Consider the following 131527-nt stretch of genomic DNA (forward strand, 5'->3'; position numbering starts at 1 on the left):
GGCGGAGAAGGAGCCGGGGCAGGGCCGGAGGGGCTGGGGGCTCGCAGCTGCTTCCCCAGCACCCCGCTGGGGGACAGGCTGAAGTTGGGTATTGGGATGAAATTCAGTGCTGTGCGGGTGGTGAGGCACTGAAACGGGTTGCCCAGAGAAGTTGAGCGTGCCCCAACCCGGGAAATAATCGAGGCCAGGCTGGATGGGACTTTGAGCAACCTGGTCCAGTGCGCATGGTTGACACTAGATGATCTTTAAGGGCCTTTCCAACCCAAACTATCCTATGATTCTGTGAAAATGCGGTCATTTGCCATGCATGCTCCGTAATGAAAATACCTTCCACCACCCTGCTATGCCCCAGCAGTTTTTTACAAGTGGGCCATAAGCGAACCCTATTGCCAGAAACAGGAGGCTGTTACAGAAATGCAGACCATGAGAAGATCACCACCAAGAAACGCTACAAAAAAAAAGAAAAAATTCTGCTTTGTAACTGTCCAAGCAAGAGAGGTTTGCTTGCAGCAGTGAGTTTTTGGAGGTCTCCAGTCCAACCCTCTGCTAAAAGCAAGGCCAGCTTCAAAGCTAGAGCATGTTGTGTAGGGACTGTCCTGCTGGGTTTTGAGTATCTCCAAGAAAGGAGAAGCACAGCCATCCTGAGCAGCTGGTGCTACTGCTGACCACCTTGGAGCAAAAAAAGGTTTCTTTCTGATACCCAAGCAGATTTCCCTCATTGCAACCTGCCCCGTGACCTTTTGCTGTGCACATCTGGAAAGGGTCTGGCTGCTTTTTGTCTCGGACCATTCTCTGGGCTCAGCAATTCCAGCTCCCCTGCAGTCAGTCCTGGCGAGCAACTGTGGAGTTCTCCACGTTGCAGATCTCTGGAATACAATCTAGGGTATAAGACACCAAAACTTGTAATCCGACAGAAGAGAATAAAAGGTCTGTCCTGCAACCAGCATCCCAGCATTGGGAAGGGTCATTGGATGGGGCTGCGATTGCAGACTGTCCCTGAGGAGGGACAGGCGAGAGGGGAGGGAGAGTCTGGTGACCAGGACTGTTATAACAGGAAAATTTCTTTCCTCATTAACCTCCTTGGGTGAAGCTAGTTGCTGTTTCCAGATTATTCTCACTTTATTTTCCAGCCTTGCTCACAAGGGACTCCTACAATCCGGACAGTCTGGGCCTTAAAGGCCTGTTTAGATCATCACACATCAGTGTCCCCCTCAGGGTAAACTACAGCCGTGTTTTGCATTTGTGTTACAGACCACATTATGCTCACCCTGCAGAATATTTGCTGAGAAGATTCATTTCTTGGAAACCAGCCAGAATCCAGCGATGCTCACACTAAAGCACGTGTCAGGACATTTTAAAAGCACCGCAACATTGGCAGGATGATCATGGAGATCATTTGCCAATGGTGAACTGCAGCTGAATCCAATCAGGGTTGTGAAATGGTCCTTTCAGCCTCCTCTGACTCACAATAATAATAGTAATAATAATAATTTGGGGTTAGATTTTGAATTTGGCTGTGGCTCTTAATGGAGGGTTGTGGAAAGCTGCACCTGCTGGAGCTGTGCACCAGCCCAGGGAAGGGGGAAGGATCAGTCTGAAACATTTCAAATGTTTGTCATGTGCCTTTCCAGCTCTCCAAGTGGGGACGCCTTTTCCTCCCCTGTTCTGCAGTAATTTCAGTTTGTTTGAATTTAGGATAGTGGCTAAACAAAAGGTAATCAGCCTGTGCCAGTGAAATTTTTTGTTTGATTATTTTTTGCCAGCAAATCATTATTATATCACTTTGGGCTAGCTGATGGACTGTGGGAGCAGTCAAATACAGGGAGGAAAGAAAATACTTCTCCTATGTGGGAGTGTGACTTGGGGAGCATGCACAGCATGAAATAATCAAGCTGCTGGTAGATCCCAGTGTACCAGGGGGAGGACAGAGCAGGGGAAAGCTCAGCATTTTCATAGAACTTGCCCTAATTCTTCCAGGTCTAGAGATGCCATTCTGTCTGTCCACAGCCGGTCCAAGGAAAACAACTACAGTGTGAAAGCAGGTCTGTCCTCCCTCCTTTAGCTATCCTACAACCCCAGAATGAGAGGAGAACAAACCAGGAGGATTGAATTTGATTAACTTTCTCTACTTTGGACCCAGCTCAGGGCAGAAATAACAAGCATCACTGTGGACAGACTATCAAGGTGATACTGATGTCTCTATGTAATTTAAAATGAATTAAGCCACCACTCAAAAACACCTTACTGCATTGTTGGGTGGCCAAAATGTGCCCCCATTCTGTCTTCATCATCGAGTTCTTTATTTAATAAATGTAAAAAAAGTCTGCATTCCCATCTCCTAAAAATGTGCTAAAGGAAGCAGAAAACAGAAGGGAAAATATTGATGTCTGGAAGAGTTTCTATGTTGTTACTGAGTGCCTGGTATTGCAGAGCCATATTGTTAAGGTTTCTGTACTCAGAGGTGACTTCTAACTGGTTCTGACTCATTGAGCACTAAAATTTAGGCTAATTTGCTTTCCTTCCTGGTAGAATTAATAATGGCAAACTGATGGGTATTCTGCATAAGAACCTCATTCCAGAAGAGTAATGATCTTGTAAGAAAAGATATTTTCAGACCACAAAGCATTTTGCAGACATCTCCTGCCTGTGCTGGTGACAAGTCCTCTGCAGTAAACAGCCACGTCACAGGTGGAGGTGTGACTGTGCCAGGTGAACTGCTGTCCTGTCTGTCTGCAGGGACCTGGGTCTAAACACTGCAAGCATCCCAGTACCACCTGAGCCAGCAGGAACAGTGTTAAGCCCATGGATGAGCCCTGAGGAGGTCTGGATTGCATGGGGGGCTGGTGCTGAGACATGGCCTATGGCTGGTGCATTCCCAGGCTGAATGAGCCAGTGGATTGCTGCTAAAGGCTTTGCTTGGATGAGCAGAGGAGGCAGCACTATTTATTTCATTGAATAATATATGGCTTGTAGGTTAAATAAGAGAAAGCAAAGTGAGCTTTCTGGTCAATCCAAAATGTTTGATGCTTGTTTCCTGGGCATTTTGAGTCTCTGAGAAGCTTTGAAGTGGTCCTAATAAACTTGCCAATGTAGATAATGTAACATCTTTAATAATTAATTTATCAGGAAGAGCTGTCTATGATATATGTTCTGAAATGTTTAAAGAGATGAAACTGTCCTTTCTAAGTGGTTGTTTGACCTCAAATAAAAAGGTGAAAATTCTGATGCAAAGATCTTTCATGGAAGCACATCAATCTACTTTGCTTTGGATTAAATTGTCCTAATTGGACTATATTTTCTGTCCTTATAATGCCACTTTTGCATCAGATAACTAAAGAGAGGGGTGAAGGAGAAAGACCTGAAGAGTAGCAACCAAAATTCCCAGAGACCAACCTCACCAAATGACAGAGCCATTTACTGTTGTAATTTTGATCTGTATCAAGTGATTAAGGCCAGGAAATAAGCCCTAAAAGAACTTGCTTTATCTTATCAACCCTCCTATACCCATTATACCTTTATTGTGGTTGTAACTTTCATTTCCTGCACCTTCTTCTTTTGGGCACCTGTGAAATTTAGGTTCCTGCTTTGCAATCTAATCTCCAAAAACGACCCCTGCCCACCTCGAGCGTCCCACAGGCTTTCCATGGCAGATGCTGTTGGGCACCTTGGTGAGACTGTGGTGTCAGAAGGCAACCCAGCAACCAGTCTATGCCCAAAACTTTATTTTTTTCCCCTCAAAGTAATGCAGATCGTTGTGGCAGAGAGCAATAGAAACTGGGGATTTGTAGCAGGGGGCTGAGCATCTACACAGCTCTCACTAAGGACAGGGGATGCCAGTGGTGTCTGCCGGTGGCTTGGGACATCTCCTGGCCACCGGACAGCTGAGAGGGTGCCCTCAGCCCCGCGTCCTCGACACAGAGGCCGGTGCCACCAGCACCACTGAGCTCTTCCATTGCCATGGCCCCACAGTGCCACAGTCTCAGCACTGTTTCCAAGCTGTGAAACACAGCAGGAGACACACAGGAGGTTGGAGGTGAAGTGTGGGATCACTTCCTCCCTGCCAACACGGGTCCAAAACACATTTTTACAAGGTTGGACACATGACTGAACAGTCCCTCCCATCCGTGTGGGAGCGCTGGGATTGCCTGGACAATAACCCACCCTCTTGAGTTTGTGTTTCCAGGGGCTGTCCTGCAAACTGTCACGTGAGAATTGTTTTACTCAGAAAAGCCCTCAGTGAGTTTGGCCATGCTCACATCTCTGTGCTGACTGGGCAGGGTCACATCCTCCCTGCCCAGGGGCACACCTGTGTCCATGTGGGGGACGGCAAGTGTTGTAAGTCCAGTTTTTTTCCTATTTCCACCCTAGAAAATTACCTAACAACAATTAATGCCGGCGTTTTGGTACTATATAACAGCAGCACTGTAATGTGCCAAGACAAGGAAGGGCCTGAGAACAGCAAAAAACTGTTTATATTTTCAGCTCTCAGCTCTGAGTTAAATGAAGGTTTCAAACATGTGGCATGACTCCTCTTGGATCATGTTTAAAATAAATTTTGTATGTTTGGAAACAGTGAAACTAGAAACTGCAACAACAAATGTTGTGTTTGGGGGAAAAGATACCAGGGAGAGAAGAAACAAGCCTATCTAGAGATCTTATCTTCGTTTTTCTTGGGAGGACAATTTATCTGGCCAGCACTGGAAGTTGATCATGGTTGGGTGGTTCCCAGCAGCCGCATTTGGAAAGGAAAGGGAGGCAGCAGTAGGCCAGGTAGATATCTGAGTAATTCCACGTCTGCTCTTTTAAGTTAAATACCAGATGTTAGGACTTTGCTTGTAAACCTTTAACAACACGGACGAAAACGAAATGTTTGCTGCATTCTCTGCCTGGCTCCATTTCAACACCAAGCAGTGCACACACATCCCCCCTCACCTGCACTCGCCTCTTTGCAAATGGCCCAGATTTGAGCCTTGTGGCTGTTTCCAGGACTCCTTAGTTTTCCCTTGTCCATTCTAGCAGGAAGAGAGATGGGAAAAGCTAGATCTAATGTATGCAAAAGAGGCCACAGTGGTCACTGGTGCAGCACTGGTGCTGAGGGCTTTTAGGAGATCATTTGTTCAGCCTGCATAAAACTCCATTCTTCTAAGGAAGTATATCCTGATGGATTGCATATATTTATGGATATATTCCATATTTAAATTTTAAAATCATGCTTATTGCACAACAGAGACTTTATCCAGTTCCTGTGATGCCATTCTTCCTCAAAGTCTTCGCTAGCACAAACATTAACAGGGTGCAATGACCTGCCTGTGTTTCAGCCTGACACCTGGGAAATATTTTATTGCACAAGGTTTCCTTATCCGCTCCGGCAATAAAACTAATGGAGCCAGGTGTCTGCTAGGTCCTGTCTGCTTGGGAGGCAAGTGAGAGCCCTCCTGTGAGTTCCTGCCATGGCTTGGGATAGTGGCACTTCTCCCAATGTTAACCCCAGTTCAGCATCTGGGATCGTCAGCGGATTTTGTTTCTAATTAACATTTGCAGGGTAATAGACATTTATTCATACAAATATATAAAGAGGCCACATTTTACAAGCCCCAGCTCCCAGCCGAAGTCACTGCCTTTGTGAGCGAGGCCCACTCACCTGCTGAGAAATCCCTTGAGCCTGAATGTGTTGAAATAATTTGGTGTCCCAAGCTGTATAATATATTAAATGAATCACAGTACAAGAAACAGATGTTTATTCCAGTGAGTGCAGGAGTCCAGACACAAAGTATTGGGTTACTGTCTGTCTCAGACAACCGTACAAAGCAGAGAAAAGTTGGGATTAAACATTTGACATGTGTTCAGTGTAGAAACTTTAAACCTTAAAAATGTAGCCCAGGTCCTGTACCTGGCCTTATGGGAACAAACCTGCTGTTGCCATGAGGCATTCCCATGGCAACATGGGATCCCATGGCTGTGATCAGCGCCTGGGCACAAACCTGGGCACTGACACATGCCCTGCCCATTACACCAAACTCTGAGGTTTGGCTGCTTTGATGTCTGGCCACATTCCTTAACTGCCATGTCCAAGGGACAGTGATCCACAGCCAATATCTGTGAGACATTTGGGACCATCTGAGACCCCATCTATGACATTTCAGGCCTTTAGACACTGCTGTCCTGAGGTCTAACTGCAGAACTGAGTCCTGGGCTTTTCAAATGAGCTGTTTTCCTTAAAATAAAGGCTCATTATAGTTGATTAGTTGTTTTTGTCTTTTAAACCAAAACTCTAGATTAGGAGTGAGAAAACCTGGGCTGAATTTTTTTTTTCCCCAAATGAAACATGAAATATGAGGAGCTCCAGAGAAGTTTGGGGGCTGGGCCGTCTCTGTCAGGCTGGCTGCTTGACCCTTAGCAACTCATTACAGGGAATGTTTACTCAAAACTCTGTACAGGAGAAAGCAGGAGCCCGAGAAAGCAAATGAAGTAATGAAAAGCATCTCTGTAGAAAGATCATGCATATCCAGGGATGCTCCTTCCCTGCAACTTTAGTTCCCTGCACTGATTCTTTTATCATCAGCATTACCCACATGGGTCCTGCTTGGGGTCATTTCTGAAAGATCTGTGGGTCCAGGCCATGCTCTGTGCTTGGGGACCCTGAGGGATCTCAGCCTTTGGCCCCACAGGAAGGCAGTCAGTGGAAAGCAGTGTGACCAGACCTCCAGCAGCTCCTGTCACCTGCAACCACTGTCCTTCAGCTAGCAGCAACTGCAGAAAATGAAAAGCATCACTTTTACATTATAAAATCTGTTTAAACAAGCAGACCTTTGCTCAGACAGAGTTCTGCCTCCTCCCACATCCCACCAATCGCAGCATCCCAGGCAGTGCTTCCTGGCTGCAGAATCTGAGCTTCACTCATAAAGGAGAAAAGATCCGCTGCTTCTTTTCTGTTCCTGTTTGCATCCCTCACCACGCTTGAAATGAGCTGTATCCTGGCTTATTCTTATACAAGTCTTCCCACTGTTCACGTCATGGGTTATGAATTCTGTCCCTTTGAAGAAACATGACCCATGTTATGGAAAAGTGAGAATGATGTTGAGTCTGCATGAGATCCTCATGGATGTGACATACAGGAAAAGGATGAGTGCTTTGCTCTGTCCTCATGAATGAAGCCACAGGAAGGAGGTGTGACAGGGCACCGGGTGAACTGCTGAGAAATTTCCATGGTTCCTGATTCTGCACTGGCTCAATTTGCATCCTCACCCTGCATTTTAATTGACTGAAAATGTTCCTCATAAAGGGCTCCTCTGGCACTAAAAGTCTTGCCTCTGCTAAAAGGTTTTTTAAATACTTAGCACCAGTGATTCAGACTTAATTTGTAACATTTGTGTCATGACAACCCGTGCTAAGCAGAGCACATGTACCTGAGTACAAACATCTCTACCTGGGATTGAGCAGACCTGGTTATATGTACATGCTTGGGAAGGGGAGGCTGGGGAGAAGCCCCACAGGAGGAGATCTGTGGGTTAGGGTCGATGGCAAATTAAACGAGTCAACAGTGCCTGGCAGCCAAAAGGGCCAACCATGTCCTGAGATGCTTCAGGCACAGCATCACCAGCTTGTCAAAGGAGGGGACTGTCCCACTCTGCTCTGCACTGCTGCAGGGTGCTGTGTGTCGTTTTGGGCTCCTCAATATACAAAGGACATCAAACTATTAGAGTGTGTCCAGAGGAGTTCAACTAAGATGGTGAAAGGCCTCGAGGGCAAGACTGAGAGGAGCAGCTGAGATAACTTGGTTTGTTCAGCTTGGAGGAGACTGAGGTGTGCCCTCATTGCAGGCTACATCTTCTTCACAGCAGGCTGGAGATGGGCAGGTGCTGATCTCTCTCTGGTGACCAGCAATAGGACAGGAGAATATGGAAGTTATATGAAATATAACTGAAATAGCTCAGTCAACTTTCAATTTTCAGAGGAAGTTCAGACTGGACATTCGGAAAAGGTTCTTTGTTGAGAGGGTGTTGATCTCTGGAACAGACTCCCTGGGGAAGTGGTCATTGCACCAACTCTGCCAGAGTTCAAGGAGCATCTAGAGGATGCTCTCAGTCATATGGTTTATTTGTAGGTAGTACTGTGAGGAGCAGGGAGTTGGACACAATGATCCTCATGGGTCCCTTCCAGCTTGAGATATTATATGATCCTATGACAGTAATTGGTCCCTTGCCCATCTCTCCACACTAGACTGCTCCTTCAGTCTCATCAGCACTGCCAGCTGAGCATTTGCAAGGATGGGAGAAAACGCTGTGTGCTGATAGAGACCAAAAGTGCCTCTCTGGTGGCTGCAGTCTCCTCCCCAGGATGCCATTACCATTCACACAAGGTATATTTTGCTGGAATAGGAGAAAAAACCAAAATGACTCAGCCAAAGGCCTGGTGCAGGCAGGTTCTGAGCATCACCAGTCTGGAGCATTTGGTGTTTGCTGCTGGGGCTCTGTGCCCTGCACTGTCCCTGGGATCACTTGGCATTTTGTTCTCCCAGCCCCACTCTCAGCACTGGCAGTGCCCATGCTCACCAACGCGGGCTATGCTGCCCATCCCGAGCTCCTTCCCATGCCTCAGCACCTCACTCCTGGAGGCTGCTATCATGTGCAAAAAGGAAGGAGAAGACAAAACAAGCACAGCCAGGAATCACATAATATTGCTGCAGTCCTGCCAGAAAACAGACTGTAGAAGTTCCTGTATTTAAAAGCCAGGAGATGAGTTTTATTGTTAGTAGTTGTTATAGCAACCTGAGGTGCTGGAGAGTAATACATGCTCGGCGCGTTGCAACAGACTCTGACAAGTTCAAGGCTGTTGCCTTGCTGCTAAATCTTGTTGCCAAGGCAATGCAACACAAGGCAAGAGCCTAGAGAAATGAATACTGCTGACAGCTCGTGCCAGCAGGCCTGGGCTGATTAAAAGGGAACTTTTAAAAGTGATATTAACTTAAAGAGCATAGCAGCAGAAGGGAAAGGGGAGCACAGATATGGAGGAGAGGATCCAGAGGAGGAGCAATGGGTTAATGTCAAGCAACAGGTAAAAGAAAGTGTTAGATTAAAAAGCAATGTGGCTGAATAGGATGTCTCAGCTTGTGATGCAAGAAATGCGCCACATTTTTGGAGGGAGTAAAAAAAAAATCACAAAATCCTCACTTTTTAAATTTGTTTGGCTTAGGCAGTACTGCTGTAATTTGAATGGGAAGTTTGGCTTTTTCCCCATAGTGTTGACAGCAAAAATCATTTTCTCAGTAAATTTGTTTAGTGGCATGGGTATTGTTGCTGCTGTAATAAAAACCATGAAATAGCTCAGTCAACTTTCAATTTCATTTCCACCCTTTTTAAACTGCTTCATGGCAAAAGGTTAGCTGGAAAAGAGATGAAGCTGCAAGCTGATTATTCTCTCCTGTCTATGATTCACTGTTAATGCTGACAGTATACTCTGAATTGGAGGAAGAATATTGCCCCAAGGACCACAGAGTCAAAATAAATGATCAATGCTGAAGAACTCAAGTAATTACTTTAATTTCAACTACAAATACAATATTTTGACATTGCTATGGGATACCAGGGTTCTAAAATTAAAGTACTGCAGAAGTACCTCAGACACACAATGATCTCAGATGAACTTGTTGACTTGTCTATTGATTTGTGAATAAAAGCATAACAATTCTTTGAAAATTACCATAGCACTATTCTGATCCACTCCCACTTATGTCCCATGTATTTTACATTTCCATGAATTATCAATAGCTAAAAGTGACCTCATGTTTTCCTGTTCAATGACTATTCCATCATGTGCAACTTGCAGTACAGTAGTACTTTACCTGACCAAATGCCCTATGTGGGAATTTGTTCTTCTGGCACATGCTGTGGATCATGGAAAAGTCAGGTCTGCAAGTACTTTTTATTATTTAAAAATGGGAAACTAAGACATGGGAAGTGATTTGCCAATTGTGCTGGAAATTTTTTTTGTGTGCATTCTTTGGCAGAGCCATCTCTATTGACCTTCATAAAAGTCAGATTTTTAATTAACTGTGAAATATTTTTGTACTATTTTAACATTCTTAAGCTGTGGGCCAGGAAGCAGGCAGGTGACTGGTCATATGCTTGTAGCCATCATTTGGTTTTCAGCAGCTAAACTGTATGCAAAAAAGTTAGCAATGTGTTACTTGCACCCTTACTACTGTTACTGGCATTTTTCCACAACTGCCATAGCTAGCTGTGAGATATTATACAATCAGAAAGGAGGGAAAAACTGGTTCAGGCAATTGGGAAGGGAACATGGCATTGCCCCAGAGGATGTTTTTATTTGGAGACTGTCCATTAGATAAAAACCATGAGAATCTGAAATCTGGGCATTAGCATTTTTTTTAATAAGAAAGCAAAAATAAAGTGTTTTTAGTCTTAATTTCTCTGCTGGTGATTCCACATGTGGTGTTATTTCTTAATATAGCCAGGTTTTGAAACCCTCCAGAATATCATTCCTTTTTCTGAAGGGATGCATACACAGAAGTCAGGCTAGTAAAAAGGCAAAACCATATGGGCAGGTCACACAGCAACATCAACAATTAGTTGAACTGCAGGACACCAGAGCACTTCCAAGACCTGGCTCTCCTATCTGCAAGTCCATCTGCCCCTAATGCCTGTGGACAGTAGGATCCTTCTTGGAAGGTATCTAGACCATGTTTCCCACCCCGAACCTGTTGTGTGATGCTTCCTCCAGGACAGATGGGATGCACAGGGGAAGCTTAGACCCCCCAGAAAGAACCACGGCTGAAAAGCACTGCAGCTAAATGCACCTTGGCACAGCCTGTAAAATATGGATGCACAGCCCAAGGGCATCCCCCTCTGCTTCCTTCTGCCTCCTACCCCTCTTCCCTGCTGTGGACTTGCTCGAGAGCCACCCCCAGAGAGCAGGGAAGCAATGTGGAGCTGGGACAGTGCGTCAACAAGATAGCTACTGATAGCAGAGCAGACAGAGCTATTTCCAGAATGATTAATACTATTAGCACATGCTAAAGCTTAAGGCTAAACATAAGCTTTAGACGAATGGATTTTGATGTAAAAAGTGAATAAATGAGACAACTGTCAGAACAATGAGTGGCGAACCAAGTAGAGATTCTTAGCATAGCCGATGCAAAGCACTGCCTGCTGGCCTGTTTTCATTGAAGCTGCTGGTAAAATTCCCACTGCCCTTCAGGCTGGAGAAATAGCCCTGCAATAGCATGTGGCACAGAGGTAACCCAACCAGCAGGCACCAAGGCTGCTCCCACAACTAATTAGCTGCATGGCATTTGAGCAGAGGCACTGCAATGGTAACACCCTGAGATCCAAGGCACCGATCCTCCCCCAGCCCAAACCACGCTCCACTGCTCCTGGAGCGTGTTTGAAGATCTTTGTGCTGCCCTTTACTGTACATACCTTGAGTGCTTGCAAGAGTACCAGTGTGAAAGCTTGTCTGTCGCTGAATAAAAAGCACGTCTCAAAAGGGCCATCTGACTTATGCTATCTTCTCATAATCCCTGCTCCAGAGGTCTCAAATGCCATAATTGAAGACCTGCTGTTCATCTTCTGAAAGTCAGGTTTAACTTCTTGTAAGCAGCTCCCAGAAGGACAGTATTTTTCGTAATCAGTTACAGGGGATATGTGTAGCATTTTTCTGTTTTTCTTCTTGTGACACTTTCCTCACAGGAGAGCAAGCAAATAAAATGTAGGCAGAGCTGTGAAATGTCCTCTTCCCCAATTCCTTTTTTTTAACCCCAATTATCAAGTCTACTTGTTTTCTTATGGCTATAGCATTGTATGGACTGCTCTTAATTTCCTTTTTGAAAATTTATTTTTCTTACATAAGACATCTTGAGAATAGATGTCTTGAAGAGATTCACCAAAATCAGGTGGGTTTGTTACTTTAGATCTGTGTCTGCAAAGAAGTCACATGCTCAGGGTGTTTCTCTGGAGTAGCTAATTCAGCTGGGACCCAGCCACATGATCCCCCTTTCGAGTCTTGCCTTATGGCCTCTGAGGAATGTTGCATTGGCTGCGAGGGAATTACTAGGTCTTGGCAAGACATGTTAACATCTTCGCAAAGACTTGTTAGGGACCAAGACTTCAGCCTCCAACTATTTCCTCTGATAAAGCAGAGTATTCACAGCAGTTCATTAGTCTTGAACCACCAGTTTGAGAGAAATGAAAGTTCCCCAGAAAGAAGAGGGACTCTGTAAGTCAAGCTAGCTGGCGTTCCCTGCCTGTGTCTGCTAGCAGGCTTTGAAACAGAAGCACAGCATTAGATCCAGTTAGAGAAATCAGTGGCTCAGGACACTTTAGTGAAGGGTTGGGAAAATGAATACCCAGGTAGAAGAAAAGTTATGAATTATGGCCATACCTGCTGCAATGGGATTGGAAAGACCATCCATCAGGACGTTGGAAAACTTGGACTGTCATACATGGGCATGCAAATTTGATGTTTTCTCCTGAAGATCTGCCCATGTTTGTACACCAAGTTTGTAGCAGCAACAGAATTACAGTCTTATTTTATTACAGCAGTTGTTTTGGGTTTTTTTTAACACTCAGTGCTATCTTTCCATTAGCATCCAACATTACACTGATAATCCTTGAAAGCATCAGAGCGTGAGTATCTTATCTGCAGCTGGATCTCTCTGCTAGGAAGCTCATTACACAGCATGGAAAGAATTTTTGTTATCTCATTTTGAATCATTGATAACAATATCACAAGTGAAGGGACTGTATTGTTCATCCATGAGATGGGGAGGAACCACTCCCCCAGTCCCAGCACATTGCTGTCCCAAGCCCCCGCTTGCAAGGCAGAGAAGCAACATCTGAGTTACACATTTTTGCAAACCAACAGCAGTTTTCCCAAAGCGCGGGGGGAACAACACTGGTGCAAGGGACAGAAGGTGTATCACAAAACAGGTCCCTCCACACCAGCTTCCCAAAGCATTTGTATCATTGAGCTGAGCTTCAGAGCACAGCACAGAGAACACTAAAGGAACCTGAGAGCTGGCCCCTAGCAGCAGCAGCCAGCCCCAGCAGCTGGAGTGCTCGATCCAAGCAAGGGTATCTATCAGTCAGATGCTCAGAAAATCCCAGCTGACTCACGGCCCCATTTCTTGGCTGCATGCTGGCCTCTTTACACCTCTGGTGTTGGAAAAGGAAGTGAAACAGCCGGTTCTCGTGTATACGTTCAACAGCTTTGAAGCCCCCAGTTGTAGAAAAACGCAGCAGAGCTGCGAGGTCTGGAGCTGGTTTCCTATCTGAAAGCCAGGCAGGATGCTGGATCTGTAGCTGCAGTTTGGCTTGACAGAGGGCCAACTCCAACACCGCTGTTCTCATCTGCTTTAGTGTCAGCTGAACGTTTGTGTGCCATTTTCCCATCCAGCATCATACAAGCCTAAACCTAAGACTAAAGTTCCCCTAGCTTTCTATAGAGTGGTGCCATGAATTGCAGCCTTATTCAGTGCCATTTGCCATCACCCAACTGACACTGGGATCCAAATCAGGGCCCCAGTTCAGCAGCTACTCAATGACTTGTCCCATTCCAGCCTCCCTTCGCTTGTGCATGTCCCTAGTTAGACACCTGTTTAAATAACTCACTACAGCCATGCTTAGGCCCTGAGAAAAAAGCAGCAGAAGGGCAGAGAACCAGCTCGATCAACCACTCACAATGAGATGTGTTCAAGCCAACTAATGGGTAATCCTCTGTCTATGTACCACAAATACACAAGATAACTCACTGTCCTGCTTGGCAGAAGAGTGTTATTGCCTCTTGGGAAACAAGCATTCCTGGTCAAAGATTATCCTTGTAGAATAAATAATCAAACCAAACTAATGCATGTGTATGTGTATATAAATATATATATATAGTTCACATGGATTCATATGACATGTTGTATATGCTTATGTCAGTCCATCTGATGGGGTAGAAACTGATGGGGAAGTTGTAACTACATGGAAAGAATGGGAATTTTCTGGTGAGCCTCAGCATGGCAGAGATTGTTCTCAGAGGTCGTAAAAGACTTCTGCAGCCTGCTAATTATACACTAGCCAAATCTTATTACAAACAAGTAATAAGTATAGGCACGTTTGTTGGTTTTGCTAATGACATTAATGTCCTTTTTGATGATTTGCAGAGCTCCAGGAGGCCAGAGGCTCAATTTGTACTGATGTGTCTCTCACTCTGGTGAAGTCTAGGAAAGTCTGGATGTTTGATACCTTTTCACCATCTATCTTTACATAATCCAAGGTCTGTTTTCTTCACAGTAGTTTGAGCTGCTTCTTCTGCTGTATAACACACGCATTTGGAACTCTACTTAGATAGTGGATCTGTGTATTATTTTCTGGTATGTAAGTGATGGTACGTAGAATTACACATTATTCTTCTTAAAGGGAATTTGTGCTTTTACTCCTCCACAATTTCCTTATCTCCCTCAGCAAAATGGCTGTGACACTGAAGTCGGCTGTGTAGATTCATTTATCTTTCCCCTGTGGAGTCCCAGAGAGTTCAGATATCCCAGTTAAAACCACAGACTTTGCAATTTGGGTAAGTCATGACAGGGTAAGAGACAGACTTGGAGCTGGTTAGTACACATTCTGAAGAATTACCAGGATTTGCTGGGCAAAGAGAAGCAAAGGTTTTCCTCTTCTCTTGTCTCTGTCCACATACCTCTGTGACTGATTTGTTTTGAGTTTCCAGTGTCTGTTTGCACAGACCTGATCATGGGTCCCACTGCCCTTCTCCACTTCCTGTCTGAGAACAAATGGAGACAGTCAGCAGCAGCAATCTCACATCCTTTCGTATGAAAACCACGGAACACAATTTGTCCCACCAGGGAGATCAGTGCTTTAAGTATGTGAGTAATCCACTGACTTCATAGGAGTATCTCTGGATGGTTTTTTCAGCCTGCTCTCGATGGCTGCAGTGACAGAAGGATGCTGTCCTGAGCACACTCTTGCATGCTGCAGGCGGGTGCCAGGAGCTCTCTGTAGGCACTGCTGGCCCGTGCTGCAATTTGGGGGGCCCTGCTGTGCTGGGGCAGCGAGCTCCTGCCCCGGCTTTCAATCCAGCCGTTCCTAGCATTACGCATCCCTGGGAATACACTCAGAAACTACAGATGAGGTCATTCCCAAGAGTCTGCTTAGGTATTTGGGGCCCTTGACACTGAGAGGAGCTAAAATCTTACACTCTATGAATGGTTTTTAAAGGGAAAGTGGAACTCTTTTTATAGTACATTAGCTGTTTGCTAATCTCAAATTGGTAAATTATTAACTCCTCTACAATTTGTTTATCCTTATTGTTAGGTACTGCACTAATACACATTCTTCTATTTTACTTGCCTCCTAAGAAGCTTTGGGAGTGACAGTTACTTACCAAAATCCAAAAGAAGACATTATTCATGAATTAATATTTTTTATGCATATTAACAAATCTGAGGCTGATTTCATTGTCGTGCTGTCCTTTCAAGTGATCCATAAAATGTGAAAAGCAACAGTTGACCCAAATGGCTCTGAATTTGATTTGATGCTCTGAATTCCAAAGCATTTGTCTAGGAAATTACTTCACATGCTCCTCTGTGGGCTGTGAGATAGAACAACAAGCACAGCATGCAAAGATACTCCACCACTGAGGACAGGGGGTGTCTCTAGCTTCGTCCTATGTTAAATTCATCTTGGGGTAATGGAGAAGAAAGTGGAACTCCAGGATAGTTACAGAAATCCTTTTTCAGACTTACTGAATCAACATTCACATCCACCAGCCCATGACCTTAGACTCCCATACTTCCACGCTCCTCTCCCCCAGGCAGCTGCACAGGGCTTCCCAGCTGGTGTGTGTCTGGTGACAGCACACCCATGTCAGAGATGGCACTTTAGGTTCAAGTCACTGTTAATGTGCTGACAAAGAATCCCTACCTTGTTGTTCAACCAACATAAACCTTTTGCCTGAGTGTAGATGGTGCTGAGCCAATAAACGTGGGTTTCTTGATGCAAAAGGACGTGCTGTGCTCCAAATGCATCATCAGAATCACAGCTTAGTGATTCTTTTTAAAAATGTGCGCTGAACATGAGCTTTTCCTTCCAAAAATAACTTTTATTTTGTTCATATTAGAAGAGCAGGATGTTCTTTCCTGTCCTGAAGGGATAAGGAGGAAATGAGAACTATGGGGTTCTTATATGGTATGAGCTACTGTTCTTCTGGACTAGTGCTGTGAATCTTGATTTTTTTTCCCCAGGCTTAGCATTTTATTCCCCATGGACCTCATTTTGCATTCATTCATGCTGATGTTACTCCAGTGAAGCTCTCTTTGATATCAAAGGAATTCCTCCATGTTTACAACCTCTCTCATCCTAAGGCAATAGGCATTAGAAGGGAGGCAACCTACTGAAGACAGTGCATGTTAAATGTCTCAACTCCCTTTTCAAATGAGATAAAGTCAGTTGAGAGACATGAGTGGGGGCAGAAAGCATCCTTTCCTGTACTCTGTGTTCAAGGAAAGAGACAGCAGTTTGGAGGAAATGTGAACGTAATGGACTGTACATTTGTATCCCATTGTACTGAGGTCTGACAGGAAACACTTGGGGTTTGATTCAGGAAAAAGTAAATCGTATCCCGTTATAATACTCTCATAACCCCGGTTATCCTGCAGTATTTGACTGTCTTTAATGTATATATTCTCACAGCTCTCTCCAGAAGACCAGAAGGAAATCTGGCCACTGGGGAGCGGGGGAGGCATGGGAAGAGATTTTACAGCATTTTCCATCCAATGGCCCTCCTGAGTGACAGCAAAAGGCCAGCAGCTCTTCACTTTCAAACCAAAGGGACTCCTGAGCAGCTGCCATTATCGACTGCCACCATAAGCAGTTCCTTACATGAGGAAAGCTGCAAATACCAAACTTCGGATAATTTCTGAGCAGCCTCTGCCAAGGCTGTGAAAGTTTTTCATTGCCATTGACCTTAGCTGTAATGTGTAGATGGTTGCAGTGAGTTCCCACCACATGTGCAGGGCCAGAGACTCCTCAGCAGGCACTGGAGAATCCCTTGGTTAGAGGTTCACCCTGCAGCAACATGGAAGAGCTTCCAGCTCTTAGCATTTATCAACTTCCCTCCTCATGCACCCGCTGAAGCTGATGAGTTGTGTGGGACCTGCGCTGGTCCCCGGAAATGCCTTTAATCACTCCCAAGGGAGCCTCCCTCCCAGAGTGACCAGGGTCAGGGAGTTGTTACAGTCCTTTGTCTGTGGGGAACATGCAGCACCACCAGCGTTTGGCATTTTGCTGTACAGCTCACGAAGCTGCAAAGATTACAAAAGAAACCAACCCCCCCCCCCCCCATGTGACCCAGAAGAGACAGATTGAGGACATAATGCCCTTGATTGAAAAGGGAGGCACCCAGGAAACCTTGTGGGACGTATATTTTTTTTAACTAGAGCTAAAGTAATTTGGCATGTGTGTCCCCTGAGCTGCTTCCTAAACCACAGCTGAATGAAGAATTATCTAGCTCTTAGCTGAAGTGACTTCTCAAAAAAACCCCAAACATGTAGGTCATTAAAGTGCTAATAAAAAAAACTTGATGAATCTCTGAGCAGTGTTCCGATTATCTCTCTGTGGGGAATGAAGAACTCATTAACATGAGCTCCATGCCACTCCCTCCTCCTTTCTCTGAGTTTGGCATAAAGCAAGGAAACAAATGTTTGTGGTTTGGCCAAGTTTCTAATGAGCAGCTCAACTAGGTCCACTGATTAGACACGTGGCTTCTATCGAGGGTGAAAAGGCTGCAGTACCATGTAAAGTGGCAAAGAGTGGCAAAGAATTTCTGCCACATTGGGTCCCTGAAAAGGAAACACTTTACCTCTTGTCTGTATTTTTTTCCCATGTATTTAGCCAGAAATGTACACACAGAGGGTTTCCTTGACATGGCAGACAGAGAGAAACACTGTGAGGTCCCGAGAGAGTAACAAAGCCGGGTGTATGTCTGAGGACCCACTCTCCAAAAACTGTTGTTGCAGCTTACTATGGGTTTGGTTTCACTTGTTAAGTGGGGGTTCTTAATGCTAAGCTACAGTCCAACCCCAAAAGAACAGTCCTGCCTATCATCTCTCCTCCCTGCTCTAGGTGTTACCTGACCCACTCCACAAAAGGATGTCTGCACAGCAGCCCCCAGGCACCACAGGAGCCCACAGGAAGCACAAGCAGAGGTCTCCATTTGCTGCATCACCTGCAGGAGCTGCAGCACAGCGATCTGCCTAACTAGAACTGGCCCAGGCCACTGACTCTCCAGGAGCACCTGGCAGTTGTTTCGAAGGAGGGAACAAAAGCTCCAGAACTAATGGGAGAAGTCCCTTCCATGCAGGAAAGTTTCTTCTTGATCCTGCTTGTAACCCATTTATAGCCTGAATCATGAGTACTTGTCAGCTTCATAATCCTTTCAAGCCTAAACTAAAACTCATCTACATGGCCAGGAGAAGAAAACTCACCCTACAATAAACAGGAAAAGCATCTGCTGGGATAAGCAACTGTTGCCTCTGAAATTCAAATATAAGGGTGTGTGATCAATGTCACACAGCACCTTAGCACTCAAATAAACCTCCTGAGACATCAAGTCTGTCCCCTGCTGCTGCAGACAATGCATTGTATAATGACTTTAATAAACTACAACTAAAAAGCAGTGAAATTTTTCCGTTCCAAATACCCTCCTTGGAAAAGGCAGTATTTGATTGCTCTAATGGTTAACAACTCTCTTCTGGTTTCCAGCTGAAATCTGTGTGTGGCCAGTTCTATTCAATCACTCATGTGCCAGCACCCTCTCTAGCTAACAGTTGTCTGGGCCAGAGCTCAGAGTTCAACGCAAGTCCCAATCCACCAACCTCATTCCAGTATCACCCTGACTTTCAAAACCACACCTAGTTTGAGATTTCTTGGTCTTTTCCGGTTCAAAGTTTATTAAAACATGATACAGCTGCCATTTTTTTCCAAAAGGAAATAAAAAAGAGGGGATGAACATGGATGGAACAGCCCTACTAATTGCATGAGTGTTAAACTGAATAAATATGCAAATTGGAGAAAGCCAATTGCTTCAACCTTCATAGCACACTCCACATGTAGTTACATATTCTTGCTGTGCCCAGGGTAAGTTTAATTTCCAACAACCACCAGATAGTTAAAAGTCCTATGTTAAATAACAGATGCTGTACCACCTCATCCCCTTATTAGTGGCCATTACCTGCAGGTTCCCATGGCGCTGGTCTGGTCTGGTAGAGCCATCTCAGTGCTGTGTATACATTTGCAAAGTGAAAGCATGTTCTGCATCCTCTCCCTATTCAAATCAAATATGCCGTGGCTGGCCAGTTTGGTGCCTCAGGCACTTTTTTCTCCAAGGACCTCTCCAGCTCCCAAGAGCCCTTGTTCACCTTTCTGTGATGGACTTGTAGCTCCTACACTGATGTGGTGGCAGCAGCCAGCCGGGCTGGAGCCTCTCTGGTGGCTCCATCAGAAAGGGGTCCTGGCACGCAGTGTTTTCATCCTACCCTTGCTCCAGCCCTGGTGCTTTCCCCACGCCCACAGTCCTCGAGGGGCTCTTTAAAAGCAAGCAGTACCCAGAATTAAAAGGTTTTGTCCCTGAAACTACACGGAGTTAGCTAATGTGTGTAAGCACCTGTAAGCAGCAGTGCTGATTTCAAAGGGACTTTCTAAGCCTTTCAAACATATTTTAAGAAGTTTCTACTTGATCCTGCTTGTAATTCACTCCTAGCCTAGATCATGAGGACTTGTTGGACTTGAGGACTTCTGCGTCTTAGAAATAATTAAAAATATAATTAAAATAGAATTAAAATACAGAGGGGGTTTTTCCACAAAAAGGAGAACTATCACCCAGTGCTTCTGTGACTTCAAACGTCTGGTGAGAGCCGCTCAGATGTAACCAAACCAGCTCTGAAACTGACAAACCAAGTAACTTTGGGTGGGGAACCAAGACAGGGATGATTTCAGCAGCAAAGCGGAACAACTACAGAAAGCCAAGAAAACAAAAAACAGGGAGAAAAAAAAAAAAAAAGGAGAGAAAGAAAGGACAGTGTTTGCCAAGACGACTTTAGCATTTTGTGCAGCTTTTTATAGCCAGGGCTGCTCTCGGCAAAAGAGCTTTCTCCTGAGCAGCACGAGCCATCCGGAGAAGCCGTCTACCGCCTTTCAGCCCCAACAACTGCTTAAATTTCTCAAAAATTCACTTCCAGCCCAGGGTTTTGTTGTTGTTGTTTGTTTGGGGGGCGTGGGTTCTTTATTCATTTTCCCCGCATACAGCTCCCTGTATCCCCCCGCCGCCTCAGCTGTGCGCTGGCCATCGGGGAGTCCCTCTCCAGCGCCATGGCCCCTCGGGGATCGATGCTCCAGCCCCGCACTGCAGGTACAGCCGAGGCGTGGGGCGGGGGACAACAATGGAGGGCAACCGGGGCGGAGGACACTGGCGGTGCCGCCGCCCCTCGGCCAAGCTGGAAGCCGCGGAAGGGCGAGGGAAGGCGGCCGTAATTCCAACTTGGCCGAGGGGCGGCTGGGGAAGGGCGGCGGGCGAGCCCCCTGGCGCTGCCAGATAGTGACCCTGCCGGGCGGGCGGGCGCGGGAGGAGGAGCCCAGGTGTCCCTTCCTGCCACATAGTGCGCCGCCCCTTTCCCCGCCCGCTCCCGCGGTGGTGCTGGCGCTCCCGCCGCCGGGCGCGGGGATGGACTGCAGCACAAAGGCGCGGGCCCGCTGAGGTAACGCTGCCCGGGCTGCGGGCACCGCGAGGGGGACGCCGAGGGAGCGGGGGCTCTCCCTTCCCGCCGAACGCGGGGCCGGGGCCGCCCCGGAGCCGCGGGCGGGGAGGGGGGGGCGGCGGCGGCCGGAGGCCCCGAGCGCTCCCCGCGTTGCCGCGGCCGCCCCGGGGCTGCGGGGGGAGAGCGGGGCCGCGGCCGGCGGCGGGATGGGGCGGTGCGGGGGGACCGCGGCCGCCGCGGGGCCACGGGGGAACTTGCCCGCGGGTCTACGCCAGCTCTCCGCCGGGGGAGATGCTGCAGTGCTGTCGTTCTGCCTCGGCGCTGGGCTGAGGAGGAGGACGGGGCTTTAAATAATGCGCCTCCGCTCCGAAACTCCGCTAATCAAATAAAACCTTGGGAGTAATTGTTGTAACTACGGTCTGTTCTTGCTCCACCGCAAGGTTCCGGACTCCTTATGCGCCTCGGAAAACTTCTTAAAATTTACGTTGTTTGGGGGTTTCGTAGTCGAGCGCAGCTCCACCTTCGCCGTGAATCCCGGTGCGGAGAGCCCGGGAATGCGCTTCCCGGTGCGGGCTCACGCATTCCGGTCACGGCAGCGCGGACCCACCGGCGTGACCAGCATCAGCCCAGCGCCGCTCGCTGCTGCGGGCTCGCCGTGGCCACACAGCCCCCTGCTCTGTTCGCAGTCTGGAATTATCTCCATTCTGTGCTTGTCTTAGGCGAGGAGGAAATTCAGGAGTGCTGCCTTGAACTTTAGGCTCCAGAAATGAGGATTTACGAGGGGCCTTTTGGGAGTTTGTTCTTCGGTGTTGGTCAGTTTTCATCTCGCATTAAAAAGCTTATTTAGGAATTCTGAGCGGAGTTATCAGTCAGTGTTCGCTGCAGACTTCAGGGCAGGCAGGGTCTGCATGGCTGAGTGATGTGATTTTGTCAGGGAAGCTTTGGACTGGCTCTGTAAGGAGGGTAGAGCATGCCTCAAAAGCAACAACCCGGTTGTGGAGGTGGGTTGCCTCTGTCTTCTCAACATCATTATGTTACAGGCAGGTTGAGCCTGAATCTGCTGGTTTTCGTTCACATGTCCTGGACTCGTGTCTGGAGGGATGTGATATGAAGTGGAGGAAAAATGTGTAGGTTTGTGTCTCATCTACATGGTGCCACTATGTGGAGGAGTTAAGTTTAAAAATACAAATAGATAGAATCAATGGCAGTGAATATCTGGGCAAAAAACAAATGGCCAAGGGTTATAAAAGCATGAATGTATGGAATTGCTGAATTGTGTGGGAGAAGTTTCTGCTTAAATGAGCTTTGGTACCAGAGGAATGAAGCTGACAAATGTAACCTCAGCCTTTCAAAGAGTTTTGGTGTGCCTGGGGCAGCTTCAGGCTGTCTCGCTTACCTTCTGGTCCAGTTGCTGATGACTGGAGTAAAGCACAGGTGTGGCAGATGTATGGCTGTGTGTGATCTGCTAGGAAGGGATGGTGGTGGCTTTTGGGGGGAGCAGTGCAAGATGGGGCAGGTTCTGCACGTGTCTGCTCTGGCAGCAGTTCTGCTGTGAAAGACTCCCTTTTGCCTCCCTGCCAGGGTTTGCCTTGGACCAGGGAGTTCTCAGGACTGCCTACCCGGTCACTTAAGTGGCCTTGCTGGCTGGAAATTTTGTGTGAACAAATTGTACAAACCTCCTTGGTGGCATCCAGTACTTGCAGGGAAAGAAAGTGTCAACCCAGGGAACGGCATGAGCTCTTTGGCTGTTATCAGACAAGCTCCTCAATGCTGCTTTGAGTAAGAAGTGCATGTATTTCTCAATGAAACAAAATGATAATTGTGTGACTAATAGAGTATACCAGTTTTAACTTCAGATGTTGTCATGTTAACGCTTCTAGTGTTACTCGCATTGTTTTCCAGAAGATATTATTACTTGAGTTTAATTTTTGCTGGAAGAATGTGAAGTCTCAGGCAGGAAGGGGTGGGCTGCTTAGGGGCTGAGTGTTTAATGATAGAGGTCAGTGCACGGTGATGATGATGATTAAGCACATCCTTAATTCCTGACCAATAGATGGAGTGCTGCTATGCTTTAGGATATCTGGGGATTTAATGGTCTCTTGGTTAAATCAGTCATTATCCTTGACTCTTGCCTGAGGATTGAGGCAGCTGACATCATTTAAGGGAAAGGTGGTTTTAGGGTGGTGCTTTCAGGCTGTCATGTACACCACGATCATGTAACCCAAAGAGGAGGTCCAGGTGAAGCCTCTCATGCCCCAGGCTTTGCATTGCTGGTAGGGTGGTTGGACTAGAGCGATTTGGGGGAATGGGGCAGTTCCACTGCCTCGGCCAGCAAGGTGCACTGCAGCCCTTGTGTCGACCCTTTGCTGGTTATGAAATGAGCTGTTGGACAGGGCTGGCTGAACCGAGCTGGGCTCAGTGTAACTGTGCTGGAACAGTCCCTGTTGCATGTGATGTTAGAGGTGACATTGCACGCCTGCTTTTGTTCAGCTCCACTTGTTACAGGCCAAATGACCTGGCATAAGGCTCTTACTTGCTGTGAAAATCGTGAGAAATTAACATGTAAGAGATGAGAAGTGAAAAGTTTTAAGAAAGGCCAGCATTAGTTTGTTTCCTTTTGTAAGGGGAATGTTTTATGGATCAAGAACTGAACTGAAAGAAGGCAAAAGGCCGCTAGTTTTTCCCTTGTTAAAATCATTGTTGCCAGTTAAAAGCGCAGCGCTGTCCTTGCTGTGCTTTGGTTGGTGCTGGAATGATAATGCTTTAAAAAAACAAATGTAATTTAGGAGAATAACTTGTTTCACTTTGAGATGGTGCATTAAATTGCCTTTGCTAGCTTTTTTAAAACTGGATATGAATTCTTTAAAAAAAGTCCTGTAACTTTAGCAGCCATAGTAACCTCTGGCTGTTATTTCCCTTGTAAATCAATTTTGCATTTTCATAGTGCTGCTGTTTCAAAAACTGAGTCGGTCATTGTTTTGGTATTGACTTAGAAGAATGCAATCTATATTATTCCCATTACATCACAGGCTTTTCTTCAAGCTATGTTTTGAAATGCCTGTTGCCATATGAGAGGTGGTGGTAGATGGTGGTGTGGCTTCTGGTAGGATTCTTGGTGGGTAGTTGTCTTTTGTGTAGTGTTTTTTGGCAGATGAAGATGAATAAAAGCTACTTGACCCTTAGGGAACAAGCAGTAACTTACTCATTGTGTGTTAATATTAGCTCTGTTTGCCCACAGAGTCTACTCTGCTTCTATACTAACTCTGAATCACTTGACATGGGGGAAAACACTTTTGTTTCTTTTCTGTATTCAAGATAACATGTGTCATTGTACATCATCACAAATGGGGTTTTGAGGAATTTCATTTAAAGATATCCTAGCAAGTACATGGCTTTTTTGCAGCTAATTTGTGATCCAGTTTATTAGTTAAGAGAAACAAATTTTAATTAATTGGTTAGGTAAGAAAGTATGTTCAGTTATGGCATGCTCTTAATCTAGGCTGGTGGCAGAGGGATGGCAGTTCAAAACTATAGACTAAACTGGAAAATGTTGTCTACTAAAAAGTTATTATTTTCTACAGATTCTTTGGAAAGTTGGATAGTGGAAGAAGGCTTGAGAGCATCAGACCTCAGTGGGAGGGTGGCAGCTCCCAGTGTTTTATTCCCTTCTGGATCTTTACAGTCTGGTGAATGTAATGTAGGTATCTATTTATTTAGGACTTGGGAGCATCTTAAACACAGTTTGTGTCTTATGGTAGTAATGTCAATTCTGCTTGACAAGGATGCAATCAGCTGTTCCAAAGTGCTAATTAGGGAAATATTCTAATAGCCTCATTCATTGTTCTCATCTCTTAAACTGTTGTGGTCTTTGCTAGGAAGAAACTCTTTTCTTGCATTGTATTGTCTAACGTGTTAAAATCCAAGTGACATCAAAGCAGGAGGCAGTTTTCATGTGAGTCAGCAGGCTGAGGTGAAGATCCCTAAATCACAGGCTGTTGTGGGAGCTCGGGCTTGCTTTGTAGCATTTCACGTTGTGTTTTCTTGACCCACAGGAGCTAACAGCTGGTAAATCCCTTTTCCGTTGTGCAGTTGGAATCTCCTGAAGGTACTTCTCCAGCTGAAGTACGTGGCAGTCCTGCATAGCACAGAGTTGACAGCAGTTTGCTGCTGTTCCCGTTGTTGCTGCGCTGCTCTGAACGAGTACCTGGCGTTACTGGCAGCGCTTCAGCCGAGAGCTGAACTGTGCTGGCCACACTAAGAGGATTCACTGAATTGCTTTGAAAATCTCTGCTTGTTGTCTTCATCTCTACCTGTAATAACTGATCTCAAGCTTTTTCTTTAAATAATGCATATTTATAAGTGTTATATAGGGGTTTCATTGTTTTTATTTTGTTTGACTTTTTTTTTTCTTGTAGAAAACAAGTGTCACTCTGCATATCATCCATTGCTCTTATACTAAAAACAACATGGTTTAAAGGCCAGGTGGACCTGCATATTCTGTTTGCAAATGCACAGTAAATGTCAGTCCTGGAAGGAGGGTGCTTACCACCCAACCTGTACTTGTCCTTCTGATGGTAAATAGAGTGCAAAATAGGAAAGCTTACTTGATGGGTAAAGCTTGCTTAACTGTTCAATGCAGTCAAAACAAGGAAGGAAAAACATAATTTGAAATACATGTTATATCCCCCCCTACAAATGTAGACTGGCTTCTTTTTCTTTTTTTTTTTTTTTTTGACAGCTCTAGAAGTCTTGGCAGAATGCTGTGGGAGCAGTTTGGTACTGAAGTTGTCTGCGTGATTCAAATAAATAGTTTCTAGAGCAATGTAAATTAGAAATTGGCTGGGTTCAGAGAGATTGCTGGTATTAATGTAAGTCATTTCATATAATCCAGTATCCCAGTATTTCCTTAACAACCCATGTGACGTTTTAGTCTTTATGGATGTATATACAAAAAACCTCTCTATTTATAAAGAGCATCACTAAGGCCACAAAGTCAAGTATTTGAAAGCTGGGTAGTGCTTTCCAAAGAAAATATCCTCAATTTAAAAATTAAATTACAGCATTGGAAAGTACACTTAGGAGCCCTGATGTCAGAAAGAGAGAAGTGTTTTGGCTCAGATGCTTCAGATCTAGCAGACACTTAGCAGAGGCTAGAGCCTAGTGTATGAAAAATTAGGTGAAATTGAAAATAGGATTTTGGGACGGAAACAGTGGACAATACTAGGCAGTGCATCCAGCTCTGTCTAGAATTGAATACAATGACTTGAAGGTATTGACCTCACAAGTACCTTTGTGTTTTCCTGACTCAGATACACAACCATTTTTAGGAGTGTTAATGAATTGTATAACAATTTCTCCAGGCTCCTGGTCAATGCTAAAATAGGAGTAAAATACAATTTAAGCAAGTTGCATTTCAATATTATTTAAATTATTGCTACACACCAGGCAACATACCACATTTGCTGTGTATCCTAAACCACCAAAACCTAACCTAAAATTTTGTTCTTGGAACATACGAACTGCATTTGGAGATGTACCCTGTGGAGGGTCAGATCAAGTGTTCTTATATGATTGTTTTCAGCGGTATTTACCACAATTTCTGTAAAAGTGCTGAGATTTAGGGTGTAAGAACTTGTGTATAAAAATAATACCTGGCATTCCTATGCTACATCAGCCTATGCAACATTAGCCCTCCTGATAGAGAATTACTGCAATAATAAATGAATATCTAGTTCAATAGATATTTCTGTTATCATGTTTAAATTGTGATAGTGCCCACAACAAGCCCATCATCCTGTTTCAGATCTTGATTGCAGGTGAAGCTTTGCACTAAATACCTGGTTAAGGGATAATTGTCTTCATAGTGTTCACAGTTAATCGGGACAGTTTCTGGCTTTCAATTGCAGCTGGCTTTAAATGCCTAAATATGCCTAAAAATATAGGCAAAGGCAAAGCTCTTTTGGTAACTCAAATGTTTTTGGACCCAGCCATCAGGGCAGAAAGCAAAGCTGTTCATGGTCTTTAATTCACTTACTAAATAGAAGCCGTTCCCACTTAAGGCAAACTGTATTTTCAGGCCGAAGTCTGTGTAATTTTCTTATTCCTAAAGTTACTGAGGTTGTAAAAGAATTTGTGGGTATGTGTTAATTTTTTTCCTTTTTATTTTTTTTTCCCCATTCCCATTGATGGGCATAATACTGAATACAGATGAGATTTCTTACTGATGTGCTGACTGGAATGGGTTGGCTATGCCGAGCTATTTGTCTTTGACACGTAGCTGACTTGGCATTCAAAGGACACGTGCATGTTATGTGTTAAATGGCTTAAGGACTGGAGTGACACAGTTGGAGAGCTTCGCAGATACCTCTGTGTGTGCATGATTTGGAACAAAAAACTCCATCTTCAAAGACAAACTGTCCAAAGTAGATCTCTCAGTCAAATTTTTATAAATATTGTTACTGCAAAGATTTCATCCTGGGCATTTGAAGAAGACAAAAAAGGACTTTTGATGCATGTTTTAGTAATGGCTGGTACAATGTTTTGTAAAGCCAAGTGTGTCTGTAACCAGCAAAGGCCTCTTTAGGTGTGTGTTTTGTTCCTTATCAACCTGATCAAAATCATGGGTCTGGTGTGGAGCAGAAAACAAAAATGCAGAAGAGCTTGCAAATACATTGAAATTTATGGTGTTTCAAAATAAATAGATAAACCCAATACAAAAGTGGAAACCAAACCAAGTGGTCTGGCAGTCAGGATCCCCCACTCCTTTTTTTACTCTGTTTCAAACTTTGTTTAAATACTTTTGCAGCATGCAGAGAGATTGAATACATCTGTGTAGTGCTAGCATGAGAGAGTCTGTGCTCAAAAACAGGTTAGTTCAAAAAAAAAAATCTTGAAATGAATCCAGGTATCTTCCTAGTTAAAACATATCAAATAACATAAAGCATGTGAACTCAAGACAACTCAGTTTAACTGTATAAGGCATTTAAGCTGTAAAGCATCAGGAGGTTTTTTTAATAGGTGCCTGGATAATTTGCCCTTAGGTGGCAGAGGGGCAGATTGGGTAGGTTCCCTTTTTACATTAGATGTTTTCCTGTGAGCCAACAACTTGGGGAAAAACTGAAATACTGCTTCCTCTTTAAAAGGTTGTTGCATATACATTATGCTCTTTGTGTGTGTTTGCTTAAACTTAGATGTTTTGAAAGAGCAGTGCCCTTCCTTTTAACATGTCCTAAGACAGCTCCTGGTTAAGGGCTGGATTTCAAAGGCTGCTTAGTTCTTCTCAAGCACCACACCATTCAAAATGGAAGTTTTTGCTGTCTGGTCAGGAGACAGTGTTCTTTTTTCTTGCCATTCCTAACATGAGTGTTTTATTGCATGTCAGTGCTTCTAATCAAATTAAGTGGCACTTAATGTGTTGCGTAGTGGGATCCTGTGTCCTTCGAAGTATCTTAAGTCTGAAAGTCTCCAGTTACCTTAATCAAGGCACTGTCTCTCCAACAATGGACCCAAAGTGGTTGATGGAGACTTTAAGTGTGGTGGGATTTCTTCTGTACCAGAGAGGTGTTGTCCAGCAAGGGTGATCAACATTTCAGTCCAGTGCTTTGGGAAATCTGTGCTTAGATGTGGAGATCTCCATCTGGGGAGAGATTTGGCAAACATGTGGAACAGCCCTCGGAGTGAAAGGGAGGGAGAGCTTTGAATGGAGACGGGGTAGGAGCGTTCTGCTCCGCAGGCAGGGCCACCAGGAGCCCAGGCTCGTCCAGTGGCTCCAATGCCAGCATCTTTGTCTGTCTTGTCTTTTCCTAGAGCTGGAAGAATAGACAGCCTAGCCCATACATATCAGTAGAGCAATGTGTGTATGGGCAACTCTTTCCAAGAACCTCCAGTGCTATATGGCACTTGTTGCCAAGTTTGGGTCTGTGAACTGTTTCACAGGAACCCACGAGACAGACCAAAGTACAGTAGTCTTATTGTCCCAATACTTGTCTTAGGAGATTCTGCCTCCCCCCTGGAAAAATTACTAGATTCATTATTGAAAAGGGCTGAAATTCTCCCCTTTAGGGGAAAAATATAAAAAAAATTTAAAAACCCGAACCCAGATGTATCGCTTCCTTTCCTATTAATGTTGGCTAATATATTGCATAGAACTAATGTACATGCAATGTTGACTAAAAAGAATTGGCTAATGGTGAGAGTAAGAATAAAAATGTATTTATAGCCTGGGTTAGCCTTTAACAAGAAAAAATAGCTTGAGGTATACCATGTACCACTAGTGTCTGGCTACTATCAAACATGCTTCAAATATATAGTAACAGGTATTGTGTGCAGTAAATTTATCTTTGTAGTAGAAACCTGATGTTGTTGCTATTCCCAGGGGCTAAGTTGAATTACATTATTACTGAGGCTGAGCTAACAGAGCTTTGCTTATAGTATACATACAGACAAGGCGGCTCTTCACAGAGAGGTGACCTCTGCTGTATTTTGGTTTCACATTTCACAGGGACCCATTTCAAAGTTTTTAGCTTCAGTCCACACCCTGCTGGTAGCTAGCTATAAAACCCTCTTTGAAGTAAGTAAAAAAAAAAAAAAAAAAAAGTCTGTTCTTTATTACTTTAATAAAGTTAGATAAAGGTCATTTGTTTACTCCTATTGTGGTGTGCACTGCTGCCACTGTTCCTTGCCAGTATAAGTGATAGTTGAAAGATGGAATTAAAGCTACAAAATTACTGGTTGCAGTGTGCAAATGCAGAGTGTAAGTAATTATCTTTTTTATGGCTTTTCTGTTTATTAGTTAACTTGGAGAATGTGCACTAGCATATATTTGTTCTGGGGAGGCTATTATGGTTGACATGGCATAATGTAGTGTACTCCCTCCAAGCTTATTCCACCCTCTCTCTATACTTTTCCTTGTGTTCCTCTCTCTCTCTCTCTCTCTCTCTCCAAAACCAATTTAAAGAACCAAATTAAAGCCCTGTAATCCTATTTAAGAGCCCTGTCCAATAAGAAGTCTGCATGTCACTGTTCCAATAAATATAATCACTTCTTTAATACAGTGACTCTTCTCTAGGACTGATTTCCATCCGATTGAAATATTCGGGTTGTACATTACAACCAAGCCAAAGGGGATATCTTGCTCTTCCCTCCTGGCCCTATGGTCCTGCCTCCTTGTCTCTTGTGTAAACCCTGCTGATGGCTGAACTTGTGCAATTCACTGTGAATTGCGGCAGAAAAGCTCCTCTCTCCCCCTTGACTGCATGAACTCTCTTTAATAGGTTGAATTAACTCAAGAGAGGGTTGGGTGAGCACTAGGGTGTGTAGGAGGTGTCGAAGGCAGTGGTGAGAAAAACGGAAAAGGGGGGAATAAGGAGATGGGGCAGTGTCAGTGCTGGGCTCCGGGTAAACTCCTGCCCCTTAATCCTTGGGTGGTGCCGGCTCTGCAGCCGGGCGCTGCTGCAGTACTGGGAGGGAGTGAAAACTGGACATGGAAGGTGTTGGTAAGCTGAGTCTTCTGCAAGAGGACTGATTGGTAGGAGACTAAGAATGAACAAACCATTTCTCTAGGCTTTAAAATACAATGTAGCAGCCCCCAGATTGAGATGTTCCCATTTACCCTCCCAGTGCTCTCAAAATCTGAGGGGGAGCAGTCATGTTTAAAGGGAGATTCTGGGATAAATGCAATGTTTTGGAAAACCTACATAGATTTCAAAAATACTTTAATTAAAATAATCTCACCGTGCTAGGCTGAGTGGCTCCCATATCCCAGCTCTGTGTGGCTCCCAATGGGTGACAATATCCTGTGTGGTGTGCTGGTCTTGGGTATGTGGGGTTGCTTTCCCCAGCAGCCTTCCCTTGCCTCCACAGTCTGCAGTATCCATGCATAGCACAAGATGCACAGCTAAATTTTCTATTGTAAAATTCAAAGGATTTTGCTGCTGAGCAGTGTATACCATTGCTGCTCTTACTTTTTCTTTATTTCATAAATTATGTGTAAGAAATGGAGCCTAAATACTGACACAGGAGAACTTTATTACATCAGGTGGGCCACAGTGTCTATAAATAAAGAAAAAATTCTTTCTTTGGTGAGAGGGAAGGGTGGGCCTGCTCTTGGTTCTAGTAATGAACTTATGCATATGTTTACAAGACAACTTTATATATCAAAGATTCAGAATTGCATTGAAGAAAATGCATACAAATAAGTTGCTTAGCATATCTCAGTGAGTTGCCCAAAATGTGTAATTCTAACTTGCAGTCTCTTAGGTGCCTTTGACAATGGCATTGCCTCTCTTCTTCTTCCATCCAGGTTCGCATCAGTTAAACGATGTGTAAGAAAACCTAGTGTTGCTAGAAACAAACTTGGCAGAAGAATTGTTTTAGAAGTGTAATGCTGAGTTTCTAACAGCAGAAAGCTGTTTGCTGTTGGAGTTGACTGAAATTGTTCCAGTGCATCTCTGTGCAGGTGGTGAGTGATACAAGCTCACAGTGTGAATAGCTGTCCTGCAGATAGCACTGTATTGTCTTCAGTGCCAGGTCCTCCCCGCTTTTTCCTGCACCTCTGTTGTCCTTTTTTTTCTCTTCTCCTAGCTGCAGTGAAGGATTGTCTTCAAGAGTTTGCATTTTCTGTTTCATATGATATGCAGGCTTCAGTATAGAGACTTAAGGAGTCTTATCAAAGTAACACTGTCTCAGTCAGAGTAAAGATGCTTTAGTTAAATAGACTATGGCTGTGTTTAAAAATAACAGCTCTGGCTGTGTCAGCATATTGGATGACCTGATGCTGACTTCAACAGAAAGGGCTTCTGAAAATTACTTTGCCAGTTGCAGTATTGCCCCAGTGTGAACTTGGTTTCTGTTGGTAGCATTTCAGTGTTAGATAAACCAAACCAGAACCCCTGAATTTTAAAAGTGAGTAGCCAGATGGCTTCAGCGAGAGCTTGTTGCAGTGGGCACCTTTTAAATGCACAAACAGGAGCAGCAGCACTTTTGCTCTTGTTCACATTGTCAAAACAGTGGTGCCTGGGTTTGGGTGCAAACACCACTCTCATTTGAGCTCAGTTAGTTTTGGATTCTCAGCTGTTTGATGATTGTGGGAAAAAGGTGGTGTGGTTTCTTTCAGCCCGAGATCTGTGTGTGACTGCCATGCTTGCACACATGTAGCCTGTTGCTTTCTTGTAGCAGTAAAATGTGTGAAGGGGCTTTCTAGTAATTCCTGTGCAATCGTCTCATCTTACCCCAGCCCTGATGCCTCTGACTTCTGCTGCCTTTCTGAAGACTCATTTGAAGCATTGATATTCTTAAAAAGTCTGGTTAATGAGGTATCGACAGTATACAGAAGAAAGATGCAACTTTTTGAAAATACTTTGTGTATCTGATGTTTATTCTGTTTTTTACAGTTCTTCTCATGTGGGTCTTCTGTCCTTTTTTTGTTTCTTGGCAAGGAAGACAGTATTACATTCTTGTACCAAGAGGAAAAGTATTAAGCCTACTCATAAAAAGAAGATTTATTATCAAATGTAGTTTTTCATTTTGTCCTTTGGAAATTTTTTTTTTTTTTCCCCAACTCTTAACCATACCCAGATTATTGGCTTCATTCATATGGTCATTGTATCAAGTTTGGATGCTGTCTTTGTTAAATTACGGCTCCTGAGGGTTTTCTGTTACAGAGGTTTCTTCAGTCAGGGGAAATGAGGGTATAATAAAGAGGATCCAAGGACTGGACATGATGATCCTATATAACTGAAACAAACAATGCCAGATTTGGCTGATGTTGGATTTTCCGTCAAACTTTTTTATTGGCATTCATTCATTTTACATTAAGCAGAGTTTAAAACTGAGGCACTTTGAGTGCCTGAAGGAACTGAGAGACCAATAGCAGACGATTTGGGCAATACTTTTAATCACTATATCCTATCTTCATGCATTTATTTTGAATTCTGGCTTACTCAGGAAGTTGCCTTGATTTAAATGCCATTAGAGCAGTAAATCCGACAGGAGACATCCAGATTCATGAAAGGACTATCACTAAAGCCAGTGTAACAGGCCTGGCTGTGCCTGGAGTTTCTGAAACACTGATTCCAAGCATTGAGCTGTTTCCTGGCAGAGTGAGTACCTGACCTTCATTTCTGTTGCTTCTCACTTGCTGCAATTCTCTTAGCTGTTACTGGTATATTTTGTGTTTTACTACAGTTATAAAATGTTATTAACTGTAATGTGCTGAAATAGGGATAAAATAATCAGAATGCACTTCAGGATGCAAGCAAATTTGCTGTGAGATTCTGTAAATAAATGACTGTGCCTCTCAGCCAGAAATACAGTGTGAATCAAGAACGCAGAGTATGCCGGTAGCTTTCTCTCTTTCTCATGTTGAGTACTGCCAGAAGGGGAATGATGTTGAATCTGTTTCTCACTGCTTCTGCTATGCCAGAACACTGGTCTTTCAGGGTAGAGAGTGTGCACTACTGCAGTTTTCTGCAGATACTTCTCAAGGAGAGAGGAGGAAGAAAAAACATAGTATTAGTTTTGACATTTATAAAGTAATAGATGCTACAGTAAAACTAAAGTCGAAACTGTAGCTGTTGTTTAAATGTCCTTTTAATTATTTTGGAATGGTTTGGGATATTTTTCCCACTCTTATTCTCAATAACTTCAGTGTCTTTGCGCATTGGTGAAATTGGGTGCAATGATTGAATCATACCCAGCACACAAAACTCTTTCCTCTTTCCATCTATTTCTGCATGTGCTTTTCAATATACCTTATCCAATTCTTTATTCATAGCAATCTAGAAGCTTTCCTAATGCTCTTTCTCTTACTAAGGTTCAATGGCATAACTTCTGTTTCTGCGTCTTTTCTACCTTTAGTGGCTTAGAAGGCATTCTGGTAAAAATGAAAGCCCTTACAGTGGCCTATCATGTAGCACTTTGGAAGATGGAAACTGGATTCCTTTTGGAGCAAAAAGCTGTATGTGATTTGAGATTAGCACTTGCAATGCATCAGCCCTGTGCATTATGGTCAAATTTATTGGACACAGAGGTTTTAGTCTTTTTATGCCCTATGTGGTACAGGAGGATTCTGCTTGATGGAAGAAAGTAAGCAAGCTGACAGAAGGAGTAAAACTCCATATTGCCCCAAGGATAAAATTTTGGAAATATTTCTCTGGATTCCAGCGATGGGCATTACATAAGAAAGAAAAAAATTTGCCCTGAAGTGCCTAAGTTATTGAAGCATTTGTAAAAGTAGGATTTGTCTGTCCAGAAATTTATTGCAATGTCCACTTCTGACCAGAGACAACACGCGTATGGATGCTTTGTAAAATCCTACTCAACTTCAGGAGCCTGTGGATTTTGAGGGTTGCAAGGTTGTGTAACTCGATGTGAAAACATAAAAGCTTGCAGCTGATATCTTCAAATTATTTATTTACATTGCAGTTGTGTGAAATTAAGTTTCCTGAGAGGTCTGAGTGACAGTATTTACTGTAAGAGGATCTGATCTTACAGTTGTTTGTTCTTTGTGGTAAACTGAACTAGCACAAATGACCAAAAGTGTGCAATTGTGCAGCTTTCTAATTAGAGTGCTCTCTTTGGTGTATTTGATAGATCACCATTGAGGGGTGGTGGTTATAAAAGCAGAAAGTAGAACTGTCCTAGTTGTGAGATACAGTGATTTCCCTGTAGCATCTTATGGGCAGGAGTTTGCACTGGACTTGGACCCACAGCTACTGAGACTTTCTCTTGAGCCACAGCTCTTTCTTTGGCTCAGCCCTTAACAGAGCAGAAAGGCAGGAGGTATTCACAGCACTATTTGTGGCCAGCTGAGGCTTTCCCCTTAATCACATTCCTGCTTTGAATTGCTTTTTGGAGAACTCTCTAAGGATGCCGGAAGCCTTAAAACAAGGCAAACTCAAGCCGGGCTTGGCTGGCTAATTAAGGTGCCCCAGCAGAGCAGTGAATAGCACACTTAGGTTGTTGTGCCTGAATACAGAATCTTGGTACGAGGGACCTGGATCTGTTGGTCCTCTCAGCTCTGTGCAGATAACACTCAGATAACAACTCTGTTAATTCTCAGCTCATTATTCAGATTGCTGTTATATGTAAATATTCTGTCTGCGTTTTGGCTTAATCTCTGAGAAGACTTGGGCTGTGAGGGTTTTTTTTCAAACTTTTTAACACAAGCTGTGTAAATGCTGCAGTATGTTATTTTTCTCGTTTTAAGATACTTTATCCCATACTGATGTGACAGCTGCTCATGTTCACCCATCTTGGCAACAGTTAAACCCTTCATGTGAAATATCTGGCAACTAGTAAATTGATGAAGTTTTGCCATTGATTTATTAATGTGCCCAGAAACCACCTGTAAGGTTTTGGGTTCTCAAGCAATTCCATTTATTTGTCTTTCCTCTGAAGAAAATAAACACACACATCCTCATTTGTTTCTCCTACCCTCATTTATAGGTAGGTTTCTCAAATTGGGGTTTCTTTTATGTTTAAAGAAAATGCTTTGCTAGCAAGGCTTCTGTTATAAATAGTAGGTAAGTGCACCTACACATCAGGGCTCTCTTTTTAAGAGAGGCTGTAGCAGCTGAAGTTTGGAAGTAATTTTTAGATACCCTGTAGATAGACTGCACGTGGGCAGAGCCACTCACCTGCGTCACACCCACAAACCAAAGTAGCTGGAAACACTTGGGTGAGAGCACAGCTGAACTTCAGAGTTTGGACACTTCAGCAGCCTCTCTCACTGAAAGAACCTCTTCCTTGTGGAGCAGAAACAAGTGCTTTGCTCACCTCTGGGCTCGGAGTGCTTGTTTATCCATCCTCGCCAGAGCTTCCTCTCTGAACAAGCCGTTAGGTTTAACCGCACTTTAAATCAATCTGATTCCCTCACTAAAGACAGTGTTTATACAACCATGCATATATATTTAATCCTGTTGAAAATGATTCTCAAAACAGATGTTTAGAGCTCTTGTTAAAGGTCACTTGGGACATTTTAAATAGTTGTGTAAAATTCCAGTTGTCCCATCTTCCTGCCTCCAGAAGCAAGTAGCTATGTACCTGTTGATTAGAAATTGGCTGGTCATGAGAGGATTATAAAATTGCAGCTCCATTCATGTTATCTGACTCAGAATTTCTTAGGTCAAAGTAGGACTTTTCCCTGTTTTGATTTTTATTTTTTGACTTTTTCATCCTTTCATATGACCTTTTTAATACCTTGCTTGGAAAAGATAATCTAGATTAATCAAGTATCTGAGCTTTACCAATAAATGTAGGTGCTCCTAAGTGGCAGTGTCCTCTGAAAGAGTTATTTAGTTTTATTTTTTAAAGGTCTAATCAAAACATAATTTGGGGAAAGGGGTTGTTTCCTTTTCAACCGTTGCTTCTCAGTGATGTCACTGGTAGTTAACTAACCTAGCTTTTCAAGTATTTTCATTCCTTCAATGAATACATTGCTAGGCCAATAGTCTCAGTGACCGTTGAACATTTGGGGGGTTTACTAGTTTAACTTTATGTGATCATGAATGTGGAGTGATAGTAAGGATTATATAGAGAGACAATTTTTCTTATGCATTGGATTCTCAATTCATACGAATATGAACTTGTCTGATCTAGTTCAGGAGTGTGTTTGTTAAGAGGACTGTTCTTAGTTCAATACTTGGATGTCAAATATGGTGAAAATCTCTTGGGTTCAGATGTGGAATTATGCAGTCAGTCTTTCTGTACTGTTTCCTGTTTTGAAAAGAGTTTGAGCTTTATTCTAATTTTCTTGAGGATCTAGATACGATTTTATGAATCAACAAGCATGAAAGAATGGAGTTCTTATTCAGACTTTACTGATTTTGAATTTAAAATGTATCTGTTGTTTCTATTCTTTTTGTTGGTTGCTCAGGGTTTTATCAGAATTAAACAACCTTTTATATCCTGAGCAATCCTATAGTACACCAATTAAATCTTTATATTTTAATTGCCTTACTGACAGCTCTCTGAGTTTGTAAGAGATTTCAAGGATGATATTATTCATCAAAAACTTTGGTATGTTTCAGTTGACTTCTAATTTTTTTTACTTAAAACACTACAAATAATTGCTTAGAGTGTCTAAAGTTTCCACAGTTCTGCAAGCAGAGTTGTAGTAACTATTTTTGTACTTTGAAAAATCAAATTACAAGTCAGGTGTAGTCCTAGCTAAGTGTTGCTTGTAGCAAAGAAGCTCAGTCTAGACTCAGTTGTAACCTGCATCGTTGCCTTCTCACAGCTGGTGTAGCAGTGAGCTGCTACGAAGCAGGGTTTCCTCAGTTGCATGCTCAGCTTTTTTTTGATAAGGGTGGGCTTGAATTATTTTTGTGATGTATTTGTGAAAGGGGAGGGCATGCAACTTTTTCAGTTATAGGAAACATTTTTTTTGTTGTGAGTTAGGAGACTTAGAGAAAACATAGAAAATGGGTGAAATTCACATAGAGAGAATTTTTCCTTAAACACTGGGTTCAGGATGTAGGCCACATCTGTAATCATGTTTGTAGAAATGAGTCCATATTAAATGGATTCTCTGCCAACAACATCTGGTTGCACTTTATGTACGTGTTTTCTTTCATAGAGAAAGCAAACCATATGACATAACCCCAGTCAGATAAAATGGTTGTTTATAATACTTTGTTTATTTATATAGCACCACGAGATGAAATACATCTTCATCTGAGAAACCTTGCAGCAGATTACCAAGGTGAGCAGATGACATCTGCATTTCCAGATGGCTGGTCTGGGGCTCTGTGTTGTGTGGTTTATAAATCCTGCTTAAAGTCATATAAAATTAGTAGCTGAATTTGCTAATTGAATAGGGCTAATAATTCCAGGTGCCTTCATGGGGAGTGTCCCACACCCTGTAGTGGCACGGCGATGCTGGAAGTGCTCCTGATGCATTGCATGGGGTCAGAAAGAACAATACTATGCAGTGACAAACCTTCACAGGCACAAGGCCTTTTAGGACTGGTAGTAAACCCCTGGTACTGGTCTCTGCTAGGAGTAAAATTTGAGAGCAGTGATTTGCTTTTATTGAAATAGACATCCCTGCAGTTGCTGTGCTGAACATGAATTGTTCAGACTAATTTCAGCAGCTTGATCTTAACTGTGCTCTTAAAAGTGGCTTCTTTGCTAACAAAACAAGCTGTCTGTGGGGCTTGCAGTGGTCCAGCCTGGACTCACCTGTTGGGTTCCACTTGGGAACAAGCCAAAAGATACGAACTGGAAATAGCTTGCAAACATCAGAGGTGTGATATCCTGTATTAAAAAGAGTGTTGGGTTGTGATGCCCTGGGAGCAGGGGGAGCTATGCAGTGGGGTTTCAGCTGTTGTAATCCAAGTAAGAGATCTCAGCACATGCCTGCCAAGGTATTGAAGGGTGTCAGCTGTGTCTTTGTCACATGGAAGTTGAGCCACCTGCAGCTGTAGGAAAAGCTGTAGATGAAGCTGTGTTTAACTGATCATGTATGGTACTGTACTCCTGAATTAGAGATATTTGAAAGGAACAATTTCCATGTAGGCCAGCAGTTATTTCAGAAACAGCTTCATGTATCAAAAGCTTGATGGGAGCTTTTCTACCGTGCCAGACCTTGTGTGTTAGTGAGGAGCATACTGGGGAGGGAGGCAAGTGTCATGTGCTGCAGGGTTTATTTCTTCCATGAACAAGCTCCTATCAAATGTGCACAAGGAAAGAGCATTTTGACAATTTGTACCCAGATAAAGTATCCTTGTGTGGTTAATGATCTCGACTGAGATGCCGAGTGTCTTTCATTTTGGATTTTTTAACCAATTATTCATACACTAAAGTTGCTTAGAATATGCAGTAGTCAACAAGTAATAATTTATTTGACACTGCATTGCAACTGATTAACTTTCCTGTTAACAGCATAACTTCTTTCTTTGAGTCAGCCAAAAAAAATGACAGTGGTTTAGAATAGATTTTTCTTGCACAACCCAAACAAACCAGAAATTTAAATACTGTGGCTATTAGACCTTTTAAAATTAGGCACCCTAATTAACAGAGCTAAACATGACTTAATTACTTAATGTAATTAACAGAGTATCTATTACCTTTTTAGTTGCTAAGCTAAAAGGTTTTTACTCAAGTACAAGCTTTTGCTGTGCATGATGACCCTTTAAAGGCTTTTGGGACTTTATCCAGCTGGCAGCTTGGCATTGCTGAGCAGATGTGGCTGGTCTCTGGAGAGCTGATCTCTGCTGCTTAGCTTTATTAATTCCTGACATTCACATTGATCTGTGGGTCCAAACAAAAGTAAAGAGTCTCAGGTGGAAGTGGCATAATGTGTCACTTCCTGTTGGCCTTTTCCTGCTATTTTCAGGACATATTTTGGTATTATTAGTCTTAGCAGCTCTTATTTATTGTAAGTGCATGTGCGTGTTTTACTGTTTCTTGGCTTCATATTCCGTTCTTGGTGATTCATAAGAGCATCAAAATGCACAGAAATCATGTTCTCAGCACTTTGGAAGACCTCTCCAAATAATTCTGCACACTGGTTGTTCACAGGAAGCAAGTGGGCGTGCTGGAAGAGCATTCAAGTTTCCCGAAAGTGCTCATGATCACTGAGGAACTGCTGTGCAGCTCCCTTCTGAGAAGCATTCTTCACTTCTTCCAATTATTTAATAATTAAAATATTGAGGTTGGGAGGAAGTACATTTTCCTGTAATAAGGACAGGTGGTGTTGAAAAAGCAATTGAAGATGTGTGCTGATGGACTGAAATTTGATTTTTCCTGAGATGTAATTTATATCCGTAAAAAGAAAACCCCGTAGTAAGTTTGGCAATAATCTTAAATCACAAGTGACAGATTTTTCTTTGTGTGGGGAGAATTGTAGTCAGATGTTCTGTGCATGGGAAGTCTTTGTGGGCTACCCATCAATGTGCTATTATCACAGTATTAAAATGAAGGGTTTTTTTTTTTTTTTTTTTAATGTTTGTCAAATTCAAGGGCAAACATGAGGAGTTTATGAATAAGAAGAGTGTGACCAGATGCTGGCATGTTGGAGACACTGATCACAGGCAGTTGCAGATGGGGATCTGAAGGTTACAGTGGAGCATGCCAGTGGGCTGTGGGTTTCCCCCTTCAACCACACTCTGTCACAAATAAACACGGTAATTACTGCAGCAAAGGCTCTGCACTAACGCACGTTGCTGACCTCATCCCAAGAAACACACAGCACTAGCCAATTTCTGATATAGTTTGGGAAAAACACTTATTTAAATACTTACTGAAAACAGATGTTTGGGAGTTTTGTTGGAGTATAATTATTAAAGTCTTCTAAAAAACAATTTTAAATCCTTAACTGTAATTATAGTAGCTGATAGTTTATACCTTTCCAATCCTTGGTCTCCAAAGCTGTGCTTTGATAATTTCTCCAAAGGAAGCACTTGCTGGTCAGAAAGTTGATTCAGATTGAGACCACCCAATAGTCACTGAGTAGAAGTCATGGCAATATATGTGTTTTCATTTAGTATAAACATTTTTAACTTAATGACTTCCTGTTTCTAAGGATGAGAATAATCTTGCTTAAAGAAGGAGGAGGAGGAATATTAAAACAGGAAGCTTGTGTGCATGACTGCCCTTTGCTAGTAAGCCTGTAGAGAAAGCTCATGAGATGTTTTGATAATTGCAACTTGCAGTTCCTAAGGTATTTGTCAAGTGGTTATGGTTGTTTTCCTACAAACACACAAACTTCTGCATTTTGCCAACAGAAAGTAACAAGAGTTTGATGAATGGAACAGTAAATGAGGAATGAGTGGATGTCCAGGAAGACAGAGAGGGGACAAGATGGACAGTGTTTTAAGTAGTGTCTTAATAAATGTTACACTGGATAGGATTTTTGTTTAAGTAGGTAACAAGTCCCTGTTTACATTTTGAAACCTGGTCTGGATAGGAAGATATTACTATCAGAGAGTAAAAAGAAAAGCTTAGGTAAAACCTCAAGATCAGACTTGAATTTGTTGACTGTTTTAATGATTCAAGTTGAAGATGTTTGTCTTAGTTTTGTTCTCTTTCCTAACTGGATTTGATGTACAAGTTCTCAATGTGACCGCCTTGTAGAAGTAGCACATGAAAGTGGCTGTTTTGTTTCTTGAGTTTAGCAGCTTCAGCAGTGGATAAAAGTGAGTTGCAGAGATAGGTAAGGGCTTGTGTAAATTGGCTGACGTGCATATGCTCAGGAAACCTTACACTTCTGTAGTATTGTTTTGTTTTAGACCTGGATGTGGATTAGTTCTGCTGGCCTTCAACATGTATCTCATGCAGTCTTGCATCACCATTTAATGTTTGATCAGCACATGTTCCCTTCCCTTCCCTTCCCTTCCCTTCCCTTCCCTTCCCTTCCCTTCCCTTCCCTTCCCTTCCCTTCCCTTCTTTTAAGTAATTTTTGTTGAAGGGATCAGAGCGCGTGCAATAAATGCCTTTAGCCTTAGCGGAGGATCTTGTTAGAAATGTGGCTACTTAGAGGTGACTTTAAAAAGTTGTGCATTTATTTTCCTGTATTATTACTTTCATAGATTTTCTTCATACCTTAAAACTAATACAACCTCAACATGAAATTTAGTATCTTGTGTTTTATCTGTAAGTGGCAAAAGGTGTTAGAAAGCAAAGCCTGGGTGGGAAGTGAAGACTGCTGCACCATACAGCAGATAGACTTCCTTGTTGCACTTACACCTCTCAGCCACTGTTAGCCATAGTTGCCACTGAAATTCTTTATTTTTGATTTCCAGCCTCAATTTCTTAAGTTGTGGAACTGCCTCATTAAAGGCCTAATCTCCCCTTAATAACATTGTCGTGAAATAAGGTTTTACACTTGCTGAAATTTGCCTTAATAGCACGGGCAGTGGTACGAGGAATTTTTTAGTACCAGGCAAAGGCGACAGCAGTCATTTCCACTGCCTCCCTGGCATGTCTAACCTGGGCATTCTCATCTGTTCAGTTTTAGCCCTTCCTTTGGTAGGTCACTTGATTTCTGCATGGTTTGCTTGCTGTGTTAGGAAGAAGTAGGCTGAAATGAAGAAAATTCTACCTCCTAAACATGCCTGGAGTGCATGCCGGGGCTCATTTCCACAGCAGGCATTAGGAGGTTACTTGCTTGCTCTGGGTATGCCTTCCTTCCTCTCTCTTTAGCTGGTAAGTGCTCCTCAGCACAGGAGCTTTTGACTACAGCCTCACTTTATAGACATTTTATATACATTGAATATATATACATATAAATCCCATTGAATACAGAAGGTAATCTTAAAGAAGTGTGTTCTTGCCTAAGAAGAGATCAAAGTTATTTGATGTTTCCATGTTGTGTTTACAGCTAAAACCTTTGTTCTGATTTGCATTCAGAGTGATGCATATGACAGGCCATTATCTGGAGTATTCAATGTGTATAATTAGGCATTTCCTTTCTTTTCCTTTCAGTGTATCTGTGCAGGATTTTAAAAATTTGAAGTAAAAATGATCTGTGCACTTTGATACAGCATTTGCATAATTAATTTGAGAGGTTGGTCAGAAGGATTTATTTTGAAGCTTTTGTGCCTAAAATAGTTCCATTGATTTATAGATAGAGATGGGTATTGATGTGCGTTCTGCAGTGGAATAACACAGTGGAAATAATACCGCAGCCTCTGGTAACATAATTGGGATTTCAGGGCTGGGCTGTCACCTCTGGCCTGCTGGCCTTCATGCAAACAGTTTCAGAAGCAGACTCTTAACACTGAGGTTTTGAGGTGTGTTGATGTTTTTGTTTGAAAGGAAGTTGTCACTGCCCAAACTAACACAGCAACTCAAGGAGAGTTCCCTCTCAACTTGAAATTAGCCTCACTCAAACACCTGTATTGAAACTGCTTTAGAAACGTTTTATTTTCAATTCACAATTTAGTTTTCATTTACTGTAGAGGAGACCTGTATTTATATTGAAATGTGAATTTAAGATAATTTAAAAAACAAACAACAAACCCTGTGTATACTCAAACAGAAATTGTGTTGCTGTGTTGTGAGAATGATGGATAACAAGAATAATTTTCCCTCTTGCAGACAGGTACACGTGTGCAACCTCTGTTGCTAAGCAGTGGGTTATGTGGCTGGTCGATAGGAGGAATGTTTCATTTCAAAGTTTAGGAAGTGCACCGTGTACCTCTGAAGTTTTAAATTCTCCAAAGAATTCTGATTATTTTGGCCTGGAGGATCTCATCATCTGGAGTTCCCTGGTGTAGCTGCTCTTTGGGCCTGTCTGCATCCTGAGTGCAATCCCTGCATGTAGGGTGCAGCACCAGCTGGGGAAAGTATCCAGAACAGCCCCATGCCATCGGGCTTGGAGGGATGCTCTCCAAAGTCCAGTGCTCATCGCTGCAAGGAAACCTGCCTAGCATTCATGGTGTGGAAACCTCTCTTGAAAATCAGCACCTTTTACCTGACCCACTTTGAGTTCTTGGACAGAAAAGTTTTCTGCCTCACTAGTTAAAGATTTGTTTTCCTTCTGAAAGAGGAACCACGAGATGTGGGCAGTCAGATTTTCTAAAGTCATAGCAGAGCCTCTGCACGCACGAAGGAGCAGACTATATTAGGTGCCAGCTGTATTATTTTTAGTGTCCCTTCCTGCACTGCGGTTGAGAGGAGTAGGCTGGCAGTGGCTGTGAGCTGGTGAGCATCCTGCTTACACCTCTGTGCTGCCCCTGCTCAAACAGGTGCATGTGCCTCACCGGTCAGGCTGCCAGTTAAATTGCTGGTTCAGGACGCTTAAGATCCAATCCCTTAATCGGTTTGGAGGAATTTTGCTTCATGTGCCTTCTGCAGCTGATGCTGTGTTTGCTACAGAAGCAGCACAAACGCAGAAATTTTGTCCCTTGGATTCTGCCCTGTTTCCTTAGAAACTAATTTCATACCATAGCTGCAGACTGAGCATCAAGTCACTTCTTGTTCTCTGTTAGAAACATGTAAAATCAAACTGAGGCAGACTAAGTGCAAATATATTAGTCCTCACTTCTTTGCAGATTCTTCTCTTCTTTGCAGTGAATATTCTCCTACTGATAATTTTTCAACTTGGGTGCTCTAGAGAGCAGGGCCCATTAGGCTTTGATTGCTATTCCTTTGATTAAGCTGTGAGGAGTTGTCACTACTGGAAGTAAAACTTATTTTTAGTAGCTTGCATGAGACGTTCAGCTTGCGTCTCAAGAAGAGGAAGTTCAAGATTGCCTTATTGTTTATTGTCCATGTCTTCACTTCAAAAAGAAAAAATATTGCAAATTTTGGGGAAAATTTGAACAGTGTGAAATCACATGGAGGGGAGAAGTCCTTTTTAGTGGAGGTATTGCTCAATTGATAACAGATATCCTGGGGTTTTGTTTCTGATAAGTAATTTGGCTATGCTTCCCTAAAGCAGAGATATGTTGCATCTTCACAACACTTAACTGCTTTTAATGACAAACCATGTTTATTCGTAGTGCTGGTCTTTCGTGAGTTTTGGAGATGAGGAGGAAAAAACTGGGAAGGGACAATGTTGAATCATTCTAGAAACTGGCAACTCTAAAAGAAAGCAAGCAGAATGTGGTAGTGTTTGGGTGAGTTATTTCAGTAGTTATTTTTTCATGTGGGCATATTCATTACATTTTTAATTCATTGTTACCTCTCTGCTGTGTACTTCCTCCTCTAATAAATTTATTGTGGTTGTGGTATGCAGCCTCCCATACATCTGTAATTGAACTTTTACTCCTTGGTATTCCAGAAGAGCTGCTGAAGAGACAAGAAGATACTTAACATGATCATTAAAAGTCATTATGCCTCTGAAGGGTCACTTTGTTGAATTAAATTCAGAAGCTCAGCTTGAAAATAAACAACCGTAGGTAGTTCTCTTTAAGCAAACACCCCTCTAGAAAGGTATTTTTCTTCCTAGTAAGTGTTTTCTAATTTGTTACACTGTAGTTCTACTATAAAAAAAATAAAAATTAAATAGAAATATTCAAAATAGGCATTTTCCCCTTATACAGGTATTAAATTAGCTCATTAAACTGAATTAATATTTTAACTTAGATGTTTGGGTCAAGCATTGCAAAGCATTGAGGCTCTTCAATTCCTAGTTAAAGTTAGCTGAATGTCAAGCATTGCTCATTGCTTTCATTAATTTTCCCTGTAACGAAGGCACCAATCTGGCTTTCATTTAAACTCGATGCAGATTTCTGGTGCATGTCAAGTGGAGCAGAGTAAATCTGCAGAATAGCTTTTAATGATAAGCTATAGTTGATTACCTTTGATTGAAAGAGATAGTGTGCCCTGAAAATAGGGTTATAAAATACTAAAAGGCACACATATACTGCAGCTCAGATAAAATAAAAAGTAGGTGGGGCTTAAGGACATGTGGTTGAAAGTAAAACCAGTTTGAGGTAGTTTCTTGTCTTCTGCAGCTTGTGCTTTTTCTTCAAGTTTCCTCAGCACATTGGATCATCAGTGTTGGGAGAGGGGTTGCAGCACAGATATTTTGATGAAAATGCAATTAAAACATGTTGCATGCTCCTCTGTTCTGGAGGAGCCAAGATGCAGCAGTTGCTGCCTGGGGGAGGGTTACCATTAAAATGGATACAAGTTCAAAAGTAAATGTTTGTCTGTGTTCCTTTTAAAATTTGTCTCTGATCTTAGTTTGGCAGTACTTCATTTTATTTGCAAATCTGTCACTTTTACTGTCTAAAAACACTTTGGTACTGATTCGGTACTGATTTGGTACTTCTAATCCATCATACATGAACTTTCATGCTGTTCATAAGGGCTTTTGTGAAGAGAGGGTGAAAACTGAGGGGAAAAATAGTAATTTCTATTTTTTAATTTTTTTTTTTAAGGGCAGCACTCGGAAATGATAAGCGAAGAAGTTGTATGACATCAGTAGAGCTCATGAGGGAGATTGAGTGAGGTCCCCAGCGAGAACAGCAGTTTTTTGGAAAAAATAAGAACTTAGAAAATAACTATGGAGACAAGACAGAAAGATAGCAAGGAGATTTTCTTTGTTCATGAGCAAGTTTGACTTTCTTCCTAGTAATGTAAATACAGTCCAGATGGCTGGAAAGTACAAGATGCTCCCAGGGGTTAGGGTGGAGGTTGGCTGAATTAAGCTTTGCAGAAGTCAAAAGTGAACAAGTGAGATACAGAGGGGTTTTTTTAAAAAAAGCATAGTTGGCTTCTATTCTTTGTCAGGTTTGGGGGCTGGATTGACCATTTCATGAGCATGATTAAATAAAAGAATATAAAGAGGCAATGTTTCTGTTTGTAATGTCATAATAAAGTAGGACAAATGCCAATGAAAATGTATTTTTCTTTCACCAGTGGAGTTGGTCAGTTTGTAAACAAATAATAATCTCAACTTCCAAATACAGCTTGTTCTAATAAATAAGGGTATTTTGGAGATGAAGAAAAGTATTTCAAGATCCCTATGTACACTGAACATTATTGGCTTTGCAGCAATAATTTGGTGTCATGAATGCAGCTATGGCTCTATCCATCAGTTAATGCTGGAAAAAAATAATATACATTTGAAGTTTATGTTGCGAAACATCTTCTGATCATCTGTTGTCAGGCAAAGATTCCTCGTGGGTGGTTTTGTCCTGTCTTGATGCAACTGGGCTAATTGCCCCACTAATCACCATTGGAAGCATGGGGAAAATCCTCTCCAGACGCTTCAAACTTCAGCTGCAGGTCTTCACTTTTATTTCCACTGTTCTCTTCCTGTTTGCAGGCACAGTATGAGGCAAGTTTTGACGATCTCAGAAAGAGCTGCAGAGTGCCAGTAACCTTGCTGCAAGTGCTCAGATGTAATGTTGCTGCAGTAGAATGAGAGTAACACTTCAGAGCTGAAAGACAAAGCTGTGTGTGAGTGCAGTGAAGAGGTACTGTGGATTTGATGGCTTGCAAATAAAACCAAGGTAGCATTACAGGAAAAGGTGAGATTAGAAAGGAATCAGTGGCGAATCTCAGGTGGTTGAAGCATCAATTTAGCAAAAATCACTTCTTAATAAAAACATCCTGAATGGACACTTTTTAGGGCTGAAGTGCCCATTCCTTTCTTGAAGCTTTGATGCTGTGTTGGGTCTTATGGGCAGAATTGGAGGTGGATGGTCTGTGTACAGCACCAAGAAGTTGCTTCCAATTGTGCATTTGAGTTGGTTGGCCAATACAATGTGTCTGGGCAGTTCTCATGCCAGGAGTTCACATGGCAGTGGAAGAGGAAGGGGGTGGGCTGGTGGTGCTGGAAACAGAATGCAGAAGCAGCATGGAAGGGGAGGGACTTGCAATGGGTGGAGGGTAGGATTTCTTATAACCATTAGTAGTCGTGGATTTTTGGAAGGAGTATGTATTGCTAGGAGTGGGATCCTGCAAACTCCAAGGTAGGAGTGATTGGAGTGGATGGTTTCTGGGGAGAAACCGAGAGCATCTTTGAAAATGACCATGACACATTAGTAGGTGAGGTGAGAGGACAGTAATGAGACTGCAGTAAAAGCTAATAGGTTGAAGTTAACACTGAAAGATTGGTAGAAAATGAGAGATTTTGTTGTCTCAGGGACAAGAAGAAAGCAGGAAACGTGTGTTAACCAAAGGTGAGAAAGGAGTCATGCTAGGCCTTCACATTTCATTTTCTTTTTAAAAAGGAATGTAAGATATTTTTTCTTTCAGGAGAGATTTAAAATCTGAGAAGCCTCAATACAACAATATATGTGAAGTGAGACCAAAAAAATACAAAACGGGGGGAAAAGGTTCAGGGGCATTAAATAGCAAGTGAAAAATGCTAGGTGTCTTTTTCTTCACAATTGCCCAAACCTTGGACATAGCTTGAAAATTATTTTGCTTAAACAGATTTGGTGTAGCTTTAGCATATGCTTTTTTCATGTTTTGTCATGAAGGCTAAAGGAGCACTGTCTGCCTCCTCTTGACAGGCTTTTTGAAGCTGCAGTTAGCCCTGGTTTGAGGTACCTGTTACTGAAAGAGATGCAGTATATTAACACACACCTTCTCACGCCAGTCTCAGTAGGGGCCTCACCTCATTTGAAGGAAGCAAGGGGAGCAGAAGTACATAATGCAGAAACCATTTCCCTGAGGCCAGTTAGAAGGTCTGTTGCAAAAAGCAGTCATATAAGGCCATTCAGATGATTTCTGACAGTGCCATTTCCCATTGCTTAGACTGTATTTATGTGAAAATTTAATAATGAAGTTTGTAAAATACCCCACCTGAAACTAATTTTATTCTTGCTGAGAAACAGTCATTAAGATAGATACCAGACAGCAACTCTATTCTTTACAACACTGAATTGCTGAGCATTGGGCCTTTGTTAGGGGGGGTTTATCAGGTGAGAAAGCTAAAATGAGATAGCCAGTATTATTATAAACTATAACCCATAAGGTGGGTGTGAATTAGTACCTTCATTTTCCTATGTATTTATTTCAGCCAGAAGTTGTAATTAAAGTTTTTCAGTTACTCTTCAATAGCTTTGATTTGTAATATTTTTCTGAAATCAGTCTCTGCTTCCTTACCAGCACCAAAGCTTTTACTGATTGTGGTGCTAATTCAACTTGAGTATGAATGTTACATACATTTTGCCCGACAGTTTCTTACCATTCTGAACATGCATCTTGGTGCAGTGACTGTCGGAAAAATTAAAAGTGAACCAAGCATTTTAATGAAAACCAGCAAATAATTTCTTGCATCACTTGGTGTTACTATGTTCTAATTATGGTAATCGTGGTGTGCTTAACTACTGCCTTGCTTTACAGTCTGCAGAGTTTGGATACTTCTCTGGCATCACCAGGGAGATTAAATTGAAAAGTTTTTGGTGCATATTTTTTTCTTAGGATGTTGACAGCAGTAAAAATAAAAGATAGTTTTTGAGTAGTGTTCTAAATCTCAGCTCACTTGGGCGTATCAGCTGAAGTGGGGTTTTTGTATCTAGTTAAGATAATAACTGGAAAAATAAGTTTTGCTCTACTATTATAATTAAACCAAGCTGTTTCTTTGTATAGTTTGTGTTTAGAGCTTCAGAATCATCTGAAAAGGAGGGGAGGTTTCATGTGTTTGCAACTTCAGAAAAGTCAAATTCTCCAAGACCAACAGTGTGCTGTGATGAAAGGTCAGCTTTTGAGAGTTCAGTGGGCATCTCTTTGAAAGAAAAGATCGAGAGATGCAGTGATTTAAATAAAGCCTAGCTTGAAAATTTTAGCTTCTGGTTTAGTAACTCCTGGTAACTGGTTTTGTTTGTGAAAATATTATGGGATGTAGTGGCTATTTTATCACTGATCTCGAAGACTAAAGTACAGTATAGACATTCCATTTATGATGGTGACCTCTTCCTCTGCAGAGTCGTTGGAACCAGTTTGTTGTCAAAGCCTTGTGGCCCTGTTTGTCCACATATGGGACGCTGGAGCCATGTTCCATTCTCCTTTTGGAAGAGCATGGAGGATTTTTCCATGTTCCCTCTTGAATGGGGAATTCCAAAATTTGAAATCTTGTAAGAGTGGTTTCCTTGACTACAAGAGTAGTGATCTCTGTGCCATGGATTGTAAGCACTTCCACAGAAGCAAAGTCTTTTTATGTCTCTATCTGAAGTTAAGACATTTGTCTGTCTTTTCCACCATCCAAAATTCTTGACTTGTTTGGCAAACTAACTCGGTAAAGCTTTGTCTTTCATTGGCTTTGTTTGTTTTGGTTTTTCCTTTTGAAAATGATTTGGTCTCTTTGTAGCACATTCCAGTTTTGTTCTGCTTTTATGGCTTATTCCTCTTGCTTTCCTTCAGCTAGAATGGAGAGAATTAAGTGCAGTTGTAGCTCTGATTAAAATCTTGCCTTAATTGAGTTGCAAATTTGCAATGACAGATATTGGTCAGGGTGCTGATGTAGCACCTTTTACCATTCCTGGTGCCTTCCTGTATTCTGACAATACTCTGTTTTTACAGTTGCTTATGTTGATTTATCCTCTATTTCTCTCTTCACAGCATGAAGTTCAGCACAGAGTGTAAATTACTTTCTCCATGATAGTGACTTCTTAATTATCTGTCAGGAAAATTAAGTCCCTTTTTAAGTCCTGTCTTGCCTTTCCCTTGAGGTGTCTCTGATACTTGGTCTCCTCGTGTAGGGTCTGGTAGACTGTGAGTTCTGAGTGCCATTGCTGTACAGATACACGAACATTTCCAGCTTCCTTTGGAGGGATTAATGGTGTCAGTTGGCAATGCTCAAATAATCCTAAATGGAGAAGGTGGTGAGGAAATCTATCCATTAGATTTACACGGGATATTTTGTAAGGTATAAAGAGTAGCGTTGCTTTTCCTTTCACTCACTCAGTTGGGTGCCAGCCCATGTTTTTGTGCCTCGCTAGCCTCACCTGCCTTACTTTCAGGGAATGCTGTGGGAGTGAGTCTTGTTACTGATACGCTGAGTTATGGTTGGGGATAGGGGTCTGTTTCTGGTTAACGTGGATGCTAACAGTATTTAGGGGAAATTCAACAAATAAGTAGAAAATCGTAGTTTTGTTTAGTTGAAGATGCTAAATAATTAGACAGAAGTTCTCTCTCTAACCCCTAGGAAATTATGTTTTTGTTAAGTTTCTCAGGTGCTGATTTATAGGAAAGATGTCTTGTGGCCCTGGTATGACAGTTCTGTATTCTATTATATCATCTATTTTGTATGCTGAGTGCTGAGAATGGAAAAGATGGAAACATGGTTAGATTGTCAGTTGTTTCCAATGAAGAAATCTGTTTGGTGGAACTGTTTGCATTCCTGTGGTCAGCAGTATAAGGAAATACCATGTTATGAAAAATTCCCAATTGTTTCCTTAAGGGCTCTTAGAGTTGCACAATCTTTTGATGGTTTTGTTTGTTAAAAAAAAAAGAACTTAGTTGCCAGCTCTTCAGTTTGGAACTCAAAATTCTCTTAAATATTTACTAGAGCTTTGCTTTTGTACTCAAGGTTTGGATTCAAACCAGAAGTGTATTTTCCTAATGCACACTGATCAGCCATTATGAGTAGCTGAGGAAGATTATAATCTCATTCCAGGGCATCTTTCTTTGGGATATCCCATCAGTTCCTGGACTATCCATAATTGGATTACTCATGGTTTCTGGATGCAGCTCTAAAATGTTACCTCTCTAAGAGAGGGAGAGGTAGCTCTCAAGTAACCAAGTGGCTTTTGCACTTCAATTCTCAAGAAAATAAATGGTATTTCTGGCACACGAATTCTTTTGTCCTATAGGCTGAAGCCCTCATTTAGCATTTAATTTGTACTTACATTTTCAATATCCTGTTAGGATTTGTGTAGTATGTCTGATTTCTGACATACACAGTTATTCAGATGTATTTGCAAATTTTTTCGAAGCTGTTCAATATCTGTCTTACTGCTGTCATCTCTTGAGTTAAAATCCATCTCTCTTCCTAATTTATTAATCCAAGAATGTATACGGTTGTTATTTTCCCTGATCTGAGAGCTGACTCTCAGTTTGTTTTTTGATGTGTGACTCTTACTCCTTTTCAGATTTTCTTTTTCCCATTCTTGATATGATCTGCATCCTTTATTACTGATTGTAGAATTTTATTTTGGGCATAGAGGCATTTAACTGATGAACAAGACCTGAGAATGTGGCCTAAACAATGCAAAGTGCAGTGAAGACATTTCCTGACCAGTGCCTGTGTCAAAAGTTTCTTGCTCATACTCCAGGGGTGGGTAGAATGGAATGAAAGACCCTGGTGGATTAAGCAGAGGGAATTAAGTCATGGCACTACATGGCAGAGTAGTTTCATAATGGTCAAGTCTTTTTTATTGTTGTTTTAATACTGAAAATTTTGAATTGGGGAGGGATGAAGAGCTTGTGGAAGTGCGTTGAGTGGTAATATGGAGAAGGGATGTGAAGAAGAAAGGGATTGTAACAAAGAACTTGTGACAAAGGACAGGAAAAAAATTTGCTCAAAAGCATATGATGTCTGGAGTGTCACAGTTTCTGGCTTTCTCCCAGACTGCCTCCTTCTACTGAGAGCTGTAGGATCTCCAGCCTCTGCAGTGCCCAGAGATGAGGACACAGCTGAGCAAGGTGCCCATTGCTGTCCTGGGGCTACACTGGCCCTCCTGGGAGGGAGCAGTGCTGTGCAGCTCCAGGGAGGCTGAAGTGGTATCAAACACCATCAGATATGGGCACCTCTGTGTTCTGCAAACCAGTGCTATTAGACCTGAAGCTAGAAAATTGGAGAGACTATTAAATTTTCATGTCTGAGAGTAGTCTACCAATGCCCTCTGGAAACAGTAGCTGCTAGCCTGGAAGAGAGTCTCTTCTTGCCTGTGACGGCTATGCTTAAAATAACATATCAGAAGCTTGCGTAAAAATAACTTTCCCTTATCTCTAACAGTGTGAAGTAGATGAAAAATAAACTGTACTCATGCCAAGAATAAACAGTCACGTTAGAGTGTTTAAATTCCTGATGCTGTGGCGTACTCCTGCTCTAGCATGGCATTTTGATGCCAATGCATTTCTTCCTCTTTCCCCAGTCACTGCCATCGTTTTGGATGCTCTGCCAGGGAGCAGTTGGCAGAACAGCAAAATGAGCAAATATGCCCAAACCCCATGTAGACCACCTAGGGAGAGAATTCTGTCCCCTAAATCTCCCCTAAATTTGTATTCCTGTCAGGTCTAAAAGCAGATGAAGTAGTCTTGTGGCTGTTTAACTGTATTACACCTGTAATACTCTGTATAAGTACATTGTTCATTCCTAAAAGCAAAGTTGCTGAGCAAGGAATTGACTTTATATAAGTAAATAGTTCGGGGAAAATAGACAATTTGAGCAATAACAAGATGCAATAACATCTTATTTTTACTTCTCTTAGAAGTTTGTTTTTTACTCCATAGTACCTGGTGATGATGGTGTCTTCCAGTAATTTTGTGTAATCCTACTTGCATTATTTTTGTGCACACTGTTTTTCTTGGAAGTCAGTTCTTTACTCCTGAAATTCATAGAGCATGTTGAATAATCCAGCTTTTAGTGATGATGGGAAATGGGATAACCAGCCTTCTGAAGTTGAAACTGGTGAAGTATTTGTAGTGTGATATGCTGCGAAGACCTAAGCAATAATGCTTGGGGATACTACAGTGAAGTCATGAAAGAGTAAAAAGGAAAAGCTGAGAATGGTTGAAAGAGTCTGTTACCACCTGATGAATTAAAATGGATTAACAAGTTGGTGAGAAGTACCAGCCTTGCCTGATGGTAGGCTGAGCTCAGTGTTTTCACAATGCATAAAATGTCTAATTTGCAATGTATAGATCTTAAAAAAGAAAATGTAGCGTATGTTTTGTACGTATGTATGAAATGAAGGAGTCTGGCCCCTGTCCCCCAGGAAATAACTGGTTTTTCTTGGTGGAGGAGCTGAGGTAAAAAGGAAGGTGATGGAAATAATTTGTCAGGTTTGACTGAAGATAACTTGTGCTCAAAGCCTGTGAAGACAAAAGATGACAGAAGTAGACAGTTGCTATTTTATTTACTCAGTTTACTTTCATGCTAGAAGATGAATGCAAGAGGAAAGCCCATTACTGCTCCGTGGTGGGAAAGGGTCAGAGCAGGGCGGTTGTTTCCGTACGAGCTTTGAGCACCAGCAGCTGTCAGTTTGCGAAGGGAGGTGTTGTGTTCCTGTCCTGGCTCTGCAGCTCAGTGGCTGCTCTGGAGTTCGGCTTCCTCAGGGCTAGAAGTGGAATCATGGATTGTGGCTGTTATGCTCTACTTTATAAATGTAGCAGGTAGTCAGGATTTTCTGTTTTGTAACCTGGTCAATGTTGAGATTCACAACTAGGCACTCTTAGATGAGACTTTCTTTTGAGATTTTTGTATATGAAAAATGCTTTCTATGATAATGAAATAAAATGTAATTCAATGAAAAATTCTGAAAAAGAGTTCAAGAAGCTAAATGAGTTGATGCTTTAAGCGTACAATATATTCCAGTAATGTTGAGAAACCTACCTGAAGTCAGTCATGTCTTTTTTTCTGTTTTACAGGTCAGCTATATTACTAGAGAGAAGGAGAGCTGTGGAAAAACTCAAGGTACCTAAAACATTTTACTGCCTGAATTCTTGCTGGGTTCTTGCTGTGGTGTTCTAGTGTAATGATATGAAGGGGGAAGAGGGAACTGAATCAGTAAACGGCCACTTTTAAAGTGGTTTTGTTAAAAACCACAGACAAAATACCCATCACAATAATCTTATTAATGTTGTGCAGAGTACTTTGTGGGATGAAGTTGGACCTCAGCTTTGGTGTGTGTGCAAGAGTCTGAACAAAGCTGCATAATATTTGCTCTAAATATTTTATAGAACTGCATAGACATAAGTATAGTGAGGTGTCCTGCGAGTTACAGCCCCAGTGAGGTGGATAATTCCCTCTTTGTACAGTGGGGTACAGGCACCAGCTGATGATAAATATCATCAAAGAGGAGTGAATATGGTGCTTGCAGCTTTGACATTCTTCACAGCAGGCAGCTGACTTTGCTAACAGCAGTTAACTGCTCTGTCTACAGTTCCCAAAGATGCAAAAGGAGTGGTATGAAGATGGCAGAACCTGAGCAGCAGCCTGTATTTTACAAGTTGGAATTGGGGATTCTTTTATACATTTTTCAGACATTCTGTTAATGTCCTACAAGTGTATCTGTGGTATAGATAACATATATCATGTTGTGGTCTTTATTTTTGTAATAATAGGCAGCAAACATTCTTACAGTGGAGTCTTTTAGGGATTGAGTGCCTAATCTCTACCACTCTTTTCTGTAGCTTGCCAGGTCTTTATTAAAATAAGACAGTGTTATAACTTGCGTTTTCATGTCTGTTATGTAACTAAAAAGACTATATTAAAATTATCCTAGTATTTGGATAGGGCTCTTTTGGGGGATTTTTCTTAGCTGGAGAAAGTTTTTCTCCTTTCTTTGCTGTGAACTACTGCCTGTGAAATGCTATGCATACCTTGCAAATGGAACGCTATGAGGCCGAAGCAGGGAAGGAGTCAAAATATTATCACTTCATCAAAACGGAAGGACAATGGCTTTTACTAATAAAAGCTGATTTTATAATTCTGTGCACTTCAAATTAAGAGGTGCTGAGCTGCCTTCTTCCACCAAGAGTGCATCAACTTGTTACTTGTGAGTAATGATATAGTGAGCTCTGGCACTTTCTGTCCAGTTGATGCTGAGTTTGCATTGTTCATAGCTGTTTAGGTTACTTGTGCCACACATGCAAAAGCAGTTTGCTACAGGTGAGAGTACAATCTATATGGAATTAATTTCTCAAATTTCTACTATTAATAGCTTTTAGAGACGTCAAGCATTTGCCTTTGTGATTGAGGGAAAAAATAATGGGTGTTCTCTTTTTGTTTGAAGAGTGTGAGAATTTAAAAGAAAGAGCAACTTACAGTCCTGGTAAAAATAAAATGTGTTCAGTTCTTGACCTGCTGGTGGGTAGTTACGCTTACATTGCAGGTGATACAAAACTACTCATGTCTGTTATTTGGACAGAATTGAAAATACAGGAGAGAAATCCTGTCCAAGAGCAAGCCCAACATTGTTGTCACTGATGTGTTCATCTATAATGCCTTCCATTTCAAGAAACTGGGTCATTTTTTGGTCCTTTCACTTTGCTTTAAGATCATTCAGATCATTGCTTCCACATTTAAATTGAGGTTTTCTGTGATGCTTGGGGTATTGAAAATACAAGATCTTTTCCTGGGGTCTTGGGAGACTGCTAGACGTGGAGCCCCAGTGTGGCTGCATTCCCTGCAGTGCTGGACTGGCTTCTCCTGTAGGCTCCTGGTAAGATGAGAAGCTGGCAAAAAGCATAAAAAGGAATTAATGTGTGGCTGGAAAAAAGATACAAGGGACTCTCAGACATTTTATCTGGCGTCTCTAGTGCTGAAGGAGAGGTTTCTATCTCTTTGCTCATTTTAGACAAGAGATTTTGCTCCTGACGTTTTTTTGCCCCTCACTGTGCAGAACCTGTCAAATCCTTTCCCTGACACTTTCTCCCCCGTCAGTCTCTCAGAAAGACTTCAAAAGAGATTTTTCCCAATTGCAAAAGGAACCAGGCATGGCCTTTCCTACTCGCCCTGCATTTGAAGCATTGATAAGTAACATGTGGCTGACTCTAAACTGCTGACTTTCCCAGCCATTTAAGAAAACAGTTAGGAGTTTGGTTTTAAAGAAACTACAGGATTGTTCTCCCTTCTTTGCAATTGCTCTTTTGTGTAATGTGCCCCAAGAGGTTTGATTCTTTTCTGTCTGAAGCAGTGAGAATTCACTACTGTCTTTCTGATTAACACATATTGAAAAGAAATGTCAAATTTTTAAAACTTTTCCATATGGGAAGGGTTTCTTTATTCATAATCTGTGTCACGCTCTTTGAGTTATAACTTTCTTTTTTTCTTTAATGCCTTTGGATATCACTGTTTGGAAGTGCCGTAGCAGAAAGAAAAATATTATTTTTAGAACTTGAGACTGAGTAAGAGGAGCCTGGAATCAAAATCTACTGTCTTGCATAATTGTTTAAACCTGCTACGCAGTTTGGCAAAGGTTCAGACTGAGAGGTCTTTTCCACAAAATGTGGTTGGGGCATCATCTTTAAAGACAGGGTATGCCTGAGGACAGCCCTGGTCCTTTTAATAAGAGTTAAGCTCACTTGAAAGGCCAGGCTGAAGATGAAGAAGAATGTAACCTGGGGAGTTTTGAGCTTATTCAGTAACTCCAGTCTAATGCATCTCATTATAATGATGGGAGAACATGGTATAACAATGGCCTTTTTATTTCCTGCTCTAAGGAGCAATCTAAAAGTAAATTATACAAAAATACAGTAAGATGCAAGACTAACCTAAATCTGTTTTTCAATCTATCACCTGAATTGATTTTTCTTTTAAAAATAATCACAAAACCCCAAGCCGTCCCTGAAATACAGATAGTGTGGCTGTATTACCCATAACCGCTTAACCTGGTCAAATAAAATTCAGTGTTGTCTCTTAGCTGATGGGAAAGCTGCATTCCTTTCAGGAATGTGTGAGGAGGTCTCAGATCTTGAACTATTAAAACGTTCAAAGGACTTGTTGGGGCTGTTTTCTGAAAACATCTCACAGAACTCTTAAGATTCAGCAAGTTTGTAAAGTTGATTTTTTTTAATGCCTCTCTCTGATATGAAGCACATTTCTAAGCCACAGGTAGCATTACTCATTTAGGCTTTTAAAATCCCCTAACACATAGTACTGAGGAAGAGGTCAAAGTAGAGCAGAGCAGGACAGTCGCCAAAGTATTTTTGCATGTTACCAGTGTAGTTGACTAAAACTTTAGTCTGTGCCCTACTGGAAGTGTCAGCCTGTAGTGTCCTATTCCTGCCACCTGCACACACCCCGTTTTCCAGGATGGCTGCAGCAGCTCTGCTGAAGGTCACGTTCCTAACTAGGCTGCTGTAGTGTTGGTGGTTTTGAGCCCCTGGGCTTTCTAATCCTTGAGAGAGGCTAGGTGTTTGTGGCACTATTTTAAGCATGCTCTTGAGTACTTTCCTCCCACCCTGCCCAGTGCATCTTTCAACACTCCCTCTCTGTTCTCCAAACAACCCTCACCCCTTCCAGTCCATCAAGGAGGAACTGGGATGAACATTGGCACAAAATCCCTTTAGGCATGATGCTTCCTGGGTTCAAGCAAGGGAAAGCGTTTAATAAATGTTTGCTCCTGGATGTACAGTATTTCATGCAAACATGGAAAAATTGTTCTCCATCTTCTGTCAGCTACCAGCCCTGATTGAACCATATTTAATCATCCTAGAAGCCTGGGGTCGTCTGGCTAGATGTGAATTTATTGTCCCCTCTGAGCCCCATTGTCAGAGTGAACTTCTTGATTTTGGTCAGTTTTTTAATTGGTGCTGTTTTAAGTCACCCAGATGTGGCTTTTCAAATATCAGTGACTGTAGATAATCCTGTCTGCATGAATGATGAAATCAAGTCTGTGATAGAAGGGTATTTCTGCCTTAAATGTCTGTTTCCAGTAAATATTCGTAAAAAGAAGTTGTCTTGCAGTCTGATAACAAAGACAAATTTAAACACGGATTTGGGCTCATGCACATTTCATGCAATTATATAATCTGATGCCTCGTTCTCTAGTGAATCAATTTAAAGCTTTTTTTATTCCTAGCATGAGAAGTTTCAATGCATAGAAGCCTGAGTCTTTGATTTAATCTCACTAAATATTTGTAGATGCAGACAGTAATATTTGTTCCTGCTCTATCTGCACTCTGTGTTTTTCTTGTTCAGATTGAAAGGTAACCACATTAATTTACGATTTGCATTTAAAGTCCCACATTTGTTGGACTTTTTCTTTCCTGTTGAGGTGAAGAAACTCTCTGGAACTCAGTTCCTGTTTACTTGGCTGTCTCAACCTTGTCCTGTATGGACGTGACAATGGTGTTGTATCTCCTCCACTTCTCCAGCTTTCCCTGCTTGGGGTTGTGCTCATGCTGAACTGAGCTGTTCACTGTGACCAGGTCATCAAAGCACTGGAGCGCTGCCCAGATACTCATAAACAAATGAAATAAAATGTAGGATATATGTTGTGCAAGTTAAAGTAATCTAAGAGAATTAAAAAAAAAAAAAAAAGATAAAAGGAGGTCCTGTTCAACAGGACAAAGTTGTTGCCTTTCTCCTGAAAAAACACTTGCTTTGTGTGTAGCTCTTGTTGCTTTTAGTACATATGTGAAAGAGCTGTTGGGCTGTTGGTTGTGTTTTTAATAATTATTTTAAAAACATAATAATTTTCAGCATAGATTGTTGTTACAAATAAGAACCTGGTTCTCTGTAAACTCGACACCAAGTGATAATTGTCTTGTTTCAAAAGAGCCAAACCTAAAGTTTCTCTGGCATAAACAGACTAAATTTGAGCACTTGTACTGCTTCTCTCACTGTGATGGAAAGCTGGAGTAGCTTAGAAGTTGAGGATGAGGAAGTTTAACAAATGAAACAGGAAAACATCACCTTAGGATACTTGGAGAATTGCTTCTACTTCGATGATCCATAGCAGTAAGGAAGGCTTATGCAAATTCCTGCAACCTTTTAAAACACGAGTAGGGTGCTTGAAGCAAGGATCCCGCTTCCTCGGGCACGCTGCTAATCCCTGCGTTCGTACAGAATTTCTGTAGCTGTTACTTCTGCTGTGGATTTAGGAAAAAGACATTCAGGCTTTCCAAGACAGTATAGCTTTAGAAGGCTTTATTTTAGTTATGTTAAAATACTGAATTGTTGGTGCTGCTGGGTTGGGTTTTTTTTTTTCCTTTTGTCCTTTGCTTTTTTTTTCCCCACAAGTGCCTGGAATGTGTTAGAGTGTTGGATTGCTCTTTGCCATTTTCCCCTTTCCTTTTTCAAGGTCCTTTTCATGGAAACAGTTTTCTGGCAGCTGATAAGTTTCTGTATCTCATTCCCTGTCAAATTCCTCAGTCCATGTGATAAAGAGTTTCATGGGAGGCAGGAGGAGGAAGAGGACAGCATTCATGTGAAGTGTCCGATTGCAGCAGGGAGCAGAGGAGCTTGGTGGGCACCTCCAGAAGGAATTGTAGGGTGTGTGTGTTGCCAAGCATGGGGAAAAGCACTGGAGCTCTGGCATTCACCACGCAAAAACCTGTCCTTTTTCAGTTGACACAAGAAGGCTGTTAAAAGTTAGTAGTACAGATTGTTTTATCGCATCCTGTTACTTATAAATTAATGAAGAAGAGCTCTGCAAAGAGGAGCTGATGGAATCCTTCAGTTGCTTGTGACATGGCGATCAAATTTTCAGCTCTTTCTGTGTGATGCTGGAATTAAAGCTGGAAATGCTATTCAGAATTGCAGACTGATATTTTAAATGATCAGGCTTATAACTGCAAGAGAACAAATCTACCTTAAAATTAAATATTTTTTCCAAAAGGTAAACTCATTCTACTTTAGTAGTATTATAGCCATTAATGAAATGGCTTTAAATGTGTCTCTCTACATCTACCACATTGTACTTAATTTTTTTTAATTGCTCCTTGGCTTACGAATAAGTCTGTCCTGATGACTTAAAATTGCTGAATCTTTGTAAAGCATAAAAACCCAAATGTGGCTAGATGTATATTGTGTCTTTACTGTAGAGATTGTTGGATTTTATCTGGTTTGGCTTTTTTCATCAATGAGCAGAGTGAATGAGGAATATGTGTTTTAAAATTGGATTTTTCTTTTTTTCTAAAGTAGTTATAAACCTTGAAACTCTCCCACTCAATACCAATTTAACTTTAGCAACAGTCAGTGGGTTTGTGATTTTTTTCCCCCCCCTTCACTTATTGAACTGTATTCAGAAATTACAATGTCCCTAGCAAATGTTGATATTTATAGTCAGTTTTTTGTTTCCTCTCTGCTGAAGCTGGATTTGTGTAAATTCTTAACAGCTCAGTTGTAGTAACATGAAGATTTTCTCTGTCTGCTAGTGACCAATGACTCTTCATAGAAGAGTCTGTTAAATGTGGAAGTAAGCTTCAGATTTGGCTTCACTGTGTGTCAGTTTAAAACAAACTCAGTCGAGTTCTTTGCAGCTGATGCTCCTTTAATTCTGCTCCTCCTGCAGAGCTTGTGCTGCTAAGACTTGCCAACGCTCGAGTCTCTGCTGGTTATCAGCATGGAGTGCTAGGAACTGTGATTTGTATTGTGTCGTCTTAGGCTGAGGAGAGTCTTGGTTGAAGGGGAATTTGTTCACTAACAAAGCATGAAAGTCTGATTTCTTTATGCTCTGCATTCAGAAACAGTTTTCCAGTGGTTGACAGTTGCTGCTATTGCTGTGTCTACACCTTAATGTAGAGATATGGAGGATTTCATGTCAAGTAGTTTGGTTTGAAGCTTATCTATACCAGTAACCAGAGTAACCTATAATTCTCTTAATTTTAAATTCAATTTATTTAATCACGTTTTTTGGATTAACAGTAGTGCAGGTACACAAATCAGTGAGTGCATTGCTGAATCAAATGTGTTTATTCTTGGTGGAAATGGACCACTTATACTTGACATAGGCTGTTACTTTAGATTGAGTTAATTCTTCTAATAAGCTAAAGCAGTCAATCCCTCAAATATTACAATTAAACAACAACAGAACAAACCCATTTGCATTCTATTTGCAGTCTTTTGTGTTCCTTAAAAAATTTTGAAACATTGTAACACGCGTGAATCCCAGTAGTGGTTATACTACATTGACCGTATCACCTTGATGTTTGGAGCAGCAACCTGCTACCATGACGGTATGGAAGGAGGCAATTTTGGTGCTTCCAAAGCCTGTTGGTACAAGTCCCAAGCTTGTTGAAGGCAGTGACTTCAGAAAGCATCAGTGTTGCTTTCAGTATGTTTGCGTCTGGCATATCAAAGCTGTTCTTACCTGGCTCCCAGTTATGTGTCTGTATGAAACAAGTTCAGAGCAATTGCAAAGAAGGCAGAACAATCCTGTAGTTTCTTTTAAAACCAAACTCCTAACAGTGTTTTCTTAAATGGCTGGGGAACTAAGCGCTGCTGTTTCCCTGCCAGCCTTCTGCCTTTGCTAGTCATAAAAATGAGAATGCTTGTTATAAGGAAGTTAAAGCCTGCAGGTAGTAAAGTAGCTTTTTAAAGAATTAATTAGAAGTTGGATAAAATATATACCCATCTACCAAAGACTTCAAACTTTTTGTTGTTGCTGCTTTTTATTTTTAAGAGGCAAGGAGGGGTTTATAGCCGGGTTTCGGAATCTCTTAGCAACGCAGAATCATCTTTCAAAAGTTGAAGTTTTTGGTGAAGAAAATAGAAAGGAAAAAAAAAACTCTCACAAATTAAATTTTAAAGTATAGTAAGTCTGGCCAAAAGATATTCTGAGAAACAATTTGCTAAAGATATCAGAGCCGACAATAAATCATTTAAATTGAATCATTTCAAGTACATCAGGAATGAACATCCTGCCAGACAGACTGGAGAGCTGATAGATGACTGAAGTATAGGAGAAATACATGGTGAAGATAAGGCACAGAATAAAAGTTAAATGATTTTTATCCAAGTTGACTTTGCTGAGAGATTTTAGGGCAGAACTTCACTTTGTAGGTCATATTTTGAGAATTGGTCTTAAATTGGAATGTTGGTAAAAAAGATTTTTAGAACATAGAAAACAAAAATAGCAAATTGCCAGGAGTAGATACCATTTGTCCAGGAGAGCTTATGGTAACCACCAGTGACAACATTGATCTGGCAACTGTGATCTGTTACTTAAAATGGCTGCAAGATCAGAGGCAGGAAGATAGGCAAACACAATCTCAATATATTAAAAGCATTCCAGGAATAGTCAGGGTACCACAGACCTGCAGGTCTGTACAGGCAAGTTGATATATTTCATTAGGAACAAAGACCACAAAATTGGTAAATACGTGGGCAAAAATTTATCTCAGGATTTGAGGAAAGTGCACATGTGCATTTCAGATAGATGGCCTTTAACCTTAGGGTGGGACATGTAGTTATTTAGGTCTCTTTTTCCTCCTCTTCAGCTTGCAGAGTTGAACTTGCTGTTGGTGTCAGATGCAAGAAAAACCCCAGTCATTTGCTGTGTAATCATATAACTTTTTGAAAAACTTTTTAAAAAGGCAGAAACAGAACACTATACCACAATAGTAACTTTGTGATAAATTAGATGGATGTCAACAAATAACTGGATTATAGGGAATAGTGGACTGAAATTAACTGTATTGCCTCGAGAACACTAAATTATATGTATGTAGTAAAAAACTGTGACTGCTGATGTACATGAATTTAGATGTGGATGTTTGTTTAATTTTGGTCAATTTCTGACCACAAGGTGTAGGTGAAGCTTAGTTTGTGATAAGTGTGGCATGGTCAGTAAGGAGACTCCTATGAAATCTGCCAAGTCTGAATTTTCTCCTGTCTTCGTATGTGATTGGCACACGTCAGACTGAATGTTTGTGACTCTTTTTTACATTGCTGATAGCACACGATTCTTGGTAAGAAGATACACAATAAATAAGGTAAAGTGTCATCTTGGCATCAAATACTAGGCTTTAGGAAAAAAATGTTGTTTGGACTGCAAGTGGCTTCAAGCTTTTTCATGGCTACAGTCTCTTTAAGGTACTTAATGATGGTGAAATAGCTTTAAAGTGGAACAGATTTACTAGACCAGCTGAAAGGCCCTCTCCAGCATCTGTCAGCTTTGTACCAGTTTTGTACCAAAGAATTATAAAATGAGCAAAGGTTACCAGAAAGGTCAGGTTACTTCCATGGAAATATTTTCTCTGACCAAATCTGTCCTTTAAGCTTTGGGATATACACTGTAGATAAATTTGTGTTACTCTCTTTCAACCATAAAACGTGAAGCTTGCACTGTTGCTGGTTTGCACATGTTGTGTCATATGGAAGAAAGCGTATATTTGTAGGTGGGTACTGATAAGCTTGTATGATTTAGAAAAGTATTCAAAAATAGTTTCATCTTCACCATAACTTAGTGTTGTGTGCTTGTCATGAATCATGCTGATTCAACCCTGGCTCATCTGTCATATAAGAAGGGGAGCTTAAAGCAGCTTTTACAAAATACATTTTGGTGCAGTACATTCAATACATTTCACTGCAATAAACTCTTCATTGCCATGAATACAGCAAGGTGCTTGTAGTGAGCTGGTGGGTGCGAGGGGTTTGTTGCTGCTTTTACTCCACTTTCAGCATGAGCCATTAAAGGATTTCTAGTATAACGGAGTGCTTTGTTTATTTACGTCATGCTAACATTGAGATGTAGAGACTGTAGTACCACGTTGATGTCCAGAGGTGTGAGTCGTGCAACACATTTGCTAGCTTTTTGGCTCAGTTTTCTTTCTTGACAGCAACAATAAAATACAGAAGACAGTCTTTGAGATGCACGTTAGCTTCAAGCACTTACTGAGAATGGGAGAGAAAACATTGTCATTACTTTAAAAATCATTTATGGAACTTGTTAAACACTATTTCCTATTAAACTTGTTTGCTTTATAGTAGTCCACATGGATGAACATTTTTGTAACGAAGTAAATTTGTATTTTGATTGCGAACGCAATAAAATGTCTGCTACCTTTCTTCCATTCCTCCTTCCTTCACTTTTCCTCCTGCTCTGCTCCCTACCAGTTGAGATTTTATTTCTGTATATTTTTTAAGGAATTGGTCATATATTTTTACTTAATGATTGTTATGTTGGCAGCTCTTGCACTTGGTATTCTGAAACCTTGTTTGTGCCTGGTGACAGTTTCTCACAGCATATTTTAGTCTACACTCACACGGTTGCTGGGTCTTGGGATGTGCTTGGCACTGCAAGGTCCTTGTTTTATACTGTGTTATATCTCACTGCTGAGAATTAGTCAGTAATATGTGTTGTTGACTTAGGCAACATAAAAAAGACCTCTAGTTGTGAGATGCGTAGAAAAGTGTACTACCTGTTGTGCATGTGAATTGCAAGATTTTAATGAATAGGCTCTTGTTTTTAAATCTACCACTTAGATTTTTTTTTTTCTTTTTTCCCCTGGGCTGACAAAATAGTTAAGTGATCTCTTCTAATATGTTCAGGCTGTCTTGTCTGTAGCTTGTCAGTGTTTTAAAGCAGCACGTGCCTTGCATAACTCAAGATTTCTGCAATATCAATGCCTGCTTTTGGATTGCATGCCTCTGTTGGAACCAGTGTAAGTCTATGGTGCAGCCAATGAAGTCTAGATAATTACTCACTTCATGCCAGAGAGAGCTTAATTAGACAGCGATTTCAAATGCTATGTAATTATCTAAAGTTAGGCAAAAAGAATCGCACTCTACAACTTAATGGTTTCACAAACGCAAATGTTGAACACGAAGATGTTAAGTTTCAGTACTTCGTACATAATATAGATGATAAATGAAAACTGTTGCTTTAGGACTTAGGAATTTTTTCTTTCAAACTGGGGACTTTTAGACATTGAGCAACTTTGTTCCTGATTCACATCTCGGAGAAAAACTTAAATCATCCCAAGTGACTCACAAATTATTTAACCGTGAAGTATGAACTTCTCTTGCAAGTTCAGATGGTGCTATTTATCTTTAACCATTCTGTGATGTAAGCATTTCTAGGCACAATCAAAGAACTTCCCTATTTCAGTAATTATTCCAGAAAATGTGATATGTGTTCATTTTCAGCATGAGTAAAACAATTTGCTTGTGTTACAGCTGGATGTGAAAATTAGGGACTTTCTAAGCCCTTTCTGCATTCTTTTAGTGTGAAATTTTTTGCTGTGTATCAAATCTGAGAGGTGTGCACCACTAAACCTCACTATTACTCATCTGTAAGTCTGGTTTGGGACATAAGTGCTATGTGGGCTTGGAACCCTCTCTGCATCTGAATTTTAGCCTTAGTGACTAAAATTTATTTCCGGCTTGAAGCATCATGTCTAAATTAAAATGGTAAATCCTTAAGAGCAGAAGAATTGTGGTTTATTTCTGGGATAGATCTTTCATGCTTTTAAGCAATACTTAGATCTTGGATAGGTTTGCTGCACAAGAGAGAATTTTGCTCTGGAGAAGATGTAGCAAACAGAGAAGAGACTAGTCAGTGAAGAGCTGTGTTTAGTTAGCCAGTTGGCATATGTGCACTTGCAAGATTCACTTGAATGATTTCTATTTGTAGTGCTCAGCTGAGTTCTACTGATACAGTGAAACTTACTGTTATCGCTTTTAACATCTATCAGTATTTTCACAGCCTTCTATCAAAATATTGTTGAAAACTGAGCCTGAGAAACAAATTTGAAATCTATAACTAACACCCATTCTAGTTAAGTATGGCTGGGGGGAAAGTAATTTTTAAGCTATGTAATTTTTTTAAGGCATCTACAGCTCTATCACCATTCCCTACTTTACTGAAATATCTTCTGTTTTGAGGTAGGTCTAAAAAAGCCTTTTATCCTTCTGGGATTTTTAGATTAAAGACTTCTCCAGGTTCTGCTGTTTAAGAATACCTTTGTCTTGTATAGTCCAGTATTGAGGATAAGTAGGATATTAAGAAATATAATTATTTGCATTGCAGCACTTCATGTGAAAAGAACTAATGGTCTTGGAAAGGTGGCCTACATACTTTGGAGGCCTTGGCATTGCTGAGTGTGATGTGACTGATTGATCACCTCTAGAAACTTTCTGTGCATGTTTCTAATATGTGGGAAAGACAGGTTTTGCTGTGGCAGACAATAAGCAATGTAGGAAATCATCCCCGAGTGGATTTGCCCAATGTTGAGTAGCTTAAAAAAAAATTGTGGGAAGAATGATGAGTGCTGCTCTTGCTTTCCAGTAGCAGTGGAACTGTTCATGCAGCAATATAGTGAGATTACTTGCAGTCTAAATTGTGCTACACTTCTGATGTAAAAATGTGCTGCCTCTGTTTACCCTTTATTGAGTCATTGGTTCCAAGAGAGAAAAAAAGAGATGGTATTTTAAGCCATTTGTACAAATTCCTATCTTCCAGTCAAACATAGGATTTGGATTTACTTTCCTTGGGAAGCTGAAATTACTGAAGATCCTCTGCTTTTGTATTTTCCAAATGATAACGCTGCATGTTTGTATAATGGTTTTGGAGATTATACCAATCTTTCAGAAGCATTGCTCTAAATTTGAGATCCTTTTTTAAAAAGGTAATGTTTAAATATTTCATCAATCTTGTTTGCTAGAAGGATATTTTTCTCCCATTTTTTTTATTACTGTATGGACATGATATTACAGTCTTATTTCTGCAGAATGTTTTTCTTTCCACACATTGGGGCACAAGTCTGTAGTTTTAGCAGACTCAGTTTATTCAGCAACATGCACAAGCTGGTACTTCATTGATTTCTTATAAAGGGAATAGCCCTGTGATAGTTACTTCTTACCATAGGTACTGGTCTTGAAAATGGTCAAGTGAAAATACTTCCCTATTGGTGTCATTCTTTTGAATACCTGTGCAGATGATTGAGTGCTTCAGCCAGTGAAAAGGTGACCTGCTGCTACTAAAGATCAAAGGAGCTCTTTTTTACTGGTGGTATTGGAGCTGAAGAAAAAAATGCCAGTAATATATATTAGAAGTGTTTTGCTGTGTATGGCTTTGCCCAGCAAGAAGGAATCAATTTGGAATTTTTAAATGGGGACTGGCTTGAATTGAGGGAGGAAAAAAAATACATGTTGTTTTTGTTTTTAAAATATATTAGAGGAAAAAATGAGCTTCTCATGTAAACTGGTGACTTTGAGTGGGATGAAATTTCCAGGGCTCAGCAGGGTGAGGTTTGTTGATGGTATCAATAGCATCCCCCTTTTATATACTCAAGGCCTTTCCTGAAATCCCAAGGATGACATAAGGAAATTTCATTCATAGGAAAGACTCTAAAGGACTGAATTCTGCCTTAAGTTCTGGAGCTTCAAGGCTGCAAGCATTGGTGAGATTACTTACCGATAAGTAGTAATTTCTTACTAATAAGTCTTACTCTCAAACAGATGGAGCTGAGTCTCTATAACAGCTTTGCTGGGAAAGTGCGATCCCAAGTGAAAGTGACAGCTTTTGTAAAGTTCCCCCAAATCCCAAATCTGACATCAGCCAACGTAAAAGCACCTTGGCAGAGCTGATGTAGACGTGCAGATTTCTGAGGTCATCCCACCTTGTCTCTGCCAGTGATGGTTGTGTCCTGCATGCTGAGCTTGGCTTTGCTGGCGGCTCCGCTTCCCGCCTCGACCGCCCTCTCCCCCAGATAACTTTATCCTCATAACACAGATACTCAGCACTCCAGTCTGGATTTCATTTCTTCTCCTTCAGCTCCGAGTGATCTCGAGCGCATTCCTGACGCGTTACCAGCAGCCCACATCTCCAAAAGTGCCATATCAGCTTTCAGTGGCCAAAGCTCGGAGGGGAAACAGGCCAGTTCCTCCGTGCGCAAACAGCTGGGCAGTTGTGGATGGAATTAATTGCTGATATGCACTGGCTGTGTTTTTCTTCTCTTGTCATTTCCTTTGCAGCTGTGAAAGGCAAGGTTTTAAGGCTTTGAAAACAGCTCAGACCTCAGTGGGAGTAATGTAGGAGTACTGAAATGTATGTGTAGATTAGGATTTGCATACAAAATAAAACCTCTCCTAAGCTGTAACAACCAGCACTGTTGACATTGATATTTAAATTCCAGGTGCATCTTCCAAAAGTAATTTCTGACTTTGGTTTTTCAGCTTGGGAAAAAAGTCTGTTTGAAGAGATTTGGATTTCTGGAAGCCATAATCATTGTTTTCTGAAAATCGGAGTCTGAAGTTGAGCACTGAAAGCAATATGTTAGGAAAATGGTTGTCTTCCATGTATAGTCTTGGAGCTATTATACAAAATGGACTGATGCTGCTTTAGCCAAATGTGAAACAGTCAAGTTGCTGAAAGTCATGTTCCAGGCCAGCAGTTATGGGAAATTTATCACGGGGTTGGAAAACACATATGTTATCAACAGGACTGCATGTCTGCCTCGAGGCTTCACCCAGCCCATAACAATCCAAAAACAAACCACCCACCACAAATCAAAAAATGCTGTCGAAAGTAGATTCTAAGCCCTAATGGTGTCAGAAGCTGCAGCATGCTGGGCTTAGTTGTTAAATCAGTGGAAAAATGTATGATACCTATTGTTGAAGATAATATTTTGTGAGCTTCCAGTATGCAAGTGCAACAGATATTTCCCCCTTTGCTTATTAAACTGTTTTAAATGAGCTTTTGTTTTATGGAATTGTTATATCTCCCCTACTAGTAGGCTTATGCTGCCATGTAGTTTACTCAGGGGAAGATCTCTAAGCTCTTTTGCCAAAATAATTACAACTCTCCTAGGTATTTTACTAGCACACAGTATTTGCATATCATATATTTATAAATAGTCTCGTACCTAGAATGGATTGTTTAAACAAATGCTCAAAAAAGATTTTGTTGTTTTAAGACCTGGTCTTAATAACTAAATAAATGAAGTTGTACAAATATGCTGAAAATGTCCCACCAGCTTGGGTTGTGCAACTCCTTGTGCCACAAGATGAGTATTTCAGAGGTCCCTCTGAAACCAAGGCCATTATTTGTGGTAAATACTGTGCAGAGTGAGGAAGGATTGACAAACCAAGATCTTAATAAATAAATAAATAAATATTGCACAACTCTTGAAAGGAGACAAACTTTCAGTCTCAGCACCCACATCGGCCAAACTCTTGCAGAGGCTGCTGCAGAGATTGTCCTTGCAGCAGATACAAAGGAGTGCATCCTTACATCCTAGTTTTTCAGCCTTCCATGCAAGGGATTTCCGCTGTGACCTTGTCTGTCATAGCTAACAGCACGCAAGGGGACACCAGCCCAAGTCTGGCTCACGTGGTATGCAGGAAGTTCAGCTGTAGTAATTTGATTGTGAATCTGAGCCAGAGAGTCAGTAACTCAAATCATGGCTGTTACTTCATAGAATGAAGGTTGGCTCTTTAAAAGGCTTCTAGTTTTTATAGCTGAACAAAAGTTAATTATTACATAAGTTGTATGCTATACATATGCATATATATTTTCATATCTTATTATAAATATACATGTATCATAGACACCCTTTTCCATATCTGTCATACTAAGTACTTTTTTGGCAGGTAGCAGAAGTTATGGAAACAATTAAAATTCCTGTGCAACACTGGATTACTTATTTGTTTGGAACAGTGGGTGGTGTTACAGGGAGGGAAAAAAAGGCAGATCTGTACTTCAAAACCAAAGTGTAAAAGCATTCTGGAGTGGTTTTGCCAGAAGGTCTTTTTGTCAATTTGTGTTTGAACAGAAAGGTCTGAGTATCAGGAATAGAGTTTTGGGGTTTGCACTCTGGTGTATCTTGTTAGTAAATATTTGAGGAATTATAGAGCTGCAGTTGTTTTTATGACCAGTAACCAACAGGTGATCCTTTCAAGGCAATAAACAGTGTATGAGAACAGAGTTCTTAATTGCCCTGGAGTGTAAGAAGTTGTTAAAGTTTAGAAACTGGTTGTTCTCTGCTCTGCCTTCACTTTAATCTAGTGCCTGTCTGACTGAGAGATTAGGAGTAGCAAAAAACCCAACCAGTTTTAAGGAGCTCATATAGTAGCTGGGCAATTTAATTTCATCCAGCAGTGAGTATCTTGATCCAGAGAGTCTGCACTGTGTTTTCCTGTGGGTTACATGACAGGTTGGTGGCATGATTTGCTTTGCAAACCTGTAAATGAGTTCATGTTTGTGAATCTTTTAGCTGTGGTTTCTTTCTCCACCCTTTTCTTATGAATAAGCTTGAAAAATATTTAGGACAAGATTTCTCTGGACTTGCCATGTCTGATGATATCTTTTTTAACTGTGGTCTTTGTATATATGTACTTCTAAAACAATTGGGAGGTGTGGTGCAGTGAGCTTCCTTGGAGGGAAGAACACTGTTAGTAAAGATTACTGATTCTGTGAGAAGAGTCAACTACAGAAAATGCTGAAACTAACACTGTGGCTGGGAGGAGTCTGTGGCTTTGGTTTTTAACTCCCTTTGGGTTTTGCCAGTGACTCGGAGCAGGGAAGTGTTTGGTCAGTTGTGGTGTAACAGTGAAAATATTCTTGTCTTCCTGACAGCTACATTTATCAATATAGTAATAAGTTCAGTGTCTTCAACAACCACCTGACCTGCTACATGAGGAAATTGTATGCAGTTAATAAATACTTTAGATTGTTCTGTATGTGACTGACAAGCCATAGTTGACTAATGAAATACAGGATTTGGCAGTACTAAAGCTCGAGACATCGTTGAGTGAACTTTGTGTAAGAGTGGGTTCATTCAATAAAAAATAAAAGGAGCATTTAAAGAGCCTTTTATTCCTTTCATAAAGATGCTTTGTGCTGTTGCAGTTGTGTGTTTGATAGAATGGTTGGGGATGGATGCTGCAGAAAGTTGTCTTGTAATTTGAGTGTCTTCTATTTGAGACCTGCATGATTTTTATCTTCGGTGTTGTGACATGACTGGTGAGTTACAGTTTCTGTGCTTGAATGGAGTTTCCCACTATAGTTAGTATTGATGTATCCATAAATGAGTCTGTTAGCATTGGCCATTCTGCATATTATGGGATGGATTGGGGGTTTGTTGGTTTGGGGTTTTTTTTTTTTTCTTTTTTAGGAAATGAGGTCTGATTTTGCTTCTGCTTAAGCCAAGGAGAATGCCAGACTCAGTAGGACTGGGCTCAGAGTTTTGAGTATATGTTGGCCGCTAAAGTGAACACAGCCACATGGGGCACAGGGCTGATTCTGCTGTACCATGGTTCTCTGTACCTTTGAGGTTTTAATTTTAAGTCTGTGAAATAAAATAAATTGAATGTTTTGGTTTGTGGTTGAGTTTGGTTTTGGGTTGTTGTTTTACTTGTTGGTTTTGGGTTTTTTTATAGGTAGGTAATCTTGATGTGTTTTAGCACATGGCTCTAAAACAGTTCGTTGCTGGTCTCACAGTCGCAGCAATTGTTGCGCTGTAGCTCCTCAGCTCCCTTTACTGTATCAAAGTAGTTCAGCCTCTGTGAGTATGTGTGCTAATGGGTTTTTATAGTGTGTGAGTAGTAGTAGACTAGAAACTCTCCCATATTAGTCATTGCAGTGTGATAGATAATAGAGAAGTCTGTTCTCATTTAAAGCTATAGCCGAGTGCATGAGGCAGCCTTCATTAATATATACTGCAACTGCATCAAATTTCTTCAATTACATCAGAGAGATTCTTACGATAAAGGCATGACCAGCTAGTTTTAAATTGTCTGTTAAATTCAATTTCCTAGTATCCAAAAAAAAAAGTACCCAAGTATTTTAAAATACATAAACTGGGGAGAAGAGGTGAAAAAAAAGCTTCTAACTTTCAGTAGATTAATCATGCTTTCAACATCTGGAACGAAGGTTTTTCTTAAACACAATTTTGAGACATGCAGTATTAATCCCAAAGCTTTGTGAGGGCATGCAGAGCTTAGCCTAGGAGGCAGATACTGAGTTCTGGCATTAGGTTTTTTTGCATTGCTTCCACATTCTGGCACTCCAGTCCATTTCCTCGCCTCACTGAGCACTGAAAGGGACATAAATTGACATAACTAGATTTTTGTGACTGGGGCAAGGGAAGCAGCCTGAAAGATAAACTTTAACCTGTCATCCTGTCAACAAATTTGCATTGTTACAAAAGTAAGAATTTATACATCATGGAGTCAAGAATAGTATGTAGGGACAATGCATTAAGATAAAGAAAGTGCATATCTGAAGTTATATTTTTTTCAGCCTAAAAATAGAGTCTAAACATCCCACTGTCTGATTGGCTTTTCCATAAAAAAATTTACTTTTTCATTTTTCTGTCATAAAAAAAGCTTTGAGTACTCTCACTGGCCTAAAGCAAGGAAGTTTGAACTACGACAAAAGTTAATGGGAAAGTAATGGGAGAATTTGGCCTGTCCCTGTAGTTTTGGGACTTCAAGCTTCTCTAAGCAGTCTATACTGTGTCTTGAGCATGCTGCAGTTCAGTTATGCAACCTTGGGAAATTTCTCTCCCTCTGAATGCACTCTGCCTTTATTAAGGCTAATGGGAGTCATGTGTTCATGTCAGTGGGAAAGCAGACCCTTAAAAATCTTTCTGGTAGATTTGGTGGAAACAGAGCTCACGTTCGTTATTGCTGTTCTGGGCAGTTGGATGTCTCATTAGCGGAATGTTAATGATGTTCAGTGAACTTCATTATTGGACGAGAGGATGTGGTGAAAATATAAAACAAGTGACTTTTCAATCTTACAATTTCCTGTATTGTTGGATTAATTTCTGCCTGTTGTGTCCTTTCTCCCATCCCAGTACTTACACATTATTACCTGGAGTCTGGTGGATGTGGTACTGGGGGTGCTTCAGCCCTGCTGTCGGGGCTCTCTGCCCTGAGCCCGTGCTATGCTCCCCTCTCCTGGGAAACTTACAGAGCAACCATTAGATTTTCAATCCTTCTGCAGCTTCAGGCAGGGAGCAGGTTATAAACATCCAGCAGGTTTTAGCCGTGGGACTGTCAATGCAGTATCTTTACAGGGACCGCCATGTGTGGAGGGAGCAAACACGGCTTTGCACAGCCCTGCGGGGAAGATGGCAGTGAGACCCACACCATCCCTTCACTGAGCAGATGTTCCTGCAAGCCCCCACTAACAAAAACAAACCCGCCATCTCCCCGCCAAGCTGCAGGATGGGCTGGCCCCGACGTGAGGCCGAGCCCTTGGCCGGCGGTGGGAATTCGCTTACCCTCGGAAAATGCGGCCTTTCGTTTTATCTAGCCGAGGCAACCGCAGGGGAACAATGGGTTATTAGAGCATTGGAACAAGGCAGGCTTTGAGTGACCCCTGCGTTACTGTGTTGTGCAGGCGAGGCTAAAAGGAGAGATTGGCGGCCCTCAGAGTTAATTTGGCAGCTGGTGCGTGGGGGCCTGGGCTGGTGGTGGGTGTGAGGCGAGGGTGGCCATGGAGGGAGCAGGGAGGGCTTCCCCTCAGAGCTGTCTCTGGGAAAGGGGAAGAAGTAAACACAGAAACAGAGAGCTGGCAGAGTTAAAAGTGTTCAGTTTGTTTTTTCTTTCTAGTACAAAATCTGTTTTCCTTCATTCTTCAGCTTTTAAGACAAAACTGTTACCTTGCTGATTTTTGTCGCTGTGACAGTAAGAGTGGCTGGCAATGGCTGAATGGCAGGTGAAGTGTCCGGTCACAAGCAGAAAGGTGCTGGCCTCCCCAGTTTTTCATGGAATGGCACAGGCAGGCTTTCATGTCCCATGCAAGGTCTGAACGTTTTGATCTTAAATGTAGCGTTTGGAGGTGTCGTCCTTCCTGATGCTCGTCCTCCCTGAGGCTGTGCACATCTGTAAGCAGTTAGGTAGATTATGCCATTGACATCTCAGAAATTACAGTCCCAGAATCACAGAATAAACTGAGTTGGAAGGGACCCACAAAAACCAAGTCCAGCTCTTAGCCCTGTAAAGAAACATCCCCCAGAATCACACCACATGCCTGAGAGCATTGTCCAAGCACTTCTTGACCTCTGTCAGACTTGGTGCTGTGATCAGTGCCCTGGGGAGCCCGTTCCAGTGCCCAACCACCCTCTGGGGGAAGAACCTTTTTCTAATGTCTAACTTTCTGTACTAAGAATTTGTTTTTCCAGAGGAATAAGGATGTAGGGCAATGTTTTAATCTACCAGCAAGGTATGTTCCATCTATGTGTGTTGCTGGTCTTAAAGGTGCACTGTAAGTATAAGCGCTCAAATTTCAGTGCTGGTAAAATATGTAGAGCTGCAGAGTGGACATGAATTTTGAGAAAATCCAGAAGGAACACAACATTCAGATGTTTGCCAGTAGCAATACTCATCTTTTGTAAAGCAGAAACCAGTTTTTTAGTTCCTCAGCTTTCACTTGCACACATACCCCTAAAAACAAAAAAAAAGAACCAGCCTTCCTGATAACACTTGAGACTGTCTTGGGTAGAATTTTCCTGCCTCCAGGGCTGGAGGAGGAGCCCATCCAGTGAGTTATTTGTAGATCAGTTGTCTTTCCATGATGAAGAATAACAAGGTGATGAAACGAGCTTTATCTTCTGCACTGGTGTATCTATTTCATGTTGAGATTTTATGTGTATGTTTTAATGTGTTTTTTCTCAAAGCATGTAATAATGAAGAATTGTGGCATCCCCTTCCTGGGTAGTTATCTACTCAATATGCAAATGTATTCCCAATGCCCTGAGTAGAAGCCTGCTGGAAGCCTCCCAGTCAGTCCTCACTGAGCAGTTCCTGCATTGCACCTGAGTGTCCAGAACCAAAGACTTTGCTGTCACTTTGATGGAAGCAAAACAGGCTCTCCATGAAGGAGGAAATATATAATAGTTATGATGTGCACATATTTCTTTTTTCTTTTTTTTTTTTTAATCAGTTGGGGAAAAACAAGCGAGGGCAGCAGCTGTGCCATGTGAGCGAGTGTGTCATGAGCCTGCTGGGCAAGGCATAGTGAAGGGCATTATTCTGCTGGGAGGTTGGCACTGGCCATGGCCCTCCAGAGTTGCCACAAAGGATTTTCTGTTCGACATCTAACGCAACAAGCACATTCATATGTTTGCAGAGGGTTGCCATGGAAACCATGTAAACTGTGATGCTGGCAGACAGAGGCAAAGGTTATACTATTGTAGAGGCCCTTTTGTATTCTCTTTAAATGTTTCAGAGCAGCTATATTTCTTAACTGATACTCTCAGCCTATGCAGCAATTTGTTCAGATTTTTGGTTTGGTCTTCTGTTTTTCCTCCTTTTTTTCCCCCTTGTTTTTTTCATGGCTGTACTGAGGAGGTCAGATGAGAAGTAAGAATAGCAATGAAAATGTGGTACTCATTTTTATTTTTTTTACATAGGATCACTTGAGTTTCATTATTTGAATTGATTTATCTTTCTGTTAGTGATAATGATGCAATTGGAAATGGAAGAAGAAGGCACAAAAAAAGAGAATTCAACCTATTCTGCTCCTACTAGTACATTTCTCTTTTTTTTTTTGAGTGCTTTCATTGCTCAGGTAGAACTGACTTGGGTCATTGCTTACCAGCACTTGGGGAATTTTCAATGCTGGTCTCCTTTCAGAACTATGAACTTATGCTATTTATAGATAGCAGTTTTAACACTGGCTAGTCTTTAGTATGCTTTGAGGGTTCATGCGTTTTTAAACTTACCATACTAATTTAAATTTCCAGACATACCTATTGCTTTGTTCATGTTTCAGGAAGTACTCCCACCATGGCCACAAAAGCTACTTATTAAGATGAAAGAAAATTTTTGGCTCTTCTATAGGATTATCCAAGTCCGTTTTGGTTGTCCATGTTTGCAAAATTATGCTTGTTCACAGGCTCAGCTTAATTATTATGGGAGGTTATTTTAAATGACTGAACCTGTGTCTGGGCTTATGATGCAGGTCAGAGAGAGGTCCAGGTACTGCTTGTTCACCTGCTGCTCTATGAAGATGAGATGTTACCTGATCGCGCTGTGCATGTATTCATTCCTGCCACTTAACTTTTGAACCTATTGGTTACTTTAAGCCAAACTTGGTACAAAAGTAAAAACATAATTTGCTTACGCTTTACAGGAGTTGAGATCTGGTTAAAGATGTAGAATTTTGATGCTGAGCAGCATCCTCAGTACTTAAACAGCAACCTCAGTACTTGAAGTACAAGTTGTTCAGTCCATCTCATTATAGGGTACTGACTAAAAAAATGTCCAAGTGTAGATAATTAATGGAACTCCATCACAAGTTTGCAGAATCAAGAGACAAACTCTTCAGTTTTCAAGACTAAAACACACTTTGCTACAAAAAGGGCTAAAACCTTCTAGGTGTATAAAATATTACCATCTTTAATAGACAAGTAACCTCAAGGCATTGTGTTTCTGAACTTGTGAAAGTGCCGTCACAATTACACAAGGCAGCGCTTAGTAATTACTTTTTGTGGATACAAGGATAAAACAGCCAACTTGGAGAGCTTACTGTTGAGGGTGGTAGTTTCTAACAGAGAATGAAAAGGTGGAATGTGCTCTTAGCTCAGGATGGCTGCTGATTTACTTTTGGACAGCCAGGCATGCACCATGCCAGGAGCGGCGAGGAAGGGATGGATTTGTTTGTTTACTTATTTCTCGTGTTTTGCTATTTATATATCAGATGTATCACATCAGATGCTTCACATCCAGTGCCTCGTGAATGTGATGGTTAAAAATAACTTCAAAAAACTAAACTGTCCATTTTAGTCTTCTAGAAAGCACTGGTCTTCCAGTCCAATATCACACAGTTACAAACAACACGTTGAATATGACATGAAAATGAACACAGGATAGATGTAATGAAAACCTTTCTTCAAGTTTCATCCAGCATAATTGTATAATTGCACTCTCTGAGGGACGGGGGTTGTCTGCCAGGTAGGAGCATTTCTCATTATGAATTCCAGTTTTCTGAGTTTGAAGCCAGAAGTCTCAAGAAAAAGCCTGTTCATGTAGCACAAAACTTTGCATGCTTTCATTGCATCATACTGACTGCTTTGCAGTACAAACTTTGATTAGTTTTGATAATTTATCACAGAGAGAGAACATGTACTGGTGAGGCAGGCCGAAATCAAAATTCCATAGCAATTTGCCAGGGAATTAAAAAGAACAAAATTATAAACCCACAGCAACCCACAAATGGCATCTTACATGCTTGTTTCAATGCACACTGGAAGCATCACTCAATTTTAAGATAAAAATAGAAATCCAGCTATCTCCCTGCCCAAAATAATGCAATAAATTAGCAAGTTGGAGCAACACATCTTACAAGGAAAAAAAAATCTAAATACTTGCCAACTCTAAAAGGAGCACCTACTCCTACTCTTCCAGACTCCTGAGACCAGATTAATCCTGCAGATTCCTTTTTTCCTCTTTGGATTAGGAAATGAGTTCCAAAGAATGATGTGGTTCCTCCTCAGCCCCACTGTGGTTAAGGCAGAGCTCTGGCTGCCCTGGGTCAGTGTCGTCCTCCACAGCATTCCAGCACGTCTGTGAGAGCTGTCATGAAGGAGCCCTTGGCAAGCATCTAATCACCTATTATTCAGCACTTTATTAATCAAGTTCTGTGGTATTTTTTTAGCATGTTCTTCCACTTATACGGAGATCTTTAAGTCTTCGAACAGTGTTAGGTCTTTACAGATGTTTATAAAAACCCCACAAAGCACCCAACACAAAAGTGAAAAAAAATAACTGAAAGACCTAGAAAATACATTACTTTATTTATCAAGCAGATGTAAGCTCTATATCCTCAGACATTTTTCTGTATCATCGGTAATTTTCTTATGGTATAAGCTGGAATGCTGTTTCCCTAGGATGAGTTCCATGAGTTATTCAAATATTCAAAAAAAAAGCATCACCAAAACTCAGAACACAATGTCATTTTTCTAAAAATTGCTAATTGATTTTTAAATTTGTTCCTTTTAATTCTTAATGTTATAGTTGAGAGAAGAATTTGCCTCTACATCTCAGGCGCTGAACTTCAGCCCATGGGTAACATGTCAGATACTTCCACTCAATATAAACATACATGGGTTTAATTGCAAACAAGCAAGTAGCATTTTCAGGCCAGGTTTACAAATGAGCTTTGGAAATCAAAATAAAACAATTCTTATGTATTTAGTTTTATCTAGGAGACAGATCCATCTAATACGTTTGTTGGCTTCAGAATGTTCTTGAAATTACAAACAAAAAAAGCCAGTAGAAGTCAAAATTGAAAGAATTGTTTGAGGAAGGATTTGAGGGAGAGTCTTTAGTGTTGCATGTGACTGATCAAAGGCTGCACATGCCTTCAAAATTATAACTGAGAGTCTCTGCAACTGTAATTCTGAGTTACTGGTGCTGCAGTTCATTCAAGTCCCTGGTTAGAGGAGAAACCAGGAAGCTCTTCTTCACTTGCATGACAATGCTGTAGTATAAAGTAAGTGTCTTCTGAAGCAGTCTGGGGTGGATGATTGCTTGTACCACTTTGGCTGCTGGGAAGTTCTGTTCCCAGTATGTTGGACCATCTCCTCTTTAGATATGAAATATTCATGCTTCATGCAACTGAGATCAAAAGAGAGGATGGTTTAACTCTCTAGGACAAGTGTCCGATGTCAGCTGGTTTTCCATTCTAGGAACAATCAGAGATGTGTGCAAGTCCCCATGATTTTGTGTAGCATGCCAGGGTGCATCCATGCTCTGTAATACCAGAGTAGTTTGTTGTGGAGTGTCTTTTATTTTTTCCAAGTTTCCAGAGCTTACAAGTAACGATGGAGGAGGAGAATTACAGGATAACAGTAGATAATTGCTTGCTTGCCCTGGAAAATAATAGTAACCTAATTATGAAATATTTATATATTCTGCTTTTGACTTTAAAAATACTGCTCTTACTACTGGGCTTGATGCTGACTCACCCTACTCCTCACTGTGTGTCTTACCAAAGCTTTTGTTAGTAAATCTTCAGCACTTGTTCAGGGATGTGCTGGCTGCTTCTCTGAGCACATCTGCTTCTCTGTTCAGTGCTGTGGTTAAGTCCAAAGTGCCTCAGCCATCAGTTAGGCTTGCTTGAAACTCAGTGGAATAGTTTCCATTCCTGAAGGTGTGGAAGACCTTTGGCTCTCTAAATTCAATTTGCTTTTCTCATACCGTGAGTAAAAGGTGGCAGAGACAAGAAGGAGGTCAAATTCAGGCCAAGTCAATTGAGATTGATGTACATATTTATATAGCTTAAACTTTAAATGCAAATGAAACTTTTTTGCATTTGCTAGTTGGGTAGTTTATTGGGGGGAGGGGGTTAATTGTTTTCAAGCAAGCTGAAGACAATATTAACCATGTGACTACATACAGAAAAAGTGTTTCTCACCACTGTAAATCCTAGGGATTTCCCTGGGAAGGATAATTAAAGCAACATGCTGTGAACGCAGCTAATAAAGTAGTTGCCTTTTGAACTCTTGAGTAGGGCAGCCAGGCCCTTGTGGCCCTGCTCTGCTCCACACTTTCCCCTGCTCTCCACCCCCAGATTATTTTTAACCCAGATGCCTTTGTGTAACCACTGCAGACTCAAGCTTCATGGAGAGGTGTGCTTAGCACAAGTAAGAAATGGCATTTTCAGAGGTGGGGGACTGAAGCACGTGCACTGGGAGGGGCAGGATTGCCTCGAGGCAGCCAGGAAAACATGAAAAATTGTAGCATAAGGTATGTTTAACTTAAGTCCTCTAAAGATGATGATTTTGTAAGTACTAGGGATGCAACTATAACCTCCATCAAATTCTGCATGTTTGCTAACTTTTCTCATGTTATGTTTTGACAGTCACAAACATTTATTTGTAAATGGACCAAGGAAGGGAAAAAATTGTTCCTTATGCTAAGGCAAAACTAATTTTGGTAATGGAGAAAAAAGAAAGTCTTTGAGTCTTGAATGGGGTGAGAAAAGACACTCTCAGCATAATCTGTGAATAGTTATTTACAGTTTTTTGTCCCTTATGCCATCTCATGGCTGATTTAGTCCTATTAACAGAGCCTTCCCTCTACACCTCAGTTTGAGCTTGCCTTTTTTAAGCATTTGCTAGAATAAGGGGATAGCTCTTTTCTCACAACACCTAAGGTTTTTTTCCTTGCTCATGGCCAATCAGTGGCAATGTGATTGCTGCACAATCAGGCCTAGGCTTGGCTGGCATCATTTGTCTCGCACTTCCATCAATCCCTAAAATTACTATTTGTAAATGATAGTTAAAAACCCTAAAAGAGCCATAACATTCCAGCTAAGCCTCCTCTTATGCGAAATCAATATATGTTGTTGTGTTGTTTTATTTAAAATATTTTGAGTTTTTAACTATACCTATCATAAATTAGCTTTTTTGAAATGCTCTTGTTTTCTGTTAAATGTGAAAATGATGTATAAGTCAGTAAAATGTTAAAATTCCTTTTTTGTGAGGCTAGCCAATTTATTTTGACATAGTCAAGCTGATATTGGTGTATTAATGTGACTTATGTTATTGCTCTTCATATAAAATTTATGGCAGAGTGATTCAGAGATCCCAAGATGAACTGGGGAGACTTGTTCAGGGTGTGGTGCATAATATTAATGAAGATATGATTTGTCCTGAAGACTGTATGATCGAAGACCTGGCACAATTTCATCTTTTCCTCAAGTTTCCAGTTACAAATGTCCTACTGAGATTAGCTGTTGGCCAGGTTTCTCAGCTCTCACTTGTGAGTTATGGAGGGCGTTGAGCTGCAATTCTGTATGGTCAAGTGCATGGTGGTGGTCTTAAATGGTGTCTACACAGAGCTGTCAGGATTTGGTGTGAAGAGAGAGGAGCTCCAGGGGATTTGGGCTATAAAAAGGTTTGGCTGCGTGCTGCCATACACAAGATTGATCGTTCATGTAAATATTTGTAAAATCCAGCAGTTGCCTTGTGTCGATCATCTGGATTGCCCACCGTCACAGCCTCTGACCCGCCAGCAAAACCCAGGAGGCAGCTGCTTTGGCCATGGCATTTCTCAGGGTAATGAAACTGCCATAAATCACAAAGGCTTTTCGTGTGCCCCAGGATCGATAAGAGGTGTCCTGCTCTCCAATGTCACACGTCGTACCAGTGACCCAGCAGGGCTCTTCCAGGCTGCTGGGAGTAGTCCTTGTTACTCCAAATGGCTCTATCCAGGTTGATGTGAATCAATGGATTTTAAAAAGAATTTTTACATGACAGACTTGTTTCTTCTGCTCCATAACCTTATGTAGATCTGCATATAAAGTGGAATTATTTTCCTCTGCATCTGTGCAGGTCAGGGACAGCCCGAGAAAAAAGTCACCAGAGGAAGCTGGAGACTTTACAAGAGAGGGAGAGTGTTGCAAAATATGGAAGGCTGTGGCTGCAATCAGCTTTTCCAGTTAAGTTTTTTTACAGAGAACTTCTTAGTTTATACTGTGGAAGAACCCGGGTTTCATGTTTTTCAAATGACACAGGGACATTGTTCAGCCATTGTCGATGTGTGTGGGTTATGTGTGTGCCTACTTTCACAGCTTAATACGGATAAGTGGTACCAGAATGTAATCTTTTAATTTAGCACTCTGTTGTCTACTGACTCGTGAAATATTTTTAGGTAACTTAAGCACAAATGATTATGTAGATAAGCAAAGGCAAGTCTTTAAAAATAAAAAAGAAGTGCTTTTTATTGTCACTTGCGTGAATTGTTTCACCAATAAGCTCTGGATTACTCCTCTGCTACTTATCTGTAATCAGTTTGCTTGTGTGACTGAGTTTATTCTGACTTGTATGATTTGTGTACAGAACATTGTATTCTCAAAATGTTCGTATTGTCTGCGCAATCTTAACAATTTTTGTGAAAACAAGAGAACATTTTATGGAGTGAAATGAGGAAACCTGTACACTGCTGACTGCTCAGGTGTCTCACAATGCAGTGATGGCAACAGCCCAGTTATGTACTGCCTTTCCTTGGCACAAGAGGTTTCGTAGTGGGCAGGGTGGAGCCTAGATCTGAACTCTCAGGGTTGTGCTTTTCAGACCAGTTTTGTCTTTTATCATACCGACTCTCAGAAAAGGGTGACTGGATAACTTGCTTATCAAGGGTTCCCTCCCTTTTTTTCTCCGTGAAAAACTCACGCGACATTGAAGGAATAGCAAAATGTGAATGATTAAAGTAGTTTGAGTCTACAGGGTTAAGCATGCAAGTTCATTTATGAGACTCAACACATGCAAATAGCATTTATGGCCATGTGGTAGAGCATATTGGATGCATCAAACCAGCATTCTAAGCTCCAGAAGTTTTTTCCCCACTGCTTGTGCTAAAAAATGTTGGCAGGCCAGCCTGCAAATGTGGAGGTACAGACTGCACCTGCTACAGGCGGAGTGCATTACAAGAAGCCTTCCTTAACAGAGAAAAAACATCACCCCTGCAGTTGAAGGTAAAGCTACAGGCCTCAAATTCTCATATTCTGTGTGCTTGTCAGCAACCCACTTAGTTCTCACTTCTTGACAATAAGTGTGTCTGGCTCAGTTCCAGTTTACACTGAATAAAGTGTGAGTTGCACAACTTGACTATTTGTGTTGACTTCAACATTGCACCATATAATTGGGAAAAAATAATGCTTTAGATTTAACACAGCAATACAGAAACAAGGTTCAAATGTACTCTAGTGCTTATTTCTTAGGAAAAAATGTGTCTTGTTGCCATATAGTCTCTTTAATGTGGTGTCTGAAAGAGATGATAATTTTATTAGCTTGCTGTGTTTAAAAGCAGAGGGACTTAAATATGCAGTGCTGGATTAGACTATTTGATTAGTAAACAGTTTGGGCTGTAGTATGGCAAATTGTTTATGGCTGCATTGCTACTGCAAGAAATGGTATTAGACACTCCTGTATCATCATTATCTTTATTTCAGAACAAGCATTCATGTAGATATGCAGTTAACTGGCAGGGGAACTGATACAGTTGAAAATTAATCCATTAAAAAAAAAAACAAAAACAAACCTTAAGAAACCCTTACAAGCATTTGCTGGTATGAATCTGAACATGTGTTAAAGGGAGAGAGGTTGAATGGCTGGGCAGGTTAGGGGGAGGTATGACTACTTTAATTTTTAAATGCAAATTAATTTGTGTCAGTTTAAGGGTGTCGTTTGGCTTAAGTGTTAGTGTATAGAATTACTGTGTATTAGTAAAATGAGTTTATAAAATTTTGAACAAATGCTATCTAGGTATTTTCACCTCCACAAAATGAGTTTAGAAAATGCTAATGTCTGAACACACATCTTACTCACCTGGACAATGTGTAAAGTAAGAAAATCCCAAATCCATTGTAACATTTTAAAAGGAAAAGAAAATTTGTCAACTCAGATATTTATGGTATTTGATGTCCTCATCAGGTGAATTTCAGAATGAATTTAATTTTGAGGTGCTTATCCAATTTTTTTTTGCCTTAGAGGAGTTGCAATTATTCATTTCTATGTCATCACTAAAATGTATGGGAGGGAGGATGAACAATTGACTTTCTAGTCCAGAAAATAGCGTTGGTGACCCTCTTCTCAGTCTGTATTCTCCTACCTATTTCCCCATCCCTCTCAAGCATTCTCCCATATTCCTGAAGTGTGTGTGTTGCTGCCAGCTGACGTACGTAGCTGACAGTGTTTGCTAAAGCCAAGTCTTTGATTCAGACTGGAACCTGTTTCTTAGGGAGGCTGGAACTGAGATCAAGAGACGCCCAGTTTGCTTCCAACAAGTCTCCTGGCAGACAAGATATTGGAGGGGGGGTGGGGGAGAGAAAGAGCAGACTGTTCCTTAAAAACAAGCAGGCGAGAAATTGCAGGAGCAGAACAGCTCAACGTGCTCCTGAGAAAGGAACCGCTCAGATGCAGCGCAGTCCAGCTCGAGTGCTCAGACCCCAAATCAGTCGCACCAGTTAATGATGCTGTGCACACACTGCTGGTTTGCAGTGCTGGGAACTCTCAGTAAGATGGATTGCACTGCATAGAGAAAATGGAGATGTCTGAAACCAGCCAGAAAAGATCAGCATAAAAGGTAGGTTAATGTTCTGTTGCTAGGTGATCTAATAATTTGGTCCCTTTTCTGTTACTCTGTCTGGTGGTATTTATTTTTATATACATTCAGTACATTATGAAAGATATATCAAGTCAGTGCTTTCTGGGGGGTTCTTTCTCAATATAAATTTTTCTCACATTTGGCCTCTTGCACTTTTGTTTTACTTTAGTATTTCTTGTTTCTCTGACCTCATTATTATTTTGAGCTGGTTTTGTCATTTGACATTGAAAATAGTTATTGCAACAAAAGCAGCACAGCAGGTTACTTAGACTTTACAAAGTGTCAGATGGGGATGCTCAGGATGTAATGTTGCAACCTAAAATCAACAGTCCCAAGTTCCTGGAATAAATTAAAGCTTTTGTTAAATAAAACTTACTCCTAAGTAGAGAGATACACAGCTTCCTGACAGAGGGCTATGTTCTACTTTCTCTCTGTAGCCCAGTTACGGGTATGAAATACAGAACAGGATATGGAAGCCAAGCCCATGAGCTATATAAGGCATCAAAGCATGGGAGGGCACGACCTGTTTTCTTTTGTATCAGAATTCAGTTCAGCATGAACCGGGAGGGCAGAACTAGGAGGGGGAAGTGGTGTTAAATTAACAAGTTACGTTGTAGCAAGAGCTCGTAAAGCCTTTTTGTTTCACAGGTCCTTAAAAGTATTTTTAGGGGAGGTGAGGATTCCGTGTAACAAAAATGTATCCATTCTGACTTTCTCTTCTTGTATTGGCCCCACATTGGAGCAGTTGAACCATCTATGGGAAAACTGCTCTTCTCTATGCTTTGAATCTCTCTTTAGCATGTCAGCATCTGCATGTTAGGCCAAAATGTGGGCTAGAATGTGTGTCTGAGTGGAGCAAGAGTGATGGCTCTCACCAAGATAGAATCAGATCTGCTTATGTTTGACTTCTCTGTATATGTTTGTCCTTTCTGACCAGTCAAGATATAGTGTCTTGTTGTTATAGGGTCTCAATTCTACCTGTGCCTCAGTCTCTGTAACCACTCTGGAGCATGTGTAAGAAATGCTAATTAGTACTGTACAGGAAGGTGGTACTTCACTTTCTTTAATTCATAAACATCATTGGAGGGGGTGGAAGCCAAAAGTAGCCTTGCAGCAAAGTTGGTTTCTTCTCTAGGCACAAGTAGCGCACACACACACAAAAAAAGAAAAGGTGGGGGAGAGGATCCTCTGTCACAATTCATAGATGTTGAGGTCTGGATTTTCTGTAAATATTTTTGTGTTATTGCTGGTTCTATGCTGAGAAGAAGATACTTATTTTTTAGTTCCCAAAAGCTGACAGCATTTTAAACAAATATCCCCTTTCTTAAAAAAAAAAAAAATTTAAAAAAGTCTGTAGAAGATGCAAATAAATAATAAAAGAATGGTTGATTTGTTTGAAAATATTCCAGGAAACAGTAGGGGTTATATGAGAGTCAGCCTGGGCTCAACAGGGCAGGCATTGAACCAGATCTAATAAGAACAACTGGACCCAACTCCCATATTATGTTCAGTAATGGAGGGGTTTTGTACTACAAGGACTTCAATGTTGTAATCTTAATGGCTAGAGGTAACAAACCAGGCTGAAAGGAAAGAGGAAAAAGTAAAGTCCAAGGCAATTAGAAAAATCTCTTTTCTGGATTTTGGGTATTGCCAGTCACATTTGTGCCATTTTTACAGATGAATGGGCTTTTCTGTCACTGTAAGAATGAATTGTAAAGTAATGGACTTGAACTAATTATGTCCTATAAACCTATAATAATAACAATAAATGTGTTTTGAAGTTCAGACATGCGTGTAGTTGATCCAGTCAACTGAGTCGATCAGCAGCTGAGCAAGTCTCCTGCTTGGGGTTAAAAGGATTCAGGAGCATTTTAGGGGAAAAAATGGTCAGATAAGACAACTCCTGGGAAGGAGGGAAAGGGCAGGAGTCACAGCTGGTCACCAGTTCAAGCAAGGTTCTTGCTATCTACATTTCTAGACTGCTTTTAGTTACCTGCAGGTGCTGGGAAGCGTTTGTTCTGACACTGAAAAGGTGTCTGTTCTGGCTCAGATGGAGGTTCTTACCCCAACACAGATGGAGAACAGTGGAGGCTGACAGATCTGGTCTCAAGCTCTTCATACCATGTGGCATTTAGCCAGTGATCTCATGGTCTTATGTTTTCTCCTGATGCTTTTTATCTTTTTCTTCTTAAACCTCACCATTTTTGGCAGGGGAGAAAGAGAAAGTACGAAAGGGAAAGTACACCCAGGGCAGAGGAGGGGAGACATAAGACATGGTTGCATTTATAGGCGTATTTTTTCTAAGCTGAGCAGTGGTCAGATCCCCAGACACCATTCCAAGAGTTGATTATTTAGAAAAACTTAAGCTCCTTTTATACTTCCACCAGATTTTTCCCAAACTCTCACTTCCTTGAAGCAAGGTCCTTGTTTTCTCCCCAGCATCCCCAAACTGATCACACATACCAGGCTTCCCAGCAGTCAGTTAGCAAATGCTGAATGAACTCCTGCACCCAAGCAGCAAATGCAAAACTCACCAATATGTTACCACAGCCTCTGGAATGAAGCCATGAGAGTTCATGGAGCTTGTCTCCAGGATGTGAATTATGCATCCCAGAACATGGTAGGTTCATCCAGCATGCCAGGTACCTCGTACCTCCTGGGAGCTCTGTGTGTACAGCTGGATGATGTTGCATCCCAGATGATGTTTTCTTTCTCTCTCTCTGGAAAAAAAAAAATGGCAGAAAGAACAAAACCAATTAAACCTGTAGTAACTGTTTTATTTCCTCTCAATCCCAAATTTTATCATAATTTGTAGTATACAAGAAAGGCGTAGACATGGTTTTCTTGGCTCCTACCTGGTAATGCTTTCCCAGCTCTGTAGGTGGCTTCTATCTGGAGTTTCATACTTGGTCACAGGACTGCAGTGCCCCAGGATTTCATCCTTGTGCTCTCCCTTGCAGGTGTCAGCAAAGCCGTTTGGGAATCAGTGTGGGAAACTGGCTGAAAACCAATTTGCATCCTCCTGCCAGCCTGGGTCGTGGCGTGTCTGCACAGCAGAGGGTGCAGCACAAGGACTGAAAGGACTTGCTGCCGGCAGAAGGAGGGCTTGGGTTGTGCTGAAGCTGGTTTTAACAGGGCTGCCCAGTGTTTCCCGTGGGAAATACATGAGATTATAGTGGAAGCAGTTCAGATGCTCCACGTTGGCTCACTGTTCACAAAATACCCCTAATGGTAAATAGCAGTGACACAAACGAGGGATGGGTGAACTGTGCCACAGAGCAAGGACACTTTGATCCACTGATACCAGAATGTCAAAACATGCTGTTGAACGCTGCTTGACTTGAGGTTTTTTTCCTCTGAAGATGTGAATTTACATACCAAATATTTTTGCATGCAAATATTTTTATATTAAAGATATTACTGACTGTAGATATTTGCATGTTAAAACGTATTTTCATTATACACTATCTCATCCTTCAAATCCTGTTTCTCTTTGTTCCTTAAATCTGAGAAAGTGTCCCTCTTCAGTAGCTTTTGAGGAATGCTGTTCCTGAGTGTGCTTTTGAGCCTGATTCTTTGTATGAAAATTCAGATGTCTGCTTCTTTTTGATCCAGTTCTGTTTGTGTTTACACAATGCTTATCAGGTTTTTTAATGAGATTTTTATGGTGAATACATGAAAGTATTTTTGGTTGGTTTTTTTTTTTTCTTTTCCTAACGTAATGAGCTTCAGTGAGAATCTTTGCATACAACTGCACACAAAAGGAGAAAAGCTAAAGCTCAGCTGTTTGCCGTGGATGTGGCTTCAATGCCATGTAACCCAACATGCAACCTTCTCTGCAGTTCCCTCAACATCTCTTAAGTGTCTCATGAAAGAGCAGGCACCAGCTGGAGCCTTGTGGAAATTCCCTGGTGGTCTTTGAATGTCCTGAAGCCTTTTATTTAAGCTGGGGTTATGAGATGCTTTGAAAATGCTGTAATTGAGGAATTTCTTCATTCAAGTTGGGAGATGAGCTCTGAGCAGATATTAAGCAGGCCTTGTCTTCTGGGTGTTTGCTTGAACAGCTCAGGAAGGAGAGCTGTGTAAAAACCTCAGGAGGTGATAAGGGCAGTTTAAAATGATACAGGAAAGTTTGTCATAAAATGCACAATGGTAATTTCAAATGTTATTCTTAATTGTATGCTGTTGGGTTTTTATTTTACCTTGAATAGAGATGGTTGTGCACTATCAAAGAACTTACTAATGGTTTTTAAACAATTTTCTAGAATTTTTCCTAAATTTTCTAATTGTGGTAGTTATTCACTTGTTCTCCTTTCATTTTAGATGATCTGCAGAGATGAGGAGGAACATTTAGTTGTGTCCAGACTTGGAAGTTGTATGCACTGCCCTCCTTTGAATTAACATTGTTCCCTGTTTTCTGTTTGTTTCAGGGGAAGCCTTCCATCCACAGTGTTGAAGCATGAGTGCTGATGCTAGCCAGGTGGTGATCACTACTCCTCCCCCGGCCACGATGCCTCACAAAGAGCGGTACTTTGATCGCATCAATGAGAATGACCCAGAGTATCTCCGGGAGAGAAACATGTCCCCTGACCTGAGACAGGACTTCAATATGATGGAGCAGAGGAAGAGGGTCACCCAGATACTGCAGAGCCCTGTGAGTGCCATTAATGGGGAGTAAAAAGGAAATGGTGTTATAAAAAAAGAAATCTGTGTCACAGCTAGGTAGAATATCTCTGGACCATCTTTTAAGAAAAGTCACTGAACAGATTATCTGGCATTTTGTTGGCATAGTGGACAAGCAGCCTTTATTGTGTTGTTTTTTGTCCTGATACTTTTATATTCTTATGGTTCATTGCAGTATTACAGAAAAATGTGGCTGGCTGCAGGGTTCCTAATTAAAACTTAGGGGCAGGAAAGAGAGTGAAGGAGTCACCGGTCAAATAGGAACAAATTAGGGCATTACGTGGTGTTCTGCTTTCTGGGTTTGAATACCTATCATTTGCATCAGGAATGCTTTAATTAACATTTATAATTGGGTTAAGTTTGTTTAAAAGCTAGAGTATGTTCTTTTTATGTCCTTGAGGGTGATTGTACCCCTACTTGGCCATATTAGCGCTCATCTACTGGTTGTGTTAAGTTGAGTACTTGTGTAGACTACATATAAAACTATTAAATCTATTGAACCACACTCATAGTCATTTTAATTTATATTTTAATACTTGTATTCTTTGAGTTTAACCTGATGAATACATTGGAAAGTAATACTGTTGCCTTTAGTATTTTGAAGCCGTAGGGAATGAGTAAGGCCTGTGGGGTGATCTTTGGGGGTATCCGGGTGTAATGTGAGTATTGAGGATAATGGGACTGGGAAGGGGCTAAGCAGCTTTACAGATCCTTCTGTCTTCAGTTCCTCTGTAAATTGGGGTGCTTCTGTAATTTTTTTTGAAGCTTTTCCATATGTAATGAGATTGCAAACAGCTGTTAGTAATCACCCTATTATAGTCATCCATGAATAACAGGATTGTTTGCTAAAGTGTTGTCGTGGAGTGTCTCTTGGATCTGTGTGTTGCTTTGAGTATAATGTGAACCTGTTGACTAAGGAATTTATTATTTTTTCAAGTCAATTTGTGCAAGCTTGGGTTTGCAGCCAGGCTCTTTTATAAAGAAAATAAGGAGGTACTGCATAATATTTTAATCATTATAATTTTATGTTAAATACTCAGTTGTAAAATGTGATCAGAGTCTACTCATTCCTGTTCAAATACTCGCATTATGAGCAGCCAGGACTCAAAGCAAAGACTGAATCTTCAGCCTAGCAGATAAAAATAAGTGGGAGAGATCATTTGGGTTTGTTTATGGGGATCGTTTTTTTGGTCCTTTTGATGACAGTATTGAATCTGATGAGCACAACTATTTCATTAACATTTTGGGGCACCTTTTGCCAAGTCTGCCAGATGTAATTAATGTCCTTTTGCTGCAGCCTCTGTGTTGTTTTTATTACTAGATGCAGTGTAAGCATGCAGATTTTAGGAAGGGGCATGAAGAAGGGTATAAACCCCTGAGTTTAGGTTGCTGTTTTAACAGAAGATTGCAGGACAGAGAGCTGCTGGGCTGCTGCAAGAGAAGCTGAGCCAGCACTTTTTGGAAAGTGACTGTTCAGAGCTGCCAATAAGTTGCAAGGTTTTGTTGTGTAAGGGAACAGTTGTCCAAATAAGCCAGGGGCCTGCTGCCTGCTTGGCTTACAGAGAAATGGGAACATGGGAGCTGAGTGTGTGATCAGGCACGAAGAGGAGTTGTCTGAGCTCCCATTTCCCCTCAAGTATCGCCTTTTATCCTCTCTTTTCCTGATACAGAAAATTTAGAGGAACTCTGCTGTGATTTCTCACATGAGGAAATGAAAATATTTTTATACAGTATCTGTCTCCAAATGTCCACCAAGAGAATTTCGTAATTAATTTGGGGGTGAAAGGTGCGGCATTTTTTCCAGGCTCCAGTTGCTGTGTGCCAGTTCCTGGGACTGAAAACATTTACCTTGTTCTCCTGAATTTAAAATTCATCACAAAATGGACAGAAAGTATTGTTCCTGTTGCCAGTCTGTGTAACACAGGTTGAATTGATGAGTGTTGTCCATAGTGTTTTTGTTCTCTAGCTGCAGAGTTACATTGTGTTAGACATTTTTATAGAACTTAGTTGCTTTTCTGGACTATTCCACTTGACAGAGAGAATATAGTTTGAAGGTGTTTACAAGAAGAGGAAGAGAAGTTATGAGACACAGTTTAAGGAAGAGCTTGCTTTGCTTGTAAATCTTTGCCGAGTCTTAGATATAGAAATGCATATCTTCACCAAGCCTTGATAAATGCATTCAGATCAAAGAAATAGTCATTGACTCCTCTTCTGGCAAGTATTAGGAAATGTTAAGTGTATCTAGCAAGGATAGTAACTGTCTTAAAAGTACACAAACATGTATGGAGTTGAGGTGAGCTTTGAACATGCACTTTCTGTGAGCAAAGGTCCAAAATTAAAGGGTTAATCAGTGTCACATAGTAGGAAGCTTAGGTACTAATTTAATCTGGCTTTATTAATGAGCTTTTTTCTTTCTTTCTTTCAAGTAGGAAAATCTAAATCCTTCAGCAAGAAAATAAATTAGAGAATATATTTCAGGAACCACAGTATATTTTATTCAGTAAGGGCTGTTAGGCCTGTAAGGGCTACAGGCCTGACCACACATCTTCAGACATCAAGCTGCTGCATCTCTCTGATGTGCTGTTTGGTGCCCATACTAGTGTGCAATCTGACTACTCCTCTCTGATGGGCAATTTCCCTTTCCTAAATTAAATAATTTAAAAGCTACTGAAAAGCTATTTCCATGTTTGCTAATGTCTTCGAGTCTGTTCATAATAAACCTTAAACAAATCAGAGTTGTTCTCTGACCATTGCCCATGGAGAATGTCCTGACATTATCAGTTGAGTTCTCAGATGTGTTTGCCTAATATGCATGTAGCTCCTGAGCATCTGATAGCCTGGAGAATCTGATAAACTGAACACATTTGCTGTTCTGTGTATGTTAGAAAGGTGGAAAGAAATTAAGATCAGCTGGGCCTGAGCAGGCTGATAGCATCCAGAAGTACTGCTGGCCAATCTTTAGCATAAAGCCATTTAGGGTTATTTTAGTAATGACTTCAGTTTCAGAGGATTCAGGTAGCAAGTTGTTATTTTTAAAGGAAAGGTACTACATTTATGCAGTAGACTAATTTTATTGCTTATTAGGTCCAAGATACTTGTACTATTGATGCCTTGAGAGGCCACCTAAAACAGAATCTAGACAGGAGTAAGGGAGTAAGGTCGGTATTTATTTGAAAGGCCTTCAAAGGTACACCCAGAGCCAGAGGCTATTCTCAAACTGGACCTAAGATGGACGACAAGTCACGAGTTCTTCACGCTTTTATAGGTTTGGTTCATTTGCATATCAGGGTTAATTCTCCAGTTAATGCTTCCATTTAATGATGTAATTTCCCCTCAGTTTGCCCCCTTCTCAGAGGCTTTTGGTTTATTCTTTTTGGGCCTAGGATGATCTGGTTGTCCTTGAAGAGCAGGCCCAGAGAGGCTTTGTTATGTCTACCTGGCACGAGAGAGCAGAAATTAACAGGCTTCAAGAAACTTCAGAGTTACACACTAAGCAGCACAGGATTTGAAAAATATAAAAGTTAAAACCTAGGGCATTACTATAATATATCCAAAATCTGAAAAGATATGTTGGTTGTTTTGGGGTTTTTTATATTTTCCAACTTAAGTCTGCAATTAAAAACAGTTTTGCCTGTATGCTAAACAGTCATATGTTGCTTGTTACACAGAGTAACTATGTCTTTCACAGAGCAAAAATATATTTGCTGTACCATCAAATCCCTTATTTTAGTTACAGCCTTTATTCCTTCCAGCATTTCTCTGATGCCATCACCATAGCAACCAGAAACTCTTAAAACACTCTTTTTAAAAAAAAGGGCAGTGGTTGTGCAGTTATGGTGTTTGTGAAAACTGAACAGCCAGTTCAGCACTGAGGAGCTGAATGAATATGTAGATTGGAAGAAAATCCCCACAGCCACTGTGAAGCAGGGAAGGTGTTGGATGTTTCTGCAGGCAGGCAGCAATGCCACACTGCTTCCAGTGCAGAGAGACCATGTGAAACAATGGTCAGAAGAAAAGCAGCAGAAAAGCTAACTACAGCCTTCAGCTAATGGGACAGTGTGTGTAACCTAACAGGAAATTAGGATCAGGGCTTAGATTGAGGAGTACCTTACATACCTTTATATTGGTGTATTGGAAGGAAAGCTACAGGTGAGGGTGGAAATTGAAGAGGATGCATTCTTATACAAAAATATGCTTTTATATAAGATATACTTCATTCTTTTTACTGATGTAAGAAGTTGTGTCTGAAGCAATGAGTGGAACAGCTGTTTCATGTAAACATAAAAATGCCTGGTTATTGGAATTTAAATGTCTAATATATGTTTTTAATTTAACAGTGAAGTTTTGTGTGGCTTCTTGAGACCCGTTGGATGTGTGTTTGCTATTTTTACGTATAAAACACAGCTATTTGGAGCTTGTTTATTTTTTTCTTAAGTTGAGCTCTGTGTTGGCAGGATCCCATCAGGCTTTATTTCAATTTCATGCTGGATCCAGAGAGTGTCTACCAAGCCATCATGACTCTTCAGGTTGTTCAGGGCCATTCTGGCTTGACACTGCCATTGCAGGAAGGTTCCGGTCAAGCTATACAGATTGCAAAATTTTGGGGGGTTATGCTGAGGTTAAAAATGTACTTCTCTACTGTGCCTCCCTTCCTGCCTTGTATATGCACACACCCCCCTGCCTCCCACACTAGCTGGTCTTGCCCAAAAAAAGTGGGGAGATAACTATACAGCTTAGCAACTCTTCTATTCAGGGGTCTGCCTTAGTATGCAGCATGCAGGCAGATTTTTCTCCTCAAAAACAAGCAATCCCACCTACACTTGAGGTTTTTTTTCTGGCTATGTTATTTTCAAACCATCAGGACAGAGATGAAGGATGATGTAATTTATTTTTTCCGTAGCTTTTGCAGTTGTTTAGCTTACTGTATTTTGTATCGAGTGAGCATCCAGTATTTTTGCAATACCACTCCCTTTTTGGGGAGTTTATTTTCTTAAAAGTATCAAAGTCCTTTCAGTTCCTCATATGTTTTGGCTTTTACTGCTCTTTTCTCAGAAGTTCAAAAGCCTTTCAAATCCTTCAGGAGCCTCACCTCTTGGCCACAAAGGACTCACAACCTTTTATTTCACCTGAGGACCTCCTCACTGGGCAGTCCTCTCGCCTTGCAGCTCCCTGCTCTGGCTTTTGTCTTCTGTGACATCTTCCCGACATCCTGCTGGGAAGTCATGACTCTCCTCTCTCTGCAAGAGCTTATTTAATTGCATGCTTTCATCATACAACCTGTGCAGCATTTTGTTCACCCAGAGGCAAGAGCTCAACTTGACACATCATTGAAGACACACTCCAAAATGTCCCTTAAAGATCCCCTCTGCACTGTGACAATGTTTTAAGTGAGAGGGAATTGGTGTTCAGGGTAATGTCTCAAATCAAGGCCATCCACTAGATCTCTGTGAGGACCCAAGAAATCCCAATCCCTAGTTATCATTTCTATAGCTGCCATGGTGCACTGTAAATTCATACCAATGTCCTGCACCTCAAGTGTACGTCACATTTCCCTGCTTTCTTACCTTAAAAATAGGTTACCTCTCAATCCCCTCTATTTCCATACTGCTCCTTTCCACTTAGTTTGAACTGTGGTGTTTTTTTCATTAGATATAAATGCCAACAGATACATGTTGAACCTGGAAAACCTTGGAAAGCCATAACTGGTGACTTTCCTCCTTGGCTGCTAGGAGCATGTGCATCCAGAACACTCTGCAAGAGCTCTGCCATCCCTCCTAGTGCATCGCCACCATGTGTGCTCCCACCCTTCCAAGTCCTGCACTTACTGAAAAACCCAGTTAATTATGCTCAGAAATGCGTGAGACCCCTGATGAGCTGAAATTTGATTTCTTCTAGCATTTTACATTTCATTGTACATTCCATTTACATTCATTAAATTTCATTTACGTTCCATTTAGCCAGATGTATAGTATGGCTTTACTCCACGAGAGAACACGAGGGAGGGACCCAGACCCCCATGCAGAGCAGCAGTTGTGTGAGTGGTTGGCGCTGGGGCTCTGGGAGCTGGGTGTGCTGGAGATGGACTTGGCAAAGGAGTTCAGTGCTTCAGGTTTGGCTGTAATCACAGGGTACCTCTAGGCTGCTTATCACAGGAGTAAACACTGCTGCAGCTCAGAGAGGAAAGCCAGTGTGCACCAGGTTAGAGGAGCCGGAAAAACTGGCACAGGCTGAGCTGTGTGTGGGGACCGCCTTGCTGTCAGCCGAGTCACTAAATCCAGCCCAGCTACCCTCACCTTCAGTGCAAGAGAGGAGGTCATTGTAACTTTGGCTAATTCCCCGTACTTCTTACTGAGCCTATTTCTTTTTGTCTTAACATGAAGCCCCCTCCCCCTTGTTCTCTTTCACAGCATTGACAAACACTTTTTGTGACTCTTATCTTCTCCCCGCCAGCCTTCACTCACTGGCGGTTTTTTTGTGGCCAGCTCCACCCTTTTCCACTTAGGGCCACCCGTTGTTTGTATCTGAACTCCAGTCTTGAAAGAGCCTGTTAGGAGCTGTGTCGGCTGTTTCGGTGAAGGTCTTCCTCTCACGGGCAGCTGTGTTTACAGCACAGGAATCAAAATTAACATCTCTTCGCTCTCGAGGACAAAATACCAGTTAAGTTTTGAAACTTTCCTTCAGTGGTGGAGATTTGACTTAGAGACTCTGTGTGGGCACGTTTAGATAAGTTGAGTTATACCCTTTTCTAAAATGGATTTAAGATATTAGAAACTGATCAAAATGGGCAAAAGTGAAAATGGGTGAATGGGTTTCTTGTATTATTCAACAGCTTTTAATCTAACAGCAGTGCTGCTATGAAAGGTAGGGGCCTCACATATCTTTTTTAGCTACTTTCCTGTAGAATGACATGAAACTGTTTGATCATTACTGTAATTAGTCCTAATGTGCTTTTAATGAGCACATGCTTTCTCCTCTTAAAGGTTTGCAATGGTGTGGAGTATTTGTAGATGACTTGCATACTTATTTGCTTATGATTTTATTTCTACTTCTTTTGAGTTGGATACATGTAGAAATCAGTGGTCAACAAATAAGAAACAGCACAGATAGTCAAAATACTGTGTACTTATAAGCCTGTGTACTTCTTAACATCCTCAGAGAGCTGCCTACCAAGATGAAGCAATTAATACCAAGCTTTTTAGCAACATCATTGTTCTGCACGATATATGTGTGTATCCATGTACCATAGGTTATTCTAGCAAGTTGATTATTCTAGTTCTTCCTGTATACGTTGACTGAAAAGTACTAGTTGTCAACTGGTACATGGAAATGTTGCTTTGATTCTTAAAAGCCCAAATTTACCCTGTCAACTCAGATTGTACTTCTGAAAGAAAATGGAAGTAAATGAGTCAGAACTGAGCTTGTTAACTTTACTCTTGAGTTTCAGAGAACTGTTGCTGGTCTAAGTTGAAAGATTTTTCCATCTAAACTAAGTCTATGATGTGTATTTGGAAGATGATTGCAAATTGTTCTGGAGAAGTAATTTTATGATATTAGAAAGACCTTGACCTAATCATTCTACTAAAGACTCCATCAAGAAAAGCTGTGTCTGTTCTGCAGGCTGTGCAGTACCATGTAAGGCTGCTAAAAAGCTGACTACAGTTTTGGGAAGAGTGGTGTTCTGGAAACAGTTTTAGGAACAGGCTGAGCTGCCCTGTTCATTTTTACTGGTGAGTTGTGGGGAAATTTATGTCTCAGAGCAAGGTGGTGGAGTGGCACTCAGAAGGTGGGTGAGGTGGAAGCAGAGCTGCAGCCTGCATTCTGCCAAAGTCAGGCTACTCACATAGCTGTCTGCTGCTGCCAGGTGAATAAAAGCCCTGCTCAGCATCCTCCCAGTTGTGCATCTTGTCTGAAATGTTACTGTACCTCCTTTCCAGTAGCTGTCATGGGCCCAGTGTTCATACCATGGAATGTTTCCTATGCAAACTGTCAGTCTGATGCTTGAAGTGCTGTTCCAGCACAAACAAGGGGGGATACAGGTGCTTGGCTGGGCAGGTGAGGTCCCTGAAGGCAGAAGGATGCTTGTGCAAACAGGAAATGAGTCCCAGCTGTGGAGGGATGCGTTATCCAGGCTACATCCTGGCTGTGTGCAGGCACGGCAGGTGCCTGAGTCCAGCTGTGTTGGCAGGATCATGGGCAGCCATGAAGTGCTGTGCTGCTCACTTTGGGACTTGTACCCACCCCAGTGTAAGAAGTCACTGCTCTTAGTATCTCATGTCTAAAGTCGGAGTGGTTTCAAACAAACAAAACAATGCACATGTACCCAAGGAGCCTGCTAAATCCCAGGGCTGAAACTTTCCCTTGATTGAGCAATGCTGAGCATACAGCTGAATAACATGATTTTTCATTCACCTGACGGTAGAGTTTTTCCTTTGTCAGCATTTTCTTGTCAAATACTACATCTGAAATTACCAGTGACCTTTCCACTTGAAAAATAGCTGCTTTGTGCCAGAGCAGCACACTTGTCATCTCTTTGAAAACATCTCTCTCCAGTGTGACATGCTTGTATGACTTGCTTGATCACTTGTGGGCAGTGTAATGCCACACATATATAAGCTTATTACAAACTCACAAATCAAAGCAAAACCAAACCACTTGGTCTCCAGGCTCTACTCAGGTTTTCAGATGCAGGCTCCTCCTGCTGAATGGGTCAGACCCCAGAATCAGAGCCCTGCAAGGTAGTGGTTTTACAGAAACCAGTCTTGCACAGTGAAATAAATATCCAATAAATATCATTCATTTAATGGCTCTTATTAAAGGTAAATTGTTGACCACAAGAAGGTGGTGCCCTTCATAGGAGCCCACTGGGATTACCAGAAATGGAAGAAGGTTGTATTAACACATGTGGGATGTTTATCTAAGGATATACAGTTCCAAGTTTTAAAGGTGTGTAGCAGTGAATGAAATGTATTGAAATATTCACAGATATCCGTGAGACAGGCTGAAGGCTGCTAAAAAACATCTTTATACTCTGGCATGTGGATAAATTGCATACTTGATTTTATGTACTTCATCTATATTCTCACCTGCTTTACAGTTCATCCCAAACCTCCACATTTGCCACTTTACTGGCTCTTACCTATCTTCTCTTATTTCTAAAACTATTTTTAAGGGAATCTGCTTGTTTGGTTTAACAAAATTGTTGATACAACACTAAATCCTCATTTGTAGCAGTCTCAGCAAATGTGTAACATACTACTGTTAGCATCAAGGTGCAAAACTAAGCTCAGAAGAATGAAAATAACATGACCAAAAAGCAGAAGAATTAAAAATACAGTAGGCAATAAACTAAAAAATCTTTCTGTCAAAAATTTCCCAAAATATATTATATCACCTTTTTATCTGCTATGGAAGTAACATTACTTGTACAGGTTAAAAAAATGCCAGAAGTCTGAATATGACTAATAAGAGTTTAATGTTAATGTTTTTGCAGATCTTTTTTATAGTCCTTGTTGAATTGAAGGAGGAATAATTTAATATAATACAGATAACTGGGCAGCCTGTTCCAGTGCTCTGCTACCCTTGATCTACAGTTCTTCCTCATGTTGAGGTGGAGCTTCACGTATTTCAGTTTATGGCCATTTCTCCCTGTCCTCCACTTCTTTTCTCCCAGTTAGGTTCCTTTCCTCACTTGATTCCATGTTTTTCCTTTCCTTTTCCTCATCTGCTCCTTTCTCCTGCTGCGTAGACCTTACAAACAGCAGCCACTAAAGAGAAAAATCTGACTTTGCCTGTGCATCTTCAGGCTGGTGAGAAGTTGTTCAGCTGTTTGGGGGATGCCATGTGAATATTCTGGTCTAAACTAAGAGATCTGTGCAACAGATCCATGCAGAGTCAGTCAGTGGGAATTTTTAGAGGCTTTACTTATGGAAATCTGGCAAGTCTTAGGTACAGACATGATCCTGAAAAAATTATTCTAAGGAGAGCACAGATATCTGAAAAGTTGGTAATTAGTAGTTATGGAGGCTCAACTGTCCAGCTGAGGAGGCTGTACCAAGTAGAGTCTTGAGGATGTTTTGGCAGGGGGAAGGGTGGTCACTAGCAGTCTGTCTTACTAATCAAAACTTGTTGGTGAACAGACTCAAGAGATTGGTGGATTTTGCCCAATAGAGTGGGTGTTTTGAAGGACTGAATTAAAATTCAGTGAAGAAATTACATTTGTCATACAGAACTGTTTTCTTTCTTTAATTGAGAGCAAGTGCTCTGCTAAGGAAGGCAGACTGAAAGGAGCGATTACTTACAGGGAATAGTCTGGACTTCTGTTAGGAGCCAGCTGTGTGGTAAAGACACCAAATGTCTTTTTGGAATGAACCAGGAGGAGTGTTCACAATCCACCTCAGCTTGTGTTGTGTGCAGCTTTGGGTACTGCTAGTTTTGGGAAAATCTGCAAGATGCCACCAAGAAGAAATGAGAGGGGTAGAAAATGTAACCTATAATGGAAATTTGAAGGAACAGAATTTACTTTGTCTAGAAATGTCAGGACTGCAGTGATTCTAGGACAGGGGTTTGTTGTAGATAGGGAATAATCTGTTTATCATCTCAAAGGAACAGGCTTTGTCCACAGTCCATAGTGTATGAAATTTGATACTATGAAAACTTTTTTGTGATATATTCTGCAAGGGTTTATCTCTTGGGCTTGTAGTCACTTTATTCAGAAAAAGAAGGAAGGGTTTTTTTCCCTCTGGATAAGGAAAGAAATAGAGAGGAGATAGCATTCCTTCTACTTTTTGCATGTCTGGGATATTACTTGAGCATGGATGAGCTCCAGTTTTCCAGTTGTTTGTAACTTGATAAAGTTCGAATGGGTTTTCAGAGGGATTATATTATAAAAAAAATATCCAGCACAGAAAGCAACACATCCTGATTGAATTTCAAGTACCTCTTCCAAAATACGGACAACACTTCAATTATTGATAAAAATGGGTTTTATCATTTAAAAAACATTTTATCTTGGCATGTACTGGGAAATAGTAAATCCTCTGTGACCAAACTCCTGCTTTCTGCCCCCCAAATTGCCAATATCTGGTGTACAAAGTTTAGGCTGGATGATGAAGTCTGGCAAAGTTAAAACAGCTAAAAACAAAGTCTAAGGGGAAGTTTCATGTAACGTTAATAAGAGGCAAAACTGCCAGCCCCACCTATAATAGAAATAAGATTATCAAGGCCAGGTTTCCTTGATGATTCTCAAATGTTTCTACAGGCTTTTAGAGAAGATCTGGAATGCCTTATTCAAGAACAGATGAAGAAGGGCAATAACCCTACTGGACTGCTTGCATTACAGCAGATTGCTGAATACATCACAGCGAGCACTTTTACAGGTTTTTCCACATCTTCACTCAGTAAGTGAATTATACATTTAACTGCTCTTTTTTTCTTTTTTTTAATTGTTACCAGGGCTTAGCCATGCTGGGATCTCCTCTTTCCTTGAATAAAAATTCTGTCAGAGCTTGCTTCAGCTGTGAAGTAGTGCAGATGGTAGCCTTAACTTGCCTTTTTAGGCTTCTTTCTCTCAAATTCTTTGATTTGTATAATGATATCCAAAATGGTTGGAATCCTCAAACTCAGTTATTCTATAATTTGTTAATAGAAGTTTAACTGACATAGGGAACAAAATGATGTGCCCTGTTACTATTAGGAGTTTAACATGAATATAAACGGAGATGTGAAATACATTACCATTTAGTTTCTTTATTTTTCTACTCTTGCATATAAATTGTTACTAAAAAAAAAAAAAAAGTACCCTGAGCTGGGGAGAATACCCTGGCAAACTGAATCATCAGATAAACAGCTCCCACATTTAAGAACAGTTTCTAGTCTGCACTCTACTTGTAAAGATGTCTCCGGGATCTCGCAGTTAACACCCAAGTTCTTCTTTCCAAGTCATGAAGCACTGAGATGTTCAAGTCAATTTAAGTTCTGTGGGTGGACATTATATGGGAGCTTACAAGCCTGAAGTACAGTGGCAGCTGTCAGCATTCATCATCTTTGGAGATTTGGTCCCAAAATGGTACTTCAGGGTTTATTTAACAAAACGAGTGGAAGAGAACAGAGAGCCCAAATAACCCCGTGTTCATGTCTCTGGTTGGTCACTGAGACTGCATCCTGCTGTTGTCTCTGCTGCTTTTGCCAGAGACAGGGCACTGATCTCAAACTGCACACTCCTATTGTTGAAAACCAAAATTACTTTTACCTGTTTTGGTCTTAACTTTCCCTCTAAACAAAGGTTGTGAGCTGTCAAAAGGCTATCATGCATTCATGAAGGGGACAAGGGTATGTTTGTGTAGTCACAAGTCAAAGAGAGAAATTGATCTTTGTGATTTCTCTGTTAAGAGGGGATTTCTTCTGTCTAAGGGTTTGAGAACTCTTGCACTAATCCTAATTTCTTCATTAGGACTGAATTGAAGTTCTGAGACTGAGATGTCTCTTCAAGTTAGTTTTGCTGGTGTCAGAAGTCCACAAGGAATGTCTTATCCTGCAAGAAAAAAACCTCAAAGTGACAAGTAAAAACACTTCATTAATGACAAATGTCTTAAAGCACAGTTCCAGTTCTATACAGGATATTGATTCAGGAGAAAGTTCAGGGAAATACTTTATCCAGTTTAATAAATGCTGGTACTGCTTTGCTAACAATTTAAGTACACTCCACCTGGAACATCATGGCATAGCTGGAAATATATTTAATTGTCCAACTGACAATTGTCTATTTTTGTCTGTTTTTCAGGCCATGGAATGATTACACCCATCAATGACCTACCTGGGGTAGATACCTCCTCGTTTGTTAAGGGAGAAAAACTTACTCGTTGCAAGTTAGCCAGTTTATATAGGTTGGCTGACTTGTTTGGGTGGGCACATTTGCCAAATGCCTATATCACAGTAAGTATTTTAGACAAAAAAAAAATATATTTAGAATTTCACCCATTCATTCAAATTATTTTTCCTCCTGAATAATGTAAATTAGATCAGTAATCCATTTCCTGTCTCCTTTGCAGGTAAGAGTAAGCAAAGAACATGACCACATTCTAATCATTCCAAGAGGGCTGTCCTTTTCTGAAGCTTCAGCTTCTAATTTGGTACGTGATTCACCTGCTGTAGTAACCACCAAGACTCAACCTGTTTTCTAAAATACTTTTGTGGCTGCTAAAATGGACGTCTATAATTATGCTGTTGTTTGAGTTTTTTTAATATTTACCCACCAGATGAAAAGCTGATTAACTGCTCAGATAATAGCACCCTTTGTTGTCAGTGTTTCTTCCTGGGTTTAGCATTACTTTCTGTTTCTTTGTCCTCAGCTTCAGTGTGGAGCAGCAAAGTTTTGTTTTCCTGTCTGATGAAGCTCATCAGTAGCCTCAGTGTAGCAGCAGCCTTTTATAACCTGGCAGTGTGGTAATACATGTGAAATTACTCTGTAGGAGTAGTGTTATCAGAATCAGCTCTTACCTTTAAAAGTGAGGAGATAAAGTCGAATAATCCTCCCCAGGCCCAACAAATGAGCTGGGTGAAGTAACAAGCTGATATTTAGGCAGTGGTAAATCACTTAGGTAAATGTGCCAAATCACACATCTTTTGGTGCAGAACCTGCCATATGCTCTTCATGTCAGTGCATATCTGTAAAGAAACTGCCTCGAGGTGAAAGGGGTACCAAAATGAGATTGATAGTTTTACATAGCAAACACAGAACCAAAATGAGATATGACCCTGCTGTAGTTTGTTGTTGATCCAGAAATTACTATTTTAATGTTCTCACGAATCTGAAAATTCCTTGTGCATTGAATGCTCTTACTGGAAATTTCTGAATTATCTTTTTATTAAAAATGTAGGAAATGTTAATGAAATGCGTTTTTAAAAGTCAGAAACAGGGAAAGGTCAGCTAGACTGAAGCAGAATATGTGTTGTATCAGAGTCTTATTCTTACTTCTTCCATGGCTGAACTTCCAACAACTGTCAAGGGCTTGTACAGCAGGGTGGTTTATTGACACACAGATTCATGGCTGCTCTCCTACTTTTTTTCATGCTCTGAGCCCTCAAAATGTGTGGGGAAATTTGGTGCTAAATAAGAAAGGAAGGGTATTTTCTAGATAACCGAAGTTGTCTCAAAACTTTTGAGTATCATGTGTTTCTTTGCCTTTTTCAGGTTAAAGTGAACATCCTAGGAGATGTAGTGGACCAGGGAAGCACAGCTCTCAGTATTGACAGTGTAGGCTTCAGTCCACACGTGGCCATCTACTCCACGCGCCCCGACGTCAGATGTGTCATACACATACACACCCCTGCCACAGCTGCTGTAAGTCTTCCTTCTGGCACCGACTGAAAGAAAACAGCTTTACCTTATGAACATAGGGCATATTTCTGCTCACAGCAGTTTCATTTTTGTTTTAATGTCGACTCTGCACTGGTAAATAAAAGTGTGAGGTTATCAAAAAGAAAGAGAGAGGGCTGAGCCACCGCAGTGGAATGGGACCAGAATAAACTGATGCTCAGAGATTGTTATACTCAGGTTGAGGCGGTTGTAAAGCAAATAGTTTACAGAGGCTTCATTTATAGCATTCTAGATAATATAATGTGCTGTATAAATCATCATCAATTGCATTATGCAGCTCCATTTTTAAGTGGTTTAATTAGTAGTTACACTTAGTTTGAATTTACCTCACTATTTAAATGTTATAGTTAACATAAACTTTAAATGGTCTGTATAGTAAATGTAAGGCGGCCTGAAAGAATTGGTTTGAAATAACTAAATTCTTATTATTTTATCTAGAAATGCATATACACATATGCATTCCTTGCCTACAGACAAAATAAAAAGGAATGATTAATTTCTTTTTTACTAGCTTTTATTGAAGTCATAAGTGTGGGAAAGAAGAACAAACCATTAAGTAAGATGAGAATTAAACATGGATAAAATCCGCAAAAATTAACTTAGTTGGAAAAAATTGTCTTTTGCTCTAGTTAATCTGTCCCTAGGTTGAGTAGCAGCACCTCTGTCACCCTATTGCAAATTAGACTGGTATGGGGGAGATTGTTTCTAAGCTTTCATTACAGAGTTTGCCTCTCTTCCAGCAAAGATAAAAAGTGCACCCTGCTAAGGCTTGGGTGGTTGGGATGTGAGTTTTAAGAGTTTCAAATTTCCTAGTTATCAGCATTTCATTTTCATGAAACAGGTTTCTTCTATGAAGTGTGGCATCCTTCCCATATCACAAGAGGCTCTGATTCTGGGAGATGTTGCTTATTACGACTACCAGGGATCTCTTGATGAACAGGAAGAGAGAATTCAGCTTCAAAAAGTTCTTGGACCCAGTTGCAAGGTATTCAGCCTCATTCGTGCTCTTCATAAACAATTTTCATGCCCTGCTCCAGTTTCTACCATTTAACATTAGTGTCTTCATTTACTAGGTATTAGTCTTGAGAAACCATGGTGTGGTAGCACTAGGAGAGACACTGGAAGAAGCATTCCACTATATTTTCAATGTGCAACTGGCCTGTGAAACTCAGGTGAGAGAGAATTTATCTGTTTAATTTCAAACACTTGTGCTGCAGTTACAGATTACATCCCAGATGGGAAGATCTCTAACATTACACAATTTTGGGGTTGTGGAATCTAGTAATCCTGTTTACCAGGACAAAGTCAGAAAGACTGGAATAATCAGGGAATCAGTGAAGGAATGGCACAAATACTCATTCTAGGAACTCTGACACAGTCTCCGTGGTGTTACGCTCTGAAGGGTACAGAAGGTTTTGTTCCATGCTGTGCAGAGTGAGCCTCATGCAGGGAATCTGTCAGATGATACATTTGCTGGTACTCACTGCATGGGGAAGTGTGATTTAAGATCTCTTGAGAGCCAGCTCCTTTATTGAAGCTGAATGTTGTGACAAGAAAAGAAGCGTCTCTCTGTGATCACAGATTTGTGAAACCAAATTAAAAGGAGGTCTTTAGAGCAATGGTAGAGGGTAGCACATTTAAAAATAACTTGAATCACTAATTCAGTTGTTTCCATTTTGTCTAACTTTAGCTACCTAGTTAGGTATCCAGATGTTACCTATAGCCTGTGAAAAGAGACCACTGAAAGTGTTCTCACCTTTCATAACTTTTAAGCCCATCTCCAGAAACTTTGTCACTTTGTGCTTGTTCCCCAGTGATCCTGTCCTCCCAAAGAGGCATTTGGATGTGCAAATGGCAGGCTCCCACTCCTTTCCTTCCTTGCCCTTCCCTGCCATTTATTTTGAGTTCAGTCACTATTTCATTTTGAAACAGCTAGAAAAACGAAAAATTTTTAATCTTGTGATGCAGAAAGGTTTTTTTAAGGTACTCTGAAATCAAGTGTTTGAATCTACTCCTTTTAAAGTGCAGTTATTAGTAGATGGTATAATGCTTTCTGTAACAGTCACTTGCTGTGTATTTTAATACATTTTTTGGACAGTAGAAAACTAGCCTGAGAAATAACTGCAGCATGTATTTAAGCAAGCTTCTGCTGCAAATTCAGAAAAGCAGAGAATACAAAAGCCTTTTCACAAATCAAATATCCTCCATGATGTCTGCAGGTTCATGCACTAGCTGGAGCAGGTGGGATAGACAATCTCCTACTACTGGATCTGCAGAAGTTCAAGCCTTCCACCCACGCCGTGGCAGCAATGGGAGGAGGTGGAGTTAATATGGCTTCACAACAAAAATGGAAAGTTGGGGAGCAAGAATTTGAAGCTCTCATGAGGATGCTGGACAACCTGGTGAGAGCATGTTGATGGTGGTATCCATATAGTCCTGTAAACTTTTGAGTGTAGGAGTAACTTCTGTCAAAGCAAACAGTTTTTTCCGGTTTCTCTGTGAGTTCTAAAATGAAGACAGAGTAAATGTAAGAGGTAGAAAATCTCTTCATTATGTGAAGTTTAATTTGTCATACTGTTTCTGACAGCAGTATTCTGTTTTAGTAAGAATTTATCATGCTTTGAGCTTCAATTTTGTCCCACCATCTTACAAATGTATAGTAGTTTAATAGTAAAAAGTTTTATTTTCTATGTTTAAACATTCTTTTCTTATTTTCCTCCTCCACAGGGATACAGAACTGGCTATGCCTATAGGCAACCATTAGTCAGAGAAAAACCTAGACATAAGAGTGACGTCGAGATCCCAGCCACTGTGACTGCCTTTTCCTTTGAAGATGATACAGTCCCACTTTCCCCCCTGAAATTCCTTGCACAGAGGCAACAGAGAGAGAAGACAAGATGGCTGAACTCTCCAAACACATACTTGAAAGTTAATGTGCCTGAGGAGTCCTGGAATGGGGAAGCAAGTCCCAGGACTAAGATCACGGTAGGTTGATACGTTGGGCAGTCACTTAGATTTTGCCCTACTTGAAAGTAAGTTATGCACAGTTTATATGAGGAAATCTTAAACAGGATTAGCAAATAAATTTATTGAGCTAATTAAAACAGGCTTTTCGGGGACTTAATGACATTGGTACTGAGGGTCTCCTTTGTTTGGGGAGAGAGGGGTTGACTGCAAGAGTAACAGCTTATGATAAAATTTAACCATGATTTTGCAGTTCTAACCATCTCTTCTTATTCCTGAAGTTGAAAACAGTTTTTCTACCAGATCTTCTTGTGCTATTAGTTATCCACCAAATATAGTAAGGTTTTAAGTCACCCGTGGGTTGTTCTTTTTTTACATGAGGGAGACACGAGCTCTAATTCATCTCTAGCTGCCCCTTTTCTATTTGTGAGCTTACTGAAAACAGCTTTCGAAAGGTCTGTTCATGCTACAGGCTTTTAATGATGATAAAGATTTTCCCCCTCCTGCAGCTCAGCAGGATGCTTACACTTAGTTTCCAGCCTGCAGAGAGGTGGCCCTCGTGGGACTACAAGAGCGTGTTACTGCTCTTCAGCTACTCCCAGTCACACAGTACAGCTGTAAAAGCATCAGCTCCTCCTGCTGGCAGGCTGGCAGGTTTCTAAACTTGAGTTTGGGAAAAACACCCTCAGAACCCTGCTTGAGAAGGGAAAAATCTAGTCAATGTGTGGTCAGCAGAGGTGGAAGTCGATTGCATGAACAAGGGCTCTGGATCTACGTGCCAGTTACTAGAAAGTGTGATCTTTTCTAAATACAGCATCATTAGCACACAGGTAACACTGCATTTTTCAGGAATGTATGTTAATGTTTACAAAAAGTAATCTTGTTCTAGGCAACTTAAATCCTCTTGGCAAAACACACAAACATGTAAGGGGTTGGGATTATTTTTTAGATGTCATGTGGAATTGAGAATAAAGTCAGAAAGTCCTTTCTTGATACCTCTTCTTTAACAGTAAGACACCACAGAGAATTGTTCATTTCCAATAATACTGGGTTTTTTAATGTCTTCCCCCCCCCCCTTTAAGTGGATGAAAGCTGATGACTCCTCCAAGACTAGTGGAGGGACGCCAATCAAAATTGAAGATCCAAACCAATTTGTTCCCCTAAACACAAACCCAAGTGAAGTGTTGGAAAAGAGAAATAAGGTAAAAGAAGTGTAATAAACTGAAAATTCTAACATTGCCAAATAAAAATATGTGTTCAAGTAATGATTCAGCAGAGCAGTAAAATAACATTTTCAAATGTTTTGATTTCATTAAGAAGGTTCTTACGCTATATGTGATTTCTGGCATCAAAAACATGTATTTAAATGTGTGATATACATAAAGTCTGTAGATATGTATGCAGTATTTATATATTTAAACTTTGAGTGCAATAGTCTGATGAAGGATGAGTATTAACTCTGAAAATAATAGATTGGAAATGGTAGTCCCTGTTATTTAGCATTTTATTTAGTAGGTAGTTAGGTGTCAACATGAACCGAATTGCTGTGCGTCATCTGCAGCATGATTCAATCTCAGACTCTAATCTTGCTCTGCTCTGTTTTAATTTGCCTAGTGCTTGTTAAGCTGGAATTTCTAATGGCAGTAAAAAAAAGAAAATGAGAGATTATTGTTGGACCTCTCTGTAAACAGAAATATCTTTCTGCTTTTCCCTTCCAGCATGAAAGACACTGATTATCAGACTGACCAAATATTCCGCCCTCAGCATAACTATATTAACAGATATTCAGGAATTTTTTCATTTGATTGCGTATTTTTTTTTCTTTCTTGGAAAGCACTATATCAGTGTCCTTGGGGACTGAATTGGAGTTAGAAGGAGTAACTCCCTTCCTCAGAACTGGAAAGGCACCCTCTAATCATCTAGAGATTAATAATACATGTCCCAGGCAATGATTGTTAAATTCATGCATGTCACTTGCTCATAGAGAGTTTATTCCTAAGTTTCTGCTGTAGGATTTTTTTTATATGATCTGTATTGATATTTATATTTATATCTGATCGGTCAGTGTCATAAGCACTGACAATTAGAAGCTAGGGCTGTTAGTTTAAGGAAAAAATAAGCTATTCACAGAAGGAAAAACTTCACCAACCTTTGTGATCACAGTGTTTTCTCCAATAGCTGATGTGTGAGGTGGAGAGGACAGGTTCAGGGACTATTCCTGGGAGCTTATTTCTAAATGTTGGCTTACATGAAGTGCAGGAATTGGGACTAGGGTGAACATTTGGAAGTACTGAAAGAGCTAAACAACATATGCTGTGTATTTTGAGGTGGAAGAAGAGTTCCTAATTTTTAGGTGCAGAAGCATACAGCTTGATCCTCCAGCCACTCACTGCCGCCTGTGTTAGTGGCTTTGCAAAGCTGATGGGCATAGGATTTACTAAAGAGAAATATCTCTTTCTAACCTGGTTTATTTTCTCTCTATAGATAAGGGAGCAAAACCGATATGACCTAAAGACAGCAGGACCTCAGTCTCAGCTGCTCGCAGGGATTGTTGTGGATAAAAAGCCGAGTTCAGTGAGTACAACATAATTAACTAATTTACAGCTGTTCAGGTTATTTGGCTGCCTGTTTTTCAAATGTCAGCTTGGCCCATTTTCATTCTAAGTGTCTTGTTAGAACTGATTATTTTAATGCCAGTTTTAGAGCTCTGATACATCTTATTCATGTTTCATCTTAAAGGTTTAAAATGTTAGTTTCAAATTGAGATATGCATGTTAAGTCTGCTGCTATTAATATTAATGAAGTAGGATCCTTGTGTAAGATCATTTAAGTGAGAGAGGAAGAACTTTAGAATGCATGGGCCAAAAATAGCCTTCATTAGCCTGTGGAAGTGATGCTTAAGGTAACAATGGAGTCCCAGAAATAGCTGAGTTTAAAAGGTGGGATGTGACCATGTAGAAGACAGCTTTCATTAGAAACAGGCTTCTTATTGGGAGAGAGGGTTACCAGTTTCTTACCTGCCCATATTAACCTTTTCTTGAATAGAATATACTTGCACACAGTATAGGTATCCCTAATAAGGTTATCCAAGAAATTTTGATGAATTGGAATTGGAGTTCTATACATCTAGGAGTTTCCAGCTATCCAACAGTTAGTACATCGATGTTTTAATTCTGTATTCCCTGCCAAAACTTTGTCAACAAACTTTGGCTAAAAAAAAGAAGATACATTAGCCCTGCACGTTTTGCTTGTTGCTTCTTATTCTGTAACTGTTAAATTCTGTGGCTTTCCCTTTCCCAGCCAATGCAGTTTGATGACGAGCACGCGCCACCGGCACCACCCAACCCATTCAGCCACCTCACCGAAAAGGAACTGGAGGAGTACAAGAAAACCATTGAGCGCAAGCAGCAGGGGTTGGAAGGTCAGCGGTGTGGATTGAATTGTTGGGGTTTACATTTTAATAATAAGCTTGAAAATATCTACTGTAAAAGTTGTGTGCATGTTAATTATTAGTGTATACTGTTGGCAGCTAGTTTAGAATGAATCATTCCTTGAGGTGGTAGAATTCTTTTGTTACATGTGGTTTGTTCTTTTACTTTAGTTAGTGCTGAAATTAAAGCAATGAAAGGTTTGCACAGAAATGGGGTTGACAAAAACACAAGTTAGCATGATGAATTTTTGTGTCAGAATATAGAATAACTGAAGGTGGGAGAGTCCATGAAGGTCATCTTAATCCAACTCCTCCTCAGAGATGATGCTAAAGTTAGATCAAGTTGCTCAAGTCTGTGCCCAACCAAGCGAAAGTTTACTGAGATGTTTGGCCCTGGCTTCTTTAATTTTACTTCTGTTCTCCCAGTGTGCAAGTCTCATCTACTTTCACTTTTCACATCTTCTTCCAATACTACTATTCCATAGAGAATTGCTAATTCAGAGTTGATGTTAATTTTTAACAGTAGCACTTACTGTGAATTGTTCTTCACTAATACTGTGTAATAGAACAACTTTGCCATATGTCACACTCAGGACATAGTGTAATAGCTTATTGTACCGGCAGACTGTGACTTAGAGCTAGATAAAACCATGGGGCATGCTACCTGGAATGCAGCCTTGCCACCTTTGTTAATGCTTTCTGATAAAGAACTAATATATACTGATTTTTAGCAGATAAAACAAGTAATGCCCTAATTCTTTAGAGTTTCAACGGTGTATTGTAACTTTGTGCTGTTGTGAGCATGAGCAACACGAAGCTGTAGCAGAGCTGTAAATCTTGTAGCACCAGCACTGACACTCTTGCTTGATTTTCACTTTTGCTTGGCTACTAACTCACATCTTGTCCTGCAGATGCTGAACAGGAGTTATTCTCAGATGACGGTTCATCTGTATCACAAATTCAGTCACAAACTCAATCCCCGCAAAATGTCCCAGAAAGATTAGAAGGTATTCCATGCAATTTCTGTACAATGCCAAGGGCTCCAATAACCCAGGTTCTCCACTCTTCTGCTGCACTTTTACACTTGCATGAAGTCAACTGAGTCAAAAGGAGCCCTCTTCTTCAAAGTTTGGGTGGTGCTCTGTCCAGAAAACAGTATTTCCCAATTTTTTTCTAATACCTAATTCTCACAACCAGAAAACAACTAAGGGCATGCTGAAACCTAGATATTAACCAGGTGGAGCAAATAGATATTATACTTCTATTTTACTGAAAATGTTAAGATTAGTTTTTTTGCTTAAGACTTCTCCAGAAGTCTAAGTAGGCATTTTAAAAGGCAGGTTCTCCAATGCCTTCTGTATGGAATGGCTGTGTTTTTGTAAATCAGTCTCTTGCAGTAAAGTGTAATTCTGACTGTGCTTGAGACTATGTGTGCTGTGTAGACTGTATTTGTACATACTCTATACAGCTTGAGCTGTGCATGCACTTGGCAGAGATAAAGTTAGATTTTTATCTCATTTTCCTTTAATGATATTTTCACTGTGTTGTCTGCTTACAGCAACTAAGAGTGTGGATAAAGGGGAAAAAAACACATCTAAGCACTTCGGGTTTCATTCTTTGGATCACAGTCCAGACTCGCAGGCTTTGTCTCAATACTGGGTTTTTTTGCATGAGAGTCTACATAAATAATTGCAAAATCATTTGCTCTTTCAGAAAATCATGAGGATTTCTACACCCAGAATGCCAACCTCATATCTGTGGAGATGCCAGTTGTGGTGGTGAACGGGAAGGAAGATGCCCACGACGTGGAAGAAGATCTCACCAAGAGGGTCAGTCAGTTAACCATGAGTACTGTGGAGAGCATAGAGATTACCATTAAAGGCTCTGAAAAGATAGAAGAGGCCCTGTCCCCTGAAGGGTCACCTTCCAAATCCCCTTCGAAGAAGAAGAAGAAATTCCGCACCCCATCCTTCCTGAAAAAGAGTAAAAAGAAGGAGAAGGTGGAAGCGTAAGTGCAGTTCTGTTGTGAGGAGACATTGCACATTTTAAACGTTTAAGTTCACCATTAACAGCGTAGTGTTAGGGGTGTGCAGTAACTGGACTTTTAACCTAAACAAGTAGAAACTGGAAGAGGTTTTGCTTTAAAGAAACCAAACAAAGAGACAAAAAAAAAAACCTTTCATGTTAATTGCAAATTAATTCATCTCTCACTTAGCTGTGTCCAAAATTGCTATGAGGGTTGGAAACATTGATTAGTTTCATGTAGAACTACACTGGCAGGTGCTCAATTACCATCATAGCAAGGTCAAATACCATCACAGTATGCAGCAGCAAGTTCTGCTTGGAGTATTTTGCAGACCTTAAAATTTTCAGTACAGTTAAAGTCTTTATTAAAGTTACTGTTGAGTGATCATATGACTTTTTAAAACTGCTGTCTCATTTGGAAACCAGATCATACATTTTTGTATTGTGGTTTTTGACCATATATTTTATGTTTCTGTACCCCTGTTTGAGTGGGTACATATTAACAGCACACCTTTACATCTTTTTTAAGATTAGCTCATATAGAAATATTATACACTGGCACATAATACTAGGGGAAAAACTGTGTAAGAGAAAGTTTATTTGAAATTATACAAAATGTCTAAAGAATTCCATTATTCAATAACTTTTTTGCCAAATATTTCATTTTAGTGAAATATAATTTTTGAAGACTTCTTTTTTATTCTATCAGTTGGGGCGGGGGAAACCCTTATTTTTCAAGAAGGGGGATTTTATACACTTAACATTGATAATTTAGTTTAACTGGCAAAACAAAAAGAAGATTTTATATGTTCAAATGTTTGTATACCATTCAGTATAAAGGTATTATAAGCATGTGAACCAAGCATTTCATAGTTAGAGTGTATTTAAGAATGCTTGGTTTAGAGTATACTTAAATATAATTCAGGAATCCAGGGACTTCAAAATCAAAGGATAAAAGCATATAAAATTGAACTGGATTCATGTTTAAAAATTACTTGTGGGTTGTTCTTTTTATCTCTCATGGTATTGCTAATGAATGAAGAAAAATAATCTCTTAACATAACCAAATGAAGGAAACAAAAATGTTAAAAGGGAAAGTGAAATAGTAGGGAAATAGGAGGAGACAAAGAAAGTAAAAGTTCGGTGATTATTTTTTTTAAATATATGATACGGATTGTGGGATATTTTTATTAAATCAGCAGAGTGACATTTCCATATTAGATGTTTTAAATAATTTGTATGGATTCATGCAGAGTGCAACACTTTGGGTTTTTTCTTGAGTTTCATTCATATTGTAAAAGAGTCTCATGAATCTGTGTTGTCCTTTGGATGAACCCAGAGCAAATCAGAGCCTAGTGCCATGGGTAAGGGTGGTACTGCCACTTACTCATTTTTACTTGTATTGTCATTTTAGTACTTTTACTGTATTGTAAATACAAACTAAACATAAAAATTAACATAGGGGTTTCTTTGCTGTGTCAAATGTCTGTAAATCAGTCATCGCAATAGGAAGTACATCTTTAAGATCCATGTGATTCCCAAATTACCGGTTGAAATATTATACAATATATAATTGTTAAATATGGCTGGAGAGTGGTTTGGCATGCAAAAATGTTGATTATAGCATGTTCGGGGGCTGGTTAGCTTTGACCGTGTAAGTGTGATAATGCAATGTTGGAATGGATCCTGGAAACAATTTTCTAGCTGTCACTAAATACTGGAATCAGTGTTTTTAATCATAGTGGAAACTTTCAGTCGCTTACTTTGTTTTTTATGTTCTACATTATTTGTGTTGTATTACAACATATGTAGAAACAGTAACCTGTGAACTACGCTTTTCATAACTTTTTTAAAAATATATCTAAATGAATGCAATGTGCATAAATATTTTTTAAAATGCAACCGTGAACTATTTGCACCTTTTGCTAATGCCTCTATTTACTTGCTTTGGCATAAAGAATGAGCCAGCCAACTCTTGTGTCCTGTGGAAAATATATAAATGTTATCTGAAATTGCTCATAGATGTAATGCTAATTAATGTTAAATCACAAATAAACAGTATTTTAAATAGATGGATTTCATATAGCAGCCTTTTGTTTATACACTTACATCTCTCGCTTGTAGAGAAGACGGTTTGATTATGCACGTTGCTTCTCAAGAATTTATTCTGGAGAGAGCTTCTTGCTTGTGCTTATCCTGAGAGCTCAGCAAGAAAATAACCTGATCTTGCTGTTGAACAGCTTTTGTCTCTGTCGCAGATGCTGGAAAGGAAAGTGGACATGCCTGTGGAAAAAGGCAGGGCACTGCCAGGCGGTTGTTCTGAGCCCAGGTGGGTCTGGGCTTCCCCATCGTGGGCTGCCTCCTGCTCTGCAGCACCATGGGATCATGGGTGACAGCACGAGGGACTGGGGTGGTTTTAGGGCTGAGTAAGTACAGAGCAAGGAAATAGCTCGCAGAAATTACATTTTTTTAAAAATTATTATTAATAGCACAAAGGATTTCCTATAGGGAAAGCTTAATGCAAAGTTATTTGAAGACATCTGTGTCATGCCCTGCCAACATATAGTATATGTCGGAGCCTCTGAGGCTGCAGAAGTTGCAGTGTTTTGTTTTTGTAGCTGTATCAACTCTGTGAAATGTCTTTGAGGACTGCAGGAATGTTTATTTTCCTTGTCCTACCACAAATCAGCCTTTCGTTTCTGTTTACAAGAAAGTCAAAATTCGGCTCTCTGAGTCTGGTGACAGTTTGATGAACTTGGTTCCCATGTGGAAGGATAATTTTGGTTTAGCATTTTAAATAAATCTTGACCAAGATTTTAGTAATTTTCTGACTATCATTTGTCTCCAGAAGCATCTACAGTCTGCTTCGTGCTGCACTAATGTGAAAGTAGACACTGTATCAACACGGAGGAGCATCCACTGTAAGGCCAAGGGCATAGATAATTTTTGTCCTTAAGCTCTCTTTATTCCCAAGAGTCTACAAACCACATCAGACCTTTCATTTTCACTTAAATCTTACTCTTTCACAGTGTTACTCAAAGGATCTGAGATTCTGCAAACCAAAGCATGGAAATAAAGTAGATATTTCTAACAGGCGTAATGAACATTAAAACTTTAGTTTTGGGAAGTAGGAGCCCTTGGAAAGATGAGCTTCAAAATGGATCATTAACATGATAAGAAATAATTATTGTCATTAGGCTGCTTAACCCAAGAGAGAGCAATACAGAGAAGCAGTGTTTGCTGTGAGGAATTGCATGCAAGCTACCACCCAAGAACATTAAAAAGGAAAAGGATTTGTAAAGCTGTACACCCAGGTGATCACCTGCTGTAGTCTTTTACAGATTTCCAGCTGTTCTGGAGATGAGTGTTACATAGCAAACCAGACCTAGCAGAATTTGCAAAATGAGGTGTTATCAGGCTTTAGATGCCACAAGGAGACAGAAAAATGTCACGGTTAGGGCTGTAATGCCATTTTGACTAGTATTTTCCTGCCTTGCCAGTTGAGTCCACGGCACACTGTTGAGCATGTGGCATAAATTGTTGTTCTCTCTGGTGCAACTAGTTGAGGATTTTCTATTCTGTAGGTACCCAGTTTGCAAAACTGTTGAGTTTTCACTATTTCAGCCCATGGAAACTTCTCAAACAGGATGTTCTGCAAAGTGGCCGAGGACAGTGAGAAAGAGCCACAGTGTCCCACGCTGTGCACATGGGTTTGATGGAAACTTCTGACACGGGCACCAATGTTCTCTCTCTTCCTTTCTGCAAACTGGCAGGGAAGCGCATCCCCTCGCCCATGGGGTCGCTGCGTGGGTTGGTGTTTGTTCTTTCAAAGACCCAGGGTGTTAAAAGAGGTGCAGGGCTCTGAAAGGCACTGATTAGCAGCTGCCTGGCCGTGTGTGTGTGGGCAGCTGGAGCGTGGCCAGCCGGCCGTGGGCGTTGCTGTGGGCACGGCTCCCGTGGCGCGAGCAGAGCGCTGGGAGCACCGGGAAGGCATTCAGTGGTGATGGGCGCTTCTGGCGTGTTGGCTGTGCCCCAGCCTGCAGGAACTGCTCTGTCACAGACTTGCAGCTTGGCCAAACTTGCACAGACTCTTAGGGGAATAGTAGAAGGCCCATCCTCACTACAAAGATTGCTCAGCCCTTTGCCACAGTTTCTAATCTCAGTTTCAAAGCCAGCAGTAATTTAGGTTTCTGAGAGAATGCAATATGAGAAAACTTGTATTTTTGTACAGCCTTGTCCTTTGGAAGTGTTGGGGTACAATAGCTGTACTTTTTACATGTGCCAGCAGTACAGGCAAACACACACAAACGGTTTTCACTGCAGCACACAGCATGGACAGCTTCAGTCAAGTTTGATCAACTTAAAAGCAAACAAAACAAAGCCTGACGATGAGAACTGGAGGGCGAACAAGAGTTCACGCTCTGAAATTGTGGCTGAAAGTCCCAAAGTCTAGCAGAGCCTCTGGGAGGTGAAAATTCAAGCGGCCTTTAGGTGGCATCAGACCCTCGCGTTTGCTGCCTTTGTTCCCCGCAGTCGCAAAGCCGCTAACCAAGCGCTTTCAAAGAAGGTATTTTTGGTGTAGATTTTGTGGGCTTTATTCCAGTTCCAGTGCAGAGAGATGAAAGCAGACATCTGGCTGCCGGACTCATTTTCTATATTGATTCATTTCAAAATCCAGCAATGGAGCAGGCTTTGTCAGGGAGGCAGGGCTCCTCCTCTCTCCTCCATCCTTTTGCAACAAGCTAAAAATGTTGAAGATTTTTGCACTTTTTAACTCACTCCACTGAGCAAAATAATATCCGTATGTTCAATATTTTCCCTCTGTCAACCTTACCCACAGGCCAGAGACTTCTCAGTGTTTCTGGATGGTGGGGCAGAAATCACAGGAGACCCTAGTGGAAGACCACTGGTGCCAAAGGATCATCCTGCACCTTTCTGCCTCACCTGCTTCCATGTGATGAATTCCAGATGCATTTCCTTTCACAATTGCAGCAGTAGCTCAACACAACTGCATGTCTCTGGATACTGCTGGAGCTTTTGCAAATTTTCAATTTGCAAATGTTATTTGTAAAAACAAAACTTGTGCCCTGGGTTATCAGGATGATGAGTAGTTGAACTCTGTAAGGAGCAGCTGAAATTCTGTTGGTGACGTGGTCCTGGGCATGGTCCTGGCCGCTCCCAGCTGTGGCTGACATTGCCAGCTGGTGCTGGATTTGACCTTTGGCATGTCAGCTGCTGGCTGCTCTCTGACCTCCCAGGCATGGCACTCATCCCTCTGCTCCCAAAGGTACAGAAAGTTCAAACATCGACTAAAGTGAGGTGCTTAACTTAATGGCCTGGCTTTTCTCAAAGGGCTGAGCACTTTGCCATGGCAGGGAGAGCTGCAGAAGAGCAAGTTGTGTAGCCCTTGGCTTGATGCAGTGAGAGCCAAATAATCCCTGAACTGCAGGGAAAAAAGCAGCCCCCAACATCAGCATTTTGACCAGCTGTGCTTGAAGACCTTGCAGGGACTGAGTTTCTCAGTGAACATCCTATCAGCCCAGGCCTTTCCCTCTCCTCCATGCCCCCATGGGGATGGAAAAAGAAAGGTTGCTGCAGGTGGCTGATTTTCTGTGTCCAGGGTGTTGAGAACAACTAACTGACCCTTAATAAACATGCCATGTTGGAGGTCTCTGAGTGTTAATGGCAGTGTGGGGACCTGCCTTGGCATGTCTCACAAGCTGGCACTTGGCTGATGTGTACCCAGGCAGCTGCTGAGCTGGAGCGTCAGAGGTGCTCCAGAGGACCAAAGCCACCTCATATCCTGAGTTGTACCTTTGCTGGGTGCCAAAAAGGACCTACAGAAATCTCTGAACACATTGCAGCAGCTGCAGTTTATACACAGTGCTTTGCTCTTGGATGCTGGACACTTTCAGCCCCAATCCTTCTTTAGATGGATGGACAAGACAGAAGTTGGCTATTAAATCCACTCGGCAGAAGGGGAATGTGGGACAACAACTCCCTTCCCCAAACAGGAACTACCAATTTCTTATTCCAGTGAGTGTAAGCATCCTCCCCTTTCTAGCAGGCAGAGGCACAGTGTTTTCAATACTTACTCTTTCCATCTGGCTAGACAGCTCTCTCAAACACCAATACCTATAATTACATATATTATGTATATTTGTATATACATATTACACATGCTAATTATATCTACAGAGGCATTAAAATGTTTACCCTGCTTGACTTCAGTTTTATTTTAAAGTTGGCAACATCCAACCAACCTTAGGAATATGCTGTATAAATAATGAGAATTTATTTAGATTTATTCAACAGTGTTTACGACTAATAAGTAACCACATCCATTCAAGTCCTGATCTCCTGGCTGGAATGTCACCTACATGTGATCATTCACCTTCAGCTGGAGCAGCTGGTTCTTCCTGGATTTATTTAATGGGGCCAACTTCACAAATGACCTGGAAGAGGCGCATTGGGCAGAATTTTCTCTGCCACTGTCTATCTAATGGGAGAATATTTGGTATTGGAGTAGTTTTCTTATAACCAGATGTTTTGGGCTGTCTTACTCCACTTGGCTTGATTTCTACCTTTCCAGTTGCTTTATGGTTCTAGAGATGCCCCAAATGCCCTCTCGGGGTGAGGGTGAAGGCGCTGTGTCAGTGTTACCCATTCCCTCCTGCCAGCACCAGGATGTCTGGGGTACCAGCTGCTCACTGGGGCTACTGGGCCTCTTATGGATATCTCAAGAAATGACAGTGTCCTGTCCCTTCATTGAAAATGAGCTTTGTGCAAATGAGGGGTGGCAAGGGAGTTGGGCTGGAAGATCCTCGTGGGTCCCTTCCAACTCACGCTGTTCAATAACTCTGATGGTTTTCTTACACTGGACATTTTAAGTTCGAAAGCAAAGTACACGTTGCTTTTGCTTTCAGTCTCTTCCTCCAGTTTAAACCTCATGAGTGCTGCTGTGAACATGGTGACGATGCTGCACAGGGAGCAGTTTGGCTGGAGAAACCTCTCCCTCTGTGAAAATAATCTCATCTGAGAGGTTATTTTCAGCCTGTGGAAGATTCATGTGAGCTGGTCAAAGGCTTCCCTGGGGGCTTCCCAACAGCACCTCCAGCCTCCCTGAACCCCACTTCAGCATGGCACAGCTCACTGAGACTCACTGTGTGCTGCCAATGCCTTTTCAGGTGGGTTTTGTGAAACCACGTGCATTTCATCAACCTGTAAGATCAGGATTCAGCCTTTGCTCCCAATGCACACCCAGTGCTGCCCCTAAAGCAGAGGAGGGCTGCTGCCCCTGCCTAGTCCTGCTCTCATTTAGATCTTACCAAGGCTGTCAATACCACTGATTTACTGGACACTTGGAAAAAGCAGGTTTGCTTTGAGAAATCAGTATGATGAGAAAACCAAAGTGGTGAGTGGGAACACAGTGCCGGGCTCCCTCAGCATCTGTACAAGTGCCTTCTGCTCCACACACGACACAGCACCTGCCTCTCCAGAGCCCTGGACATCCCACAGAGGGCACAAAAGCAATGCAGGATCCCCGTGCAGCGCCAAGGGCGCCGAGCCCATGGCAGGCACGGGCTCACACAGTGTCATCTCCATGGGTCAGTGCATTCAGTGGCTCTTTGCAGCAGCAAGGTCACGAAATGCACTGGTGTTTTAACATGAAATTGTGATCTTGGGCATCTTTAGTGCTTTGATTTGTTCCTAATGAAATGAGGAGATTCTCTGAGAGGCAGCTCCAAGCACTTCTCCTACTTGGCTGGGTGGGGAACTGATGCTCCTCACTGAGAGATCTCTGTGCCCAAATAGGGGCTTGAAGGCAAAGCTGCAAATCACCCCTGTGGGATAATCCCAGCTTTGGCAGTTTTTGAGAGAGAAAAAGTGGTTCTTACCATAAATAAATAACTTTGTACAGAAGTCTGAGATCTGCAATAGAGCTGTCAAGGGTGACAGAGACTCGTCCACTCTGCAATTCCCACCTGGGCACCGTCCATGCTGACCCTCCAGCATGTGTGGTGCAGCCCTGGACACCCCCAGCTGCAGCAGGATGGCTGGAGAAGGGTCAGAGCAGCAGCTGCTGTGCCCAGCTCCCATCATTGTCACCTCTTGGCTGTTATGGACTCCAAAGCCAAAGTTAAGCTGCCGTAGGAGCAGTGCTGGGCACACCGCCCTCCTTCCTGAGCTGGTCTGGGGCACAAGCAGGCAGAAGAAGCCAGAACCAACCTGGTTTTAGGCAGGCTCTAAAAGGACAAATTCTTCAAGTCCCTGGGTCAGCAACAAGCTTTTTCCCTGCCAGATGAACCACAAAGGCAGCTCTGCCTGCCCTAATGCCTAAGCCTCCGTAGCCCACAAGTGTCTTACTATTTGGAAAATTCAGATTAAAAGGGGCATATTCCCATAAGAAGAGAAGGTCTGGCATGCAGGAAGCATTCCCCAGCGTCAGCCTGTGCCCAGCATATGGATTAAATAGCTTTCGATGCACAAAGCAGACAGGCTCTTTGAGCAGCACAAGTGCACGTGTGCAAGTGCCATTTTTGGCAGCTGCCTCTAATTTGATAGATGCAGTTACTAATTGATTTTAGGATTTAGACAACATGATTCCTCCAATCCTAAAGGAATGACAGCACCTCTTAGCTCCTGTGTTAACCGAAATGCTGTGGCCAGGGGCTGGGATGGCTATTTCCATGCTCCAGCTCCAGTGGCAGGAAGGATGCTCCTCCCTGCCAGCCAGTGGCTGTTGGAGAGCCAGGTAGAGTGATGGCCAGTGCTGCACTTGGGGCAACAGGGATAATGTCAAGTTACTGATGGCTCCCTTCCTCCCATTACTCCCCTGTTGGTGCAGTGTCTGCTTGCTGTCTCTGTGAGTTACCTTACCAGTCTCATTAATGCTATGTGCCACTCCATCCATCTGCAGCTGTCAGTGCGTTTAACATGGCAAAGGAGAAAAGGAGCTTGTTTAAAACATCACCTAGGCAGAGAGGTGAAGGGCCCCTGGGCTGGGAGCATAGTGAACAGGAGCTGCTCCAACAGCACTGCCACACCTCTGCCCATTCCTGCCTTCAGCCCAACACTTGGGAAGCAACACCAGGGTACAGCTTGCCACCGGCCATGACTCACCTGCACTGTCCCTGCAGACAAGACAGAAGTCACTAGAAGTGAGGATGTGCAGTGAGTTACCAGCAGCTCCCGGGCAGCCGATGAGCAGGCGAGGTTTGCTGTTGCATCACCTGCTCCAAAACATGCTCAGGGCCACTGCTGCACAGGAACAGGACCTGCCCCCAAACCTGCCCACAGAAACATGTACTGTGGGTGCTGTGCAGCCCTCTGCCATTGCCAGCATAGAGACTGGTGTGGTGGAGCTTTGGAGGAAGCCAGGAAACATCTCATGCCCTCCTGCCAAGGATACAGCTCTGCACAGGCAGTGGAGCCACATTCTGGAGACCCCCTGACCCCCTGGGCTGAGCACTTGGCCAGGGCTCTCCAGCCAGCCCATGCTACTGTGCCAGGGGCTGACAGACCTGGACTCCTCTTCCCTCTCTGGGTGGGATAAAAGCCACCCACCCTATTGTTCACAGCCATCCTCTCAAAGTTTATAAATAAACCCCATTTCCCTGCTGTCTTTGTGGTTTTCCATTTTGACGCACCCTTGATTTCCTCCTGTTCCAGAGGCCGTCAAACAAACAGCTCCTTTTTTTGTTGTTGGTTTGCTTCCTCCGGGCCGTGTCTGAGCAGGCGCCGGTGGCGGTGCCTGTGCCTGGGCGCACGTCAGGTGCCAGGTGCCAGGATGCCGAGCGCAGGGACGGGGTTATCTGACAGTTTCCCGTAAATCGCCCCATTTTGTAGGTGTGGGTGTTAATGTGCAACTTGGTGACGAAGCAGCTGGTTTTATTGCATCTGCAGAATGTTAGCAATGGGATGCTGAGAAGTCCAGGGATGGGATGTGGGAGCCTGGTGTTGTCCCAAACAATTCTTCCCTCTACAGGGTGAGGCAGAGCAAGCTCAGGCTCCTGCAAATCCAAGCATGAAGTGGGTGATCCACAGGATTCACTGCTGCCCAGACAGGATCACACCTCCACTGTCCTAAAAATACTGGGGTGTTCAAAACAAGGTGATTCCCCAATTAATTTTAATGGTGACACTTAATTTCTAAGCATTTTAAAGCTCACTTCTTGCTGGCGATTTGCAGCTCTTTAACAGCAATTCTGATGAACAGCATATTTGGGGTAAATATTTAAGGAAGACTAAAACTCACCCATGATATATGTAACTGCCCTTCTCTCTGTAGCAATATTGGGAATTGCTCATGTAATACATGGCTGTATTAGACGTGGTCATAAACGCAGGTCTGTGCCCTGGGCCAGCACAAGGAAGGGCGTGTTTTGCTTTTTCAGCACTTGCATTGCAAGGGCAGGCTAATTTTTAACTCCTTCTAATATTCATAACATCTGGGTGAAATCTGTCCACTGACCTGGGGTACAAGGAGAGCTGGGGAGGGCAGGGATGCAGGGTGAGATGTGGGTATGAATGAAGCTTTCCCTTTTTTGTTCCTTTTTTTGATTACTTCTGCTGAAACCAATCTCCTGAGAAACTCTGAGGGCTAGCATAGGTGTTATGACAACCCTTCTGCCTCCTAAGTTAAAAAACCTGTTCGGTTTTTGATATCCAGCTGGGTCATTCCTGAGCAGGAGCGAAGTTGCTATCTCTGCTATATGTGCTCACGCTACTAAGGTTAAAAAATAGGAGAGAGAGAAATCTTAAAATATCTTGATGCCTGAAGAAGAAATTCAGGAAGAAGAAAAGAAAAGCCAGGAAAAGGGATGTGCTGAGCTGTAACAACACGTGGGCAGCCCCTGTGCTGGCACGTGGCAGGCCAACCCTGGTGACGTTGTGGGTACTCACGGTTTCACCCCAGCTTGCTGCAGTGCAAGCGGGTGTCTCCAGTTGTTTGACATTTCCCTTCCTCCTCCCGAAGGCCGAGACGTCTGTCTCTCCCTATCCCGCCCATGTCTGGAGCCACCAGCTCCAAAGGGGAGCAGAATCAGACGGCGGAGTTTCCCCGCTCCGCTGCCTTTGTGCGCAAACCGGGTTTATCTGTATTGTTTGACCAGCGCCAGCAAATTACACCCTGCCTCATGCGTCGTTAGGGAGAGGCAATTAAATACCAACCCAACGAGTATTGCGGCCAGCATGACTGGGGAGAAACAGCTGCAATCTGCATGGCAGCTGGGAGAGACGGGTGGAAAACATGAACCTTTTTGTTTATGTCTTTGCTCTACCCTCTGCCGTGTCTGGCTGCCCGGCTGGGTGAAACCTGCGTGGGGCAGGGATTGGCAGGAAGCAGGCAGGGATTATGCCTGGATCCAGTGAGTTTGCACTGGTTTGACTTCAGCCCAAGTGGCTGGCAGTGCCCATCCTGTGTGGTGCTGGCTCGGGTCACCAGAGGTCACAGGACTTTGCTTTTGCCCTGCAGAGCTTTTCTCCAGCTGCTTTCCAGCTGTTGCCGCCCTGTGGGTTGTTCTTGCAGGCACATCCTGTACGTCCCTCTAGGATTTAGTGCTCCAGCTCAGTTTCCCATCAAATCAACCCGGTTTTTCTATGGCATCTTCTTCAGTGCCCTTGTGCCCAAGCTCCTGACACTGAGCTTGTGTCACTGCCACCCCACCAGCAGTTCCCTGTGCTGTCCCCAGGTGAGATTTGCTGTCCCCATCCTGTTTCACCTGCCATGATCAACAGCACATTCACATCTTCATCCGTCAGCCTCCAACACTGAATCACCCCAAGTGTTTTGTAGACCACGAATCCTGTTGCTAATCCTGGGCACCCTAATGAATCATTTTTTCTCCCCAGATGCTGTGAGCACTCTAAGGGATGGAGCCATTTTGCTGTGGCCTGGAGTGTTTTCTCAGTGTTACACAAATAAACAGAGGTAGATTTGAACCAGGATCTCTGGAATCAACTTCCTGCAAGCGCTGAGAGAATTTTTGGGTAGATTTGGAGGGCTACCTTTGCAAACAGCATCTTTTAAGAACCCCTGAAGTGATGTTCATGGCAAAGTGCTCTGGCCCCTGGAGCAGGCGATGAGGAAATCATCATTGGAGTCTTGTCAGAGCCAAGGATTTAAGCTGGCTCTGTGGATCATCTGCCACCAAATTCAACCATCTGAAGTGTAGAGCAGATAATTTGTGCTGCTCCCTGTCACCAGCTTTCTGAGAGCCAGCAGTCCCAGGTTTGAGAGGGTTTTGTGAGCCCTGAACAATGGGTGCCCAGGGGGTTCCCAGGAAGGGGAATACCCATGGCAGGGCAGCACATCAGTAACATGGAACAATCGTGTTCCTGCCAAAGCCATTGCCCACAATCAGCTGCTGATTTAAGCAAGGGTGTTCTGCCAGGCTGGCCCTATCAGGAACCCACAGTCACTCTGTCCTGCCCTGCAAATTGATTTGGGGCATTTTATGTGGTTTTATTCTGCAAGCTGTTTACTCTTTGGGGGATCCTACAGAATCTAGGCCCTGGAGGAAACAACAGTCACAGGCCTGAAGAGGAAGGGCACAGGGTTAAAAGTGCAATGAACGGGTCACACTGATTATTCTCTTTACAGCCAGAGATGTTTCTAGGCCAGGCAGTGCAACAGATCAAATCTCTTCTTTGAGACAGGTATCTGACAGCACTGTGAGAGTCGTCATCAGTGGAACCAGAGCAGGTGAGGATTAGTAAATGAACTGCAAAGTGAGTAACACACTGGCCAAGGGGAGCAGAAGGGCTGGGGAGGTCACCCCCACTCAGCAGAGCCAGGACCTGCACAAAAGAAGGGTCAGGACCAGCAGCAGTGGGGTTTTGCTGTGACCTGATTGACATAAGGTGCAGGGATCCCAGCCCACTGGAAGCCATCCATGGGGGATTGCTGTGGGCAGCAAACCAGGGGCTGGGATGCCAAGACTTGCCCCTGGTGCTGGTGCAATGACCAACCAGGGTGAAGACAGAGGATGCCAAGCAGGATCAGCCTGGAAGGATGCACAATCCTTCTCCTTAGTTACAATGAGAGGGGGCAGAGGAAGATGAAGCTGTAGGGAAATACTGGGGAGAGAAAATAGCCTTTAAACCGCAGATATTGTTGGCACATGAACAAATGGGTATTAACTGGTGGGGGCTGCCCAGAGACTGGGAAATTTGTGAAGGGGATTATATGACGTGGCTGCTGAGAATAGTTGGACTAAATGACCCAGCCGATCCCCTCTGGTTTCGCCCTCCCCTTATGGCAGCAGGTGCTTGGAGTAGCAGCAGGGCTGGTCTATTTCTATTTGAGTATTAGGATGTCAAGCAAGTTAAAATGAGCAAAACTGTATCCAAACACTGCTGTGCTTCTTCTTTTCTTGGGATGCACCAGGAAACCCTCCTGCATCAGCTTCAGGGTCAAAACCTGCCTGCCAGTGGCCTGCAGAGGCACAGTGAGCTGTATTGGAGGGAGATGCTTGTAAGAAATTAAGGAAATCATTAGGCAACAGCAATTACAAGACTCACAAGTTGTCTCTTGATGCATCACTCCCACACTGAACCAGCAGAGCTGCTGGCTGGTGCCACTGGATGCTCCCAAGGTTCCTCCCAAAGCAGAGCTCCTCCTGGGAAGCACTGTCCTCTCCAGGCTATACGCTCCCTTGCCCAGCTCATGTCAATCATTGTGGCACCACAGCCAGGGGCTGCTTTCCCCTGCCCGCTGTGGTGTGGCATGAGGGCCAAGAGCAGCATCCTTGTTTCCCCCAGCCTCCAAACCAGCCCCAGTAGCCTTTGCCCTGCAGGTTCCTGCAGTCTTTCCCTGGGCACTGACCCCTTCTTCTGCCTGCAGGTGAGCAGTAACTCCAGGTCTGAGCATGACCTCTTTAGTCCACAATATTTTTTCTAAAATTTAACAGATTTTTAAAATGAAACCTTTATCCAGCCTTTTATTTGGAATATCCAGCATTTTTCCCTTCCTTTGAAAAGAAGAATGTAATTTTTTGCTATTATTTATTTGCTGCCATTGCTGGAGTCAAATGTCAGCTGTGCCCTGATGGATTTCCCCACCTTAACGCCAGCCCCAGCTACTGCAAGCCCAAGTTAGCCATGAAATCCAAGGAAACTAATTTTACTGTGCAAATTTGAGGATCTCCTCTCTGTAGAAACTGTCCAATAAATCCAAGTAGAGAAAGCTTTGGCAAAGCAGAAATAAGATATTGCTGAAGGGACAGTCTGGGGAGGGCAAAACTGAGCCCCTGCCCCTCCAAAACCCCGGGTATCATTTGTGCATGCTCCATCTTGGGGGGGGGAGTGTCTGGAAACCTCCCAGGACACCTCTCCTCATAAAGCTGCTGCCTTTCTTTTCCTCTAGGCTTTATCTTCTGCAGCCACTTTGTCAAGACACAAGGCCTGAGGGCATGAAAGGGAAAAATGAGGCACCTGAGCAGGTACAATTTGTGCACAGCCCCAGAGATGCCTGGTTTCATAGCTGCCACCACCTGAGGAAGGCCATCCTGAGCTAATGCATCAAAACACAGGGGGACTGGGAGGTTTTGTGCTATGACATCAATTAAAAGGCCAGCTGAGTGGAGGGACACAAGGCATTCAAAAGTGAGAAGAGGTTTAAACTACTGTCCATTGGGAGGTGTGGGATCCTCCTTCTCTGCTCTTCCCACAGTGCATCCTGCTGGGCTTGTCCTAATGGCTCCTCAGCCCCAGCCCAGAAAGCACAAATCCCAGAAATGTGCTGGATGTCGCTGTGTTGGATGCCACATTACTGAGTTTAACATAAAAACCCAAAGCCAAAGCATGCAAAATTGCACACTGAGACTATTACAAGATCCTCCTGCCTGGAGCAATGTCAAATGACCTTCTCTTGGTCTGCCAGCCCAGCCCAGACTCAAGGATTAATTGGTGTATTCCTAGGAGTGGTATAAAATTTTCTGTTGAACAGACGGAGAACTAGATCCTCCACTTGGCTCTTCTCACCAGGGGAGACACTCTTGGACCTTTTGCCACATCCATCCTCCCACCTGCCTTGGCAGATCTCATCCACTCCTTACAGAGCCACCCAGACCCACCAGGAATATTCAGCATTTAATCCACCCACCATGAGATGTGCCTTTTATCTGCTGGCACAAGGCAATTTCAGACCATATGTGTGCTTTCCCTTAAGGGTGGGCAAGAAAAATTCTTTATTATTTTTATATCAGAACTGTGTGGCAAATACTGTGAAAGGCCACGTGAACAGCAGAGAACTAGTAGGAGCTGAGAAGAGCTCCTGCCAGCTCCCAGCCTCTGAGACAGAAAACCTACTATTACAAAGATGGAGAGTGGGGAGGGCAATTAGGAGGCTGGAAGTAAAAAAAAGCTTATTGTAAAAGCAGAGCTCATAGCTCAGGTTTGCCTGATGAATGCTGAGATCAGGAGATCAGGGAGCACCACACAGGTAGCTTGTAAGGAGGGATTTCAGAGGAAATTAAGTAGAAGCTTTAGAGGTACTCGCAGGATGAAACTGTAAATAACAGCATCATAAATGGATCTGAGATAAGCAGTATGGCTGGGCAAGGCAGGAGCAGGCGAGAGGGACCATCGCCACTATTTGTAGCTTAGTTATTTCTAGCACACAGCAAAAGAGAGCATCAAGGACAGATCACAGAGGCAATGCAGCAGCGTGGGCAGCCAGAGACACCCAGCGAAACCATGGAGCTTCCTGAGCCCCAGAAAAGGATCGGGATTACTCAAGGGCCTGAGGACCCACCTTATGCATGAGAACTGCTGGAGCAGGCACTTGAAACCCTGACAAGGGCCTTTCTCCTGGGGCACCTCTAAGTTATCCTGATCTCTTGTTTAATTAAGGGAGCAGTTGGAGAAGTGAAAGGCCATTGTAATGATGGCTTCATAAGAGGGCTGGATGCAGCCCCCCACTCCAGGTCTGGCCAAGTGAGAGCCAGGCCCTGACAGCATCCCTAAGGAGACTGAGCCCTTGGCTGCAAACATCTACCAGCCCCACAGAAGGATGTGTGGCCCTGCTGTAAATCACAGTCCCATGTCACGCCTTGGGACAAGTGACAACAGGCAGCAATAGCAGGTGGCAGCCGGGGCCTGGCAGGACAGCCTGGAGCCAGTGCTCCAGGGAGAGCTACATGTATTAATTATTGACTAGTGAAAGAAGAAATACGAGATTTCACTGACCTCTGTGTATCTCTCTGTGCAGGCTGATTTCTGCACCCCAATTAAATCATGCCTGGGCGAGGAGAGGGGCAATACCTGCGCTCGCCATTGGGCTGGGGCACTTGGCTGACTACAAGGAATAATGCCAGTAACACTAAAAACTTCCTGGGTCCAACGGAAAAATCAAGATTTTAGGAGTTACCCAGGTTCCATCAGAGATCTGCTTCCCCTCCAGGGTACAGCTGCACCAGACCAGCTCTAGCCCATCACCACCACAACAACTGTGTCCATTAAAAAAAGAAAAGCAAAACAGATATGTGATAGCCTCCAAACAATTTTTCAATATCTGTATATCACTCTTGTGCAGCGAGAAATGCATGCCCTTGGCAGACAGGCAGCACAACTATCACTTGGAAAATCAGTTAGTCCTTCCAAATGGGCTGCAGCAGACTTTTAAGGCAGGTGAAATTTTATAAAAGGATTACACTGGGATTAGCCTGAAAGGAGAGAGAGCAGGTGCTTCCAGGAGCCTTTGCAGACCGAAACCTAGGGTTGTGCTGGCCCCCACCCTTTAAAACCCTCTCTGAACCCTGCCAGGTCTGTCCAGGGGATGATTTACACTGGTGCTGCCACTGGAACAAACTGAATGGATAACACCTGCGATGTGGGGAAACAGCTGCTGTGTGTGATACCACCAGAACAAGGTCAGAATACACCCACCAAAGAGGACTTACCATGTGTGCTCAGAGCAGTAGCTCTGTTTTCCTCTCTTCAGCCCAACATGGGCACCACGCACACACACGAGATGATTCCCATGGCAGAGGGGAAGGGATGCTCACTCTCTACCCCAGGGTTTTCTCATGGCACCTCACCTGGCAGCTTTGCACCTAAACCCACACCTTGCTGTGTTATGCAGCACTGCAAAATAAAGCACTCCAGCAACCTTACCTCTTATCTAGCCCAATCCCCAAATGATGGTGTGGATTTATCAACATCAGTGTGGGCACCCAACCTCTGCACCCCTGGGCCATGCTATCCTTGCTGTGCCACGCTGTACTGAGGGCAGCCTGCAGCCACAGGCTGCTGATAAAAGGTCCAGGGATCTCCCACGTGGTGAGTACTGCTTTGGCCACGTGCCTGGAAGCTGGGGCCATGCTGACAGTGTGGGCGGTGGGGCTGAGCCAGTGCTCACCCCATCTCACCCCATCTCCCATTTCCATGGGCCCATAGAGCTGCACTCAGGTCTTCCACTTTTGTTGGAGAAGCAGCTACCCCACTGCCTTGCAGAGAAAAAATCGACAGTGAGACTTCAGGATGAGCTCAAAGGTTGAACAAAGTACAAGAGAAGAGAAATGAAGAGAGCATGCCCTTAACTGGTTGTATTTAGAAGGCTGCAGTGGATGAGGGTGCTGGACCATGGCTGCTGGATGTACAGAGCTGGCAACACTGCAAAACTTCTTCCCTTATCACTCCTTCTGTGTTGCCTCTGATTCTGTGTGCTTTCCACTGCCCACCCTTCTTTATTGTACCCCACAGCCCACAAGCCCTAAAGCCTCCATTCCTCTTGAGCCAGTTCCCTTGAAATGCCTGCCCTTGGACCATTGCCTTGGGAATACTTTTCTCAGTGGAAGTGCCTTTAAAGAGAAATTATCCTGGAACTAAGCTAGAAGGGAAAGGAATCAAAATTATGATTATTGTGGCTTCAAACCTGGGATATCACACTGGGAAAAGCAGTACCTGCTACTGATGGCTGAATCAGCACCAATTCATACAAAGCATTGCAAAAATCCCTAGAGAAGTGTTGTGCAGGTGCACAAGGAGGACCAAGAAATGCAGTAGGTAACAGAGGATGCTGCCATTAGGCACAAGATCTACAGTATGGACTCTGGATGGCCATACACATCCTCATCTTCTGGGAGAGGGGCTGAGATTTTAAAATCATCTGATTGTTAAGTAATCTGGTGCTGGCTGCCTCTGCTGCCTTTGGTGTGCTTTCAGTAATGACCTCTTGTACTTCAAGGTGAGGTCATGGAAAGCCTTCTGCCCGATGGTGAACCAGCAGAGAGGTGCCCTCAGTGTCCAGCCAAGCTGGACAGCTGCTTGTGCCCAGGTCTCCAGTGGCTGCAACTGGGGCTGATTAGAGCAGTCACATCCCCAGCTCAGCCCCTGCACAATTAGAAAGCCAGAGACATTCTGACTGATGTTTTAATGGGAGTGTTCGCCCATGCATGCTTGTAAAGCAGGAGCCGTGTCTTATCTCAGCTAGTCAGTGGAGTTAATAAAAGCCAAGTGCATTTTGAGTCCTTCACTTGCCTGGATGTACCCTATGGCTCAGCCTGGCTCCCACCCCCACCCCCACCCCTGCTCTGGTCAGCCCTTGCTTTTCCAGCTGAAATCCTGCTTTTAGGGATGGCTAGTCACCTGCGGGTGCTGAGCACACCCGGGCCTAGCATTCTGTCCTGCTCTGCTCCCAGCACACCAGGCTCTGCCTTCTTCTCCACTCTTCAGGCCACAACTAAATCTAGATGATGCTTCATGCCCTCCCCCCTACATCAGCCCGTTCTGGGCTGCCAAACGCAGTGATGGGACAAGTCGTGGCATTGTTGATGTGGCAGCAGCCATGTGGTGCTGCCGGCACGGAGGAGATGCCATATGGCCACGGGAGAGGCTGTGTTGAGCCGCATTGCACGGAGAGCTGGCCCATCCCCGGCATGTGCCGCGGTAAGGGCATGTGACCGATGAAATCCTGCAGCCATGCTTCCCAAAAATAGCCTGCTGGCCCCCAGCAATTGGGAGCCGCAGGGATTTCATTGCATGCGCTGCAGTCTGGGGCACCATCCCTTCTCGGATGATTCAGGTCCACGTGATGCTGCGGGATCCAGGTACCAATTAACACTTACTAATACATCACTTCTAAACGCCACCACGACCTCTCTCGTCTCCTCTCCAGCCAGTTCCGATCCCTGGGAGGCCGGTGAGCCCGGCGAGACCCACGGAGCCCCACGGCAGCCAGGTGTGAGCAGGTCCCCACGCCCCAGCACATCTCTGGGGCGATGCTTCTCCCCAGCCGCTCCCACAGGGCTCCTCAATGGAACCCGACCAACCCGACCGGCCGGGCAGGAGCGGGGTTTTGTGCTGCAAACGTAGCAGCGTGTTTCAGGTGTTGCTGTCACGGATGGAAGGGGAGCCAGGAGCGTGTTGGAGGTCACTTGCTACCAGCCTGGTGCTAGTGAAGTCCACTCCTCCTACTCCCTCGAAATTCATGGACTCGAGATTGCAAACGACTCCTGGCAGTGCAAATCGTTGCCCTTCTCCTCAGTCTGGGTCAGGTCCTTGGCTCTCTCCTCCGGGCGCAGCTGCTCTTTCTCACCTCCCTGACTGCAAAACAAGGGGAAAACAAGCTCGAGTGTGCCTGGTCCCGACCCCAGGTCTGCAGGGAGGGACATGGAGGGGGTGAGGGAGGCTCGTGTATCCCTTGCCGGCTCTCCGCCTTCGATTTACTTTGGAAAAAAAGAATTACTAATTGCTTTTAGAGTCTAAACCCACAGAGAGCTTCCTGGGGAGGCACTGCTTGATAGAAGACGAGTAATTTGACATTAAACCGCTGGCGCTTCGTGCCGAGGGGCCCCTTTGGAGTTCGGGGCTGTGCCTGCAGTGCTGGCCCCATCGCCCCCAGGGCTGGGCGCAGGATGGGCTCCCCAGCCCGTCTGTCACGCTGGGTCCCTGATCAGGGACAGACACGCGGGCAGTGGCGGCAGGTGACACGGGGTGACAAGGGGCAGGGCAGGCCTGGCTGTGCCTCTATGACCCGGGGGCGGGTGCAGCCGGGCCCCCACCGCTACACGGGCACCGCCAGTACCACCATCCTCGGGGGCGCGGTGCCACCGCCGCCGGCGCCCCTTTCCAAGGGGTCGTTCCCCGCTGCGGAGCTGTAACACATCCCGCGGCTGCCGAGCGGCGACCCGCCGGTCCCTCCCGCCCCGGGACAAGCCCGGCCCTGCCCCGCCGGCCGCCCCCCCCCCC

At 42.1% G+C, this 131527-nt stretch overlaps 1 protein-coding gene across 7 annotated transcripts; it reads left to right on the forward strand.

Annotated features, from left to right (window-relative positions):
* Positions 1-20319: 20319 nt before the first annotated feature.
* ADD3 (adducin 3) lies at positions 20320-113406 on the forward strand. 7 transcript variants are annotated; one of them, XM_042019287.1, is made up of 16 exons: positions 20320-20424; positions 53771-53816; positions 88289-88512; positions 99799-99937; positions 101320-101471; positions 101588-101668; positions 102730-102879; positions 103757-103900; positions 103989-104087; positions 105135-105317; positions 105643-105900; positions 106962-107081; positions 108364-108453; positions 109180-109300; positions 110221-110316; positions 111023-113406. In XM_042019287.1, the coding sequence occupies exons 3-16, from the start codon at positions 88318-88320 to the stop codon at positions 111319-111321; spliced, it is 2127 nt and encodes a 708-aa protein (XP_041875221.1). In that variant the 5' UTR covers positions 20320-20424; positions 53771-53816; positions 88289-88317; the 3' UTR covers positions 111322-113406. The 7 variants fall into 7 exon arrangements, with proteins under 7 accessions (XP_041875221.1, XP_041875218.1, XP_041875223.1 ...); XM_042019284.1 differs by lacking the exon at positions 20320-20424 and adding an exon at positions 20673-20770; XM_042019286.1 differs by lacking the exon at positions 20320-20424 and adding an exon at positions 46668-46698.
* Positions 113407-131527: the final 18121 nt, after the last annotated feature.

The sequence above is a fragment of the Corvus kubaryi genome, unplaced genomic scaffold (genome assembly GCF_017639235.1).
Source record: "Corvus kubaryi isolate FWS band 111438036 unplaced genomic scaffold, C.kubaryi_AGA036_p1.0 138, whole genome shotgun sequence".
NCBI lineage: Eukaryota > Metazoa > Chordata > Aves > Passeriformes > Corvidae > Corvus > Corvus kubaryi.

Excerpts from the sequence above, each read along its gene's own strand:
- ADD3 (XM_042019287.1), top strand. The coding sequence starts at position 88,318 with ATGAGTGCTGATGCTAGCCAGGTGGTGATCACTACTCCTCCCCCGGCC. Across the intron at positions 103,901-103,988 it reads TTCTTGGACCCAGTTGCAAG|GTATTAGTCTTGAGAAACCA; the intron begins GTATTCAGCCTC and ends TTCATTTACTAG. Across the intron at positions 110,317-111,022 it reads TGTCCCAGAAAGATTAGAAG|AAAATCATGAGGATTTCTAC; the intron begins GTATTCCATGCA and ends TTGCTCTTTCAG.